The sequence below is a fragment of the Dermacentor andersoni genome, chromosome 2, assembly GCF_023375885.2.
Source record: "Dermacentor andersoni chromosome 2, qqDerAnde1_hic_scaffold, whole genome shotgun sequence".
In the NCBI taxonomy this organism is placed as follows: domain Eukaryota; kingdom Metazoa; phylum Arthropoda; class Arachnida; order Ixodida; family Ixodidae; genus Dermacentor; species Dermacentor andersoni.
Window position 1 is genome coordinate 197,862,835 of NC_092815.1, and position 134,114 is coordinate 197,996,948.

The 134,114-nt window shown below is 46.4% G+C and overlaps 1 protein-coding gene and 1 non-coding gene across 2 annotated transcripts; both read left to right on the plus strand.

Moving 5' to 3' along the window:
* Positions 1 to 8,089: 8,089 nt before the first annotated feature.
* On the plus strand, positions 8,090 to 8,162 carry TRNAS-UGA (transfer RNA serine (anticodon UGA)). Its single transcript has one exon. It is a non-coding gene; the product is annotated as a tRNA-Ser (tRNA).
* A 1,172-nt stretch (positions 8,163 to 9,334) lies between these two features.
* On the plus strand, positions 9,335 to 118,155 carry LOC126540144 (galactosylceramide sulfotransferase-like). Its single transcript, XM_050186931.2, has 7 exons — positions 9,335 to 9,420; positions 55,513 to 55,659; positions 62,681 to 62,793; positions 71,611 to 71,968; positions 79,242 to 79,547; positions 109,214 to 109,471; positions 116,440 to 118,155. Exons 2-7 carry the CDS (start codon positions 55,645 to 55,647, stop codon positions 116,563 to 116,565), a joined length of 1,176 nt encoding a protein of 391 aa, XP_050042888.1. The 5' UTR covers positions 9,335 to 9,420; positions 55,513 to 55,644; the 3' UTR covers positions 116,566 to 118,155.
* The last annotated feature ends 15,959 nt before the right edge of the window (positions 118,156 to 134,114 follow it).

A 134,114-nucleotide genomic window follows, 5' to 3' on the forward strand; every position in this document is an offset into this window, starting at 1 on the left:
TGAGATTTTCCGCACCATACCACCCGGAAGGAAATGGCCTAGCGGAGTGCCTAATACGTGATTTGAAGATATTCATTTCTGTATACGCATAGCCTCGTGGAGGATGGAAGTGTGCTCTTGAGGCAGCGGTTAAGCGTCCCAATCAATCTCACACAGCTGGAGCTGGCTGTAGCCATCAGTTTGCTGCCTTTCAGAAGAAGACGTGGCATAGTAGTGAAGATCCATATTCCAGAAAGCAGGAAGACGTCAGAAGAATGTAGAAAAAGTTTTTATGTAGAATCCACTGCTTATTTATTACACTCAGGTGTCCTTAAGGAAATAAAAATGAAATGAAAATACACTAGGTATAAACGTACTATGAAGAAATACTACGACTCGCACCATGCAACTCACATGCCCAACATACAACCTAGAGACATGGTGCTAGTACGAAGTGGTCTTGATGGTTCGAAAATGCTTTCACGAGCTCTTATGACGTCCTCAAAATGGTCAAGCAGCAAGGTGTACTGAAGTCCGTGCACTTTGAAGGACCAGCACACAAAACAAAAGTTACAACTGTAGGTAAACTAGTACCTAACCATCCGCGGATGGATGAGAATAAAAGACCCGGGTATGTAATATCCTGGTCAAAAGAAGAATAGGAATCGAAACGAGAGAAGAAAAGAAGATCGAATGTAAACAGTAAAAAGTTTGTCAGTCTCAGATCCTTTATTTTAAGTTATACGCCGATATAAGTCAATCGGAGAGTACTTCATGTCAGGAGTGGCAGAAAGAGTGCATAAAGATGAAAAGTGCGGACATGTAGTGTATTACATGACAAGCCAGGCACTGATACGAGAGGACCAGATAATGGACACAGTTGGCGTCGGGTTCAACGCTTCGTCATCGGCCAGTCCCATAATGTCGCTGGAGGACAACTTACAAGCAGGAGCAAACCTGAACCCCAATGAAGCATTAAAACGACAGGCACTGACCAAAAGAAATGCTGAAAATGAATAATGCTTTAACACGTTTCGGTTTCGCTACAGAAGCCTTGTTCAAAATGGCTTCAAGGAAAGTTCATGAACGCTTATGTACGCTTCAGCACGTCACCTAAGTAGCACTTGTATTGGTAGCACTTGGTTGTGGGATCGTTCCCCACCTGCCGCAAGTTGTTTCTCATCCACTTTCATTTCCTATAATTTATTGTTTCTTTATTTCATTTATTAAGCACAAGTAATTTTTCCTATGTTGTCCTCGGTGTCAGTGCTTGTTGGCTTCTTATGGCATGATATGGGACACGTTAGATGGCACATTAATATACCCAGTGAAAGAAATGGAAAACGGACATCGCGGACAGGCTTACGAAATTCCCAGTACAACAAGCAAGTGTCAGAATATTCCGCCCTATAGGGTTTATAGCGTCAGTCACAATCGTTGCCAAAATCCCAAACAACGGTAATTGAAAGCGGATATTTTGTGGGACGAACAAACTAATAAACAGAAAACGCTAAATAGAAGAAATCGATGGAAGGATTACATACAATTGAAAAGCCAAAATTCCCAAGGCCATATATGGAAAGATTAGGGAAGCCTACAAGCATGAACGCCGATGTATTCTCAGGCACCAGTACCGCGGCATATGTAACGGTGGCGTACATGATAGTATCCTATCAATGAATCAATCAACTTTATTTCCCTTTGAATAGGAGGAGTACGGGTCTAAAAGCTTGCGCAGCTTGACGAGGTCCCAACCGCTTTAGAGTTGGCAAAACAGCAGAATGACGGTCAGTCATGCTCAAAGAGTTCAAATAAATCAACGAATATTCGATAACATCGAGCAACACAAAATTTTTTAACAAAGCGCAATAACAATACAACCCATTTCCACAGGCTTTAAATGACATGAACATGCTCGGCGATCGAAAAATAGAGGGACAAAAAGATTCGAAGGGATCGACTATTACTGAAAATAAATGAACTGGGCGAAACGTTTAAGGAGACAGTTTGATTACACGAAGGATCAAAATCTTCATGGTTTAATAGGTTTAGAAGGGAAGGTAGCTTGTAGGACAGAGATCGTTCATCATAAGACGTTCTAGGGGTGGGTACAGTCCGTATTTCATTGTGCTTGGTTGATGAACACTTGTGCTTGCATTTAACTTAGCAAGATTAATTATGGTATCGGTATCATACTTAACAAAAGCTTTATAATACAACATCAGCCTATAATTATATAAACAGAACACTGGGAGAATTTCGTACTTTGAAAAAAGAAGTTTTGTAGAAGAAGCAATGTACAGCATCAATATGTCGTATGGCTCTTTCCTGCACCAAATACAGCATGCGCAAATTTGTTACACCAGTAGTACAGCACACTATGCTGCAGTACTGCAACATAGAGGACACTAATGCATTATAGATCATAATCTTCCCCTTTGTAGGAAAAATACATCGCATACGTGCTCGCACACCAATGACAGATGACATCTTTGAATGGACGTTTTGAACATGTACATTCTATGCCAGGTGCTTTGAAAAATGTATTCCAGGGTTTTAACAGAATCCACCAAATCTAACTGCTGAGTGCCCAACAATAAATTCAACTTCTTTGTCAGCGTTTTTCCTTTAGGCGTGTACAAAGTAACTTGTGTTCTTGAAGGGTTTATTTTTAAAGAATTCACCGTGGCCCAGGCATCGAGGTCACACAGCGTTTTGTTAGCCGTCGCGTCTATCTCTGTTTCAGAGTTACCTGCACTAAAAGATGTCGTGTCATCAGCATACGAGACGAATGTTACGTTGTCTATGCAGTGTAGAATATAACTTATGTAAATCAAAAATAAGAGTGGCCCTAGAACGCTTCCCTGTGGCACAACAACGACCGGCTTCCTTATTGTATGTATCTACAAATTGTGTGCTGTGTGATACATAGGATTCTAAGAGCGCATGTGCTGTTCCACGCACACCACAGTTTTCCAATTTGCTAAAAAGAATGGTATGATCAATTAAGTCAAATGCATTGGAAAAAGCGACGTATATGCCAGATTCCCTTTGATTACGGCTGAATGCACCTATAGTTATTTCTTTTTGAGTCAAGAGGACTGTTTCGGTAGAGCGATGCTTTCTAAACCCATGTTGAAAATCTTGAAACGAATTGTGCTGACTAAAAATGATAGAAATCTGATATGCATTAATTTCTAAATACCTTTCAAAAACACTGGCATTATATAAATAGGTCGAGAGTTGTTTAGTGCCCCCTTATCGCCATATTTGAAGACTGGAACAGCGCGTGAAGCCTGCATTTGTTTAGGAAATACGCCTGTAGGTAATATTAAGTTATAAATATGGGTAAGAACAGGGCATATAATATCAAGCACGTACTTTATGGGGCGAATGGGGATGCCATCGGCGTCCAGGGATCGGCTGTTACCTATATCGCTGAAGCAAGAAAATACTTCTAAGGGGCTAGTTGGGGCAAGAAATAGAGTGTTACTAAACGCGTTTACAGGCAGGAACTTAGTTCAGGCCATCAACGTCATTTAACTGTGACTTTAATGTGAAGATTTCACTAAACGCGTTTGGTATAACATCTCCGGAAAGTTTCTGTCCGTTATGACACAAAACATCTGGAATAGCTGAAACTGAATTAGACTTTACCAAGGTTTTCGATTTGTGTCAGAGAACATCACTTTTTTGATTGGCTGGGTCACTAAAAAGTGCCTCGTAATAAGCACCCTTAGCATCCCTAAGCTGATTTGTGAGATTTTTTCTATATTTAGTAAACTCCCTGAGCAGGGCGGGATCTGTAGATTTCGCATATCGAGCATACACGGCCTGTTTGAGTTTAACCATACAAAGAAGCTTAGATGTTAGCCAAGGTTTTCGTGCTTTGAATGGCCATGTCATTTTTTTCATGGGAAGTGTTCATGGTAAACAGTTTTGAAAGTGCTCATGAAAGCTTTATGCGCAGTCACTATCTTCTGCATGGTAAACGCTGTTCCAAGCTACAAGAGTAATAGCTTGGCGAAATGCTTCAAGATTTGATGAAGTAATGGACTGAATAAAGACAGCTTTTCTTTAGTTCTACTAGTCATGCAGTAAATTCTATTTATTAGTTATATAATACCCAGATAATCACTGATGTCAGTGTACACACCTTCGGCCTCTAATGAATCAGTATTTAATGTTCGAAATGAATACATCTAATAGGGATGCGCCTTCAATAGTCATGCGCGTTGCAGTAGGTATTGTGTTCGAAAAGCCATAGGTTGTGATAAAATATTGAAAATCGTTTTGTAGCGGGGAAGACGAAAGCATGTTTATATTGATATCACCACCTAAGATTAGCTTTATGTTCTCTCCTAATGTACAGCTGAAAAATTTCCAAGAAACGCAATAATTGTGGTTGCGTCCCCTGATGGTGTTCTGTACACAACGGAAAACATTTTGCTATGACTCTGCATTCTTAACATCTCGTAGTCGGAAGTTATATAAGTGAATTCATCTACGGCCTTAGCCACAATATCGTCCCTGCGCCAAAGCGCGACACCACCCCCACGCTTAACCTGTCGACTTCGGAAAATTGATTGACTGCGAGAAGACTGAAACATGTGCGATGTGGGCGTCAACCAAGTTTCAATTAACATTATTGCTGAAAACGGTACTCCGAAAGTGTCGATTAGCAAAGTCAAGTCGTCTGTTTTATTTGGAAGTGATCGAACATTTTGATGAAAAATACGTCAGTTGCGGCTTTTTAACTGACACTAATGGTTTTATTTCGGATGGAACATAGCCCATTACCAAGCCAAGTGAAGGATGGTTAGTCCCAATTAGCAAATTTTAGACAGGTCCCTTGCGCTTCCAATGACATACACCCGGCTAACTTCCGTTTCCCTCGCCTTTATGCAGCAACCTTCGGTCCAAAGAAACTTAAATTTTTTTCTTTATTCACAGCCAATGTCTGGGCAAAAAGGCGCTTGTTGTCGGCCGTCGAGTGTTTATTGATAAAGAGTGGAGTGCCTGGGGTCTCAGAGAGATCTAAGTCTGTCGTAGTTATTCTAACCTTTCTAGCTTTGCTGATAAAGCCAGCCTTCTTTGCTCTCAGGCAAAATCGGACTATTATGTTTTTTGCCTTTCTTGGCGGGTATACGGTGAATGACGTCAGTGTCGGCAGAACTCACTGGACACCCAATATTGTCTCCGATGTTTTGCTAAATGCCATTGCAGCCCTCCGCTCGCGTGCACGGCATACCCTTAATCTCGATGTTGTTGATTCGCGAGTACTGCTCCGAGTCAGCGAGCCTTTTGGCTAAGTGCTCGTTTTCTTGCTTTAAAGCTTTGTTGTCTAATGCTAGCGCTTCGTGATCTTGTGTCATTTTTTTTCGTACAGGAAGTTGAACATCTCTGGGCTGTTGCGCATTTCAGCCAGTTCTCGTCGAAGTACGTCAACCTCGCGTGACAATTCTGCATTCGTGACCATCGGTCACAAAGATACAACAGGCCGGCAGCAGTAGGTGTGGCAATATGAATTGGGTGGAAAGATTCGATTGAATGAAAACTAACCTGTGTAGTGAAATGCACGGACTTAGCGGGAGAAAATTGTTGCCACAGCCGCTGCTGCCAACCAAAGTGCATAGCGATTAGCGCGGTCTCGCTTAAGTAGCGTCGATGGCAGCGCCACGTCAGGTTGCACTTCCACTCGTCACTGCAAGCAATTGCACGTGCCGATCTGTCATTCTCAAGGGATGATACCGACGGCTTGGAATGGTGACCGCTGAAAGCACTGCCTCGGCGCCTGCGTAGTGAAATGCGCGAGCTTAGCGACAGAAACTTGTTACCACAGCCGCTGCTGCCAAGCGGAGAATGGAGAATGGAATAAAAGAAGTACAAGTCATACTGGCGAAGACGAAAGTAGCTCCGGCTAAGATCACTAGGCTGCTGAGGTTAGGCCTTCTGGGAGCATTCCTCTTAGTAAGAATGTGAAAAACCTTACACCAGGAGTTCCATATATCAAAATAAGTTTATCAAGTAATGTTTTGGATTGAGTTACCATAGTACTTTATAAGATCACAAAGCACAATGAGCTAGAAGCTTTCGATGACAACAGAGTAAGTGAAATAAAGAGTCCACCGCGAGAAAAAACAATGGAAATACCTGAAGTGTACCGAAAATGCAGCGCACTTCTTAACGAGAGGTGTTTCCGCGCAGAGGCCACTCTGAGCTGAATTGTAGTAGAAAGGATAGGAGTTGTGGCGCACTAAGTAGCACACCTATTACGATATTAGTGATATAGAAGAAGAATCAAAATAAGGCGCCTTCACCCTAAAGAACACAAAACAATGTACAAGAAACAAGTCATCAACCGCAGCCAGTTTAGCTCATACCAACGATTCATTAGATTTACAGCCTGGGTGTCCAGATTTATAAACAGTGTCCGTCGATGGAGATTGAGTGGTAAGATGAGCAGTAGACGCAGTAAACGTGAATTGCGTCAATAAGGATTGAAGGGTGAGTGCGGGTGGGGGGGGGGGGGGGGGGGGAGCTTCTGTACAGGGCTGGCGTTAGCGGCTCGCCAGCCCCGGACAGAACTGGCCCTGCATTCGAGAAGGGACAGTTCGCTCTACCGTTACGTGCAAGCAAGTTAGGTCGCCCACTGCCTGTTTCTGGGTGTTTGCCTCTATTTGGGGGACTTGATATTTGGGGGAAGCGATCTGGGTTACCCCGTAATGTGGTCAATAGTTGGCCGCTCTCCACAGCACGAGCCGGAGACCGCGTATGGTGTGGTGTTTATATGGTGTTGTCGGTGCAGATCTGTACGTGTTTGTTTGTAGTCGGCGCCAATCACGCGTATATCCCCCGGTAATGTTCAGGTGCAGATTACTGTAATTTTGGTGGTCATGTCGTTGGTTTTCCAAGATGTCACGTGAGTCAGGTAGAGGTTCGTCGATAGGATTTGTCGGCGCTCGGGTGTCAAATGCGCGAGCTAGCCGATCTGTCCTTTGGTTTCCCTCCAGTCCCGTTTGTGCTGCGCACCACAACATGGCATGATGTTCTTCTAAACCATGTCCCAAAATTTTTAATACCGCCTTGGGGATGTTCCAAATAAATATATGCGGGAAGCTACATGGCAGTCTGTGAGTACTAAAGCTGACTCTCCTCTGTGGTCTTCATCCGTGATGGCTAGGGCGATTGCTACAGCCTCTGCCGCACTCGCTGATTCACATTTCGTAGAGGCTGTTATGGTCGATCGATGGCTTACAGCCGCTATGAAGTATCTGTTATTTTGCATTTTAGCTACGTCCGTGTAGATCGTTCCGGGATGCTAGCGTAGGCACTTTTGTAGATTGCCCAAAAGATAGCCACCAGTTTAGCGTTTGTTATTGCGCATGCATGCATCGAAGTATACGGTAGCCGATTTTTGTAGTCATCAGCTTGGTTTATATCGCACCGGACCGCTTGACCCGAGTTACAGCAGAGGGTAATAATACCGACCATCCGAAGCAGCTGCATCAGCCCTGAACAACGCTACGGCGAACGCTCCTTCGTCCTGAGTAGCCGGGCCGAAGCCCCGCAAATCGCTGAGCTCCCACCTGAGAGCACCATGCCCAACTTCACGGAGAGGGAGTAGCTTCTTGAAACTTTGTCGTGATTCGCAGCAGGGGATTAACAATCTTGCTCAGCCACTGGTCTTGCACAAATAAAGGAAAGTGTAATCAATGCATGCTAACCGAACTCACGGCTATGCGCCATTCTTTCAGCCAACTGATTCCTACCACTTGTACTGTAATCGCACAACTTGTCAGTTCAAGCGCATCTTAGCACAAGCGCTGTCAGTAGCCCCATGGATATCTTGGTTCCGTGTAGTATTCGGTCGAAACGAATATTCTACAAAATTAATAGCGACTTCACCAAGATCTGCTGTCTTCAGTTGAACTGTCGCGGTTTACACGATAAGATGGTGGAACTTACTTATCGATGCTGTCACACGCACAAACTGGACATCGAGATCTTTTAAGATACTCAGACGAACATTAAACGAGACGAGAGGGGGTTAACCCCTGGGTTCTACTAGCACACATAAATACGCAAGAAAAGTGGACGGGGAAACAGCGCCATAGTAGCTCAATTGGTAGAGCCTCGCACGTGAAATGCGAAGGTTGTGGGTTCGGTTCCCACCTGCGGCAAGTTGTTTCTTTCATCCACTTTAATTTACAATAAATTATCGTTTCTTTATTTTATTTATTAAGCACAAGTAATTTCCCCTATGTTCTCCTTGGTGTCAGTGTTTGTTGGCTTCTTATGATATGAGTAATAAAAATTGGGCCCCTCGGTTAACCCCCTCCCTTCTCGTGTATTACATTAACGAGGGTCTCGATTCCGGTACCATTGATGCCTTCAGGTAGGATATGTGGGTTTATTGACCAGTTGCCTTCACCCAAAACGATCTCGTTATCGTGACGCCTGCGGAAAAAAGGACGTTCCTCGTCTGCCGCCAAGCTCTATAAGTGGTGGCGCTGGCTCACACTCCCAGGGTTCTACTAGGACTCATAAATACCCCAGAAAAGTGGATGAAGAAACAGTGCTGTGGTGTAGCTCAATTGGTAGACCATCGCATGCGAAATATGAAGGTTGTGGGTTCGGTTCCCACCTGCGGCAAGTTGTTATTTCATCCACTTTAATTTACATTAATTTATCGTTTCTTTATTTCATTTATTAAGCACAAGTAATTTCCCCTATGTTGTCCTTGGTGTCAGTGTTTGTTGGCTTCTTATGATCAGACTAACATTGTAATTGATATACAGAGGAAGGCTTCATGAAGATATCCCCGCTATTACGTTATAGGCGAAAGCGCACGGCTGCTGAAGTTGGTGGCAGATGACAGTTGGCGATTTATATTGAGGCCGGTCGTCTTGACACGTCTTCATCCTTACAGAGGCGCAATGAATCGCATTCTAGGTGAGAAATCACCTTATTGTAGTCTACATGAACCCTGCATCGTTTTTTTACAACTTTATCTTTTTTATCGTAGGCTACTGCAGAGATCTCCCCAAAAGAATTCTGAAAGTGTTTAGAGAGAGATGGCGCTGTCATTTCTAAGTCAATACTGATGTCTATCTTGAGACCGATTCATGTGCGTGGAAGTAAAGATCATAGATACAAGTCTAAAGCTATGATTAATGCTGACATACAGCGTATCGTTTGAGCGAACCCTCAAAATGCCGTCGCAGCCAGGCGTGTCACGTATGTTGTTTTGTTCGTGCTGACGACAGTTGATATCGAACAGATGGGAGTTTGTGACATTTTCCACGACCGCCCAACTCTCTTCGACATTCAAATATTTCTACTATCCTATCGGCTCGCACATGTTTCCGTTGAGTTCCAGCGCTGAAGGTCCGAATGAGAAGCACTTAGTAGCTAGCTACAACACGAAAAAAGTATCGGGTAAGTAATTGTAGCATGCTCTCGTATTCTTATTGAGGATAGTAATGACTAACAGTTTTTAATAATTCACCCTGATTACCAGGTAGCAAATAGATAAAACTGGCAGCGCCTAGCATTATGATAAAACATTTGCGGGTCCTACGCAGTGTGAGAATCGATGCAAGCGAAGTTTTGTATTCTTTTTGCTTTGAATGACGTGGCAGAACTCTCAAACTTTAATTGCGTTGTGGGGATGTACGTCATTGAGCATACAAAGTGCGTACATACAAAATTATAAACTACACCGATTGAGCAGCAGTACTTTGGTACAGGATGACGTACAGACATTTAATGTTGTCAATTGGGTAGGCTAATTGTTCCATAAAGATGTCAATTGGCGTGCGTGGAAAATGGATGGACATTCTGCGTTTATATTATTTCAGGACCTGTATATTTCTCAAGCCTTACCTACAAGCGACAGAAGATTTTTTACGGTAGTAAAAGCTGTTAGTTGGTAATACGCATATTTATCAATAGCCCACATATTGCACAATGAGCCAATGTGCAGTTATCGATAATCTCTTATGCGGAACTCGCTTTGTTGTGGAGCGAAGTTGAGCTTTACGAACTAGCCGCACACTTGGATACAGATAGGCTTAATGTAAGCAGTCTCATTGCTTGGTTCTAACAGCACTGTAGTTGTTAGATATAAGTGCGTGATCGCTTAGTGTAATTCACAGCAAATACGCAATGTAAACAAAATGTAAACTTCTCCAGATGTGGTGCTAAATAAAAGGTGCATAAATTCATAATAATGCAGATAACTAATACCATATTTTGCACTAGTCAGGGAGCATGTGGTGGAACTTGAGTTCACTATCTGCAATTACGCCAAGATAAATGGCTATATTTGACAATTGACAAAAAAAAAAAAACGGCGGTATTTCCAGAAGGCCCGATAACAAGTTAAATGTTTGCAGAAACACTACAAATAATTTCACTGGAAGCGATATCCATATGGTCATTTTTGCAAGTGACATCGTCAGAGTAAGTGTTCTGTTTAGAATGACAATTTCTGTTTTTCCTATGCATAAATTTTCGTGGCGTTTGCCAGTATCGCACATAGAGGATCGCTAAGGACAATAAATAAATCCCCAATAGACACAAGTAAGCAACTGTGATAATGTTGAAGTGCCTGTGTGATTTTTCAAAACGTCCATGGTATGTAGGCCACTTTCACCGCGCTCTCGTGGGCGCCACCATGTTTGATCACGTGGTGTTGCGCGCATTGCTTGCTTAAGCCGGCCTCCACCGACTCTTTAGAATGGCTGCGCATGGCACTGGTGCAGCGTAGCAAGGCGTTATGTCACCGTTTGTCACCGAAAATGATTGCATCAATGCCACGAAACCTTGGGTAAAACTTAAGAAAAAATGTATATGTCGCATACACATCCTGCCGAGCTCAGAACGCCCTTTGAAATTATGCGAGCACTGTTTTACGGTGCGCGTGCTAGAAGGCCGGGCTGGCAATGAATTTTCGATTGACACAGCTGTACGTACCTTTGAATCCAGTAGCCTGTATTAAACCCTGCACGTTTGTATTAAACGACAATGACGTTAATTCGCGCATCGCTTTGTTTAGAGCGGAGCCCTTAGGCGCATGGCGTTGTTAGAGCAGAGCTGTTAATCGCGACAGGGGTGGTGTCATGCCTAGCAGACGCAGCTTGCGCTTACAGTGGGCTTTGTGCGCATGCGTAACTTTTGCTGAGCTCGTCACTTCGCGTCGTCATGAGGCACTTAGCGACCGGCCAGTAGACGCTGGTACACTGGTAAACTGGTACACTGGTAAACTGGTACATAAGAAGCGGATCAATGAGTTAGCGGTAAGAGGGAAAATAGAGGAATTCCAGATCAAGCTACAGAACAGGTATTCGGCTTTAACTCAGGAAGAGGACCTTAGTGTTGAAGCAATGAACGACAATCTTGTGGGCATCATTAAGAAGTGTGCAATGGAAGTCGGTGGTAACTCGGTTAGGCAGGATACCAGTAAACTATCGCAGGAGACGAAATATCTGATCAAGAAACGCCAATGTATGAAAGCCTCTAACCCTACAGCTAGAGTAGAACTGGCAGAACTTTCGAAGTTAATCAACCAGCGTAAGACAGCTGACATAAGGAAGTATAATATGGATAGAATTGAACATGTTCTCAGGAACGGCGGAAGCCTAAAAACAGTGAAGAAGAAACTAGGAATTGGCAAGAATCAGATGTATGCGTTAAGAGACAAAGCCGGCAATATCATTACTAATATGGATGAGATAGTTCAAGTGGCTGAGGAGTTCTATAGAGATTTATACAGTACCAGTGGCACCCACGACGATAATGGAAGAGAAAATAGTCTAGAGGAATTCGAAGTCCCAAAGGTAACGCCGGAAGAAGTAAAGAAAGCCTTGGGATATATGCAAAGGGGGAAGGCAGCTGGAGAGGATCAGGTAACAGCAGATTTGTTGAAGGATGGTGGGCAGTTTGTTCTAGAGAAACTGGTCACCCTGTATACGCAATGCCTCATGACGTCGAGCGTACCGGAATCTTGGAAGAACGCTAACATAATCCTAATCCATAAGAAAGGGGACGCCAGAGACTTGGAAAATTATATACCGATCAGCTTACTGTCCGTCGCCTACAAAATATTTACTAAGGTAATCGCAAATAGAATCAGGAACACCTCAGACATCTGTCAAGCAAAGGACCAGGCAGGATTCCGTAAAGGCTACTCAACAATAGATCATATTCACACTATCAATCAGGTGATAGAGAAATGTGCGGAATATAACCAACTATTATATATAGCTTTCATTGATTACCTGAAAGCGTTTGATTCTGTCGAAACCTCAGCAGTCATGGAGGCATTACGGAATCAGGGTGTAGACGAGCCGTATGTAAAAATACTGAAAGATATCTATAGCGGCTCCACAGCCACCGTAGTCCTCCATAAAGAAAGCAACAAAATCCCAATAAACAAAGGCGTCAGGCAGGGAGATACGATCTCTCCAATGCTATTCACAGCGTGTTTACAGGAGGTATTCAGAGACCTGGATTGGGAAGAATTGGGGATAAAAATTAATGGAGAATACCTTAGTAACTTGCGATTCGCTGATGATATTGCCTTGCTTAGTAACTCAGGGGACCAATTGCAATGCATGCTCACTGACTTGGAGAGGCAAAGCAGAAGAGTGGGTCTAAAAATTAATCTGCAGAAAACTAGAGTAATGTTTACCAGTCTCGGAAGAGAACAGCAATTTACAATAGGCAGCGAGGCACTGGAAGTCGTAAGGGAATACATCTACTTAGGGCAGGTAGTGACGACGGATCCGGATCATGAGACGGAAATAATCAGAAGAATAAGAATGGGCTGGGGTGCGTTTGGCAGGCATTCTCAGATCATGAACAGCAGGTTGCCAATATCCCTCAACAGAAAAGTGTATAATAGCTGTGTCTTACCAGTACTCACCTACGGGGCAGAAACCTGGAGGCTTACGAAAAGGGTTCTACTCAAATTGAGGACGACGCAACGAGCTATGGAAAGAAGAATGATAGGTGTAACGTTAAGGGATAAGAAAAGAGCAGATTGGGTGAGGGAACAAACGCGAGTTAATGACATCTTAGCTGAAATCAAGAAAAAGAAATGGGCATGGGCAGGACATGTAATGAGGAGGGAAGATAACCGATGGTCATTAAGGGTTACGGACTGGATCCCAAGGGAAGGGAAGCGTAGCAGGGGGCGGCAGAAAGTTAGGTGGGCGGATGAGATTAAGAAGTTTGCAGGGACGGCATGGCCGAATTAGCACATGACCGGGGTTGTTGGAGAAGTATGGGAGAGGCCTTTGCCCTGCAATGGGCGTAACCAGGCTGATGATGATGATGATAATGAGTAGACGCTAGCGCGGTACTGCGAATGTAAATTGTAGTGTTCCATGCAGACGTGTAAGTGGGCTTTCCTGCAGAGCGTTTGCGGCAGTCACGGACGAATCAGCGAGACATAGAAAGCTTCGCTTTAATAAGCGTACGCAAATCGCAGAGCAGCAACAATTATTGGGTAAGCAAAGCAGCGCTCGCTTGGCCGCCCCGATAAAGTCACGTCGTGGTGCACAGCGCGTACGCGCCCGCTCTCGTGAGTCAGCTCGCCGAGAAGACAAAACTTGCGCGGCGCGTTCTACGAAGAGGCTCGCCGGTTGAAGTGGAGTGTACTAGAACATTTATGAGAGGCGCGACATGCTGCCGTGAGGAGGGCCTTTTTAACCAGTGGGACCCTACTGTCATGCTCGCCAACGTAGTCTTTTACCTCGGTGGCACACCTCGAGTTTGGTTTCGGACGCACGAAGATGAGCTCACCATTTGGGATTCACTTAAGCAAAAGCTTCGAGACTTGTTCGGCAACCCCTACGGTCTCCAACTTGCCGCGCAGAAGGCGCTTTCCCGCCGTGTGCACACGTCAACAGTGCCCTATGTCACGTGCATTCAGGACGTCTTGGCTCTGTGCCGCAAAGTTGACGCACACATGACTGATTCAGACAAGGTTTCCCACATCCTCAAAGGCATTGTGGATGACACCTTGAACTTGCTCGTTTCCAACAACGTGGCGACGGTGGATGCAGTTATAAAAGTGTGCCGCCACCTGGAACTCGCTAAAAGCCGACGTATTCACCAGTAGTTTGCCCGTCTGTGCAACACCCCAGCGGCATCTTCCTGTGCCGACGCTCCTCGTCCCAACAACACTGGCGATGTTACCAAGATCGCCCTGCGTGAGATCGAGGCAAGCCTACCGGCTGCCTTCAACTCCAGCCCCACCAACGCATCTGCACTCATGGTTTCCCTGATCCAGGCAGTTGTCCGCGAGGAGTTCGAAGACATGGGTCTTCACACCATCTGCTCGGCCCATCGCCTTGATACTCGCCCGGCTTCTTCGATTCCGCCCCGTCCCGCATCTTCTTACCCACCACGTTTCCGCAACCCATCTGAATGGCGCACTGCTGTCGACAAGCCCATTTGTTTTCATTGCCATCGAATCGGGCACCTTTCTCGGCACCATCGCAGTCGCTGGAGTTCCCCGACCCAGTCTACTTAAACTGCCTACTCCCACCCAGCAGGTGGCCCTTCTCGTCCTTATGCCGCACGCTCCGATAATGCCGCCGCTGATTCTCCTGCACTGAACCGCCCCTATTCTCATTCGCCTTCACCCCAACGACAACAATCTCGCTCTTCCCAGCCCCGTCGCTCCTATTCGCCGACTTCCTTCGGACGTGGCTCCCAGCCGGAAAACTAGACGATGCAGCGCATCGAGGTGACGCTGCATTGCTCCCTACGCCGCTAAATCCTCTACTTACGTTGCCCACTCATCTGAGCCTTCTTGACGTGCAAGGCGACGGTATTTCTGTGTCTGCTCTTATAGACACTGGGGAGCATTTATCGGTAATGAGCGCTGACCTTCGCAACTGGCCCAAGAAAATAATCACGCCCGCCACGACGCATGTTGTCCGTGTCGCCGATGGCGGAACAGCCCCGTAAATGGTGTGTGTACGCCCGCGTCTCATTCGCCGATCGCTCCACTATCGTGCTATTCACAGTCATCGCCCACTGTCCCCACGACATCATTACCCTCAGCCTTGACCTGCCTGTTCTGGATCCCGCTGAACCACACCCCAGTCGCCTCAGTTCGGTCGACTTCGCTCGCTTGCCACCTTCGGCACTGAGTTACGTTGACTGAGTGTCATCGCCACCAGTCTCCGACGGTCACTGCAGCGCGGCTCCTGTGCAAGACGTCCTCCTTACACACGGGATCACAGTGCCTCATACAGTTTTATCTATTACGGCGAATCGCGTCTGCCTGCCAGTGGTCAATTTGGGCTTGACGACACAAGTGCTGCCACGCGAAATGTCTCTGGGCCAGCTTTGCTCATTCGAGGATCACTCAGTAGCATCAATTGCAGTAGACGATAATTCATCCGATCCTCCTCTACCATGGCAGTTGGCAACTTGTACCATCGCCGGCTTACAGAAAATGATTGCGCCCGGCTTGCCGTCCGAGCACGCTCTTGAGCACTACCGCGTTTTTTTTCTTACCACAATATTTTTTTACTTTAACGTTCGTCATTTGGCCCAAACTACAGCTGCTAAACATCGCATTAATACCGGTGATGCCCCTACTATTCATCGCCGCCCGTATCGAGTGTCACCGGCTGAGCGTCAAGTTATGCACGCAGAAGTTCGCAAAGTTCTAGCCAAGAACATTGTTCAACCGTAATCTAGTCCATGGGCGTCACCTGTTGTACTGGTCAAAAAGAAGGATGGCTCATGGCGCTTTAGCGTGGATTATCGGCGCCTTAAAAGGGTTACCAAAAAGGACGTGTATCCCCTACCTCGGATTGATGACGTCCTTGACTGCCTCCACGTTGCTCGCTATTTCTCCTCTATTGACCTTCGCTCCGGCTACTGGCAGATTGCCGTCGACGATCTCGACGCCGAGAAGACTGCTTTTGTAACACCCGACGGTCTTTATCAATTCAAAGTGATGCCGTTCGACCTATGGAACGCTCCTGCCACTTTTGAACGCATGATCGACTCTCTTCTTCAAGGTTTGAAATGGTCCACGTGCCTGTGCTCATTGGACGACGTTGTCGTATTCTCCCCAACTCTCGCCACGCATCTCGAGCGCCTCTCAGCAGTCCTGGACGTTTTTCGTCCAGCCGGTCTGCAGCTCAACACATCGCAGTGCCAATTCGGCCGTCGTCAGAGTACGGTCTTTGGACATCTCGTTGACGCGAACGTGGTGCAACCGGACCCAGGTAAGATCCATGCTGTTACGCACTTCCCTGTTCCGAAGTGTGTCAAATATGTGCGCAGCTTCATCGGCCTTTGTTCGTACTTCCGCCGTTTCGTGAAAATTTTCACCGCCATAGCACGGCCACTAACCGAGCTTTTGAAAATGACGCCCCCTTCCAGTGGGGCGATAACGAGGCCTCTGCATTCTCGCATCTAATCGACCTTCTCATAACGCCTCCCGTTCTGGCCCATTTCGATCCTTCTGCACCTACCGAAGTTCGTAGTGATGCCAGCGGTCACGGAATTGGCGCAGTACTGGCACAACGCCAGCGCGGCCACGACCGTGTTATCGCTTACGCCAGCAGGCTCCTCTCACCCGCGGAGCGCAACTATTCCAACACTGAGCGTGAATGTCTGGCCCTAGTTTGGGCGGTTGCGAAATTCCACGCATACTTATATGGCCGACCCTTTTCTTTGTCACAGACCATCACGCACTTTGCTGGTTAAGCTCACTGGAAGATCCTACAGGAAGACTTGGTCGCTGGGCCTTACGCCTCCAAGAATATACGTATACTGTCACCTATAAATCTGGCCGACTACACAAGGACGCTGACTGCCTGTCTCGCTACCCGGTCGACGAGCCTGATGACGCCGACAGTAGTAGCGCCAACGGCATTTTCTCTGTGTCTGCCTTCGCTGACATCGCCGATGAGCAGTACTGAGACCTATCGCTGCGAGCACTTATCGAGCGTCTGCGCTCTACACCTACCGACACATCCGTTCGCCGATATGTCATCCAAGGCGGCATTCTGTTATGAAGGAACTTCCGCCCTGACGGCTCTGATCTTCTTCTTGTCGTGCCAAAACATCTACGACAGACTGTGCTCTTTGAGATGCATGACGCACCCACTGCAGGAGATCTTGGGGTAACCCGCACTTATGACCACGTCCGCCGCCGCTTCTATTGGCCTAGTCTCGCTCGCTCCGTCCGACGCTATGTTGCTGCCTGTGATCCCTGCCAGCGTCTCAAAACACCTCAGGTGCTTCCTGCAGGTCATCTCCAGCCGATCACCGTCCCTGTGGAACCGTTCTTTCGTGTTGGATTAGACCCGCTCGGTCCTTTCCCACGTCATCCTCTTGGAGCAAATGGGTAGCCGTCGCAACTGATTACGCCACTCTATACGCTATCACGCGGGCTCTCCCTACCAGTTGCGCCACTGGCGTCACGAAATTTCTCTTGCGTGACATTATCTTGCTTCATGGCGCCTCGCGACTGCTGCTTACTGACTGTGGTCGAAACTTCCTCTCGAAAGTTATCGCCGACATTGTGCGTTCAGGCTCCATTCAACACAAGCTGACTACCTCATACCATCCTCAAACCAGCGGCCTGACAGAGCGGTTAAACCGTACTCTGAGCCATATGCTATCGAAGTACGTTTCCAAGGACCACCACGACTGGGTCGTTTCCACGACCACCACCTTCCTTACGTCACAATTGCGTACAATTCTTCCCGGCACGGCCCCGGCGGATTTTATCCATTTTATCTACTGTACGGTCGCGAACCTACCTTGCCCCTAGACACGGCACTTCCTCCTGCTGCGATCTCAACAAGCGAGTGTGCGCGCGACGCCATCGCCCTCGCCGACCATGCACGCTAGCTTACCCGTGCTCGACTGACGGCCTCACAAACCACTCAGCAGTGTCAGTACAATGCCCGCCATCGTGACTTACAGTTTTCGCCTGGTGCGCTCGTGCTCCCGTGGTCACCCTCTCGTCACGTCGAACTTTCAGAGTAGCTGCTTTCGCTATACACAGGGCCCTACCGCGTGATGCGCCAGGTGACGCCTGTGACGTACTAAATTTCTCATGTGGGCTCAACCTCGTCCTCTCCTCTGGCATCTAGAGATGTCGTGCACGTTAGTAGGCTCAAGGCATGCTACACTGCTTCCGAGTCTGGCCTTTAGTCACTCCGGGACGGCGCTTTTGCCGCCGGGGGTAGTGCTACGGAACAGTATTTGCAATGACGAAGAGGCGAGCAGCGAGAAGACGACGACGACGATTGGAGGCTAGCGCTGGCTGTTGCCTCTTGGCCAAGTGCGGCGTATTTTCTTGTAAATATACTTGTATATAGCTTTTCGTCTGCGTCTTCCTACGTAACAATATTGTCTGTCATCCGAAACCGTATTCGAACTGTAAGAAGCTTACACGTACCTCCTTGCTAAACGAATGCGAAAAGAAAGATCAAATTGCTCGGCATTCATTGCACCGTTCTTGATAGGGTTTGTTGCATTTGAAAACTTTGACTTTTTCTTAGAAAACTGCAGGAATCATAACTTTATTGCGATAGCAATTTTATGGACACACCACGTGCATTTTTGTCGCCGGCGTCACCGTTGCCGTCGGCGTCGCCCTGATGTTCCATATAAAGTCCAAGGGCGATACACTGTCGCTGCGCATCGTGTGCTGTCTGCGCGAGTGAAAGTGCGCGATGGAAGCGACGATCGCGGCTCAATATGGCCACATAACACGGCGCCGCCAAAAAAAAAAAGGACGAACACGAAAGGAACGTGCAAAGGAGGGAGGCATACCTGCTATGTGCTCATACATGCGCCAACTAGCCCAAACAAGAGCTTTACTACTCAATATGGTACGCGTGAGGGAGGAAGCGGAGAGCAAACGCGCCGCTTCCTATCGCGGGAGAGCCCGTGGGGGCGATAGGAGGGAGGCAGAGGGGGCGGGCGCTGTGCTCCGGTAGCCACTGCGCATTTCGCGACCGGGCCCAAGTAGAACTGACGATCGCGGCTCAATCTCGCACACCACAAATGGAGGAAAGCGGGAAGGCAGCGCGGGTGGGAGGGGAGGCGGCTTCGACTGCGCCACTGAGTGCGTGCTTTCCACGGCCGCGCACGGTCGAGGACGCCGTACCTGGAGTGTGCTTGAAATGAATGTGCAGCCTGCTCATACCTTTGTGCGCGCTGTGTTCTCGCCGCTCTTGCGTTAAGGGGACACTAAAGGCAAAGATTAAGCGAAGCTAAACAGATAGATCAGTGCTCGAGAATCTCAAAGGCGCCACTATTATCGCGGACAGAGTCTTAGCAATCGATATATTGACGTAATTGCAGGTCATCAATATAGACTTCCCCGGGACACTGGAGCAATTGCCCGATGACGAAAGCACTCCTCAGTAAAATTCTGTCGCTAGTACTCAACCACTCGTTCAACATCCTTGCTTTGTGTTATAAGACGAAATAAAAGGCCACTTCTTAAGCTATATTTCATTCTTAGAAAAACAAGGAACTCACTGAAATTACCGTTGACTACGACGCCAGTGCTTGGAAGGTTTCATTTTCGCTCGACTCCGCGCAGCCCACGTTTTCGCGTTCCACAGCACTTTCGTCATTGCGTAACGCTACGCTGATTTTGCTGGCTCGCGAAACTCGCACAAACCGCAAGCAGCAGAGAATTCATCTTTCCTGTGATGTCGCGGGATGCCCGAAAGGTCTATCCATATAGTTGTTCTGTGGGTCTATGCCACTTGACAAAAAGCAGCTGCAGCGACAAATCTACCGCTCTGTCTTTAAAACCCCTTTAAACTTCGTAAAGTGTCGACACTCTCCTCCTCGTTTCTCCTCTCTTTCAAGCTCCCTTCTCCACCGTGGCACCGCCTGCACCACTGGGGCATAGCAGACGACCTTTGGCAGAGTGAATGGACGCATAGCATAGCCTAGCTTTAGACGTTCGCGTTGGCTTTCTAGCTCCGAGTAACTACGTGTACAGCATAGAATTTCTATACGGAGGGTTATAGAAATTCAATGCCGTCAGCTTTTTTCATGTTTTGACAACTATTAAAAAAAGTATCTGAACGAGCGCTAACGCTGTGCCATGATGACTTCGAATGTATCGCGTGCGCTACAATTAGGTCCGCAACATTCGTCAAGTGAGTGTCGCAAGATGCTGTTACGAATGGTTGTAAATAACACATTTACGATCGAATGCCAACATCCTGACTTCCAGCAAGCCCCCAGTGTACTAAATAGTGCGCGCCGCCCCTACCATGCGAATTCGCGGCGCGTATCAGCTGTGACGTACAAAGGTCGACAGAGGGCACGGACGATCGCTGCTGTGAAGGCTCGAAAGAGTATTACAAGCCGCTGTGCCGCGAACGTGCGTGCTTGCCAATCTTCTAAGCATGCGCAAAGGCACGGAGGTGGGCGCTGGTGCTATTATATTTCGCGTGCCTCAATGTCGACAGAAATATGTGCAGCCGATCATTGAGGGGGTATTCTGTGTATATAGAAAATGAAATCAGTTTTTTAGCATTCGTTCGCGAAGCGGTAATGGGTAACAGCGCTTCATTCAGCCTCAAACCATTTACTATATTTTTTCAATATAGTGACTCATCGCGAATAATATTTCATTGTGCGTTAGCTCGTCCATTCACAAAATGACTTGTCGCGAACCGATTTGCACTAAGGTGCACGCATTTAGGAAGGTTGCGCTCACTCCAAAACCACATTTGCGAGATATGACTTCAGTAGAGTGATGGCCGCGCAAAGAATTGCTGCGCTACGACGCGGCTGACATTTCGGTAATTGAAATGATGCAGTCGTTCAATTGAGGCACCATTTGTTGTTTCATTACGTGTGTCTTTAAGACATAGTGGTCGAACGAGCAAACGAACGACTAAACGAGCGAGCGAACGACGACTAAACCAGCCAGCGAACGAGCGGTTGACAGCACGTTTTCATTGCGAATGCTCCACTGCCGCATCTTAACCTACACACATTTTAAAGCTGACACGAATTAACACGTAGTACGTGTCAAAGACCTAGGATGCTGTCACTCGGCGTCGAACGACAGCATCATTACTGGCTTCGGGAGAGCGCGCATACCTTTCTTCTGTATCGCAGATCCACCGTGCGACCGTTAATGACGGACACGAACAAAAAAGGCAAACAAAGCTATTCGCTCTAAGGAAGCCTAGTTAGTAACCCAGAAATTCAGAGAGTTTCTTTCCTAAGATGAGTCTTAAGGCTGGACCTTCAACTTTTGTCGAAAGGAATGCGCTGAATCCCAAAAGTTTCGTAATTACGTTTTCGCGCGCAGCAACGCGTGCCCGGGAATTCAAGCCTGTTGGTCTACAATACGATTAAGCGCAACAAAGTACACGTCGTGTAGGACTATACTAGGAGAGACTCGCAACTACCTCGTATAGTCGTGTTGAGATTGTTGGTCTGAAGTTCTCCCTCCCAATTCGATGAATCCATGTCTTTCTTCCTAAACCGCAGCGCTTGCCGAAAGGTATCGAGAAGAGCTTCTTGTATTTGCTGAAACCATTTTAGCATACGAAAGCACAGCAGGTCATGGTGACAGAAAACGCCGTGAAGCGACGTCGCACTTGCCCCAAAAGTTCAAGGCTTTTACAAACCAAAACAACACAGAAGAGCAACGGTGCCAACATGTGCTCCTCGCCACTCCGTAGACGCCTCTCAAGGCTCTCAAGCAAAAATGGCGCTGAAGCGCGACTGTAAAGAAAGGAAGCAGGCGCGAGGGCCCACGTGATGCCATTAGGCCAATGGCGACGTGACGTTGACTTCAACCAGAGCGCGCGAGGAGGCAGCGGCATTCTTCAAAGTTTGGCGCTACTTTACGAAGTTTAAGGGATTTTACTCTGTGTTAGCTGGGTACCGCCATCTGTAGGGCGCCGTTTCATTCACCGATGGCGCAGAGGCTGGTGATGTAAAGCCCCTCAATCTCCCAAAGTAGCGCCATTCGCTTCCCTCCTCCTCCGCTCGGCGCGGCCTCGACGGTGGCGCCGCCGGTGGTGGGCCTGCCGTAGCAGACGACGGCTAACACGCTAAGGGAGGAAATCCGCTGAAAAGTTCGTTCGAGCCCTGCGGAGCAGTTTTTTCAATCGAGATCTTTCTTCGTCAGTCGGTAACTGGCCTTTAGAATTTCGTGTTAGAATTGCGGAGGAAATAGAGAAAATGACCATTATGCAAGGCGTATTTAAGGCGTAAAGCGCGCGACGTTGAGAGTTCGTGTTGCTGAAACACGACGCAAGCACGCGGTGCACTCAAACACGCGCGTAATTACCAAAGTTTCAGGTGTTGACAGCGTGAAAGTATGTGTACGTGGTTTCGTAGGTTCATTCACGTACCTGCAGGACACTTTTGTTCGGTCGGCGCGTGAGAGATTCCGGATGTGTGCGGTCAGCAATGCCTGGCGACAGGGCCGTTTTTTCATTGCGGGGTGCTTTGGTAATCGTGACGATATATTGTTTTTTTTTTAGAAGTACTGCTCCAGGAGGGCACATGTAATGGCTAACGGAGGCCTCTGAAGAGCACGTAACATTACACTAATGCAGGCGTCGCAGGGAGTTTTCGCATACAAAATTGGCTGTCCGCGATCTTATACCCCCTTGGCATGCACAGGCTTCGGCGAGCCCCATCCAGCGCTGGTTCTAGCTTTGGTGTTCCCGTTGCCGCTTTGGTGCCCTGAAGGCGCCGTCAATAATACGAAATAATGACAAGTTGTTACACTAGTAAATAAAATTTATTGAAGAAATACAATCGCGCCGATGCGCCAACTTCTAAAGCAGCGCTAGCGCACGAGTATTATGAAACGCCAACGATGAATTTACCGGCCCACGTACGACTCTACGATCAAAGTGCACGTTAAACATCCCCAGGCGAGCTAGATAAAGTTATCCGGAGCCATCCACTACGACCTCCATTCTAGCTTTAGTCGCTTCGGAACGTTAAAAACATTAATCACCACAAACCAAATCAATACATGCGGACGTACATTCGAAGCTAAAAGACTGCATCGTAAGTCATAGTGAGCCTTGCAATAGCGTCGAGAATGTGCTAACTTCTGGTGGAGCTCAAAACACACCCTGAATAAAGTCGCTTTTGTGTCACAGGCCAGCTGCAGATGCGTGCATTTCACCGCAAGACGATACTACATGAAACAAAGAGAGCACATTCGAAAAAAGAAAGTCAAACAACGCGCTAAAAACCCCGCAGAGCATGAACACCCACTTTTTCGAAGCGGAAGGCGTGAACTAGGCTCAAAATAAGAGGTTGTGAGTAGCCGTGGCCCTTACTTCACTAAGCTGTGCGCTCTTTGCCACTTCCTCGAAGTCAGCCCGCCCGATCCTGCGAATTCACACTTCTTTTTGCCTTGCGCCCGCCGGACGGCAAAGCAAAAAGCTTTTTGCCCTCGCTGTGTCTGTTGCGGCAACCGAAGGTGCAGCAGCATGGCATCGCAATTAAGTTCTCGGCCCTGCACATTCCATTACGCTAACGCACTCCGTCAGTCCGCCTGCCGTACTTTCGTCGCGCAGGCCCAACAATGGAGGTCGGCGCGCGCTGGAAAGAAAAAATATACAAAAGCGCGGCGCCTGCTCCGCACTGGAAAGAAAAAAATATACAAAAGCGCGGCGCCCGCTTCCACGTGACACAGATTGGCCAATGGGGGAGCGGAGGAGGCTGGGGCGACAGGAGAAGTGGAGGAGGACGCGCCAGGGTGAGCGGGGTGGCGGAAAGATCTAAGAATGGCGCTACTTTTGAAAGATTGAGGGGTTTTATGGTGATGGCATATGCAGCGTCACAAATCGTCCGATTGGGGGGCAGGAAGTATGAATTACTGTAAAGCTATTCGGAGCCAATTTTCTCGTATACTAAGTCTTTTCTTGGCACGAAGCAAGCCTTGCGAGGTTTCTGGAATGGTATGTGAACAGTCCACGTTGACTTAGTATTAGGCTTTTTAAGCGATAGGCTGTTGATGGTCACTTCGATCGCTGCTCCTACGGCGCTTGCTCACATCAGTGTTTTGACAGCGAATGTCCGCGCTCATCAAGTGTGATGTGTTCGTGTTTGCTTGTGAGCAGTAACACCACGCTTGTTAATTATGTTAGTACGCGAATGTGTTCAAAATACTGCCTCTAACACTACTATTCATACTTCGTATAGCTGCCTTTAATTTCCTGTCGTATTCGATGCTTCGCTTTAGAATGAAACTGCGACTTTTTTTTTAACATTGTCGATTTTTTTAATACAAATGTCCTGTGATTTTAAAAAAAAACAAGCCTTAAATTGAACTCAGTACGGAGGAAAAATGTCACAAACATTCAAGCTGCAACATTCCACTGGAATTTCAACAGTGTGCAAAATTGATGTACTATACACTGCTCGGAAGTACACGCATAATTTCGGAGAAGGAATTTCGCAAAATCTCCGCAAACACTGTAAATATTTCTTCTAAGCTGCAGATTTATATATCACATTTCTTCGCTCGAGATGCTCTAACATATGCAGTTTAGTCAACTGAGATATGTGTTTTTAGAGCAGATTTACAGATATATGCGCTCTCTCGCCTTTGCTTTCATGGGCTCAATTTCGTACGTTTCTCTGGAGATGACAAAGAAAGACGCACACCGACCAAGTGAAACGTATTTAAAAGACAACCACGTTTCGACTTCCACACGGAATTCTTGCTCGTAATGGGGACAGAAAGGTTGCAGTGCCAAATTAAATAGGTATTAGCATGTGGCGCAAGCATCCTACGTAAAACTTGGGAGAGTTCCTTTGTTGCAATTGAACGCGTGTTCTGTAGATTGTATCTCGAGTGACTCCAGGTACAGACGTGACTTCCAGTTTCTTTGCTGGCCCATTAGACTAGACTTCATCCAGTGAATATTGTGCGTCGTCGTTGCTGCGTGCTCTGCCAAAGCATTTGAAGCCACTGTTTTCTTATCCACATTGTTTCGATGTTGGCGCAGTCGCTGTTTAAAGTTGCCCGTCTCCTCTGTGCAGACGCCCTCCCAATCCGCACAGGGGATCTCGTAAACAGCGCCAGGAAAGGCTTCCTTTAGTAGCTAGTCCTTCCCACCAACGATCACGTGCCTGCGTTTGAAAACAGGAACGTGAGCCATCTCAACGTCACGTTTACGCAGCACGAGTGTTAAGGTCTCGCTTATCCCGGGCACGTAAGCAATGGAAGCGTCTGTCTACTGACGGGCACTGCCAGCTTGGAAAGGATTGAACAGACGGTGTTCCACAACGTTCATGAACGCAGAGGGGTAACCTCTCGTCGAAAGATCTTTCAGGATTGTCTGCACGTCGGAATTTATTTGCTGCGCTTTCGTGCAAATGCGGCTCGCATGGCCCAACAGGCAGGCAACTATTGACCTATTGGGAGCGTTAGGGTGTACAGACAAAAAATTCAGGTACCGACCAGTGTGTGTACTCTATCTGAAAACGTTGAAAGAAAGCGTAGCATTTCTTCCTTTCCCACCACCCATACGTCCCCCCCAAAAAAGTTTCTGGTCTTTCTCCATCTCAACCGTGAACTGAATGGAATCTGCTGGGTTGTTTAGAAGCGTGGCGAAAGCTTCCAAAGGGACAACGCTTCATTACGGAAGAATAATCGTCAACGTAGCCTAGAAAAATTCTTGGTGATGGGCTGAAAGAAGCGAGCGCGCGGCTTTCCAGCCATTCTATTGTCAAGTTCGCAGTGGTCACCGAGACATAAGTGCCCATTGGTGTGTGCCGTCGACGCCGCCCCATTGTGAACAAGGCATCCGTATGGAAGCCGAAACGTCTTGTCTTTTAAACAAGTCTGACTTGGTTCTCCTGCGTCTTTCTTTGTCATGGCTCGTCCTGGCCAGACGGGCTGCCGTCGATCTCTCGATTACGCTTCGCTGCAGAGTACAGCGTCTGAAATCAAAATTCTGCTGCACACTGTTGCTTCACTTCCAACATTATCTCTTCAACGCGACAAATTTCGCCGTCGTTATCAGACGCAAGCAGACTAAATCTTGGCATTCCCTGCGTTGAGGGGGTTTTCTTGGTTAGACATGAGGCCACTTTCGTCAAAATAGTCAGCACCACGTCAGGTTGAAGAGCTGATTTCCCTCTTTGTCCTTGCACTTCTGTTCCGTAAATATGTGCACATAGACTCTCACGGTGAAATGAGGCTCTAAGTGAAGCTCGCGCACAAAGCAATCGGCGTTGGTGGGCTTGTCAAGGCTACACAGATTTCTTTGTCACGTAAGTCGTCGCTCTTAATCTCCTGGAGCTTTAAAAAGCGATGCCTTGCGACCTTGTTTCGTGCGAGCGTACCCAGTCTTGCACCAGGGTGCATAGCAGGGATTTAAACGCTTTTTTTTTTCATTTGAGTCACAAATGTGCAGCAGAGTTCGCACGAGCACACTCACGCATTACAGGTCGTAACACGGCAGCTTGCTTCAAGAGTGCGCGCACCAGCGCCGCCGCTACTTTTTACAGAAGAATGAACGCTGCTATACAAGGCGCGGCGGTTTTGTTGGCGCGAGTCAGTAGTTCTAGTACACTCTAGTTCAAGGTCGTTCGGTGGCGATTCACCGCTCGCGCCTTAGACGCGAATAGGTGGGCTTTTTGTGCTTCTTCGCCGGCTAGAAATTCCTTGAAAAAGTTACCATAAATGTGTTTCTTACAGAGTAATTACCTGCGTTATGTATTTGTTCAGAACGCCATAGTTATAATGTATATTTTTTAACACGCGAGTTCGATAAGTTAGGTATCGTTTGTTCCAGTGAATCACGGTACTTACCCATTAAGCGAATAGCTCATATTTAGATTGTTCTCCTAACTTCTTACCCACCTTGCCTTAGATGATTCGAAGTGCCATTAATGATCATTGCTTGGAACCGCTAACTCCTGCGATTGTGTTGCTTAAGGTTTCTCACGTTCTGTAGGACGTCGACAAGAAACAATATACGCGGAATTCAGTATGCCTCATCCATAAACGAAAAGCTTTAATTTTTCCGGGGGGAGGGGTGGAGGGCTGGCGCACGACCAGCTTCCGAACCCCATATCTTTATACAGGGTGTTCATACTTAAACTTCTTATCTTTTCTTAAAATTAGGCACTGAACGACACGCGAAGATCACCTATGCAAATAAGTTATGTGGCCAGGGGGGAGCATAGTTAGATGATAATTATTGCTGTCAGCAGCCCAGTTAACTAAAACTGATTAATTGCCTTTTTTATTTTTTTATTATTACTAATATTTATTACTATTATTATATTACTATTATTACGGCTATTACTAAACTATAATTATTTATTACTGAAAGCGTCTGCATTTCAGTTTATTCTATACCCAATTCGATATTCCATTCGATATTAGATACTTACTACTACATCATTTGTATTCTAAAATTTTATATTAGCCCAGCTGTAGTTTACAGCACAGCAAATGGCGTCAACCACTGTCCTGACAGATATATTCGGTATTCGTCAGATCATCCATACTACAAAAAAAAGCAGTGTCCTCGTATACTCATGTGATCTACGCTCAGAAAAGCGTGCGCCGGATTGTTCTAGCCACCGTTGCATGGAAAGCAATGAGCCCGGTAGCCGATTCCCAGAATTCCAGAGCACGAGAGTGATTGACTTTGGTGTGGATCAGTGTCTTGCTCCGCAAATATTGTTGCTTCATGACAACTGCAAGCGTCAGTGACAAGAAGCAACGTCCAGTGAAAATGCACCGCCTCTGCTCGTTGACCAAATAATCCTTCCGGCACGTGGCATGCAGGCTATAAAGCAGAATCTATTGGTACATTCGATTGGTTCCTACCGCGCTTCTTCAGACGCATTAAATATGCGGTGCTCTACGTAGCTTAGAGCCAGAGAAAGCACATGCTCTTTATGCGCTAGTAGCGCGAGTTTTATAGAGCGCACGTGTCCAGAAAAGGGCGTTATGTAGCAGCTGTCACTATATGTGAGTAGGAGAAAGAGCATCTGTAAAAGAAAAAAAGAAAAATAGGTAAAGAGAACAATACGACGTCAATCGAGAAGTGGAGGATACATCGTTACAGTACGCCTGTTGGTGCGAATGCTTAATGTTCTTTAATGTAGAGCATTTCGAGCGCTACACGATTTCTAATTTTTCTTCTACCCGGTTGCGCCTTAGATCAGTTTATGGGCGACCATCTCCAGAAATTTGGTTCCGTACTTCCCTTAAGAATGTGAGAGGGATAGGGTTAGTGTGAGTGGCAATGGCATAAGTCTTTGTAAAAGTAGTTTCGATTTATTCGCCGCGAATTACGGACATTTTCCATCCTAAAAGCTATTTTTGAAAGGATGACGACTCGTGTGTTCAGCACACAGTCAGAATACGGGGATATAAGAAAATCTCTACACGTGGTTACTCAAGCGCTTACACTTCAATGCAACATCACGTATTCTTAAATGATTCACCAGAATACTCAACGTTACCCATTATTATAATTTAAAAAGCACTTGAAGCTAATAGTCCGGCTGCCCAAATGTTGCTCACTGCTCATGTTACGGAGAATGCAAAGAAAAAAAACGCGGAATGTTCCTTTTTGTAACGTTACGCATTTATTGCCCAGTTGGACACGGCAACGCCTGAAGGAATTAATCCCGTTCCCCTAAGAGAAATGCAAACACAACCGAGAAAAAAATTTAACGAAAATTGCCGGGGCGCTCTTGGCTTGCGTTATAGCAAGTGTGCTGGTGCGGTAAAACTTTTGTGGATAAAATACATCCTTTTTACCATGTGTTGGAAAGCGTCATATGCGGGCAGCGTTGCCAAGAGAGTAGTGAGACAGGGGTAACATTTTAAAGTGCGTGATTTCTAGCGTCCTCGACCACCTTGCCCCGGGGTTGCCCCGAAACCAGAATGGTGCGCTTTGCACCGCGGTGGTGGCGCACTGCGGAGTGTCAACATCGAGGACAAAACTGCACCCCGCGCACGGTGCTTGCATGCAGCGCTACTTTGCCCCTGGCGCGCAAAACGTGCGCTCGCACACGCGCTCGCACACTTTGTTATTTGCAGGTGCTGAGCATTCGCGGCAAGCGCTCAAACCTTGTCAAACTGCGTGCTCTGGCATACCTGGTTGCAAGCAAACACCAATGTATTTTATAATTAATCCTGACGACCCGTTCAACGAATCTGTCCACTTTCGGTCGCTCTTCACCACATTGTTTTTGGACGAGGTCGATCAGCATGTAGTTGTCGCTGTCAAACGAACTTGAGAAAAAGCTCATCGATTGCGGCAACTAGCCGCGCTTCCTTTCTCATTGCCGACGTCTCCACTAGCTAACTCCGTCAACTCCGTCGCAACCGCAGCTATCGGGCCAGAGCGTCCGCGGTTCTCCTGTCGGCAGTGCTCGCGCGCGTCCCGCAGTGCTTGTTGGGATTGCACCCCGGCGCACCGCCGATTTTCTCGGTGCGAGACCGGGCAACGGAAAACCGCTCCAACAGGGTGCGCTTCAGGTGATCGAGGATGGTCGGTGCGCACCGGTGCGGTTGATCGAGGATGAAAGTGCCCACAAAGGCGCCCCGGTGCGCACCGGTGCGGGGGATCGAGGACGCTATTAAACGCAGACATCACAAGTTTTCCCTGCAATTGATTATAAGAAACCGCTTTTCCGGAAATACGGCACTGATTCTTGAAGGTCGCACATGTCAACTGCCATAGTTTCTTTCAAGCAGCATGCATACTAAGGAAGGCAGCCGCTTTCCTTCCTGGATATGTCATTGCTGGGCATATGGCATAAGTGACGTAAAAGCTGACGCGCCTGAAAGGCAGCTATGCATGACTCTGCGTACTGCTGCGATCACAGCTGCCACCTCGGCTCCTTGCTCACACCTCCCCTCCTTGTGCTACTTATCTGGGAACCAGTTGAAAGCCATTGGTTCTTTTTGGATCTTTGTGTTTTGCGAACCGTTGTGTCCGTTCACGAGCAAACAGAATCGGGTGCGTTTCTGCCGCAATAAGAGAAAAACAGCAGCCGTCGGGAGAGAGAAGATATAAAAATTCATTCGGCAGCATGTTACGCCCCTGTAACATGTGAAGGCGAAAGCCTTCTCACACTTGTTAATACGCCTTCTTGCATCGTTGCGTTGCTGCTTTCGCAGTTCCGCTTCTTCGGCTCGTTTTCGACGCTTAGTTGCGGCTTCGCGCGCTCGCATAGCTGGGTCAGACTAGCGCCAACGACATTTCTCTTCGACTTTACGTTGCATCCTCTCAACAAGGGATTGAAACGTATGATCTTCTGTCTGTTGTGTGGGTGACTGATGTATGCACAGTTCACTTCATTTTTCTGAACGCTTGTAGCCTCAGCCTTACGGGGGTATGACCCATTGCAGTTTTTCTTTACTTAAGGGGGTATGAGTTATTGAGAAGGTGACATGTCTTTTTTATCACTCGAATAGGCGCCATGTTTCTGTGCGTTGGATGCGTGAGATGACAATGAATGTATGCACTGGATGTTTCACTTTGATGAGCGCTTGTAGCCTCTGCATTACGAGAGGGACGAGCCCTTTCTTTTTTTGCCTGCTTAGAAGGGTATGAATATTTATTGTACCTTTGGGCCAGACGATGCGTTCTTTAGGGCCATCGGGGTAGGAGTTATTTAGCTTTCGCCTTAAAATGGAACCAGTCAACAAGAATCAGTTTTGTAGACCAGCAAAACGAGAGCCCGCGAATATGCTGTCGCTCCTGAAACCTTTCTTCGCAAAGGCAGCGGCAGCTGCTTATGTCAAAACGTCAATCTAGATGTCATCTCTGCAGCTCATATACGAGGCATATTGACGAGGATGTTGGCATTTTGTGTGCAGTCAGCCAATGCTCCATATCGTGCCCTTTGGCGGCCTATGTGGAAGCCGCTGCGATATGCCATGCGCACGTATGTTTCTTGTGGCTGTTGCAAATAACTAGTTTAGTGCGACATATTTAAGGCATGTTTTTCCTTGCCCTCGATGCGATATGCTAACGTTAGCACGTGCCACCATATGCTTAGGTTAACATTACACTCTTAGTCAATACCGCCTTAAAACAACGCATATAACACGGAAAGTAGATCAAAATCTCGACGCTTATAAATGGCTCAATCTAAGCGGTCTAGTATGCGGCCTATTATGCGGCTCTTGCATATGTGGCCCGCATTTAAACGGCCCCATTTGGTGCAGAGCAGGGAGCCTCTTGGAAGGTGTCACGGATAACGCCAAATGTTTATATGCGATATTTCAGATCAAATCTGTCCGGCTTACTAGGTGGCAAAAATGTGATGCGGCTGAAGATTATGCGGTCCAACGGACATTTTTCATAATAAATAATTTTTTTATGAGCAGGTGCTGCCCAGTGGTGCTTTTCTCGAGGTTTCATTCGCACAGCTTCGAACCACATTATTGGAAATGTGTCATATAGTCACACAAACATCAAGACACACATTGCACAAACATGGGCACACTAGGAATCAAACCTGGTTACACAGAGTGACAATCGAACACTGTAACCCCTACACCACATCGCCACGCTGACAAGGAGGATTGGCATAGCTAGTTGTACATACATTTGTGCTTCTGACGCTGCCGTTTTATGCACATTGGTCCCTGTCAGCGATCGTGTTTGGTTTACATATTTCGTGTAGCTGTTGCTGATGCGTATGTGGTTCGCGATAGTAAATAAGCATTTAAATAAGTAGCAGTATACGCTTTCAACCGCTGTGATGCGCGGCGGAAAGCCTAAAAGTGGTAAGGTAACCGAGGATGGGAGCTGCGCGAAGACAAGCTGCTTCGCTAAGCGAATTTTGTTCTTCAACGTTTTGTCTTTATTCGCTATGCTGCGGATTGTTCGCTGCTGTTGCTGTTTAACCGGACACTTGGCTCTGTCTGAGAAACGTTCAACCTCATTCACAAGGTTCAGTCAAATATGATCCGCCGCCAACCTCCACGCCTGCAACTGCACTTGGTTCAACGTTGCGCTGCCTCGACGTTATACCGTCAATACGGCTACACTATTCTGAGACGTCGAATAAGCGGGCGGGATATTGCGGGCACGTGTGCAAGTTTGTTGAACCGACGAATATTTCTGTTCTTCTTCCGCTGGCCGCAAGAAGGTTGCCCCGTCCGTAGAACTGACAAATATAACTTTTGTGAGTACGACAAACATGCTCCCGAACCCTGCCTTTATGGCGCTCCGTGGTAGTTATCGATACAGTGTTTGTTTTGAAGCTGCAAGGCGCGTCACCACCTCCGTTCGTGAGCCTCACATAACTATTGCAAATATCGCAAGATTCACCGCTTTGCACACGCTAGCTTGTTTTCACCTATTTACCTGCCAAGTGCAAGTGGTCGTATCTGCCGTGCTGTCGATGTTAAGAGAAGGAAGGGAGGAAAGAAATCAGGGTATAGTGAAAGAATTGATATAGCGCGTCTTGGCTTCCCGAGACTGCTGCAGATTCCGAGGCACGCAGTAATAAAGAGCTCCGGAATAATTGTGACCACTTGGGCTGAATTAACGCGCCCCCAAAGGGTGATAAAAGCGTGTTTGCGTTTCATCGGAATTATTTATATATATATATATATATATATATATATATATATACCATACATATATATATATATATATATATATATATATATATATATATATATATATATGTATATATATTGTAATGAAGAAGAAGAGCACAAGAACAAGGCCAGCCAGATCGTCTTTTCCATGCCTGCTGTGCAACCAGTTGGCCAGCCGGATCGCCAGTGCCTGGCACGAGTGTGAGCCGTTCGGGCAACCAGCTGTTCCTGCTCTGCGTCACCTGCCTCCTCGGTTACGAAGAGACGTTACCCTCGGAACTGTTCAGTGCACCCATTACAATTGGTGGAAGGTGCGGGGTACTCACGCACATCTAAACCCTGGAACTCCGGTCTCGGACTCTGCCTCCCACCATGCCTGACTCTCCCCAGCCGACGTCGCCGCCAGCTCCCGTTGCCTGCTCTGGCGGTGTTCCGCAACGCCATCCAGCGGTTTTCAGCGGTACGGATGAACAGGACGTCAATGACTGGTTGGCTACGTACGAACGGGTGAGCTTGCACAATCGATGGGAAGATACCGCCAAGTTAAAAGCCATCATATTCTACCTTGCGGGAGTGGTTCACCTGTGGTTTAAAAATCACGAAGCCGACTTTCAGTCCTGGTCCGCGTTGAAGACCAGTTTCGCTGCAGTTCTTGGTCGCCCTGCCGTCCACAAGTTGCGCGCCGAGTATCTGGACGGGACATCGCGTGTCTGGTTTCACATCCATGAGATCGAGCTCTTCAGCTGGGACATTTTCAAATAGCGGCTTCGCGACATATTTGGCAACCCATCAGGTCGCCAACAGGCTGCACGCAAAGAGCTTGCCACCTGTATGCAGTCGCCGACCGAATCGTATGCCTTCTACATACAGGAAGTGCTCGCGCTTTGCCCGACAGTCGATGAGCCCATGACCGAGGTTGACAAGGTGGGCCATATCTGAAAAGGCATCGCAGACGACGAGTTCAATTTGCTCGTCTATAGCGACGTTTCTACCGTCAACGCCATCGTCAAAAAATGCAGCCGATTCGAGGTAGCCAAAAGCCGCCGCGTCGTCCCACGGTTTTCCCGGCTACCAAACACCCCTGCCACGTCCTCTTGCTCCGCCTTTACCGCCACACGACCATTTCAATAGAACGTCACACGTATCGTTCGCCGTGAGGTTGAAGCGGTGAGTCCGGCCTCCCTTCATCCTTGACACCCTGACGGTACCTTTGACCAAGCGGCACCCACTATTTTCGTTATTCAAGCAGTTGTGCGGCAAGAAATTGCAAACCTTCGTATCCCTACCGCCTGCTGTGTCCTGACCTGATTCGGCACCCATTCCCATCTCCACAACCTGTACTGACGAGTATTTCGCTCTCACGCCTTCATCTTCCTGAACAAATGTAAACTGACGTCCTGAACAAATGTAAGCTTCAGTGTTCCAGTATTTCGCTCCCAGACTACGCAATCCTGCTGAATGGCGAACCCCAGACGACAAAACGACCTGCTTCCGCAGCCACCGCGTTGGTCATGTATGCCGCCACTGCCGGACCACCTGGATACCACCGTACTGGAGCTCATGCCCTGCTCCTCGCCCATACGCCGATGCTCGCCGTTATTCACCTCGCCGTCTGTGCCCTACTTCCGACGCCCCTGACAGCCGCTCCCCCGTGCGATCACCGTCGCCTCAACGCGGTTCCTCCCCGTCGCCCGACCCTCGCCGCTTTTCCTCGCCAACCCGATGGATGGAAAACTAGGCCATGCAGCTCTTGGAAGTAGTGCTGCATCACGTTCTTCCTGTCCAAATCCTCCGTTGACGCTCCTGACCAACACGAACCTAATTGAAGTAGAAGTAGATGGTATTCCGTTGACGGCATGAATTATACTGGAGCCCAAGTCTCCATAATGAGGGCTAACCTATGTCGTCGCCTCAAAAAAGTTCTCACGTCTGCCAGTACTCGAGCCGTACGCATCGTCAATGGCGCTACTGTTGCCGTGAGGGGTATGTGCACTGCTCGCGAAGGAATTGCTGGCCGCCAAGTTCCATTCCTGTTCACCGTGCTGACCAGTTGCCCTCATGACCTAATCTTCGGGCTCGACTTTCTGACGACGCACTCAGCCCTCGTCGACTGTTCCGCCGGTACGCTGTGCCTCGAGCTTCCTCATCTTCAGACGTTCGCCCCGTAAAACAGAACGCCATCTGCACTAATTCTTTGTTCGCTTACCTCCAAAAGCCCTAACCTTCGTCGAATTGTCCTAAAGGGTACCATGCCTGATGGCGCCTATGTTGTCGCACGTATTCGTGATGTCCTCCTGGCGCGCGACATCTCTGTTCCACACTCCGTCGTTACCCTTGCCGCTAATCGGATGTGTCTCCCCTTTATTAATTTTGGCTTGACAAAGCAAGTGATACCTGAAGGCATAGCGGTGGCCACGCTCGGGTCAGTGACAGACGACCAGGTCACTGATTTTGCAGCCGACGCGTCTGCAGATCCTCATGATTACCCGCAGGATGCCTTGAAACTCGACGGCCCATTACGTCTCATGGTCCCGCCGGACTTCGCACCTGACCAAGCAGCCGCCCTATATTGCCTTTTGCTTTCCTACCGCGATATATCTGACACTGAGAATCGACCACTTGGTGAGACGTACCTTGTTACGCATCGGATAAACACTGGTGATGCTGTTCCCATTCACCGCCTATCGTATCGCGTGTGCACGGCAGAGCGGTAAGTTATTCAGCAGGAACTGAACAAGATGCTCGCCAGAGGCATTGTTGAGCCCTGGTCGAGTCCGTGGGCGTCGCCGGTCGTGCCCTCCAATAAGAAAGATGGCACGTGGCGTTTCTGCGTTGATTACCGCCACCTAAACCGAATTACTAAAAAGGACGTTTACCCTTTACCGCGGATCGACGACACGCTTCATTGTCTTCACGGTGCCAAATACTTTTCTTCCATCGACTTTCGATGTGGTTATTGGCAGATTTCTGTCGATGAGCAAGACCAAGAAAAAGACAGCTTTGTCACTCCAGATGGCCTCTACCAATTCAAGGTTATGCCGTTCGGTTTATGCAATGCTCCCGCCACGTTCGAACGGTTGATCGACTCTCTGCTTCAAAATTTCAAATGGTCAACTTGACTTCGTTACCTCGACGACGTTCTTGGGTTTACTATCACATTTGAGATTCACCTTGAGCGCGTCGCAGCTTTCCTTGACTTCTTCCGCAAGGCTGCACTCCAATTAAACTCATAAACCACTTCGGGCGCCGACAGATTACAGTGCTAGGCCATCTCGTCGATGCTTCCGGAGTAAAACACGACAGGGAGAAGGTTCGAGCAGTGAGGCTTTTCCTGCACCTCAGTCTGTCAAAGACGTCCGGAGTTCTGTGGGCTCTGTTCATATCTGCGACGGTTCGTGAATGATTTCGCAGCAATAGCTCGACAACTCACTGAACTTCTGAAGAAAGACGTGCCTTTTACGTTGGATTCCCCTCAGGCTGCCGCATTTTCACGCCTTATCGCGATTCTCATCAACCCACCGGTCTTCGCCCACTTCGCCCCATCCACACCTACAGAGGTCCGAACCGATGCCAGGGTTTATGGGATCGGCGGCGTCTTATCACAACGCCAACACGGACACGACCGCGATGTAGCCTACGCTAGCCGGCTCCTGATAACTGCATAGGGCAGCTATTGGATTACCCAGCGCGAATGTCTTGCTCTCGTCTGGGCTGTTTCAAAGTTCCGCCCATATTTATATGGCAAGCCCTTCTCAGTAATCACAGACCATCATGCACTCTGTTGGCTTTCGTCGCTGAAGGATACTACTGGCCGGTTCGGTCGCTGGGACCTCCGACTACAAGATTATCCCTACACAGTGACTTACAAGTCGGGACGCCATCACCAGGACGCGGATACCCTCTCTCGCTACCCAGTCGAAGACGCGACCTCCACGTCTGATACGGACACCGACGCCTGTGTTCTCTCTGTTTGTCAACTGGTCAATGTCACCGACGGGCAGCGCCGTGACCCATCCTTGCGTATCATCAATGAACGCCTGGAATCGTGGCTTGCTGACAGTTCCTTTCGCATATTCACACTTCAAGATGGCGTACTCTACCACCACAACGTTCACCCCGACGGCCTTGCACTACTCCTTGTGATCTCTAAACACCATCGCTCGGCTGTTCTCTACGACTTCACGACCTCCCCACTGCCGGTCATCTGGGTGTGTCACGTGCGTACAACCGGATCTGCTGACGCTTCTTTTTGCCAGGGCTTGCTCGGTCTGTTCGAAGATACGTAGCTGCGTGTGGGAAATGCCTGCGACACAAGACACCATCGACTCTCCCTGCTGGGCACCTTCTACCACTAGACATTCCCACGGAACCATTCTTTCGGTTTGGTTAGGACTTACTTGGCCCTTTTCCTATTCTGACCTTTGGGTATAGCTGGATCGCTGTGGCCACGGATTACGCCACGCGCTACGCCATCACCTGAGCGCTTACTACATAGTGGGCCATACAGATGTCGCCGATTTTTTTCTACGCGACATGATTTTATTACATAGAGTACCACGACAACTTCTCACAGGCCGTGGCCGGACATTTATATCAAAAGTTACCGCGGACATTCTCAAGTATTGTGCCACGAGGCACAAGCTATCCACTTAATACCATGCGCAAAGAAATGGCCTCACGGAGCGTCTCAATCGCACTCTCACAGACATTCTCGCGAAATATGTCTCCTCACACCACACTGACTGACTCACTACCGTTTGTCACATTAGCTAATAATTCCTTGCGCCACGACCACAGCATGTTATTCCCTATTTTTCCTTCTGTTCGGCCGAGAACCAGCACTGCCCCTCGACACAACCCTCCATGTTCACGCAGCACCGACTAGTGAATATGCACTTGACGCCATCGCCCGCGGTGACCACGCAAGGGAAATTGCCCGTGACCACCTTCTGAGATCTCAAGAGAGTCAAAGGCGTTTGCACGACCAGCGACACCAATACGTGCACTTCACTTCACTTCACTTCACTTCACTTCACTTTATTTCCTTAAAGAGCCCGCAAGGAGAGTGTTGCATTAGGGGTGGGTTGTACAGAGATGTTACTAATGCCACAGGTTTATAACAAGACAGGTATATGGATACACTTTGAATAAAACGTGATGGACAGGTGATTGAAACAATATCGTGGGGAAGGCCATTGTATTCTGAAGCTTCGCGGCAAAAGAATGATGCAGAAAAAGTTGTTGTACCAGAACGGGCTCGGGCGACTTGAAGTGTTTGGCCCTTGCGGGGGAGGGGGGGTGAAGAGCGCGCGGAGGGAGCGATGTAACGTGGATGGCTGCTAGAACTGTGATAAAACGTGTGGTAAAGCGATAGTGTGGCGATCCTGCGGCGAGACGAAAGAGTAGGCAGACCAGATTCATTTTTAAGCGATGACACGCTGATATCGTAGGAATAAGAAGAAGGAATGAAGCGAGCAGCACGATGTTGCACTGCTTCGATAGCGTTCGTCAAATAAACTTGGTGAGTGCTGCAGATTGGTGATGCGTACTCAAGATTGGGCCGAATTAGCGATTGGTAAGCCAAAATTCTTACGTGGTAGGGTGAGTGACGCAGACGACGTTTTAGAAATCCTAATGATCGGTTAGCCGATGTAATGATATTCGTGACATGGGTGCGTCAGGAAAGACCAGGGGTTAGTGTTAAACCAAGGTATTTATAGGATTCACTTGTTTCAACTGGTATGTTAGCGATTTCATAGGGAAATTCGAGCGGGTTTTTGCGGTGGTGGAAGGAAAGTAATTTAGATTTGTTAGGATTAAGGGTCATTAGCCAGCGGTTACACTAGTCGAACACTTTATTAAGATCATTCTGCAGGGCTATTTGGTCAGATATGCTAATTATATTGCGGTAGATAACACAGTCGTCAGCGAACATGCGGATGTTACATGATAAATTGTTAGGCAAGTCGTTGATATATATTAGAAATAAAGGTATCCGAGGACATATCCCTGCGGCAAGATGGACGTTACAGGGAGCGAGTTAGACTTGACATTGTTAAGGGAAACAAACTGAGAGCGGTTAGTCAGAAATTGGGCGATCCAGTTCAGAACGTCGGGTGGCAGATTTAGTTGAGAGAGCTTCATTACTAGACGTTTGTGTGGTACTTTATCAAAAGCCTTGGTGAAGTCAAGAAAAATAGCATCTTTTTGTAGGTTAGTGTCGAGGTTAGCATGCAGGTCGTGAAGAAAAAGGGCTAGTTGGGATTCGAATGAGAGGCCTTTTCGAAATCCATCTTGAGAGGGATTAAAAATGCTGTTATAATCAAAGAACTGCATGATCTGAGAGTATACGATATGATATAGCCTGTAAATAGTTGCTCGTCTTACTGACTCGTCCTTCGCGTATTACGTTATCTAATAAGGAGATAAGAGAGCGGGGTGCTCGCAGCTAAATGAAAGGATAGCTATCCATGACTAGCATAAAAAAGAAAGAATGAGAGTGCTGCAAGAATATGTACATATTTGAATGAATGAACTCTTGTGGGAGCCAAGAACTTAAATTCTTCTTTGTGCTGTGGAGCATACTCCGTATACACGTCACAGTACGTGGAGAATGCAGGTAGATGCAAGTGAAGTTCTTTATATATACATTGCCAATAAGAGAAAAAAATAAGCCTTTTCAAATACGTTTATCACGGTGACATAACTGCTTTTTCATCAGAAACAGGTCAGATATCCTTTATATATGTTATTAATTATTTGTCCTGATGACTCCTTGACCTCTAGTCAATCGTTGTACCTGGAAGGAAAAAGAAATTCCACTCAGTGTTAGACGATTTCAGAAACTGTTTCACCTTAGCCCTGTTAGGGCTATGTTTTGTTCGACAGTTGTTCAAGGCCAACATAGTAGTGATCCTGGACTAAATAGGTCTCTGTGTTAGCCGTAAACGCCTGAGGCTGTGAGACAACGATCCCAGATCTATTGTGTGAGTGCCCTCACTGTCAAAACGAGAAGAAAGGAGGTTAACCAAGGGGCCCTATCTTTATAAATCATATCATGAGAAGTCAACAAAGACACCGAAGAAAACATAGGGGAAATTACTTGTACTTATTTATTGAAATTTACAAATGATAAATTCATAGCAATGAAAGTGGATGAAAAAACAACTTCCCACAGTTGGGGAACGATCCCACGTCTTCGCATTACGCATGCGATGCTCTGACCAATTGAGCTAAAACGGTAGCTCAATTGCAGCTCAATTGGTTAGAGCATCGCACGCGTAATGCGAAGACGTGAGATCGCTCTTCACCTGAGACAAGTTATTTTTTCATCCACTTTCATTTTCATTAATTTATCATTTCTTTAATTCATTAGGTAAGTACAAGTAATTTCCCCTATGTTTTCCTTGCTGCCTTTGTTGGCTTCTCATGATATTCCCTCATTGTGGTGTGGCTAGAAAACCAAACGCGACTGCAATTATTTGCCCCTTGTTGTGGGAGAGAACTAGTGTCGAGCTTTGCTCAACACCCTTGCGTTGCCCTGCTACTTGACGTGCGTGCTGTTGCTAGAGTGCACTGTACCAGACTACTGTGCACATATTCTCTTCGTTTTTATTTTAAATATCGGCTATCCTGTTTCATTTCATTTTATTTATACCATTTCGCTAGCGCAGAGTAATTCGCTTGTATTTATGCTGGCTAACCTGCCCATCTTCTTATCTTTCTTCCTCCTTCCTCCAAGAGCACGTGTCAGCATTTTGAAACTGATCTGATACGAAAGGCGCGATGATGACGACGGATAATCTAATCAAGCCAATGTAATCAATCTAGTCAAACGGAACATTGCTAACTGTGCCAGGTGAACATTTTGAAGTCCTGCCCACATCAAGCTGCAGGGAGTTTTCTGACGCAGATTGAACGACTAATGGAGGCAGGCTACCCACAACTTGTGCCAGTCTCCGTAAAACAAAAAATCCTTAAGAAGTTGTGAACTCGACAACTGGCCCAAGAGCCACCTCGCGCAAAAGAAAAGGTACCGTCACACCTTACGTACACCGCATGTCGCATAACTTGAAGAAGATTGTCGAGCGAGCTAATGTAAAGGTAGTGTTTTCTGCCCCATGCAAGCTTTTAAGGACCTGCTGAATGGCCAACCTTTTTTCGCAAGGCACCGGCCTGTCTCACAAATCAAAAAAATAAATACATCATGTCATACATGTCATGCAGGAGTCATTTAGGAAATTCTTTCTTATGTGTGGAAAGTATGTGGGACAAACCGAGCACTGCATGAATGATAGGCCGAGGCAACATCAAAACAATGTTAGAAATGGGAGAGAGAGCTACCTGGCAGTTCATTGTAGAGATTGCCAATGCAAGCCAAATTTCCATGCCTGCCAGGAGCCGGGGCCAATTGGTTAGATTAGTAATTGATGCCAAAAGGATCATTAAGGCACATGATAGGCACATGAATGTTGCGTCAATCTCATTATCTCAAAAAAGAACTGCCATATTGATGTTTCTGCTATGTGAAAAGGAGTAGCCGTCACCATTATAAGGTGACTACGTCTTATTTAATTTCATTTCAATAAAGAACTGCTTTACCTGAATGCAAATGTGCACAGATGAACTGTGATAGTGCTCCTTGTATACAATAGTGGCGTTTTTTCCCAAATGAACATTATTGGAAGTAAACAAGGTGCCCAGTGCGTGTCTTTATTTTTTTGTTTGTCATCTTTGCGTCTTTCACATCAGATCATGCCTAACGAACATGCCCAGTTTTCCATCTTAACATTATAAAACTAGGTGGCGATGATTTACTCCACAAAGCAGAACATTCTGTATCACATACTTCACATGTGCATAGATCATAAAAAATTGTGAACATGCGAATGTGTCGGACCTTTCAAGCTACAATACTGTGTTTAAAATGTCCCTGGCAATATAAGTACGAAATTCCATCCCTACTTAGTCTGAATGGATGAGTGTATGCTTAGCGTAAACCAAGTATTCAAGCCACGACAATAGAAAAACACACGTAATGTTCTGCATAAGCAGCTAAAGCAAGAGAAATACGCTCAGTTGCGTTATCCTCGTTCTGCATGAACACATTTCGCATATACTTGTCACGTTCAACGTCAACTCATTGTGCTGGGGCGTATTACACAGCTATATTTCTTTACCCATGCAGGTGGCAAATAATTAGCCCACATTGTCAGCTAGCTCTCAGAGGTAATCATTTATGTCTCTTAAACTTACTGGCATTCAACTGTGCTTGCATTCGTTTACACTCCCCTAAACTGACTCAATAGCTTCCCACTCTTGCGAAATCAGCGGAAATGAGTAAGAGGACTAATGCATGCGTGTAGTGACAGTACAGTACAGGCAAGTGCTTCAATGTCATCCGCATGCAAGCAATATTGCAAACAGTTGTCTCTTGCTGCACCCCACCCCAATTCTGTGCTGGTAAAATATCAGCTTTTTGTTGGTGTGCTTCATGACAAGCATACGACCTTTGCGCACTGCAATGAACAGCCATTCTTGGCGTGATTCTTGCTTGCCGGTGCTGTAGTCCACTATATACATGCAATAAAGAGCCGAGGGCTCTGTTTCTTTGGCAGCATTTCTATTATTGTCGACCTCTCCCGCTTTATTCCTGTATAGAAAATAAATTCAATTAGGTGAGAATAAAAACAAATTGCAGAAATTTGATCACTTGAAAACAAAAGCTACCAAGAAAAGTTCTATTAAGGCCATTTTTAGGCCAGTGGTACTTCACAGCCGAAAATCAACAATACATAGCAATCACAAGACATAAACGAAATGTTATACTTGTTATGTTTCTTTTTTGCTTTATTCTTTCATAGTTTTTAGCAATGCAGCGCTGCTTTCTGAAAACATTATGAAATGCCGCAAGTATTGAAATCCAGATTTCTCTGTGACGTTGTGAATCACATGCGAATGTGTCTAACCTTTCAAGGCACAGCTCTGTATTTGAAATATCAGTTGCATTATTAGTACCAATGTCCACTCTTACTAAATCTGAATGGAATGAGTGATACCTAGTGTAAACCAAGTATTCAATCCATGACAATAGACAAACGCCCACAGTGATCGCAATAAGCAACTAAAGCAAGCAAAATACACTCAGTTGCGTCCTCCACCTTCTGCACGAACACATTTCACATATACTTGTCCCCTTCAATGTCAACTGAATGTGCTTGGGCTTATGGTTTATTGAAGACCCATATTTTTTTAAACTTCCAGGTCATAACTAATTAGCCCACATTGTCAGCTGGCACCCAGTTGTACTCATTTATGTCCCTTAGACTTACGGACATTCAGCTACGCTGGCGACCATTTAAACTCGCCTAAACTGGCTCAGCGACTTCCAACTCCTATGAAATAAGCAGAAATGAGTGAGAGGGCTCATGAATGTGTGTAGTGATGGTACAGCATATGCAAGTGCTTCAATGTCATCCGCATGCAAAGCAATATTGCAAACACTCGACTCTTTCTGCACCCCACCACACTTTTCTGCTGGCAAATATCAGGTTTCTCTTCTTATGCTTCATCATAAACATATGATCTTTTTGGCAATGCAATGAACAGCCATTCTGGGCCATTTTTAGTCTGCAATAAAACGTGAAACTGCTAGCTCGACAAGAGACATTGCAACATTGAAATTTTGCCAGTTGCATAGAACTTCGCCCCTTCTACAAGTAACGAGTGCACTGCTCTTCTCCAAAAGATATTGTGGCAAAGTCTGCTTCAAGCAAAAACCGATACGTTTTCTCCACTGCTGCGTCGTCGTAGGTAAATGATTATTTTCACGTCAGACAAGCTTTGAGCTAACTTGCGCTTTGAATTCCAGTGAATTCGACGCATTGGACAAGAAAGGCAGAAACCCACACAAATCCGCACATTACACCGAGGAAAGTGCGTAACACACCAGAAAACTGATCAAAATGAAGCCTTCGTTCCACAAACTTAAGCTGTGAAATGCAATGAATTAATTTTGCAAAGTCCACGAAGGGAAAATAACTGAATATTTCACGTTTAGAAGTCTACACGCGATTACTAGTGCCCGATAAAACGCAAGCCCTAGGGAAAATCCGTGCATGAAATTTCTACGAAGGACACTTGGCTACGCAAGCAAAAAAAAATATCGCTCGCAATTGTGCAATTTCAGGAAACGGAAACGGAACTACGCCTTCGGTTATAGGTAGTTCACACGCCAAAACTTCTATGTGCAATAGTAACCCAAGATTGGTTATCTGCTGGCTCATAATAATGCAATGGCAGAAATTAAGCATTTAGTAGTATGGTAAGCAAAAATCACCCTACCGTTATCAACACTGGTTCGCAGCTGTACAGCACACACTCCAGGGTCCGACGATCCAGCCTACATGGAGGCTCACCGCTGCTGATTGTCCAGTGGTCGCACTCGCACGAGTCGTCGAAGTTGCACTGGCTTCTTGCAATTTCCGATAAGATCGGCGGAATTTAACATCACTGAGATCACCGCGAGCTTTAATCGACGCGGCCAGATGCCTTCACAGCGCGAGCACAGTCGCATAACCTCACTGGTACAAAAGAAATGACGATAATTGCCACCGAAAAGAATCGCCTCGACCGCCGGCTCACGCCATGTTTTTGCTTCTTCCCGGCCAGCGCAGTCTTTCTTCCTCCATCAAAGCTACGCTCACAGGCGACTTATTTCTTAGTCTATTCGTTCTCTCCTGTTGCCTTGCGCTTCTCTCTCTCCCTCACAGCCTCTCCTTCGTCACTCCCGGCACCTTTCACTGTCTAACGCTCTCTCAACGCATCTGCGCGTTTCCTGGGCGCCAGATTTGCAGGGCTGCATATAAACATTGCGTTTTCTCATTGGCCGCATACAGCCGCGAGCAGTGGTTCGGCCACGTTTTGTCACGCACGATCTTGCTTGAAACAACGCTGATATGCGGTGGCCTGGGATGAAAGGAGAACGCACCGCTTATGCGGAGGACGTTATGCAGGGCTTGACTAAGAGTGTAGGTTCAAGCACTGGGGCTTTTATGGTGGCGATCAGTGTGCATTGCGGCCCTTTGTTTATAGTAACTGAACTATTGCTTACCATGAACTACACGTAGTTGTACCACCCCACCGGGCCAGTTGGACCCCATAGACCCCATGAGAACGACGTGTTCTTCTTTAGAAGATCTATCAAAGACCGAGCAACGTCGGTGATGTTTTTGACGAAATGGCGAAAGTATGAACACAGGCCGACGAAGCAGCGCACGTCAGAAGCAGAACGTGGCACAGGGAAACTGCGTACGGCGCGAACTTTTTCCGGGTCTGGTTGAACACCAGATGCGTCAACCAGGTGTCCCAACACGGTAATCTGACGGCGCTCGATTTGACACTTCGTGGAGTTCAGTTGAGGCCGGCTTTTCGGAAGACCACAAGAATGGCAGCGAATCGGGAAAGGTGGCTGCCGAACGTGGGACAAAAAACAATAACGTCATCAAGGTAACAAAGACGGGTGGTCCATTTGTAGCCTCGCTGAAGCGAGTCCATCATACGTTAAGATGTCGCAGGAGCATTGCATTGGCCAAAGGGCGTACCTTTGAATTGATATAAGCCATCCGGCCTGAAGGCCGTCTTCTCGCGGTCCATTTCATCACCTGAAATCTGCCAGTAGCCAGATGGAAGATCGATGGATGCGAAGTATTAACTCCGTGCAAGCAGTCTAAGGCGTCATCGATACGTGGTAGTGGGTAGACGCCTTTTGGCATAATCTTGTTTAAGTGGCGATAGTGGACGCAAGAAAGCCAGGTACCTTCTTTTTCACAAGCACGACAGTTGAGGCCCAAGGGCTGGCTGATGGTTCGATGACCCCTTTGCGGAACATGATGTCCACTTCTGATTGGATGACTCGACGTTCAGTATGCGATACACGAAAGGCACGCCGATGAATAGGATTCGTGTCTCCAGTGTTTAAATGGGGTTGGTGAACAACCGATGTTTGGCCTGAAGGCCTGTCGCCGAAATCAAAATGTGTCGCTGCACCATTCAACCAGGAGACGTATGTCCGTGGCCTGTGCCGTGGTGAGGTCAGGTGCAATAATTTTCGCGAGGTCATCTGTTACGGAACCAAAGCTATGAGCTGCAATTGGCGCTAAGAAACCACTCTCGGCATTCAGACTCTCAAGGCCAAATTCAGAACAAGACCTATGTCCGTGGCCTGTGCCGAGGTGAGGTCAGGTGCAATCATTTTCGCGAGGTCATCCGTTAAGCAACCAGAGCTGGGAGCTGCAATTGGCGCTAAGCAACCACTCTCGGCATTCAGACTCTCAATGTCAAATTCAGAACCAATAGAAACGCTGGCCAATAACATGACAAGAAACCAAGTAAAACGTCATGAGGCCAGTTGTCGATCACAGCAAACAGAACATAAGTAGGGCAGCCGGCTATAATTAAACGCGGAGTACACATCCCAAGAACAACCAGCACACTGCCGTCGGCCACATGAAGCACACGGGCAGCTTCTGGGGTAGACCGTTAAACGTCTACGTAAGCTAGCACTCATCACAGAAACGTGGGCTCCTGTGTCGACGAGTGCTTGGACAGGTACGCCGTCTATTTTATCGTCAATTACGCTTCTTCCTGTGGGCACAGACAGAGTATTTGCTGCAGTAGTAGGCAATGCAGCACCACCTCCGAGGGCTGCATTTCTTAGTTTTCCGAAAAGTTGCGGCGAAAAGCCACAGGGACCGAAAGGCGACGTAGGTACGGCGAACGGTAAGATGGGCGAATTGTTTGCGGTGAGCGCGACTGGTGTCCGCGCAGCGATGGTGAGCGACTGTACCACTTTTTCCTATCAGAGTTGTCGGCGCTGTTGGATTTGCCCGTGGGCGAAACATTGCGGGAATTTCCATTAAAACGGCTCAGGTTGTTCAGCGTACGAGGTGCTGAGGGCCACGAGCTGCGACAGTATCGGGCGACACGAGCAATGCGGTGACAGTTAAAACATATCGGCTGTTCTTCCGCAGTCGTGTTGCGATAACGCGGAGAGAAGCGTCGGTGTGGATCGAAAATAGCAGAAGGGCACTGCTTAGCACTGGGATTGGCGACAGCACAGACAGCATGTAATCCAATGTTTTCAAGTTCCGGGCGAACGATGGCTTGTACGAGGGGAACCGAAAAAGTGGTAGCATCATGGCTACGCGAACAGAAAGCTGCGGGCGCCATCGCATCCAGTTCACGCCTAACCATTCGCACCACGTCCTCTGATGGCAACGCGTGCTGCTGTGCGAGTTGATCTTCACACGTCGACGTTGCGGCAGCATTGGGGAGTCTGGCAAATGGTTGCAGGACGCGTCGGCTTTTGGCCTGCTCGAATTGTCCGCACTCTTTAATGATGGCATCAACTGTAGAACAGCTTTTGCACTTGAGCAGTATAAAAGCGTCGTCAGCAATGCCCTTAAGCACGTGCCCGACTTTTCAGCTTCTGTGATGTCGCGATCGGCTTTACGACGAAGTGCCAGCACGTCCCGGATGTACGAGATGTAGGCCTCCGTGGGGGATTGGCCACGGGAGGCCAGTTCCTGCTCTGCGGAAATATTACGGCTGGCTGGTTTGCCAAACAACTCTGTCAACTTCTCTTTGCATTGGTCCCAGCTGGCGAGCTCCTCTTCGTCGTTTTTGTACCGCATCTTTGCCGTGCCTCTTAGGTAGAAGAACAGGTTGGCTAGCATAAGCGTAGGGTCCCATCTGTTGATTCCACTCACGCGTTGATACATTGCCACTCACTCTTCAACGTCGGCGAAATCGGTCCCGCAGAAAGTTACAGGATCCTTGGGTTGTACAACCACAACCGAAGGCGACAGCGACGTAGGTGGCGACGGTGACGTTGGAGACGGACACGACGTTGATCCTGCGTGCTCACCGCCATTCATGGCGCAGACGGTGAAGCGACGTCCACTGCGGAGCTCCGTTTGCAGCCCTGGTACCCCGCACCTCGCACCAATATGTTACGGGGATGTTAGGAATGTATAAAGATTGTATTTACAATATACATATACAGGATGAGTCAGCGTAGACAAGACGGCTGACCACCGACAACACGCAGCAGCCAGCGTCTCGCAATCTTCTTCTTCCGCTGTCTTCTTTCGTCCTTCCGTAACAATATGAAGTTGGCAAAGATAATGTTCAATAGCTTGGCAAAGGAACATGAACTCATGATCGCCAGTCAATATATAAAGTCTGTGAAGGAGTATGCTTATCTAGGTCAACTCCTCACAGACTACCCTGATCATGAACAAAAAACTCACAGAGGAATAATAACATGTAGGAATGCATACGGCATGTATTACAAAATTCTCAGTGGGAGCGTACCACTGAGTTGAAAAAAAAAGTGTGCAACCATTGTATTCTGCCGGTCCTAAGATATGGGTAAGAAATTTGGAGGTAGCACAAAATTCGAGAACACGGGTAGGACCATACAAAGACCCGTGGAAAGAAAAAGAAATCTTAGATATAAGGTTAAAGTACAAGAGAACGGACTGGATTAGAGAGCAAACAGGGATAGCCCATATTCTAGTTCACATTAAGAGAAAAGAAAAATTGAGCTGCGTCTTCCAGGTAATGCATACAGCTGATAACCGGTGGACTATTCTAGTCACAGAATGGGGCCAAAGGAAGGGACGTGCAGACCAAAACGCAGACTATTAGGTGCGATGATTAAATTTTTAAATGTGGTTGCGCAAATTGGAATAGGTAGGAAATGAAGAGGTAATTGGAGATCGCCGATAGGTCTTCGCCCCGCGGCGGACCACAGCTGAGCGGCGCTGGAGTCACATGTGTAAGCTAGCCACGTATACTTCGCCGAAAGATGAGTTGGCATTTCTCGAAAGTCATTTGTGGGCCAGTGTTCCTTATTTCTTTGTGTATGGTTGCTCTTCCCGGTGTGATTACCATTTATGTAAATCCACAAAAGGCGGTTTTCACTCTCTGTTCAAGGACATTACCTTTTTTTGTCCACCTTTCCGTGTATGGTAATGGATAATATTGCCCCTTTTTGTTTTTTTATTTTGTTTTCATTCGCCACCCTTAAAGTTTGTAAACGCTCCAACTAGGTGGATATTGGCCGTCTATTCCCATCATCGGGCTTGATGCTGATCTCCATTTTTAACTCACTGAGCATATTCTTTCGCTTTTGGTTGCTCGTTGCTAACACATGTAGCCTTTATGAATGACGCGATTTTTCATTTTGAATTCTTTCAGTAAGGTCAGCCTTACATTACGTTTATAGATAATGTGGTTTTCCTTCTAATGACCTACGTCCTAATGACCTAAGCTATACCAAATTGCGTGCTTCCTGCTCGTGATAATACATTGCCGGTTTTGATATGTTCGCTCTAGACTGCGCTGCGGAATGATTTCTTGTGCTCATGACCGTGCGTGTTTTTACTTTCAAGATAAGCAGTATCACGACAATTGTGATAGGCGACAATATAAAAGCGTGGTCTGTGGAATAAATTTTAGTTGGTAGACGACGCTGGTCCTATGTAAACGTGTTCTCGCATCTAGTTTATTCGCATTGGTTAAGTTTGCAGCAAGATAACTTCTGCGACAATATTATGTCTTGCACCGTCTATGCAAAAATGTTTTGATAGCTTCCCTGCTTTTTCAAGGCACTGGTATTTGTTGAGTTCATTGTATCTTTGTTATCTCTGTTACAATCAATCCTATATAGCCTTCCTGCAGAATTTTACGTTCAGCGTACAGCAGCGACGGTCAATATATGTTTTTATGATCTCTTCCTTATTTGATTAGATTTATTTGCCTTCTATCCTTTCACCTGCTGCGCGAGCCATATCTTGAAGGCGATCTCCGATGGGGACCGAGAGAAGGTGCGCCGCGGACTGATAGCAGCCTGTGTGCTGTGTTCATGCCCCTTAGTTTTCGTTGCAGCAGGAAGCAGCTAGAAGGCCAGTTCGCTCGCTGCTGCTGCCGCTTTTCCCCACGCCAGCGTTCTGACAGCGAATGTCCGCGGTCAACGAGTGAGAAGTGTTCATGCATTATTAGTAATTATTGTTATATTAGTATTATTTTTGATTAGTAAGCGCATGCTTACAAGTTGATTACAGCAGATGAAACTACTATCCTTTGCTCTAATAATTTGCTATCGCGACCGACGCTTCGCCTTTCCGGCGAAACTGCGACATTTTTTCAACATTGCGCGTGAAATATTCCGCGACAATTTGTGTTCATGTTGATTACATGAAAAAGCGACTTTACTTGCTCGACAAATTAAAAGGGACATTTGGATAATTAAAAAGCTGCATTATTGGGCCGCAGTATTTATTCACTTGTTCAAGTTGTGAAATTGAAACCGTCACGTAGTGAAGTCAATGTGCCTAGCATAAATTCCGAGAGGAGCATCGCTTTTGAGATATCAATCCTAATGTTTGCGAAAATGTGTATTTGCGTCACAATTATCCTTCGGAGATTTTAGGCGGATGTTTCTTTTTCTGAAAGTTACCAGGAACAGTGGTATATTTTGTACGAAAGTTACAAGGCCCACATGTCAAAATTACCGCTAGCTTTAGGATTTCCGCTAGCCAAGCATGAATTCACTACTATTCAACTTCAGGATTCTTACACAACTATTGAAGTTAACAGTAAAAAGCCAATATTCACAATAATGAATACTTCCCATTGTAACTATGTGTTCACTGCGACGCGCCATGCAAATAATGTGAGCTTCTTCAAAATCACTAAATATTAAATACACTCAATAATGAAGTTCACAAGCGCAGCAACATAGAAAAATGTGTATTGCAAGTACGCCTTAATGTTATCTTCGTATACGGATTGCTCTCATAGAAAACAATGACGAATAAAGAGTGGACAAAGACAAGGCTGTGTTATATCCGCACTTTTTAGTCCCTATTTCCGCACAAAATTTTTCGTCACAAACTTCGTGTAAAAGAAAGGCGCCTATTTGCACCGTAACAGAGGCTTTGAATCGCAGCATATGAGCCTTTGATAAGATAGCAGTAAGCATCGTTGTGCCAAAGTTTCCGGAGCGATTCCAAAATGCTTTTTCTCTGCAGTGAAATTTCGTGCATCCCTCTGCCCTTCGCACCGGCTCAATATTCTTTTTATGCTTTTTTTTGTCTGATTGTTTACCACAGATTACCTGCGAGCCACAATGCGGCTAAGGCTTCCCTGACGTTGCAGAAACTTTAGTTCTCAGCACGCTCTCCCATTTCTGATGCGGCTGGTGTGGACAACGCCATAGGACTTCCTACAATAATATATAGAGGTAAATCTCGCGCTGAATTTGTTCAGCCACCATGGGAACGGTGGGGAGCACATTTATCTGATCATAGTGCGTGTGGATTCAGTATTATTGTAGCTTTCTTTATTACGCTTTATCGACCTTAATTGTACAAAATTTAAGAGCAAGTCATAAGGTTAAGTGTTCGTTCGTTTAGCAAATGAGCAGTAGCGTGCGTTTCACCTATGAGGTGGCCAAGGACGACGAGTTGCAACTTTTGTAAACGTGCTTTACTCTATGCAAACGGCGTGTGCATGTTTAATATTCGTAACATTTGTTAAGTTCATGTTAAATGTCGGCCTTATGAGTTCAATATAATACGAATCGTCTAGTGAACTCTTCCTGAAATTCCGCTTTCTCTTCGCACTCTTGTACAGAATGCGAATATGATTTCGTGTAGACTAAGAAGACTCAGGTCGTTCATTTAGACTGGGTTTGCTCTAAACCACGGCGGATCCTTTTTTAGAAACAACGTCACGGTCAGTGTAATGGCTTCGGAACCATTCCTACAGCTATAGGCATGTCCGGATCTACAGGAACTAACAACACATTTAACCACTAACGACATCACTTACGATGAACGGTGTCAGTTGTATGCTGACCAACTAGGATAGTAGCTCTTTCGATAACGGTGTGCAAAATTTTAGGCAGAAATATGTAGCTGTGGGCTTATAGCATCAAATATTAACAGTAATTTACTGCTCAAACGTCACTTTAAACGCTCCTGGATTAATTGATGCTAACGTGTCTAAACATTTACATTTCTTCGGTGCTTTTCCAAAAACACACTTCAGTTGCATATGATGTTCTTATTTTATTGACACGTCGAGCTCTTCGCAGACAGGATATATTTATTTATCTGGCTGGCACTGATAATTTTTATATTTATGCGGTTATGAAACTAGGTGAGATTTCGTCTCACACAAATAATAGAACACTTTCAATGCAGTAAACGCTTTGCGGATGCTTGTATCTAGCTCATTAGTTATAGGGGTTATTAAGCATCCTCACTGTATCATACGAGTGTTAGCTGTCAACTAAAAGTTTTGGCACAACTCACCGATATTCTTGAGCATTCTTCTATTCTTGAATTGAGGTCGGAAATTTCAAATACGCATAGGAGTTCGTTTTTTGACGAGAAAAGATAAAAAAAATCAAATTTTTCTTTCCCTTTGAATATGTAGTAGGCCGCTATCGGAAAGCGATGCGCTTTTTTTTTCTTCACTGCACATTCTTTGTGCACTCTCTCCTCTCCCCCTCTCCTTTCGTTCCGAACCGAGCCCTCGTCCTCTAGATTATGGCGCTCGGATCAAGAGCACGCCAGCTGTTGATATTCTAAGTTCCACAATAAATATATGATTTATACTTGGTGCTCGCTCCTCAGGAGACGACTTCTTTGATATCCGAGCAGCTCCGGAAACACGATTGTAGACATACAAAGGCACCGGAGTTCAGTTAGTTTGAAAATGAGAGAATGAGCGTCCGTGTCTTGCGACGCAAGTGCAACTCTCTTAAAGGAGAGAGAGACGGTGATAGGGGAGAGTTAGTTGCTGTGGCAGCGGCCACAACACTTGCACCGCAGAGATGCGCTTTAGCTGACGCTGCTGTTTTGCTGAATGTCTGTCAGAGAACTTTCGGGTAAGTCATCAGGAACGTTCAGCGTTAAATTTGGCACTTCTGTGCTACGTAATCTTGAATTATTTTGAGGGTTCACCTGGACAGGGATGTCATTCCACGGTAAAGGACGAGTTAACAGAACAAGTTCTGGTACAATACCCACATACTGATGTGTCGAACAGAAAAATGCCCTAGGTGGACCTCTCGGTGAATTTTGATCAACGCTGCGTGAAACAAAAATCATACACAAGCGCTAGTTCCGGCTATTTTGACGACAGAGGTGTGCTTGTTATGCAAAGAAGAAACAACCCGCTTTGATAGTGGCCTGATACTTCGTGTGAAAGCAAATACCTTAAGATAAAGCAAAGGCTAGAACTTTTACCAGAAGCATGTGACTCAACGTTGAGCCCGATAAACCGTTATACTCTTGGTAGATTCACTGGTTGAGTTTAGAAGTATTATACTAATAAGTCAGCCTCATCTTAAGATATTTTTAGCAACCTGAACTTTTTTGCAGGGCTAGTGTTCACGGTAAAGTGGATGCAACCACTATTATTCTAATATGCATTATGCTTGCGTGAAAATTTCAGAATGGTCGCGTGGATTATAAGGTGAACTGTAGCATTGGCTGTGCCGAATTTTGTGAAACCGCAAGTGCTTTTTTTGAATGCACACAAAAGAGTTATACACACTTATTTGCTTGTTCTCTTGTAGTCAACTATGTGTCAGGCTTGTGTCACCGCCGCCTCATTTATATACGGCATCGCTCCCAACCGAGTAAATACATGTGCCATGGAACAGTTGAGCAGTTCAAAGGTGAAAATGCAGGGCAATGAAGGGGATGTTCATAAGCGAAATTCCATAAACGAATATACGGTACGAAACGGTACAGTTAAGTAGAGGATCACAGAATGGCAGCTTAAATGGTGCAATATCCACAAAACCTAGAAGGTCAGTAATTGACTGTTTCCTTACTTCTGCGGCATGCTAATGCTTAAATGAATTGCAACCTCATTCAATTATTAAAATGGTAATTTATCTCTAATGAACGTTTACGGCTTGTATAGTGTGAACATAAAACAAATATTTGTGAGATCAGTAGTGTTAGGCGACAGGTACTGAATCAGTGACGGTCATCATTACTTTCAGGATACCAGCAGTATTAAGTATACGACCATCGGTACTCTCGTGATAACATGCGTAGGTTCGAATCGTTACTCATTTCTCCTATATTACAAACCACTGGCCTGGGAGGATCGCCTAAATCTCGTACAGGGCTGGATGAAATAATCAAACGAACTATTATATTTACCGCTGCATGTGGGTTTATATTTCGCTATCATATGGTCACACATTCAGTGCTGTTTTCTGCTCCAACGTAATAAGTCGTTTATAAAAATTCTGAATGCAAAATATGAGAATGCTAACTTATTGCAATAAGTGAAATTAGCACAGAACCGTAAAAAATTGAACTGTAATTAAATGTAATGAAACGTGTCCATTCTAACGTAGTTACAATAAATATGAAACGCAAACATGAAGCAAAGTGTTATGATCATTCAGGTTTTAGGTTCCGGCTTAATGCCGTTGTTTGTTCGTTGCCTTAAGAACACGATATGTCATATTCGATTTCAGGAGTGAGTCCTCTACTTTTGCCTCATCATGTATAATAGATGAAAAATCTAAATGAAGTGCATAGGAGTAGTGTATGGTGGTCGAAGTACACATCTATCAATCAGGAGGGAAGATTTTCTCCGATTCTGAAATGACAAAGCTCGCTTCTTACGGCTGAAAAAGAGCGAAACGATTAGAAGAAAGGAGCTGACAGGAAAGAGCGTCACGCGCAACTTTAACTGCTCAGTGAAGACAAACACGCTGTATTACAGAGTGTACGACACACATTTGCGCACTAAAATTGGATTAGGTAGCAATGAAACTGAAATTGGCAAAGTATACGCTCATTCTAGCATTAGCTAACCGAATGGAAATATATATATATATATATATATATATATATATATATATATATATATATATATATATATATATATATATATATATGGGCACACATGTAACGTTAATTCAGATTTCTAGTTTGTGCGGATATCATACGAATCCATTAACTGACGTGCCAAAGCATCTTGGTGTTTGCCGAGTGTACTGGTTATAGAAAGGATTATATAATACCTGCAAGAGCCACAGTGCAGAAGGAAACGTGCAGAAATCATATTCTTGGGAAGAAGTTCGTGCTGCCTTGCCTTACTTAACGCAGAAGCTGATCTGGCTAACATAAACATCGCAGCAAGCTAGCGACACTTCAACGCGTAGCCTTCAAGATGCATAATAGGCGAAACGTACTGGACTACAAGGGAAACATTTCATACCACTCGTATCACTGGCACGCGTACAAGCTTTCGCGTAGTACCTTGCAATTTCCTGTGCTTTCGTTTCGCGACCGACAACAAAAAAGGCTACACGCGGCCTACGTTCTTTAAAGGCGCTGTCAGCCATTTCGTGACATCCTTCAGAACGTTTACGCGAAGACAGTATAGATTCAGTAAGGTAAGTAAATTTAAATAACGAAATTTACTAAATATTTATTTTAGCCATATGAAAACAACATGAGCGACCAGTATAAGAATTTCAGTAAAGTCGAAATTTGAGCTAGTTGGTGAGTAATCATCATACCTTGCTGGTGAAGCAGCGCACTGACACGGACACAGTGAGACACACAAGACAAGCAGCGAGTGTCGTCTTTTCTTGAGTGTCTTCACTGTGTCCGTGTCAGTGCGCTGCTTCACCAGCACAGTATAAGAATGTCCGCTCACTTCGCTGAATATCTTAACCTATCTTTATTATTTTTACGACAATGTTTCGAACAGCGTATGTCTTCGCCAAGGTCCCGCATTGTTATTGGCAGCTGGTGTGGCAAAAGCACCGAAATTTATTTGGTTAATCTTTTTGGCTGCTTTCCCAGGGGATCTCTTTCGACGCTCTGCCTCAGATGAAGTTGGTTATTTTCGCTCCTAAGCTTCCATTTGCTTCCCAAGAAAGATATCCTCCTTGGCACACTGAATCAGCTCAATTGTCCTGTCCAGCTTGACAGAAAATGACAGAACGAGTGGTACGTATTTCACCTGGTCCAAGCCAGTTATTTGTCTTTATTTTAAGGAAAGAGAAAAATAATTTATCAAAATATGCGTTCATCTGTTTGAATGCCTCATCAGAAATTGTCGGACCCAATAAGCGGTACTAAACTGGATTTTTTCTTCAAATGTTTGGATATCCCAAATCCGCCGTAATGTTGGTAGGCATAAACATGTTTGATAGGAGACGAGGCCAGGTGGACTGTAGAATATTTGTCTGGTTGCCTGTGCCGAGGTATGCGCAGCCGGCAGGAAGTCTGGACCCCACTTCACGCAGTTTCATAGACGAGGAGAGCTTTCTCGGCAAACAATTCTTTATACAATGTTTACATGTTGTCGTGGTTATCAGGAGAGAGGAACAGAGCAGCCGCAAGTTGCTTAAATAACACCCCTCAATCCCCAGATTCCCCAGATATTCCGAAAGACGAAACAAGGTCGACAGAGAGAGGGTCCTGGCAGCCTCTGTGGCCCTAACGCCGCTCTCGGTGGCTGGCGCTTCCTGTAACCGCGCTGCGGCGTCAGACCGATCTGGCGGCCGATTAGAATGGTGCGCTGGGCAAGTTTTACTGCCCGGCATAGGCCAAACGGAAGCAAGTGCAAGTCACGGGGTCAAAACACAGCCCTTCTTTGGAAACCGTCCCAAACACAGCGGGAGTCGTCCGTGGTGCGGGCGCCGCCGGACGCAGGGAGGGGGGGGGGGGGGGGGCTACCGGCACGGGGAGGGGCCGATAGCCCCCCCCCCTCCGTGAGCCGGTGGCCGCTTCCGTTATGGACGCCGTGCCGCCGCGAGGAAACGCGGGCCATGCGTAGAGGTCGTGTGCCCGAAGAAGGCACCGTGCGGGGATGAATGCTGCCTCCGCCATCGACACACCATAGCAATGGCCTCCCATCAGGCAAATCCCAGGGCACAAACATAAGAGCTCCTCCACCGACGGGGAAGATCTCGTACGGTGAGAAGTCTCAGCTACTCGACGGAAGAAATCTGCTTCGCCTCATGTCTTGATTTTCTACTAAATCACGCAGAACGAAACTACTGGCTTGGCAGGGCCGGACATAGCCCCCAAGCGACCAAGCTGACATTGACATTGAAAAATCCAATACTTCGTTAACTCCTGGCAGTCACACAAGTTTTATCGCTTCTTCACAATGCAAACACGCGAAATTATACAGTTGCAGCAAAAATACATTTAGCACAGGCTGGCAAGATAAACTAAAACGCGTCGCTTAAACCATCGGCGTTGGCATTGGCTGCTCCCTTTCGATAGGGCACGCTGATATTCAGCTCTTGAAGTGCTAGACTCCACCTTAACAATCGGGGATTTTTGCCTGACATTAGAGGCAGCCGCTTTTGCGGGCAATGATCAGTCACAAAGACAAATGTCGTTCGGTAAAGGTAGCAGGATAGTTTTTGAGATGCTCAAACAAGGCATCCGCATTCTTTTTCCGATGTGCTATACACCTCCTCCGTACGGTGAGCATTCGGCTAGCATATAACACTGCGTGCTCTTCACTATTGTTATCCTCTTGACACAACACAATCCTCAAACCACGATTGCTTGCATCGCGCTGTACAATGAAAGGTCGGTCGGAGTTCGGTGCACGCAGCACGGGAGAAGCCGAGAGAACCCCTTTTACCCGCTGAAAAGCGCCCTCGTTGACTTGATCCCAAATTACTCCTGCAGGAGCCGATTTTCTTGGGGCGTCGATCAGTGGAGCCACTAGTTCTGAGTATCGGGGAACGTAACCCTGGTAAAATCCCACCAACGCTAGAAAAGCTCTGATGGCCGCCTTTTATTTATTTCTTTTGGGGGGGGGTTGGGGGAGGGTCCCGGAAACACCGTCACTACTTCTACTTTTACTTCGTCGGGTCTCCATTTGTCTTGGCCTACAATATGGCCTAAGTACTTTAACTCGGCGTGAACCAACTGCCATTTCGTAGGTTTTACAGTGAGACTTGCATTCATCAAGCACCTTAAAACGTCACGGAGGTGATAGATATGCGCCTCCCAAGTGACAGAAAATATAGCTACGTCGTCTAAATAAGGACGGGAATACTGCCTCGCGTCCTTTAACTCCTGGTCTATTATCCTTAAACAACAGAAAGGAGCATCTTTGAGCCGGAAACTCTACACAAGGCGTCTAAATGTGCCCACCGGAGTCAAGAAGGCAGCGCACAGGCTGGCTCGCTCCGTCATTGGCGATTACCAGTTGCCCCTAACTAACTTCAGAGTGGATACATACCGCGCGGCGCTTTCAATATTTGGAATGGGATACACCTAATCTTTGGTTATGGCAATCAGCTTCCTATAATCAATGCAAGGTTGCGTGTCTTTACCTGGGGCCTCTACAAGAATTAACGGAGAAGCATAAAAGCTCTCGCAAGGTTCGATTATTTTAAGTTCTAACATCTGCTCAAGTTCGCTCTTTATTATTTGCTGTTGTCTCGGTGCCATCTTGTAAGCTCGTGATTTCACTGGAGTCTCGGATGTGAGTTCTATGTCGTGAGTTATCAGATTCGTCTTTCCTGGATTTTGAGAAGACAAATCCATGTTCTCTACAACAAAGTTTTTTGGATCAGCTACTTTCATCTCTGTGAAAGTTGGCTGAGATGCAGCGACCTCCATCACATCTTCCACACCCGTAATTTCGTTCATTCCACTTAGGCACGGAATTTCTGTCGCCACTTCCTCCGTCATGGTGAGATCTCAATTAACTGTTTTCTCCTTAATAAAAACCTCTCTCGTCACTTTCGCTAGCATGCTATCCAGCGAGCTAGAGCACGGCAGAACAATTAACCCTTCGAGACATGCGGCGCCACTCATCAATACGCTCTAGAACTTGGTTTCCTTTATTGTTTTTCCTGACTACCTGACAGTCTCCACCACTGTATTTTCGACAATCTCTCTATCATGCTTTAAAGTCCCTCCCTCACTACTCATAGTGTTAAAAGGTTTTCTGCTTCAATTTCCGACTCATCGCCGAGACGGTTGCTCACTTTCCCGTCCGTATCCCGTTCTTTCCTATCCAGTTTATCATCCAAGGCACGCGCTTTCCATTAGAGCCTGAACGGTACCCTCCACCCAATCTTTACCTTGGTCCGTCAGTAGGCGATCGGTGCGGTTAGAGAACAAGTAAAGGTACTGCGGCAGCAGGTTGTTGGAAACAGCCACCTCAGTACACAATTCACCGAATGGCCCGCTGATCACCACATACCCGACCGGAAAGCAGACGCTCGTGTCCTCTAACACAGGCTTTATCCAAGCGCATTTGCCATTGCATTGCTCCTGCTTCACATAATCCGGATGCACCAGGTAAATTGTTGCTCCACTGTCCCACAACACGTTACAGTTTTTCCCATTCACCTGCAGTACAGACAGGTGCGGTTTCAGCAACTCTTAGTCTGCGGGTCAGAAGCGTACGCGAACACAACTTTGGTTTCCGGTTTCCCTGCAGTTAAAGCACGTCACCGGCCTCAGTTCTTCGAACAAGTTCTCTGATCGTTCCTCACGAATCTCTCTCTCCTCTTCTCTGACCGGCTTCTCTCGGACCTTTACATCCACTTCTTTGGCAGCATCTTTCACATTACTGGGGTTAGCTGTACCTTCCCATACTCTCTTTTCCACCACACCGGCGATCGCAGCCTCCTCTTTAATTCCTCTGCGTGAGGCATACAGATCCGCCAGGTCAGCGGCTGACAGCATCGACTCGAGACGATCCCTGCCATGGATCCAATGTTTCAATGCCTCCGGCACCTTTGAGTAAAACTGCTGCAAAGCAAACACCTCTGCCACCTTTTCAAAGCTGTCAAAAGCTTTGGCGCCTTTTAACCTCTCGGCTAAATTTACCTTTACGTCATAAGCAAACTTGGCAAAAGTTGCGCCTTGCGTTTTGTTCAGACTTCGAAATCTCTACCTGAATGCCTCTGCTGACAAATGAAACCGCTTTAATAGGCTCTCTTTAAATTGATCATAGTTCCGCGGACAACCTCGCAAGCACGTCTGCTGCCTCGCAGGGCAACAAAGTGAGCAAGCGCCGCTTCCAAGTGCTGCAAACAAATTTTGACTTTTCACAAATTCTCTCGAAATTTACGCTATAGGGCCTATGTCTTGCCCAACCTTGAAGGGCTGCATAAGTTTAGATAGGTCAGAAAGGTCATGCCTACCTGCTCCTCTCTGATTCTGGAACCACACTTGTCTTTCTCAACTCGACTTCAAGTCGAAGTTTCTCTATCTGAAACTGCTTGCTTCTGCTCGTCCGCCTTGCGCCTAAGGATCTCGTTCCACATTTCTACGATTTCCTCTTTTGTCAGATCCGTGCTCTCATTGCTTCAGTGATGCCGGCTTTCGTGATTTCAAACTGAACTTCGATGCCTCGCTCCTCGCAAAGGGATATGAGCTGAGTTCTATGCAACCGTTTGAGATCCATCGCGGAACACTGGCGTGACAATGCCTCGATATCTACCCAGAAGTACCAAAACAGACGCTCCTGCGACAGGCTCCTTCAAGCGACTAGTATTACACCTCTATCCAGTCAGCCTGGCCACTCTAAAGAGCAAAGCCAACGCTCACCAGCCCTGAGCCGTCCGTCACTGTGACCTTGGTGTGCTGTCGTCCGTCATACTTCAGGCTCAGTCCCACCGCTTGCCATCCAGTTGTTGCCTGTGCAGAGGTATGCGTGGCCGGCAGGAAGTCTGGACCCCACTTCACGCAGTCATAGACGAGGAGACTTTTCTCGGCGAAGAATTCTTTATACAATATTTACCTGTCGTCGTGGTTATCAGGAGAGGGGAACAGAGCAGCCTCAAGCTGCTTTAAATAACACCCCTCAGTCCTCAGATTCTGCAGACAGTCCGTAGTGACGAAAAACTGTCGAGAGAGAGAGAGGGTCCGGGCAGCCTCCGTGGTCCCAACGCAGCTCTCGGTGGCCAGCGCTTCCTGGAACCATGCTTTAACGTCCGACCGATCTGGCAGTCGGTCAGAATGGTGCGCAATGCAAGTTTTATGGCCCGGCATAGGCCAAACGGAACGAACTGCAGGGAACAGGGTCAAACCACAGCCCTCCTTTGGAAACCGTCTCAAACACAGCGGGAGTCGTCCGTGGTGCGTGCTCCGCCGGACGCAGGGGGGTGCATTGCTGCCGGCGTGTGGAGGGTCCGAATAGCAGTCCGTGATCCGGTGGCTGCTTCAGTCGTGGACGCCTGCAGCCGGGAGGAAACCAGAGCCATGCACGTGGTTGTCGTGTGCCGGAAGCAGGCACAATGCGGGGATGAATGCTGCCTCCGCGGTCGACACACGATAGCATTGGCCTCCGTTCAGGCAAATCCCAGGGCACAAACATAACAGTCTACGATATTTGTTCCCCACATCTGGGGCACTGCATAATGAAATCACTGCTTGTTTTGGATTTGGCGTTGCCATTGCGCTGTTGAAGGAAACGACTTCGACCACATTCGACCATGCAGCAGACTTCGAGAGATGTGTCACCTACAGCTTGCAAATTGCAGCTGTCAAACATTCTCTGCTATGAACAAACACCAGAAGTCCCGAAATAGGCTGCTACTCTGCCACTAGTATACGGTTTGTGAGAAATTATTTATTTTTACGCATATAGCCCACCGATATCTTGGTAAAATATGCAACTCTTTCAAAACTGCTGCTTAGAGGTGCCATGTACCCAATAATCTTCAATTTCTTTGAATAAATAGACTGTCTTTTAGGCGCACTGGCCGATTCGTTGTCTTCCGACAGTTTCAGGGCAGTGGTGTGAGTTCGCGCTAAGAAGTTTTTTGGGTGGTTCTTTTATTTTGTTTATACACGCCCAGATATTGCTGTCGAGGAAGACGCGATATGTTTTAATGAACGCTCGGTATTTCTTCTCTTCGCCACCCCTTTTCTTGCGTCCTTTTCATAAGAACCTGTGCCAATAAGGTTAAGTTTATACTCTCGTAAGATGTATGGGAAGCACCTGTCATTCGCAGATTCAAGTGAACAGTATTTCTTTTACGCGAGGGGGAATTTCTTCATTGGTCACCTTTCACGCGCATAACGGTTGTGACAGTTATCTTTGAAAAAAATAATGGAGCGTATATGGCCTATCGCTACGGAACTACGCATATAATTTTGTGAGAGCGGGCCCTATAATGCTCAAATGCCGTGGCGATATCTTGACAAACTACAAAACAGCGTTAAATACATCCAATTTGGACAGCAAGTGACTGCTCTATCATGAAGGCACTGAAGTGATGCCACAATGTATTCTGCGCGCACGAATTGATGCTACTGAGTGATCCTCTCCTTCAGCTGATAAGGAATGCCCGTACTCACATACTTTTCGTAAACGACTAAATAGGCAGCTAAGTAAACAACAGCCGCTTGAGTCTCGTTCTTATAAGCCAGCAACGAAGACACATTCACGAATACAGCATAGCAGTCAAAACCTGTGCAGGCAGCTTTTTTTTTCATTTTTTTTTGCTGTTCAATCAACATGGTGACTGAGAACCTTGTCTGAAAACTCGGCGGAAGCATGGCTCGTGCGACAGCCTAGCTCGGCTTTATTTTGCACTTACACTGAGTCATGCGTTTTCCTTGGCTTCGTGCGCGCCATGCAGTAAAATGTCGCCTCAATATTTATTTTGTTCGTTTTTTCTCAACACGAGAGGGCACCGACTCTCAGAGGTAGGTTCCAAGTGCGGTGCAATATCTAAGCCCGAGGCTGTGTTTCAGTTGTTAAAACAGGCAGCCTTCAATGCTGGCGAGAACTAGAAATGCGCAGTGTAATCAGCGGCACACAAGGCAGTCGCCAATGTTGGAGACTTTGTGATATCCTTATCTATAGTTTACATTCATTATGCTTAGAAATGTTCAGAGGTGTCCGGACCTCCTGCCGAAGCTACCATTCTGGAAAGCTTACTCGAATAAAACGACACTTTCCTTGATCTTCCGCATTGGTAAGTTTCGGACCACACAACTGTGCACTAATATGCTGCGGATATTTCCGCAGACCCTTTTCCGGCGGGCAGCTCTGCTGCATCGCCCACGTCTGGCACTGCTCATCGCTTCGATACTTCTGCTGCTGGGATTAGAGATGGAGCCATTCTTGAAAACCGGTCTCAGGTGAGCACGAATTGCAGCGCGCTTGCCAACAGTAATTTTCCTGCGTCATTCATTATTCACTAAGCGCTGCGCGCATTGACCTTGTGTTTAGACATGATGTAAGCGGGTTGCTATGGCGTATATCAAATTAAATGGTTTCCCTCTGCCCACCAGAATGTATATGGCGCCCAAACTGCAATTTATTTTATTTGTTAAGCGGATATGTGAAGTAAGCGGTCCGTAATGAAATTGCCGCTCACATTAAAAGAGCACGCAAAACGTTGGAACAATTTTAAATAGTACATAATATGTACCCTAAAGCATAAGTTTAGCTGCGAAGTCAATACACCGAACAAGTTCACGTCATGAAGCGTAATTTACCAATCGTTCCAGACATACTTTAGTTTTATCACTACACAACAACGTAGCCATAATTTAAACGGCTGCGCTCCTGTTGTGTAGCAATGTAGGAATGTTCCATAATTTCAACGTTAAGAGAGGTGATATATAGAAGTACCAGGCGTATCAGTGCTGCACCATGTGGTAGCGACACTCTGGGAAGAATTAAATGCAAGATTCAGTATACCTAGCACGTGTACCTTAACCTACAAATTTAGCAGCTAAGTCAATACAACCAACATGCTCCCCTCATGACGCGGTGGTTAACAAACCGTTCAGAGATGCTTTAGCTTTAGCGGTGCACGATAACGAAGCTATAATTTAAACGCATGGCCTGCTGTTGTTCTATGAATATGTTGTTCTAGCAATCTAGAAATGTTGCATGAATGTAACGGTAAAAGAGGTGATTAATGAATGTATCGGTCGTATCAGTACTGCGCCATGTGGCATCGACATGCTCGGAACAACTAAATGCAAGTTTCTACTTAGCGCCAGGACGACTTTCACAAAGCACAAATAATACACCTTCAAATGTGTTCTATTGTAATACTTGCGCCGATAAGGGCTGCGCGAAAACATTGCGTAACTTACCAACGCATTATGAGAGTAAGTTTCTTAAGTATTTCGAGTTGATGAAATGGGACCGTTCTGCCTTTTTTGTATTCCCATAGTGAAATAAAGGATTTCTCAGTATTTACAAGCTCTAGGCACACATCAGTAAGCCGTATCTTATTATACTTCACGCTTCTCTATTTATAGAGGAATAACTTGTTAGTTGGCGTTAGCCCTACCAAGATACAAAACCATGCGTCTTCTAATAAAAAGGAACGGCATAAGAAACCGTAGTGAAACAATACGACACTCAATGAATTCACTCCTGGTAAACAGTGAATGGCCTTGTGGAATTTATCGAGCGTGTTGCGGCGCGCAGGAGATGACGCGATCAACCTACACACAATTACACTTCTACTAAGAAACAGCCCGAAAGGTGCAAAACAAACTCTAGAAAACACTCTAAAGTTCAATGCTAAGATGCGTAAACAGCAATAGGAGCATCTTCTCTAATTAATAACAAAACATCACGGATGCGTGACGTGAATTGAGTTCAGCATGCAACACCCACCAGTACGAGTAATAAAAACGAAAACGCTCATGTGGAAGCACACGCGTTTGTTTCAGGCTGACGCAAAAAGAATATGTGAAAGTGATGACTGCAATAGAAGCTAATTGATATGAATTGGGTTTTCTGTGCCCTTCCTTCTGTTGGGCTTATCACATGAATCCATGACGTCGTCATCCTCGTTACCACGTCGCAGTCGTATAGGCACCGACTCATTTTCAGCTTGAAAGTTGCCTTAGTGTGAAGTACAACAAAACTTACGCATAGTAAGTACTCAGAACGATATGTGTGCGAATCCGCACCACGTTTATGCATTATCATGACTATTTGCACCGCCTGCGCTGAATTCATATTGAGAGCGTGATGTCTTTGGTTTGCTACCAGGCCCATGCGTCTTTGTCATTGGAATTAAAAAACGATCGCGCGTCGATGTCATGTGCAAGCGATAGCACCAAAGTAGGGCAAATATAATATGGAGCACTCCAACCCGGTGTCTATCTCATCACCGAGTATCGCTATTACGTTTATCTACAACTTCTTGAAAAATTGTATCACATTTATGCTTGTATGAGTCAACCACTCAATAAAGTGTCGCTTCGAAGATGGTCGTTTCAAAATATCTACCAGAGTTTGCCTCTATGATTATTGCTTCTGAAGATGTGAAAACTAGTAAGACCTTTATTCTGCTGCATCAGAGCGGTGACAAATGCTATGAGCTTATCTGGAGGTGCTGCACAATCAGTGGGAAATTCTGTCATGAATCTTCTAAAGAAGCAAGTTGGATTCTGTAGTGAATAAAATAGTAGCCTTACAAAAAGAAAAAAAAATCTGCAGATATATGCAGTGCCCGGAAGAGGCGCACTAATAGCAGCCACAAAGTTCGTATTGAGTAGTGCATGCTGAATAGAGCCACAAGAAAAGCATATACCACAGGAGCCGGCCGTCAAGAGGTACGTTTTGGAAAATTGCCGAATACGACGTCATAAATTAATCTCATTGCCGACATGCAGCTCATGGCAAAGGCTAATGGTTTACACCTATATGTCGAACCTCCTCTCCTGTCCGCATTTCAAAAGCTAGAACGGAAGAAAAAACCTCGGAAGTGCAGGAAAGGTTATTACTAACTTTAGGCAATATTTTGTTAAGTGCTTTTCAGCGTAAAAGCGCAGAAGCAGGACATCTATTTTGAGTGCTTGTTCAGGAATATAAAACGTGGCAAACACTTATTGCATTCCCACAAGACCACCTTAATGGGTGGACAATAGATGATCCTCTCATCGAAAAAAGTGCTGAGCAAAGTTCTGGGTTTTGTTAAGTCTTGTACCGACAAAAGGTGGTTAGGCTTCTCAGTTAATGTGAAACTTGTAATATCGTTTCGTAGTGACCAACTGCTTATCCCTGGAGAACCGTATACAGAGATGCATGGCTGTGCTGATTATGAATGTGCCTCAGAAGCACATTCGGTCCACAAGAGTAAGCGAGTAACTAGCGATAATACACCTTTGCTACAGAGTATTACAATGTACAAAACGGCTACGTGTCAAGCTTTGCGGGCACCAAGAACAAATATATGGGAACTGAGCTCACCCGCGAACGATTAGGCAGGAATAATCGGATAGTGACCGCACCAAGGAAATTTACTGATTCAGAAATGTGACAAGCCGCTGCCTCAAAATATTTGCTAAGTAAATAATGGACAGCAAAACACACTAATCCTGATTAAATTAAAGACCGGGGAGTTTGGATAGCTTGGAATGCATATTTAGCGCCGCTATTAAAACACGCACCATATACGCTGCTGGCCCTGTTCGGAACATAGCGTAACCAGCTTCCAAAGCGCTTTTGCATGTTCTCTGAAGCTGTGGCCAAAGGTTCGTGTCGTCCACCCAGTCACTAGCTACCGCATCTCCCGAAACTGAGGTTCGCTAAGCCGCACCGGCGTCATAAACACCCGTTCAAACGCGGAGGCAACGGAGCCACTTAACGCGAGCAATAGACGCGTCACCACGTGGTCAAACATGGCGGTGCACCCGGGATCACAGCGAAAAGGTTCATTAACAAATGAAGTCGTAATCAGCTGGTTATCATACTGCCTCTTAAGAGGATGAGCAAAACGAGAACAAGGTGAAAGCAGGAGCCAACAGTTCGACAAGTGGACTTTTCTTCAAGGCGACGTATGCTTTCCTCGCCAAAGCATACGTCGCCTTCAAGACAAGTCCACTTGTCGAAACGTTGGCTCCGGCTTTCACCTTGTTCTCCTCTTGCTTATCGTCTTCAATTTCCATCTCCCGCATTCGCCGTGTTTTGCCTCCTAAGAGGAAACTTTAGTTCGGGGCCTTCTCCGATGCTACATATTCAAGTACACGTACAACGAAGAACTGCTTTTCTCAGATAACCATTTGGCCGATTTTAACGGTCTTTGTTGCATTTGAGAGAAAAAGTTAAATTCTAGGGAAAGTTGAATGCGCAATATGGATTGACCGCCTGACTTCCATAACATAAATTTTCAAAATTCATAAGCTTGAAAAAAAAAATACATCCAAGAAGTTGACAAATGCTTAGCTTTGCACCCAGAAACAGATATCACAGCTCTGTAGCATGCATCCGTTAGAGCACGTGAAGCGGAAAAACTTCATATAATAACTTATATGGCTAAATTCAGAGGACAAACTACTGAGACAGAAGCTCAGGCACAAGGAAAGGTTCGCGCTCTGAATTTAGCCATGTTTCCATACCAACTCACGCATTCTTTCACTTTTGATCAATATTAATTTATATATCACAGCAATTCATTACGTTGTTCACATTTGTTTAACAAAAGTCCCACCCACGTATTATTGGTATATTTAAGATCCATGCATATTACAGCAAGCTTGTCCGCTTCAGATGTGCTTTTAGATGTAATTTACAGAATTGTAATATAGCATTTCCCTGCAGAGTCACAGAGTTGTAAACAAGGTAGTTTCGTTTTCCCAAGTTTTGAGATTTTCAATAACTTGTTTAATGAGTCGATAACCTAAATAAAAAAATTCGCTAGGAGCAGTCAGTAGATTTTAGCTTTTTACTTCAAATGCAATAAGGCTCATCAAATTTGGTGCTGTGGTTGTCGAGGAAACCTGTCTCTCCTTTCCCATGTTTTTTGATGGGAAGCCTTGAGCTTAAAGGTTTTGCTGGTGAAATTTTCTGTACACTCTTAAAAACGTTTGTACCCCTTGGGACTTGTCCCACAAGCATACTCGCCATTAAACTTGTGCGCTTTTTCTTTCGTTAACGCTGCGCCCCCTTACTTTCAGGTCACGAACTGCATGTGCGTAAGAAGCATTATATAGCATTCTCGACGCGAAAGTAGCGAACTCACGGTTTTTAAGAAATTTAAGACAAACAAGGCGTATGACGATTATGGTTGTGTGGCTAGATAAGCCACAAAAAGTGCAAGGATTTTTAAGAGTGTATCGCCCATTGCAGAAATATTCTTCCTAAGACTACTAGGGAGGAATGTGGCCTTAACGTGCACGACCGTGTTCTCATATTTTGTTCATTAAAGAATGCATTGTTTGCCGAGGAACGGGCGACACAACAGTTGCCAACACTTCCAATGTCGTAATGGTCAATCACTCACACGCGGGCCGCCGGTGCAGCGCTTTTTCTAGCGAGGCGAAGGTCCTGCATATCGGGGGCGAGGTCTTACGGAGTCGCCATCTGTCGGAAGCGACTCCCTTGCGTAGTACGCGGTGCGCTTCTCCTAGGTTTGGCTTATGGCGCTCAATAAAAACACCACCTGGGCATTTTTGTAAGCACTCTCACAACGCGGGAAGTTTTTTACTGTCAAATTAATAACCTTAGGCAAACTGGAAGTACAGAATCGTTTAAAGACGCTATCTCTTTACCGAATATGTACAGTGAACGCTACAGCACACGGTCGCCGTGATGGAAGCTCCCGAACCTGCTTCTCGCCTGAAATGTAGGCAAACGCTGAGAGCAAACTATGTGAAATATGTCGTTAAAATGGGCTGCCTCTATTATCGAATGGAGCATAATGGAATGAAGCCTCAAATCAGCGATTGCACGGGTTCGCAGCGACCGACTGCGCGTCTTCATGCATGTGAGCGCACAATGTTATGCTTTCGCTGTGATCACGTTCTCGCACCGTGTCGTGAGCTTAAGGGCACAGAATATGGGCATTTGCAGTACACAATCAACGATTGTTGCGTGGAAGCTACCAGATTGAGTTAAAAATAATTTCCTTATATAGACTTCGACCTCTACGGTGACTGTGATATGGCGTCGCGACGATTCAATCCTTTTTTTTTCCGAATTCTTGGACGTTTCAATAATATTTTTTAAGTTGCGTCGCACTGCATGTTTATCGGTATTCTCAGCGTGTGATTTCCCGCTGCTTCTTTTCTTGTAATCCAGTGCGTTAATTCATAGCACAAACATGACCATGCGCATTGTATTGGTTTAATGTGAATCTTCCCGCACCCTTTCAATTCCAGTGAACATGCCAGAATCTTGCATCAACAAGTTCATCGACCAACTAAAGCGTCATGACATTAGCCAGGCAGCGGGCGCGGGCGAGCGTCTCAGTTCACGTTTTCTGCTACTCACCGAACGTCGCGGTCCCGGCGCGGTAGCAGAAATTTTCCTCGCGTCTGTGCTTGCTGAATACCCGTGTTAAAAAAATACCCGTGAATACCCGTGAAGTAAAACAAAAGTACACGGGCATTCGGTTTGTGTCTTATTATTTCTCTAAACTATAATCCGTCTATTCAAGCAACATATTACACGTGTAACACATGTTGCCTTGAATAATTTTCGAGGTGACGTGTTGCTACGAGTGACGTGAAAGAACAAATATGTGTACGTAAGCGCGCTAGCACGTGTATATCACCCTTCGGTTTAGAGCACGGCGGCCATGAGGAGCAGGAAGAACGGCATCCAGTTTGAAAGTTCAGATGATTCCGCGGCGCGTAGTGAAGAAATATTTAGCAGACACGATTGTTCGCGCGCATTGCATGTTCTGAGCTTGTCAACTCACAAAACATTAGGGATATAGGAGGGGCTACGGAACTTTGTTGTCTCACACCCAATTTAAACAACAAATGAATAAGGTGAAGTTATTTAGTTATGTATATTTGAGTAGCGAAGTGGCAAAACTCTTCAACCAAGACAATGTTATGGCTGAGAGGAAGAGCAGATACCTTTCATATGTGGCGACTATTTCCTACATGGCCTAATGATTTATTGAAATCTAGAAACATGCAATCGGTTTGCTGATATTATTGCAGGAATACAAGTCAGTAGCGAGTTCTAATATCCAGGCGACGGATAATAAGCAACCATTTGGGTACAGGTAGCCGCAAATGGGAGAAGCGATAACATTTTTCAAGAGCTTACGACCCACAAAACTAAGTGAAATGTGGCGATAGTTACAAAAAGCGAGGCGGTTGCCGTCTTTCAAGAAAAGGAGCTTTGCTGGGAAATTCTCAGTTCATGGGTAGTTTACCTGTGGTCAAGAATCGCTAGCATACCATACAAATTCTGGTAGGATAAAATTCGAATGATACAAATAGAAACGTAATGTTTATCTAACTTGCCAAGGCTTTCATTAAGATTTTTGAATTATTGATGTGAACACCAGTAGTTGACGATACATTAAGACTACGGATAGCATTATCAGATTATCCATCCCTAAATAGTTATATTGATGATGACATATAACAACAATGAAGTTAGGACAACACGGAAGTGTGCTGAACATGTCCAACACGGGACACACTGAAAATTAAAATACAGGAAGCCGAACATATCACAGGTCTCCAAGGAAACATTATGGAGAAAAATTAACTGTTCGTCAAGATTAACATATTAAAATCATATCCCAGATTACTCGTGCTCAGGAGCGCAGAACAAGGCAAGCGGTGTTTCGCCACGATGAATGTCGCTTGTGGCTCGGCGTCGATAATGTAACGCTTCGTCGGTGGTTTTGAGGAGACTGTTCAAGTCAACTGTTTCGCTGGCCGTCGCGCAGGCGTAGCGTCAGGCACTCGTGCCCCGAATATCCGTACAACGTGCGGTGCTTCGGGTTCTAGTCGTAGTTTGGGACTGCCGGCACCGACCTGAGTGAATATTGCTCCATGGCCTCAATCGACGTCTGCCTTCATGTCACGGCACTAGATAAATTTGACGATCGCCGTTTGCCTCCTTCCTCTAGTGTCTTCCTTTCGAGAACGCAAGCGTTGGATGATGCATCGTTATTGCCTTCGTGTTGTTCTTGACCCGTCATAAAATCATTTATAGATTCGCATAGCGCGCGTTCCAATGCCCCCCACCCCCTTCATACTCCTTAATTAAGCAGTTACACGATACACAAGTTCAAAAGAAAACATTGAGTAACGTTTACCAATGCGCCGGTTCCGAAAAACCATAAAACGAAGTTCACGTAGCACAAAGCAATACACTGATTTGAACAGTAGCGAGTGTGACTGTTGCATAACATCGCAGAACTGTAACCGGCTCCCAAGGTGACTATCATTACTTGGTTGTGCACCCTGAAGTTTCGAAGGTATACAAAAACACAACTAGTATGATGAATAGTTCTTATCAATCAGCGGTACCTACCACAACGCTGACTTGGGCAGCTCAACTCATCGCGCAGTTACGTTGCCAAGGCGAAATATTCCAGTTTCAATGATGTCTCCTATTTTAGACGAATCCTGTAAGCGCATTGTGCTATCCGGTAAACCACAGCTCAGAAATAAGAGCAGGTTGCCTTACGTGAGACTTGTTTTTATGGATCTAAATGATGAACCATTAACCGTGGCAAGGATTTCATGTCGCGGTGTGTGAATTCTACACCTAAAGTCGTGAGAAGCGAGCTGCCGCAACGAACGGTGCGTCGGGCTAAGTTTCAAAATAGCAGTTTGCTTTTTTGATGAAGGGTTGATGTAAACACTTATTATTACCACTGCATATTTCAATACTGCGCGATGTGATATGTGCACTGCACTCAACCGAAATGTATAATTAAAAAAAGAACTGAAACAATCTTGATTGATACGGTCGGCTACATGCGGACATGCTGAACCAAAAGGAGATAGAAAGACAAGTTCTAAAGGCGTTAACAAGAATACACAAATTTTAATCTTTGCAACGTGGCTAATCTTCTAAGCTTATAATGAACCCTGGCGAAGAAAAACTGAGCCCTTTCTTCCGTCCCGCTTTATCTGTGGCGATGTTTTTTGGGGTTTGCAGTATTGAGCCTTTCTTCTCGTATTTTTCTTGCAGTAGTGCTTAAATGCTTTCACGGGGTACCGCAGGTTGTTGCCTGTGCCTGGAGGTAAAATGCTCCGGTGTCCTACGGAAGAGCAGCGCAGTGTGTGCTTCGTGAAAACGCACAAGTGCGCCAGCTCATCCGTGCAGAACATGCTGATGCGCTACGGCGAGAGCCATGGCCTGCGCTTCTTGCTTCCAAAGAGCAAGAACTACCTGGGCCATCCAAGCCTCTTCCACCGGTCGATGGCGCCAGGCAGGCCACCGTTCGACATGCTGGTACACCACGCGAGATTCCACGAGACGGAGATGCGCGCTGTGCTGAGACAGCGGCCGCGCTTTGTCACCATCGTACGGGAACCTGCTGCGCTATTCGAGTCTCTGTACTCCTACTATAATCTAAAGGTGCGTTCCAAAACGCATGTATAAAATGCATACCCTACGACTCCGCCATGCTAGAACAAAAAACGTGAACGGTTTCAAGGAAATCTGTAAGGTCACAAGGCAAATATTAATATTGTAAACCAAGGGCGCTATAACGTAAAACTATTCCAAACTTTTCTATTCCAATTCTGCTATCAGCCCTCTGCGATTGGTTCAAAAACCTTTTTAGACCACCCCCCACTTCACCTGTCTGTCACGCGACGTCACGAAAACCGCAATACCTCCCCATCTGATATGATGTGTGCACACGTATTATGCATGATTTGACAGAAAAAAGAAAACAGTTATTTCTGATTCGAACCCTCTTCGCCATTAGCCCTCGGCTATTGGTAAAAAGTTTTCGGGCTGCACCCACTTCACCTGCCTGTCACGCGACGTCACAAAACCGCACGAACTCACCGCGTCAAAGTGACGTGTACGCGATAAAGATGCATTAATATGCCGAACAAAACTGAGTTTTTTTCGGAATAGCCGCAGGCTGCCCCGTTCCGAAAGGAATAAAAGATAGCTGCTGCCGATCGCTGAGACGCTGGCTACTCGTACTTGCCGGAGAGCATGGGTGTATTTGCGTATAATAAAACTTTTTGCGTGACCGTGTAACGTTTTCAAGCACTTTCGGCACGTTTACTACCTCATTCTGCCAACTCTTCTTTGCTGAGGGTCTGTTTTAGCGTCATTCTTAAGCTTCCGTTGCATGCCGCCGCGATTTTCGACCAGCCACCACAAGCTAAGTAAGGGAAAGCCGACCAATCGCAGACGCCGGCACCACCCTCTTCATCCGGTTATCGATTTTCAGCGCACTGGCTCTGCCCCAGTGAATCCCTCTCCACTTGAGCGTTCTCCTCGCCTCTTGTCAGCCAATTAGACACGACAAGCCGCTCAATGTAGGCAATGTTATTCGTTTTTCAAGCAAACAAAAGTGACCTCCTATAAACGAGGAGAGAATTTGATTGGTCTGTTCAGACAACCCTGTGGGTGACCGCCCGGTGCTTGCGTCGGTGGTTACGCAAATTTGACGTCAGGAAATTGGAATAGAAACATATTGGAATAGTTTTACGTTATAGGGCCCCAAATCAGAATAGCGTTCATTTGACGTGCACGAACAACTTGTTAGCACAGACAAGAACGTAAGCCTAAGAAACGTTCACTGTCTACAAAGACTAAAATGAAATGACGATCTTATTAACTTGGCGATATAGGAAAAGAGGACACACAATGCCTAAAATGAACTTTTTGGGGAACTTCAGATGTTATTATAAAACTGAATTTGACTTATTCCCTGCCAATACTCTACTATTTATTATTCTGCAAAATTATTCCGGAATAATGAGGATAAATTAAGGTTGGAAAATTGGAGAAAAGAAGGAAAGTTAGAAGAAGGATTGAAATATGAAAATAAAAATTCTGTGCAGCCGTCACTAGCACCAGGTGCCCTTCAATATTTACTTTGTGAAAAGTATTGAAGAATACCGGTGGCTTTAGCTGCAAAAGATTGCCAGGTGGGTTTTCCAGAATAAGAAAGGGGCCGTGGACGCGTTCGAAGGCCTGGCATGATATTGTCATGTTCCTGTGGCAGTGATGGATACGACAACTGTTGATCACGTAAGTGACTCTTACTTGGACGAACTTGCGTTCAGCAGAACAAGGAACACTCAGGTACAACGAGAGCTGGGAGCAAAGTCGGCGACCGTTGGAAATGTCATCAGCGGGTCAAGCTGTGTTTTTATGCAATACCCGCCAAAGGTTCGACCGGAATAGCTGTTCCATGCGTGTCTTCCATAAATTACTGGAGAACTTGCGTCGCGCATACAGCCAGATTACACAACGTTCAGTTACAACAGACACAACAGATAGAATCAATGATAACCATCGAGTAAGTTCCGAATAATGCAGTCGCGTCTAGCGCTTATAGATAACTTTAATTTGTTAGCGAGTGGAATGCAGTCCCCGAGTAAAAGATGAATGAGTACAGGCTTCAATGCCCCCTCTTCTTGAAGCGTCATCCCGATGCTAGAAACAAAAGAACAATAAACGAAAGCACATGTAGTAAGAATAAGAAAGACAAAAAGAATCGAACTCCCTGAGTTGGTAAGCGCTGGTAGAAGGGCTTAAGGCGCGGAACATGGGCTATTTTAGCTTGTGAGGGGCGCCGCTTTGACTGGGAAATGCTGTCTGGCACGATCTCAGTCGAGTACGCCATTACGTCGGATGATATAATATGGTCTAGGACAGCATCGCAAAATTTTCTCGCTACGTCTGCGTCGGTGTACCGGGGTCCAAGCAGAAACCCCATATTCGGACTGGTACTCCATGGACCTTCGTCAAAAATTAGAGTGCCGGCAGTCGGCCCTGGGCTGATTCTTGATGCGCGGGCGGGCGAGCTGTCGGTCTTCTGCGCGCTGAAGATAGGCGTCTAGGCTTTCCGCTGGCAAGCCCGCTTGAACGGCTTGATTTGCGTTGTTTCTTTAACTGCCATGTTGTAAGCGACGATTGCGTAAGCGACGGTGGTATTCACGTATTGTGCTCGATGTCGACGTATATTGTAACATGTGGGCGAGAGTTTCGTTCACTTGTTCCCCAAGACCATATCTCTGCGTGTGGTAGGCAGTTATCCTCATGTGGCTTTGCTGGCTGTATTGTAGAATGGCTTTGGGATAGCTCTGCTGTACTGAGTAAATCTAAGTACTGCGCAAGATGTCCCTTTCGTCGCATGCTCAGGTAACCTCGATCAGTGACATGGTCAAGTGATAACTTCAACGAATACTGGAAGTTTCTGAATTGCAGGCAGAATCACCACAACCCGCGCATGAAGTGATGATCGACATCGCCATCGGCCGCCGTCTTAGGCCTCCGCACGAGCGCTAGGATCCCTGAAACGCCTCAGTTTCGCCGTCCGCCAACGCCGCCGCGACCGCCAGCTCGACCACCCATCGCCCAGCGCAGCTACCCAGAACTTCCACAGTATGTCACAGTCTAGCAACGGTGAATAACACAGTAGCGACAACTGTGCGTCACGTACCTAACTCGTTATTGGGTGAACTTGCGCCCAGTAAAACAAGCAAAGCTCAGGCTGAAAGGCTGAACGACAGCGGCGAGCAAAGTCGGCAATCGTCGAATCAAGCGCGTCACCTCTTAGACAATACTCATCGAAGATTTCAGCATAACTGCTTGTGACCACGTGCCTTCCAGAAAGTGAGATAATCGTAAGATAAAAGATTAATCGTGAGATAATCCATTTGAAGTGTAGGATTAAAAGGCTTAGGAAAAAGCACAAAGCTTATCTACCCGAGCTTGGTGAACTTAAAGAGGACCTCTCCACGAGGTGGAATTCAGCCAGGCAAAACTTTTTCAATAATCAACTTGCTGATTTTATTAAATCTGAGCCGAAGAAATTCTGGCGTTATGTAGGTGAAAGAAATGAAGGGATAGACAAAATAAAAGCCAATAATTATCTCATAACAGAACCCAGGGTTATCTGTGATGCCTTGAATAATTATTCTCAGTCAGTTTTCCCGGACACCGATAACAATGGGCCTACCGAGCGCTTTTCATAGTCTCGGTGTGATTTAATAATAACGCGTGAGGGTGTAAGGACCATGTTGCTTAATTTGAGCGATAAAAATTCTGTAGGGCCAGATGGAATTCCCAATGAATTTCTTAGACCTTACGCTAAGCAGCTATCACAGCCATTAGCTAAACTTTTTAGTCGGTCTATTTCTACTGTTGACGTTCCGGTTGATTGGCTTAAAGCTAGGGTTGTTCCTATACATGAAGAAGGAGATCTGTTACTGGTTTCAAACTAAAGGCCAGTTTCTATTACTTGTTCTTGCTGTAAACTGTTTGAAGATGTGGTCGCTAATGATATAAACAAATTTTTAACACATAAGGAAGTTCGGACGTGCCATCAACATGGTTTCCGTAAAGGATTATCTAGAATCACTCAGCAAATCCCAACTGCGCATGGTTTTTCGAGTGTTTTTGGATTTAGCAGGAGAGGTTGACGTATTGTTTTTAGACTTCTGCAAGGCATGCGATGAAGTGCCTCTTGGAAAGTTGTTGTACAAACTGCAGCAAATAGGGCTTCGAGGGTTTATTGTTCAGGGGATAACTGCTTATCTCTGTAATCGTGCACAGTATGTGGCGATAAAAAAATGTCACTACACGATGCTGCATATTAGTTCTGGTGTTCCCCAGGGAAGTGTCCTGGAACCGCTATTATTTATAATCTATGTGAGTGACTGGGCCGATATTGTGCCCCAGGATGTAAGCATTAGATTATAGGCGGATCATAGTATTTTGTTCAAAAATATACCCTCTACAGCCGATCAGAATGTATTAGAGACAATTCTTATGTCCATTGATGATTGGTGTAGGAAGTGGAATATGGCGCTGAATACTGAAAAAAAAAACAGTTATGTTACCTATTACGGCGAAGAAGCATCCCGTCACTTCTCTCTACATCATCCGTGATATTCCAGCGGGAAAAGTAGATCAATATAAATATTTAGGCACTACTCTCTGTAGCAACATTACTTGGACACCGCACATAACAGATATTTGCACTAAAGCGCTTCGCAATTGTGGTTTTTAAAAGGAAGCTAGAAGGTGCTCCCCCTAGCATAAAACTTTTGACTTACAAAACTTTCCTTCTGTCTAAACTTGAATATGCTGCAGTCACATCGGATCCTTTTACAAAAAAGATATTATGCTTCTTGAAAAGGTACAACGTATGTCAAGCACATTTATTTTGAACAAGTATCGAAGACTCGACTCACCTAGTGCAATAATGCCACTTCATAACATTCCTTTCTTAGAAACAAGAAGAAAGGTGAGTCGTTTAACGTTTTTTTACAAAATAATCGCGGGATAAATTACACTAAATGTACCATGTTGTGTCCAAGGAGCCACTGCTAGGATAACCCGTCGTAAACATAATCAATGATTAGCTTCCTTTTTTTTTGCACGAACTAACGCTCACAAACTCAGTTATTTTCCCACAACACTTAAAGACTGGAACTCACTGCGTCAGAAGATTTTCGCAACTGAGAATTTTGCTACAACACTGGAAAATTATCTCTTTGGTGTTTAGTGTTCAAATGTATTGTAGTCTTGTTGTTGTTGCTTCACAGACATGCTGTTCTTTTTAGTGTATTGATGAGTGTTGAAAGCAACGAATTCATGCTTTCTTGTTCTTGCTGTTACGATTTCCTTTATGTTTCATTTGCCCCTCCTACTTGGACCAAGATGTTTGCCCGCAGTATGTTTAAATAAATAAAAATAAAATATAATAAAAGTTTGACAGAATTCGCGCCGCATACAATCAGATCACACAAGGTTTCTTGACAACAGATAGGATCAACGATAACCTTCGCATAAGCTTCAAACAATGCAGGCGCATCTTGCGCTGAGCAATAGCTTTAAACTCTTAGCGGGTGAACTGCGCTCCCCGAGAAAAGGTAAATAAGTACGTGTGTCAATATTCGCGAGTGATGTTGCTTTGCACTTTCCCGGTGTTCGCATTGAGCGGTACACCAGTGCCAGTAGTATGAAAAGGAGGCGAGCAACACTGAGAGACAATGGCGTAAAGCTCAACACCGCTTGCACGCCCACATTTGAATGTCTGCCTTTCGGTTCCACGAACCCGTATCAGCTTTCTGAGCTTCTTGTCATCGTAGCTATATTGATTAATTCATTTATATTGAATACTGCTGGTATCAATTGAGAGCATAATAAGTTGGACTACAATAATAAAGAAAGGCAGTAACCTAATACAAAGAGCGTACCATCATATCAAATCAAGTCTACTAAACTAAAAAGGAAAATAATGAAAATAACCTCAATGTTATCCAGCCGTCGCTATCCACTTCCTGTTCTAGAAAGCTGTCAGCAACTTTGTTTATTCTTTCAAACTTCTTATGGAAAGAATCAGGTGTGAACAAATTGTGCACACATCGCGATCACCATTGTACGTGCTCAAATATGCACAGGAGTACCAGCGATTTAATTCGAACGTACAGCCGCCGTCAGACTTTACCTGGACGCTGAAGACACTTGTGTAGCATGTGTGTTTTTTTTTTCCTTTCTTTTTTTTTTTTTTTGAGGTGCACCAAATTTTACAAAATTGTCTCTGGTAGATAGCACAATTCTAATCTATGATTTATATTACTCGATGAGCCGATCAATATTTCTACGAGAAATAAAAACACATCGATGAATTAAAAAGTTAGTTTAATGAAGGTTTTCATTATTTACTCAACGGTACATATTTCCTTCAAAGCATCGTAGCTGCTTAGTACGGAAGGCATACGGACTTCGAAAGAATTTCGATAGTGGCACCGGTTTCGGGATATACGCCGTCAAACTTGCGCCAAGAATGCACTCTTGTTCCACTTTTTTTTAGAAAATGCTATTTTGTGCATTGCAGCACGAAAGTAACTCGACCGCCAATATATTTCGTTGGACACGTTGAAAATTAATATCTCAAAACTAGTACAGTCCGGAGAAGCATATTGCAATGAAAATGCCTCGCACGCTTACTAGCTGGCATTCTTGTGCTGAAATATGTGCCGTAAAGTAAATAAGTGAAAATATACTTAGCTTAATTATGTTAAATAGTCAATTAGGCGTTCTCACTTCTCGTAGAAATAGTGGCCGCCTCAGAGGGTGAATAACATCTAGGGTTCGAATTGTGCTATTTGCCACAGCCAATTTTTGAAAATTTGGTGCGGCTAGAAAAAATAGCCTCTATAGTGGCCTTAGTTTGGCGATCGTGAAGTGTAAGGAGCGATTATGAGAAGCACTGGAAGGAAGAAGCCAGTCTGACTAGATATCTGCAGCACTCCCTGCAAGAGACGCAAAGCAGTGCCTCAGGCATGTTAGGGTTAAGTATGGCACCGACTCTAGTGATACATTCAGTCGCATTAAATTCGACTACCAATCAGTGTGCTAACCAATGCCATTGTTTTGGAGTATTGCTTTTCTTTCCCGTGTACCACTTTGCCTTACAAAGAGATACTTAATTCGCACCTACTGCACGGTTTTCAATTTTTAAAATCGCACAACACTAAACATTTTTAAGTTGCATGTTAACGTATAATGCAAGACATTCAACTGACGTCCGATAATACAAAAGAATTCCTCCGTATGCTAAGCTCTTCCAAGAGCAATACGTTCTTGTTTGAAAAACCAAAGTTGTTAACAGCAGGAAACAACTTTTCGTTTGCGGATGTCACAGAAAATGACCAACATGAGTCTGGAGGAATTCGCCAGCACTGCCTTGGCGAACCGGTCAGTGATGGGCCTGCTGGACCGAAGCCGCACCTGGAGCAAGCTGGGCTTCAACCAAATGAGCTTCGACTTGGGAATGGCGCCGGCGCAATTCGGCAATGCTTTCGCCGTGCGTCGCTTCGTTGAGCAGCTTGACGCAACGTTCGACCTGGTCATGGTGGCTGAGCGCATCAACGAGTCCCTGGTCCTGCTCAAGGACCTGTTATGCTGGCACACAGATGACGTCGTCGTCTTCAAACTTAACGCCCGGCAGGTGAACTTCCAGGACCTTGCTACAGCTACCATACAATTGTGCTCTCAATACCATACCCGGTTGCCTAAAATGCAGCAGTCCTTCACTTGCCTTTTACCCTTAAATTGTATCAGTTGAGTGCGAAGATGGGCACTCATTGAATGGGCGCGAGGATACGGGAGTGGAGATGTAAAAAAAGAGACGCCTGCAAATGTTACAGAAGAAATCCAACAAATAATAGTGGGAGGGGGGGAGAGGGGCAACATAGGGATTATCGATGTTGATGCAGCACCTACCCTTACAATTCGCCTTCAGTATACGAGTCATCGTCGCCATAAGATAAATTTTATCAACCAAACATAGCTCTGTGCTCCTCCTGCTGGCCCATTGTCCGCTTTTGCAGGAGTCACAACATGTAGCCAATAACGTTACAATATATTAGCTAGGAATAATCGCGTTCTGCACATTTTTTTCTACTTCCACACGGTAAGACAGGTGTGTGAAGCAGCTCTCGAGCATGCCGCATGCAGCCTGCGCACCAGAGCGCCGATTGGGAAAGAAATTTCCTGGATGACTGAGTATTCTGCCATACGAAACTATTTTTAAAGGACGTTACTGAAGCATAACTTCACGGTCATCACATGCACAACTGGGTATGCCACATTATGATAGCTGTCATTTCAGAAGTAATGGTGATATGCGATTTTTTTCTGCATAAATAATTTATGGCTGAACTAGAGCAAGGCGCATAGGTAGCCGCTTGGATTTCTGTGCAGTTTTAGAGCGCAGCTTTTAGGCGCCAGTTACTGCGTTGCACGTCGGCCCTCGGGACAGTGAATGATGTAAGAGCGAACACGAAGAGCAGCGGAGGATGAAAGATGGCGGTAGCGGAAGTAGTGCGAGGAGGAAAGCAGAATAGGACGGTGCAGGGGTACGATGAGGCGGCGGAAAGCGCAGGATGAGGGTGTGGCTATAGCTTCAGAAGAAAAGCGTATTGATGTGCAAGTCTGGCTCTGCGGCGACGACCACTACGAGATGGCGCCAGAGTAGCGCGCCGTCGTCTGTTCAGCAATGGCACGCTGCGAGCCCGTCCATTGATGTCGTATGTGGAATCAAAATACTGCATGAGTGGAAGTCTGTCAGCGGCGGCTGCTATGAATCGCGGTCATCTGTAACCTACGTGCCTCTCGTGATATTCCAATTAGCGAGACAGTCGCGCACACTTCTCTCCGTTTGCAATGTGGCGCACGATACAGATTGTCTGCATCATCCCATATATCGCAAAATCAAAAGTGTGCAGATATGCGCTGAAATTTTGCATTAGAGAGTATCGTCATTTTCGGTGAATTTTTTTAGTATGTTTTGCATAAATTGAAAACAATATTTTACTTAGTTTTTGTAGGTGCTTGTTAGAAGTCTGACTTGTTAGCAACCCATTTGCAAAATAGCGAGATGCCTTTGCGAATCGCCGATCACGTGTGTAGCTTCGGTTTGTGTGAGGGCCAGTAGTTTGGCCGCTTCCTCTGCCGCATCGGTATGTGTTGGGTTCATGGTGACACTTGTGAGGTGGTTGCCTCGGTGGCTAGTAACTGCCGCCACGAACCTGTTCCTGTATCAATAATCGGCTGCGTCGGTAAAAACCACCTCCTTGTTGTTGGAGGCAATAGAAGGTTTCACTAACTATTTCCAACGGTGATATTTCAGCCAAGCATTTAAATCGTTCGCCCCATATTGCAATTACAATGCCCCCTCAGCCCTCCCCCTCAGTTTTCCCCAAGCGTGAATTTGTGGGATGTACACTTCTTTACGGAGACTTCGAAAGGGAAACATAGGCGATAACGGCCGTGTCAGGCCTTTGAGCACTTGTTGAAGCAATTTTTTGTAGAACGGCTCTATTTTATCGAGTGACTATTTTATCGAGGCGGTTCGTTTCTGTTGTTCCAGACACGAATGGCAGTACATAGAAAATTTCTGCCCTTACATAAAGACACTGGTCCCCCCCCCCCCCCATCTCGAAACGCTTTCTAGATACCAAACGATACTACGCGGCCAGATATTAGCAAAATTCTTCCCGTAACGAACATTCCTAAAGTGGCTGAAATGTTCATTTTCTTGTTCGCCTCCTCCTCCGGTAAGATTCTTCATCAGCTTTTACAACCACTGCTCGGGTATGATTTTCGTTTTTCTGGCAAAAAATGAATATGTCGTTTCTAAACCTCGAATCTGCAAACTTACCTTTAGTAAGAATATATCTTTGTCAGCGGGCACTCCGTTGCGCGCCATTTATGATAGCCATCAACGCAACAACGAGATGATCACAGCGTGGGAAAAATACATTCTGAAATTGTTATATGCCGGAGCTTTAGTGCCAAATTCACAACTGACTATGAAACACGCCGTAGTGGGGGAGTCCGCTTAAATTGGCTGCCTGGGTTTCTAACCGTCTACGCATTACGCAACAAACGAGTGTTTTGCCCCTTAGCTCCCATCGGAATAAAGCCACCGCGGTAGTGATCGAACGTGTGACCTCTGGCTTATAAGAGCAACATCGTAGCCACTGAGATAACATGGTGAATGGCAAGGAAAAGCCAACAAAAGGCACCACTTACAGAAGAAACAAATTTTGAGTGCGAGGCCTGGGTGTTTCTGAAGAAAGATTTTTTTTAGCTGATTTTTCCCGGCGTTTGTGTATCGGGCACCTTGTTATTCCTTAACCACTTCCAGAGAAAAACGGTCGTCTAGGCCAGATGTAGATGCCATATGACACTGAAAGTAGAATCAGATAACCTATGAATGATCAAAAAACTACCGACGATTACGATACTCCCAAATGCGAAATTTGAGTGCACCTCTTTAGGTGTTTCGAATTCCACCAGTAGTATCGCTCCTCGTTCAGAAAGAAAGCGTGAACATTGAGCGCGTGGGTCGCGCGGAGCGCATTCTCTAGCAGCGGCGGCGCAGGCGAAGTAGCACACGCGCAGTCGGTCCAAAGGCAACGCCAGCCTTTCGTTTCCGTGCATGTATCGGTGGACGCCTTGCAGCATGCCATAATAATGACGTAATATGCGATTGGGTGGAGGCGCACGCTAGTATAGCGCCATCTTGCAGCGGGGCGCCGCCATGCAGCACGTCTCCTACGAAACTGGGCTTGCCCCGCACCTTTTCGTCATACTCTCCTCCTGTTTTCGCCACGTGCTTTCTTCGCTATCGCCATCTTTCATCCTCCACTGCGCTCCGGTCGTTCGTTTTTGCAGTTACGCCGAAGGAGATACCGACGCTCAACGCAGGAAGGGGCGACTGAGAGCTGTGCTCTAAAATGAGTTGAAGGAGGGAGAACGATGAGCCAATGGCCACGCCAGTGCGTCGCCCGAATATTGGGCATGTGTTTTGGAAAAGTCGCAGTTTCCCCCAAAAGGCGAAGCATCGATTCCGATAGCAAATTATTAGACAGCTTTACGAAGCAAGAATAGTAGTTTAATTGGCCGTGTAAACTTCTAAACATTCGTTCCTGAACTGACTTAACAACCATGGTACCACGTGCGCACAAGGCAAAATGAGCATATATCACTCGATGACCGCCGACACTCGCTGTTGACACGCTGGAATGAGGAAGCACGTCAGCAGCCTCAAGCGAATTGACCTTCGTGCTGCCTCTCGCTTCATCGCTAACTAAGCGTCGAGAACATAGCGCACAAGAATGTTTCAGCCCTCCGCGCACATAGACTATGCACTCAGCGCAGTTCACTTTCAACATAGAGTTTCTGAGGCCCCGCCATGCGCAGCAGCTACCAGAATATAACTCCATCTCTATCCTCCCGGCAGGTTGCACACGACTGAAGATCGCTTTCAACAATGGCCCGCTCGGCGCGGACGCGCCATACGCATCAGCCACCGTAATAGGAAGCGCCCCTCATTTTTCCCCTCCTCCCGGAGCCTTCGGCGCGACGCACGCTTCTTGCCCGCTTTCCACCCTTGCGCGCAACGAGATTGAACCGCCATCGACGGCTCACCACCGTATGCTTTCACTGGCACATGCAGCATACGATGCGCGGCGACAGTGGTCTTTGGTCATTGGTCGTTACACGGCACATCACGGCGGCGGCAGAAACGCGTCGTGAGTGTCCATCTAATTGTTCGCGCAATAAAAGCCGTAACCACTCGAGGCGCCTTAAAAGCGCAACGAGAGAACAGAGGCGAGGAGGGCGTTGCGGAGTGTCACGCGCTGACAAAAGAAAGCGTCAAGCAAACATCGGCGCTAAGACAGCGCATCTACGCCTGCAAAACGCTAAGAATTATTCCCTCCCTTGCCGCACGCCCAGAGGTACATACACAGTGACCAAGGTTGGCATGTGGTTAACTACAGAGCGGAATTGCGGAATTGCGCAGCTGGCTGAGGCTTTGGCGAGAGAGGCGTTCACTTAAATGCGGCACAAACACAGTGCATTTGTCGTTCAGCCTACTAAAGCGCCGTGTTATTGTTCGTGAGGAAAAAGTATGACGGGGTTTGGAATTCTGCTCCGCGTCGAAGAAACCTAAGAAATCATTTCCCTCATTGTAGAGCGGCACACACCTAATGGTAAATACCCGGTGCTCCAAGTCGGCTTCAAACACTTTATTGGACATCAGTACATAGCCCGCTCCGTATCTGCAGTGACCCATATCGGCGTGAGAGAGGTTCGTTGAAGTACAGCACATGTGTACACGTTGCCCCATGCTCAGCAAAACAAGTTTTATTTATTTTATTTATTTGTATTAAAATACTGCAGGCAGCAATGCTGCCCTAGCAGGAGAGGTTTACATCAAGTGCAACGACAAAGATTTCACAAAGGAATCTACATTTGCACAATCAACAACCGACGCTGTCAGACAATCGCACGCTTCAATTGTGAGCGGAAAAAAAGTTCGTACAAGTGTTGCTTTCGAACCCAGTTACCTCAGCATACACGCCGATGCGTTATCCACTTGACCATGTATTCTTACCCTGTAACTAAGGCAGGCGGGAAAACGATTAGTTACAAACAATCGTACATAGAAAGAGAGATAATTACCCCACAGAAAGTTAGCGAAGTACCCAAACAATACTAGCGCATTGATGTAGAGGCCTACGACTGACACTAAGACTTCGCCAACGTCTCTACTTACTCGTGATGTGTTATCTTCCGGTAACCCAGGCGGATAACATAAAAGATGTATGCTTCAGGTCAACCAGATATTGGAATTACTGAACACTGTTTCAATGTAACAGCGCTAAGTTTGCACGACTACACATGTGTATGGGCTAATTGGTGTTGCATATTTAATGCTTACCATAAACTTTAAAGGAATGATCGCATATAATCACAGTCATTCACAAAAACGGCGCGTGGTTGTGCCGCTTTCTTTTCCTACCTCGTGATTGCACCCTAATCATCAAATGTGCTGCTTTTGCACACTTTCACTTCATGCAAGCACATCATATAGTCATCATAAATTCGCATTAGGGTAGTATGAACCTATTGTGGGTAACAATTGCTTACGCAAATTTTTGGGACGAAATAAAACAAACGCATGGACGCACGACCGAAACACCACAAAATTCATAAAGGACTGTATTTAGAAAATCGACGTAGTTTGCGTAGCAGAGGAAAGTCGCAAGCCACGACAAGAGAGAGGCGAAGTTCATGTCAACCTAGCTCATGGGCTAATAATCGGAGTTTGGTCACGAGCAAGCAGAAGAATAAGAACGCCCATGACTTGGAGTGGCTTATTTATTGAGATGAGTAGTTGGACTGGGGTAATATTGAAGTTTCCGGTAACTGAAGGTAAATTGAAGGCGATAATCTTGAGTGCCCCATTTTAGATATGCTGCACCGGGCTTAGTGCATGTGCAACTGCGATCAAAACTCGCGTCTTCTCTCTCTCTATCTCTTTCTCTTTCTTACACTCCAACGTCCCGCTCCTCATGTGTAGGGCCGCAAACTTGACAAAGGCCAGTCAATCTCCATGTCTTTCTTCCTGCCTCCTCACTCTTGTCTCTATCTCCCTTCTCTCTATCTTTCTCTGCTATACCTGCACTTTTTCAGTCTTAGAAGTAAGCGGGTATAGTGAATAGATACGGTAGACCATAGGCGCGGGCATGTCCGGTTCCATTATGCGCTGGAAATATCGATGGTAATTAGCTCAAAGAGCTAAAACAATGAACTTTGGAAGCGGTGTCGGGCATAAAAGGGCTAAGGTGCTCATAAGGTAGCAGTGTGTAAGGAAAGTTAGTAATTTATGTTAAATTGCCACAATTATGTTATTATTTTCAATCCTGAAATCGAAAGCGAGCTCGCCTGTATCCACCTTACCCAAGTCTTTAGAAATTTAAAATTCACTGACGAAGAAATTACGGCCCTGCATATCTGATGATTACTGTCGACGGTAAAGTGATTAACATTCAAGCAATGCAACGACATACCTTATTACTGAATCACATTAATTTCAACTCTGTAACGGCCATCGAACACTTCACGTGTTTTGACTATGTAGCATTCACATTACCCAACATCCTCCCACTGTTCCTTGGCACTCGCTTGCCAAAGTCCCCCATAAGCGTGGCGACTTCACGATATTTCTGTGATGATAAAGCAGTGACGATGGTGAAATCACGTGAAGGAATGAGTCGATGAAATGACGAAGGCAGTATAACAAAAACATGATCGCGATGAGTTGACAATCTTCAAACGATGACGCTAATATAACCATAACAGGAGGACGGCAACTGGATGACGAAGCTGAAGTGTAGGCGTAACGACAACAGCATGACAACGGATGCATGACAGCGATTACCTGACGACTCAATTACGACGTTGGCATGACAACGGCAGCACAATAGCTATTATATAATGACAGCATAATTCGAATAGAATGAAGTAGAATTGATGTTGACAGCATGAAGATACATGTGCGAATCAGAAAGTCCTTGGCGCAATTTTTTTTAGCCAAACTAGGCCTCTAAATGTGAAGTCAACATATCCATTCCCAGAGGCGGGCCTTTCTTGCACCGGCCCGGCGTTATCTGCCGGTAGCTCCGCGGCACGGCGCTGCTCTCAGTTGTCCAAGATGGCGGTTGTGCTGCACATGTCCACGGCGTATAAAAAAAACGAAGTATGATCCGTTTATTATGGAGCCAGAGACGAACGCCCATTGAAATCCACAAGGAAATGAAGCCCAAGTATGGGAAAAGGTGTCTCGCTTTGAGAAGTGTGAGGTGGTGGTGTTGTGAGTTTGCAAAAGGCCGTGAAGACTTGCATGATAATGAGCGTTCGCACAAACTCAGCCGGACGAATTCTACCACAGGGGCACCTCAAATATGGTGCTGCCATGACATAAATATATGGACCGGCGGGGGCAACATGTGGCAAAAATGTGTAACGCGCGTAGAGTAGCTCGTGTATTTGTAATCACCGGTATGTGTCTTATTTTGGCTAATAAAGATAGGCGCAAATGATGAATGTCATGTACGTACGGCGCAGACACTTTCTGATTCGCCCTCTTATTAGGATAAGGTGTCCGAAGTCATGACGGTATTACGACAACAGCATCACGACCATTGGAAAACGAAGTTAGAGCGGCGATGATGGAATGACCATCATGTCATGAGGACGACAGTATTGCAACGAATACATGACGACGACTGTATAATGATCACTCAAAGTTAAAGTGGCCGAAGCTGTTCGACAACTTCGGCCTCGTAGACAGCGTAGACTGGGCGTCGAGGGCATGACGAGGGTACCATGCCATCATGAACGCGAGCGCCTACTTTGCGGTTAAGGCTGTTGGCACCGTGGGTCACTCGGTAAGCGTAAGAGGACAGACAGACAGACAGACAGACAGACAGACAGACAGACAGACAGACAGACAGACAGACAGACAGACAGACAGACAGACAGACAGACAGACAGACAGACAGACACAGACAGACAGACACAGACAGACATAGACAGACAGACACAGACAGACAGACACAGACAGACAGACAGACAGAGAGATGCTGCTACCTCAATCGAGGTAGCAGCAGTAATTCATGGCACGCACACGGCCTCACCCGTTTTAGCGTTTAGCACTCTCTGTCACGATGACGAGTTCACTGTGTGGTGCTGCCAACGGAAGAATGCTGATGAAAGGTTTATGCACAGATAGCACAAGAAAAAATTACGGCGCAACCCAACTCCTCATGACTATCGATGGTGATGCGATTAACATTCAATCAATTTCACCACACACATTAATGCTGATGTCACATTTATTTACAATCTGTAGTGACCACTTTCAGACTTCAGTTGCTGCGGCTATCTGTGACATACACGGTCTACGGCATCAACAGACTTTGCTATGGCACTCGATTGCCATGGCCGCCCATGAGCGTAACAGCATCCCGATTACTGCTTGATGACAAGGTAATGTCAACAATGAAGCGTTTTGGAAGGAATGACGTTGGTATAACGAAAATTCGCTATGACAACGACGGCATTATGATAATGCGGTGACAATTATTTTGGATGATTACTATGGCATTACGACGGCCATGTAACGACGGCGGCATGAATACAGTGGGATGGAGATGAATGAATAAAGACTTTCGCGTGATGACAACGGTATGGCGACAGCTGGAAGCCGAAATGACGACGATGACGCGAACATGGCCGCATGACGATGACGTTATGACAACGGCTGCATAACAGCGACTTTCTGACGATGGTGGCCCCAAACACATTGGCATAATCACGACTGAATGATCACAGCATGATAACGATAGAAAACGAAGGGATGACATCGATGTAACGACGAAGTCGGTATAAAGACTACTGTAGGACGATAATGGGATCACGTTTCGGAAGCGATAGCGATCGTAAAATGAGAGGGTGACGATGATGGCATGACGACACTGTTATGACGGTGACTGTGTGGCCACGACACCGTGACGACGTGAGCGTGACGACAGTCGAATTACTGGGTTAGAGTGACGAGCAGAACGAACACATACGACTGCACAACCAAGACTTTTCGATCGTAAGTGCAAAACTGGCGGACACACTTCGCAAAGTGAAAATGTAGTCTTCAGAGTCGGGCATTGTAGGTACTGGAGGCCAGCTACTGACACCGACTGGTAGGTGTACTGCAACGATCAACATAGAGGATTCGTCATGCATCGCAAATATTGTTATTCTTCCCGAGTGTTGCAAGGATGTTATCTTAGGTAAGAAGTTCTTACGCGAGTACGGCACCATCATGAACATACAAGAAAGTATACCAACCTTTTCTTGGGACGCAAGTGCCGAACTACAAAGCAAGTCCTTGTGCATCATAGACGACGTGACCGTGTCACCGTCGTCTTGGCCTCTTGTTTGCTTCAGGCCCGACACAGAGTACAATGGGGAAGGTCTTGCCGAGCAGATAATTACGCTTTTGCTCACTCAACGTGTTGCCATACCGAGAAGTCTCGGCTAAGTAATGCATGGGCAAACGGATGTATTGCTGACAAACTTCTGCAAGGAACGATGAAATACTGCAAAAGACTCAGCAGTTGCTTACCTCGACTAAATTACGGAATTGGGCGAGTACTTTGCATTACAACAGGAAGAGTAAGACGCTTCGGCACCTTCACCTGTTCTTAACGTGAGTGCGAGCTTGTCACCAGCGGAAAGGCAGCGCCTCATGGATCTGCTGCGCCAGTTTTGCGATTGCTTCTCGTCGTCATCCAGAGTCGGTTAGACGCCACTGACGAAGCACCGGAATATCACCGAGGAGACAGCGAGACCGATTCGGCAAAACCCGTACCGTGTAACACCAAAAGAACGCGAAGCGATCGAAGAGCACGCGCTGAAAATGCTCGACGCTGACGTTATCAAATCATCGAAAAACCCATGGGCAACGCTGGTAGTGACAGTCAAAAAGAAAGACGGCAGTCTACGTTGTTGTGTCTACTACCGCAAGCTGAACCGGGTGACAAAGGAAGACTCGTACTCATCACCGCGCATAGACTATTTCTCGACAGGATGAGCCATGCCCACTGCTTCTCGTCGATGTACCTAAAATGGCTATTGGCAAATCGAGGTCGACGATAGAGACAGAAAAGACTGCTTTCGTAAGGCCTGATGAACTTTACGAATCCAAAGTCCTACCTTTCGGTTTACGCTCACTCCAGCAACTTTTCGGTGACTCATATGGTTCTGCCCGGCTTGAAGTGGCAGACATGCCTGGCCTAACTCGTCGACGTCATTGTTCTTTCTTTTTGGAAACCTTGGAGGAGCACCTGAGACGACTACTGGCGGTTCTACAAATGATACGGGCCACCGGTATAACAATGAAAGCAGAAAAGTGTCACTTCGGTTTCGACGAACTCCAATTTTTCTGTCATGTTGTTAATCATCAAGCCGTTCGCCTTCATCACGACAAGATCACGGCTGTCACAAAGTTTCCTGCGCCAACGGACAAGAAGGCAGTGAGGCGTTTCCTAGGTATCTGCGCCCGTATTACCGAAAATTTACTGCCGATTTTTTTACATATAGCTTCACCATTACCGCATCTTACAAGAGAAGACGTTTCCGGACAAGAAGAACAAGCAGCGTTTAATGATCTCCGACAGCGCCTGCGAATAACCCTAGCGCTCGCTCACTTTGACGAGGACGCTCTTACCGTAATTCATGCTGACTCTTGCAGCATACGTCTAGGAGCTGTGCTCGTGCAGTGGCAAGACTCGGTCAAGAGAGCCATTGCTTACGCAAGCAGGAGGCTCTCACGGTCTAAGCCTAATTACTCAACCACAGAAAAGGAATGGGCAGGTATGAAGTTTCGGCCACATCTCTATATTCGTTGCTTCAGTGTTTTCAGCGATCATTATTCACTTTGCTGGCTGAAGAACTTGATGGATCCGTCCGGTCGACTAGCGCGTTGCAGCATAAGGCTTGAAGAATTTGATATGACAGTGGTGTACAAGTGCGCACGACATCACTGTGACGATGATTGCCTTTTATGGTGACCGATTGAGCAGCAAGTCGGAAAATATGACGAAGACATGGCTTTTATAAGAGTTCTAGACACGGCTACCATGCTCGTCAGCAGCGGGAAGACAGCGAACTGATTCCGCTAATTAATTTTTTAGAAGGCCGGCTTAGAAACGCACCCCCGACATTTGCAAGAAGCTTGCCATCATTCTGCTTCTATAGTGATGTTATCTACAAGAACTTCTCTGAAAGCGGAAGCAGACGCTTACTTGTCGTCACAGTGTCTATCCGCCATCAGGTCTTGGAAGCCTTCCACGAGGAACCGAGATATGACCAACTCGGCTACACGTGAACGCTGGTACGGGTCAAAAGAAACATTACTGGTCAAGGATTGCCGCCTTTGTGAAACATTACATGCGCGTTTGCCTCGATCGTCGACGACGCGAACCACAATATATGAAACCAGCTGGGCTACGAAAACCAGTTCAATTGCCCACGACCCCATTTGCCCAAATCGGGATGGACCTTCTAGGACCATTCCCGACATCCAATACTGGCATTAGGTGGGTAATAGTTGCCACCGATAAACATGACACACTATGTAGAAACCAAAGCCCTTCCAAGCGGCACCGCAGTGGAAACAGCCCGATTCGTTATTGAGAACGTGGTTCTGAGGCATGGTGCGCCAACGGCGATAATAGCGGACAGAGTTACTGCCGTTACGGCTACACTCCTAAAGACAGACATTAGCATCAGCGGCACCGCCTACCCAAGGACCACAGCCTATCACTCACGAAAGAACTTCCTAACAGGACGCTTGAACAAGACTATCGCGGACGTGCTGAATGTGTAAGCCGAGGTGGAACACAACGATTGGGGCGACATTCTACCGTACATCACATTCGCTTATAACACTCTGCAACAGGAAACAACGGTAAAGACGACATTTATCCTTCATGGCCGTGAAGTGACGACGATGCTCGATGCGACATTGCCACGTGACTGCGGTTATACAGGTACGGACTCAGAAGCTTTCGCTCAACGGGCTGAACAAGCGAGACAACTCGCCCGCGTCAGGCTCACCCGACAACAGAACTGCGATGCTCGACGCTCCAATCTACGGCACCAATATATCGCATATCAGCCAGGCGAGAAAGTGTGGGTGTGGAGTCCCATCCATCGGCGTGGGCTTTCAGAAAAGCTATTCAGGAAATAATTTGGTCCGTAAAAGGTTGTATGACGCCTCCGCGACCTGAATTATGAGATTATCCCTGACAGCCCTGCTTCATCCATGTCAAAAAAAATTATGGGGTTTTACGTGCCAAAACCACTTTCTGATTATGAGGCACGCCGTAGTGGAGGACTCTGGAAATTTAGACCACCTGGGGTTCTTTAACGCGCACCTAAATCTAAGTACACGGGTGTTTTCGCATTTCGCCTCCATCGAAATGCGGCCGCCGTGGCCGGGATTCGATCGCGCGACCTCGTGCTCAGCAGCCCAACACCATAGCCACTGAGCAACCACGGCGGGTGCATCCATGTCAAGGCAGCGTCCATCAAAAGTCGTGCACATTGTGCCGACGAAGCCCTGTGGTTCGGAATGTGGTGAAGTGCTCACATCTCGTCTGACACATCTTCTTGCCGCTAGGTGAGCATCAAGAGACGATGCTCTCTCTGAGGGCAGGCAAATGCGACATTCAATATGTGGCACGTAGAGAAAGAAACGATGATCTAGCACATGGAAGAAGAGAAGGTGAGGCCCCTGCCTAACCATTTTCAGGTGGCCTATAATAAAAATGGCCTGCCCTCTTTCCCCAGTTCCTGCTGCTTGTGAGTCGTGACAATATTGACACGTGTACTTGTTTGTCTTTATCGGGCGACACGTTTCACCGCCTAGTAAATGTTATCGCACAGCGTGGGACGCGCCTGCATGTATCGGAAGTTTCTGGAATGTTATCGATGCTTCCGAACCTTGCTGCGACCGAACCTTGTGTAATCTGATTGCATATGTGCGCGACGCGAATAATGCAGTAATTTGTGGAAGGCACGCGGGTCGCAGCGCTTACTCTGGAACATTTGACGACTGATGTATAAAAGCCGACGCGCTCGACCCTCTGATCAAATTTTGACGATCGCCGACTGTGTTCGCCGTTGTCGCTGTTCTTTAAGTATAGCCTGTTTTTTGTGGGCACTGGTTCGCCCAATAAAAGTTAGTTTCGTCTTTCACAGTATTGCTACTGTGTTCTTCATACGTCACTCCATGTAACATCAGGTGAAGTTGCTTTTCGTTCATGTACCGGATGCCCCCGACAAGCCGTGATCCAAGTCCTGACCGTAGAGGGAATACCAACGTAGTCCCAGACGATCGAGCAAGCCACCGTCTTCCACAGCTGGCCCCGGAGCACGGACTTCTACTTAAGAAGACGAAGAAGATTGTGACCAAGGCAACCACAATGCCAGCCCCAGTGTCACCCATCGTATGTCTTTGCTCGCTGCCATTTTTGCGCATCTATCTGCTGCTTCATTACCCGGTATATCAACATGGCTTGGTAACCAGGAAAACTACGTTTTATATTACGACGTTTAAAATAACCCCTAAGAGGGGTTCACATTCGGATTTTAATTGAAGAGCCTTTAGCGTGATTAACGAATCAGTGTATATGATTGTGTTTTCCTGTGTTTCAGCGGTGATCTTTTTAACCACAGTCAACATTGCGTAGACTTCGGCTTTGTAGACAGGGGCATGCTGTGGCAATCGAATACTTCTTTCGCACTTCTCTGTCACGGCCCCCACGCCCAGGTATTCTTTCGTTTTAGAGCCACCAGCGTAATATGCCATGGAATTTCGATATTTGTCATGAAGGGCGCGGAATTTTTGTATGATGCGTTCGTACCGGGTGTCATGTTTCATTAGAGGTACCAATGACATAACTGTATGAATTCGCACCACGGTAGTAGTCGTTGTGGCCGTTTAGCAATCTGAAGGAGCTCATCAGGAATGTCGTAATCGCGACAGTATTCCTCATATCGAGGAAGTGGAGGTCTAATCATGTTGGGGATATTTGTGTAGTGTAAGCGTGAGTCGCTCTGTGTGACAATGTTGTAGCATATGTGTTGTGGTGTGGACTGGATAATGAGTATGTAGGAAAAAGTAGCGCTTTGCGATGCTGTAAAGGAGGCTCATTACATCAAGCGTGTAAGCTCTGGAGAAGTGATCTTCTGTAAGCACTATTTGCCAGTCGAAGTTCTAGGTTATAAACTGGATATGTTGGTCGTAATGAGATTAGCACTCAAACAGAGTAGAGACACACCCTGTTCCTTAAGTCACGCTTATTTAGCATCCATTTGGTGAATGTGAAGCCAGGGTGCCTTGGGCTATATGTGACATACTGCGGTATTGTCCCATTTTGGTATGGCACTCGCCTGCATAGGTCGTTCATGAGCACCTCGGCATGACGACGACTGTGTGATGCCGGCGCAGAGACGACAACGGATTGGCAAAGAGAGAATGTCGTCGTTAGAACGACAAAGATGGTATGACAATGACGGGTTGATTACAATAAGATGTCAGTTCCTAAATAATGGCGACGATATCCTGGCAACCGCGGGACAGCAACATGGTGGCAGTGTGATGATAACGAGTGTATGACGGCTCCGTATGACGGCGACAGAATGAAGAGTCTGTAATGTGAAATAACGACTACTAAGTTATGATGACGACGGTATGATAGCTGATGCATGGTAACTACTGTCTGCTGGTGACGTCATGACTATGATAGCATACCAACGGTGGCATAAGCACGATTGAATCACGATAAGATTATTAAAATATAATAATGAACGAGGAACGATGTCGATGGATCGACAAAAGGCTGTTTCGCATGGCGCGATTGGGGCGAAAAAAATCGTCCTGCCACGCACGTCGCCAAACATTTTTTCTGACAGCTTTCACATGCGTTAGTGGCAGCGCGATTTCAGTCACAGCGATGCACAAGGTTTCCCCCTGCTCACGAAGTATCCATGCCTAAATTGTTAAATAATAACAACGTGAAAACCCACTTGAAAAACACAACAGGAAATTTTCAGTCTGTCGTACTTCGGGACGTTGTTTTTGTCGTTCTGTTGTCTGTAGTTTGACGTCCTGTAGTGGAAAGTTCTGTAGTTCCTGATCAATAATTAATAAAAAATTGACAGAAAGCTATTTAAGGATATGTAAATTTATTACAACAAAAAATATATAAAATTTAAAGAAAACGTCCCGCGCGGGATTCGAACTTGGGACCTAAGGATCCCGAGCACAGAATCTTACCATTGCACCACGCCGAATTTTCTTTCCTTTCTTTCATGGTATTTATTATAGTAGCATTCAACCAGACATTCACCAGTTCTGCATAGTAAGAGGATGGAGGGCACAATGAAAGTCACACACAGAAAAGGCAGCGTTCATACTGTGAACAGAAACGTTCCTTTCACTTTTGAAGGGTGGCAATGATAAGAACCTCACCAAAATAGGGTACCTGTCCAGTTGTACACCGAGTCCATCATAAACATGTTTTAGGTGTAGGGTCATTTGGATAAAATGTACCCTTGTAGGTACCACCGTTTCGGCGTTGCGGTCCATCATTCGCGTTTTCCACAAACTGTGCATTCCCATGACAAAAAACATATCGAAAGGTGCACTATTATCAGAGGTTGGCAGCAGGTATCGCACAGTATGAGCGTTAGTCTCAAAGTCTTTCTTTAAAGTCCATTGGAGTACATCCCAAAATAGGATGGCGTCGGTGCAGCTAATAAAAGAATGTTCAATTGTCTGTGGTACATCAAAAAGGCGACAGTTAATAGAAAAGGCAAAGATACCCTTTTTTTTTGTAGCCATGTTTTAACCGGTATGGTTTCACTGTGAACGTTATAAAAGAATGTTTCGCAGCAAGGGGATAAATACATATTGCGAACTCGCTTTAGTACATCGTGGCCTGGCCATTTAATGTATATTGATCGGTAAAGTGGAGGCGGAAATAGCATGGACAGTAAGTCTTTGTACAACGTTTTGCGCTACACAGAATACAAGTATTCAGTGGAAAACCGAACTGTCATGAAACGAACCGCCAAGTAAACTTCTTGCATGAACCCCCACAAGCATAAGCGCGAAGAAAAATCTGAAGAGACAACTAAATCAGGTAATGCATTAACAAGCGTGACTTGCATGTATGACCGAATTATAGGATGTGAAGTTTCGCGAAAAATAAAGAAACGAGACACTATTCGCCGCACATAAAGATGTACTAAACCCAGCCCACCTTCCCTAACAGGCCTAAAAATATTGTTTCGCCTCATGGGCTCAAAAGTTGAAGACCATACGAAGGTTTTAAAGATACGGTGAAAGCGTTGGATGTATAGCCTAGCACAATGAATAACTTGCAATACATAAAAAACTTTTGTTGCCAAGAACTTGTTGCAGGATTCGGCTTTCCCAAAAATAGAAAGTCGTTGTGGAACGAATGTCTGGGCGTAACTTTGCAGGGAAAAAACCCGTTCTTTCCAATAGTTTGCGCTTAATTTATATGCGTCTAGCGGCACGCCAAGATGCTTTGGCGGGACATCAGTCCACTTAACGCCTGCAAACTGTTCTGGTGTATAGCACCATGAACCAAACCGTAAGCCTAAACTTTTTGAGGAGTTCATTCGCGCTCCTGATACGCTTCCCAATTCTTCTATTATCGATACTACCTCTTCAACACTGGGCTTATCCGTGCAGAAGAACGCTAGATCGTCTGCATAAGCTAAGACTCTTACTTCATTACCCAGTATGTTGAAGCCATGGATGTGACTTGAATGAATTACGCTTAAGCATAGCGGTTCCAGGTAAAGCGCGAATAGTAGTGGGGACATCGGGCATCCTTGTTTTACTGATTAACAAATAGAAATGGGTTCGGAGAGTTGGCCATTAATAACTAAACGAGTGGCACAACAGGTGTAGAAAAGCCAAACGCCTTTAAGCACAATGGAGCCACATTGACATGCTCCAGAAGAGAAAATAAATAGGAGTGACTGACACGATCAAAAGCTTTAGCAAGGTCTACCTGGATCATTGCAAGCTGCTCAGTGGAACCATAAGAGTATTGAAGAAGTGTGCGGGCGATATGTATGTTAGTTTGAATTGATCGGCCCCTGATTCCACACGTCTGATGGGAACCAATTAGAATTGATATCGCAAATTACAATCTATTGGATAGAACATTCGCAAAAATTTTGTAATCCACGTTTGACAATGTGATTGGTCGGTAGCGTTCAACAGAACGCAGTTTCTCTTTATCTGAACTTTTGGGAATTAAAACTGTGTGGGTTTTGCAAAAAGACTGCGGAAGGGCGTCAACCTCTAAACTTGTAATAAAAATATTCAATAATATGGCGCGGATAATTGATTTGAAAGCTTTGTAAAATTCACTTGAAAGTCCATCGGGGCCGGGTGTTTTCACAAAGGCAGCTAATCAATAGCTAGCTCAATTTCTTGGATCGTAAGGCTACAACTGATGACTGCACAGTCATCATCCTGTAACGGTTTTACAAGAGATACAAAACTCTCTAAAACTTTTGCATCGTGATCGTCCGGAGCGGCACTAAACAACATAGTGTAGAAAGTTTCGAACTGAGAAATTATGTCAATAGTATTTGTTAGAAGACTTCCTTCGGAATACATTTCTGGAATTTCATTGGAAATACCGTGACGTCGCTCATCAAGTAAAGCTTGACGTGTTGGTTGCTCAGACTGCAGAGCACGCCTATTTCGATATCGAATTCGCGCACCTCTGTAACGTAGTGCGTCATACTTTTGTAACTCACATTTGATGTTTTTTATGTCAAGAATGTAAGTGCCTGGCATTTCGCATTCAATCTCATAAAGACTACATAGGCTCTTAAGAAGCATTTTTTCTTCATTCTTTCTATAGAATGATTTCACCGAGCCAATTTCCATAGCCACTGTACGAACCTCTTGTTTAAAGAGTTCCCAAGCAGCAAATAATGGCAAGTCAGTAGAAAGAGAATTGGTTAGGGCCATGCGCACGTGATTAATAAATTTCTGATCATTTAGGACGAATAAATTGAGGACGACGCAACGAGCTATGCAAAGAAGAATGATTGGTATAACGTTAAGGGATAAGAAAAGAGCAGATTGGATGAGGGAACAAACGCGAGTTAATGATATCTTAGTTGAAATCAAGAAAAAAAAATGTGCATGGGCAGGACACGTAATGAGGAGGGAAGATAACCGATGGTCATTAAGAGTTACGGAATGGATTCCAAGGGAACGAAAGCGTAGCAGAGGGCGACAGAAAGTTAGGTGGGCGGATGAGATTAAGAAGTTTGCAGGGACAACATGGCCACAATTAGTACATGACCGGGGTAGTTGGAGAAGTATAGGAGAGGCCTTTGCCCTGCAGTGGGCATAACCAGGCTGATCATGATGATGATAATGATGATGATCATTTAGGAGCTCAGAGTTAAGCTTCCAGAGTGCCCACTCTGGTCGGAAATTAGCTACAGATTTTGCACAATGTTTGCGATAACCATACAATGATCAGAGAATGAAACTGGGATAGTAATACAGGGGCCGTACTCTGTAGCGGTTCGCTTTGGAACCGGTTCGGTCTGGCTGTTGCCATTGGTCGGCGCTGCGTTGTCGTCATCCCTGGTGGGTGGGACGACAAATTTTGTTGACGTCACACAGGTCCTCAATCATCTGGAAAGGAACCGGTTCCCTGCTACGAGAGGAACCGCGGAAAAGTGGTTCGCTCGAGGGTCGCGAACGGTGGCGAGCATGATGTCGAGGGTTGCTAGGGCAACCGTGGCCGCCGGCTAGTCTCGCGCCAGCTGACGAGCCGGCACCTAGACGAGACGAGACAGAGACGGCAATGACGGCCCCTTTAGTTGTGCTTCTGGCGAGCGCCGAAAGACAACGACGCGACCAGAGGCAACGACACGACGCGTTCGGCATGGCCGAAGAAGAGTTTCGAAGGCATTTTAGGCTCTCCAAAGACATAGTGCGACGTCTTTGCGATGAGCTGGAAGAACATCTCGGACCTCAAAGATTTCGTGGTGTCGACACTACGATGAAAGTGCTGTGCGCTCTGCGGTTTTTTGCTACTGGGAGCTTTCAACAGTGCGTCAGGAATGAAGAAGCGATTGCACTGTCGCAGCCTTCGGTCAGCCGGATCACTACAGCCGCCGCCAAGGCCACTACAGTTGTGGGCAAAGAAAAAGGATGGGTTAGATTCCCATCCACGGCGCAACAGAACGCCGCCGTCAGCTGCTGGCCCAACACACACGACGCCTTTGCTAGGTAGGGGTGCTCCTCGACAAATGAAACGAGTATTTCGCGCTGGCTCGCTGAAACATGATGACCCAGCCGCGTGTCCTTGTGCGACGACATCCTTTCGGTTTCGGCACGCGAACAAGTCCAAAACGTAAACAAAGCGAGGCAAGTTGTTTGCATAACGTATGGCACACCACCTAGCGACTAAATAAGAAAACAACACAAATAAAATTACAACTCCCACTAGCCGTCTGCGCCGCAAGCTCACATTTATTACTGAAAATTATATTTGGAAGTGTTCTATACAAACCAATGTTTTTTTTATCAAACCAGCAACATCCTTCAATTGCTATACCGTCCCCCAAGTACAAACAAAAATGATGACGTGATCTTCCGGCACACCGCCGCTCGTTGATTGGTTCCCCTCACGCCGCCCCGTTCCACTCTTTCTCCAAGTGACGTAATCCAGACGTAACAGCCAGACCGAACCGGTTCCAAAGCGAATCCCCAGGATAGTCTTCAAAAGAGGAGTGATGAAGAAACATAAATCCGATCAAGGTGGGTGTAGGAATGACCTTGAATTCTTGTATAAGAGCGAGATCCCTCTCCCGACACTCCTATATCAACGAGCCCTGCATTTTCTATTATGTTAGACAGAACTTCACCACCCCTGTTCCGCTGAGTGTTAATGCCGCTTCGATCGTTCGGATCACATACACAATTGAAATCTCCCATTAAAACAATGCAGCAATCACAGTCCAATAGACTAGACACAGTATCAATTAAGAGTTCGTTTGCAGCGTCATTAAATGCATAGACGTTGACTATTCGCCATGGCACACCCTGCAACACAAAATCACAACATATATATCGACCTTGAGTGTCGACATGGTAACTAAATGCTGAACAAAGTAGGCTCTTTTTCAGAAATAGGAAACAGCCCGCGGATAAACCAAGAGCGTGTGAACCGCAAACATTATACTCAGACAGAAAAGGTCGCAAAGCCCTTTCTGTCTCGTCATCACTCTTAATCTTCGTCTCCTGCACGGCGACGAAGTCGAGGCGCTTCCTAGACAAAAGCCGGCGAAGCTGTGCCTGTTTCTGCAAAGACCTAAGGCCTCGTACGTTCAAGGTTGCGAAAAGAAGTTGCTGGGACGGGGCCATGGTGACTACAAACTATTTGGACCTAATGATCTATGTGATCGGTCCAAGAGGGCAACGGTGAGGCTCCCTCCGAACCCCCACCAGGCCTTCTGGACCGTGATCGTCGGCACTTTCCTGAGTGTTTCGATGTTTTGCGGCGACGTGCTTTTCTTGTGGTACTGGTCGTCTCACTGTCCGTGCTTGATTCCGATCTGTTAGTCGCATGGCGCTTCGGAACTGAAGTATCAGCGTTACTTCGTGTGCTTTATTCACGGGCAGTACTGCGATGCCATTGTCTTTAACAGGTAGAGGGGCCTTACTGGCACAGCTGGTCTCCGTGGAAGAGGGAACGTCTCCAGTCGCATCGATAACCTCCGTAATATCCGTTATGTGTTCTTGCAAGCTTTCATCAGGAGGCTTTGTTCTGCGTCGTAACTTATCGGCGTATGTTACGACACATTCTTCAGCTGTGTGGCCAAAGCGCCGGCAGGTTTCACAACGTGGGGTTCTGCAGTTTCGACGAATGTGCCCCACTTTGTTACAGCGCAGACAAAGTGGGGGCCGGCCTGGAATTAATACGAGACTCTGCACTCCACAAACAGGTAGTAGATGTGGAATGTCTCCCACGCTGACTCCATCGGCAAGAGTCAACACCACGTCACGATTTAGCGTACGCATTTGTTCCATCTCCGATACTCTCCAGCTTTCTGCTGATATAGATTTGACTTTCCCGTAAGCCTGGAGCGTATCTCGAATGTAGTCATCTTCCAAACGCTCAGGAAGCCACAAAAGCTTCATTTTACCTTCCGTGGGCTCAGGATTAATAACGACGCAGCGTCTACCTTTTACGGATAATTCCCCGCAAGCGACTAGCTTTGATTTTGTCATCCCTGTTTTGCACGTCACCATCCACACGTGCGACATGTGAAATTGACCGATGGAACTTATTTCCTTCAGGTCAATAACGTTCCGTAGGGCGTCTCTGAATTCTTGGGCTCTGTACGGTCGACGAGTTAAGCCAGCATGCAGGAAAACGGAGTCCACAACCAGCTTACCGGTAGGAAGACGAGGTAGCACAACACGGTAGTCATTGCTGCTGGCTGAAGCCTGAGCAGCACCTCGGCCAGGGGCCGATAAATCCTTTGAAGCGGAGAACATAAAAAAAAAAGCGACTGTTCGGAACGCCGTCTTCTTCTTTCTCTCTTGCACCACGCCGAACACCTCTGTCAAAGTACATTTTGGCTATGTCAACAGTAAAAATCGCTGTCTGCGTTGCTGTTTACGTTTGCATTTTAAGAGCCAAGATGCGCTTTCACTCCACCCCGTCAAATGCCACGTCTCTATAAGAGCAAAAGTGCTGTTACCGTCGAGAGGTACATCGTGGAGTGCTGGAACATCGATTTTGCTGTACGATGTCCACATTGAACAAGAAATTCGGGAATAGACAAAGGTGACCGGGGACAACGTTAGGGTTGTTGCTGCTAATTTCGACAGTTGTCTCTCGCTCTTTACACTTTTGAGCGCGCATATAATTCGTGTGTTCAATGCAAAATAACTACATAAACACTCGTGGATGAGTCTTCATTCTGACAGCACACTGGCTTCTCACGGCAGCGCTGTGCCAGGTTAATGAGACTCGAGCGAGACATATTTTCACGCAGCTTTGTGGAACAACCCAAAACTTCTTTCCCGCTTCGCATAAGCTTGTGCAATATTTGTGAAAAATTAACTAAGTGCACATGTGATTCCACAGGCCTGTGTGCCACATCTTACCAAATAAAACAAAACGGATACGCAGCCATTCCCGTAGATGGTATGATTTTGATCAGCGGCCGATTCCGAGGAGGCCGGTAGGGCGTGGCTGGTACCGCGTTGTCACGGCACAGTTTTAACAATTGTCCACGTCGACTTTAATACCGGTGTCGGTGCTATCACCATTGCCGGTTTCAGAGAAGCATGATTGAATACCGCGCAAGAGAAAAGTTGTGTGCACCACCGATGCGAAACTGACATACAGTTTTAAGGGCTGCGACAGAAAGCGCTTCTGATGCGACTTCAGAACTCTTGGCCGTCATGACCGAATGTTTCTGTTGCGACGTCAGAATTGCTGTCGTAACGTCAGAGTCACTGTCATGATATAAAACTGTTGTGACGACTTCAGAACTCTTGTTGTCGCGACAGAATGCTTCTGTTGCGACATAAGAATTTCTGTCCTTATGCCAGAAATATCTGTCGCAACTACAGAAACGTCAGGAACTTCTGTTGTACAACAGAAATTTCTGTAGTTGCGACAGAAATTCCTGTTGTTTTTTTTCAACTGGGAACTAGTCAAATATTTGAATTTTCCTATTATTATTCGATAATTGAATAAGTACACCATTTTTAACGCTTAGAAGCGTCTAGTCTTTACGACAGCTTGCAGATGCGGTGACTGAGATGCTGCACAACACCGCTAGTATGAGCGTGCGGATTCAGCGGCGTCGGTGGGGTGGTTCCGTTTAGTACACTCTACTTTCGTTGTTACCATGGAAACCACAACTTTCTTCTGGGATGAGTATTTCCTTTTGCTAAAGAACAAGCTAATATTGAGTGTGCATGTATAAGCAGCTGGCATAATTTGCAGCGATGAAGAGGTTGACGACGCTGGCGATCGAGTGGGTACGTGCCTTATGTTGAAGCGGCGTCCGTCTCCCGACCTGGATAGCGTACATCATCTTCTTTTAATCGAATTGTGTAGGCGGAAGGAAGAAAAATGTTTATGAAGCTTCTAAGCTTCATACGCGGGTATAACGGGTCACGTTAAAGCTTGCCGGACGTACAAGAAAGTTGTATCCATCCATCATTCTAAGCTGCAGACGCTGGTGGTTACGCCCTATTAAAGCATAACTAAAATTGGCGCGCGACATTCCTCCATATACCTACCAACGCGTGGCAAAACAGTAAAGCCCCTATTTTGACGGCACTTTGCTTCGTCTCACATTTTACGTCCCACATCGCGCCGATTGCTATGACTCAGCGACGGCGCGACCAACTTGTTGGAATCCAGCCGCGGAGAACCCGCGACGTCGCGGCTGTCTCTGAGCGACGGAATTCGCTTTGTCACTGACTGAAAATCGCGACATGTGAAACAGCCTACAGGCGTTTAACGACGACGGCATGACGACTATGGGATTAAGTGGCTGCAGTGATAGCCACGGTAAAATGACAGCGTGAGGACGAAGGCATGAAGAGAATATTATGACGGCAACTCTGTGACGACGCCGGCGTGAAAGCAATTGGATTTGGAAGACAGAATGATGAAGAAGGACGACGGCATCATGAGGAAGGCATGAGAACTATCGCATGTCGTCGGCTGTACAACGACGACGCAAAACGACCATGACATGAAAACCATGGCATAAAGGCAATTGGGTCACGACAAGTGTATAATGGCAATGGCGTAAGGATTAACGCATGACAGCAATAGCGTAACCACAACTGTACCACGAAGCCTGTATGGCGATGATGGTATGATGATGATGGCATGACAAAAGTCGGATGACGAAGCTGGAGCGGCGACGTTGTCGCGACTGCGATGGCACGGCCGCGATGGCACGGCAGCAAACGTATGATACTGCATGCATGGTAGCGATTGTCTCGCACCATAAGAATGTAGAAGACGGCACTACAACCGCACGATATTTGCCGTTCAATGACGGCAATGTGCTTATAATAGAATTACGAAGGAGGAGTGACGTCGATGGAACCACGACGGCGGTTCGGCAACGACAGCATCAAGACAATGAATGGGGCGACGTTAATGAAGTTATAACGACAGTGAAATGCCAGCTTGCTAGCGACTGCGTGACGACGATGGCATGACGAGAGTCAGGGAAGGAAGTTAGAATGAAAACAATAAGACGACCTTACCACCATCATTACCATGGTATGGGAACTTGCGCATGGCGTCGGCACAAAAAAGGATGATGGTATACAAGTCGTATGAGTACATGGGAGTTATTCATTTAATCTCACACCCACAGCGACATTTAGGCATTACAGTGGCGAGGGGGGGGGGGGTTACGTACATCAATGTAAAGAGCTTATGGCATCCAATAAACAACATTAAACTATACAATACAGTGAAAGAGAAAAAGTAAAAAAAACAGCAAGGGGACAAAAAATGGTACATCAGGATATCAACGTACAGCACGACAAAAAATAAAACTAGCATCATACAACTAAGTAATAAAGCACTATGTAATGACAGCAAACTTTACAATCACTATATAGCGTAATATAAAGAAGAAAATTTCAAAGACCATTTGCAAAATGTTCATTATTAAGTATACCAACTACGGCAGCAGGCAGTCGATTCCATTTAAAAATGGTTTTGGGGAAAAAAGGGCTTGTGAAAAGCTTAGTTCTACAACTATATTCCCTAACCTTGAGCTCGTTATCTGTTCGTCTGAATATATAATGTGGCTGAAGGATATACTTATTACGGTCTATTCCAATTTCGCCATAAAATATAATTTGAAAATGTTTCAAACGTAATGCCTGCCTTTTCTTTTCTAAGGTACTTTCTGAACTCTCAAGTTTATCTCGGTCGGTACACGTAGGATGGTCCCATACGGTACATCTATATTCTAAAATAGGTCTAACATAGCTTTTGTACAGAAGATCACGAGACTGCTGGGGAAAGAGTTTTGTATTGCGCCGTAGAAATCCTAACACTTTGCACGCCTTTGCTGTAATGAAATCAACGTGCCTGTGTCAACATATGGACGGTGTAAGGAATACACCCAAGTACTTGTACTCGGAAACAATCTGCAATGGGGAACCGGATAGATAATATACGGCTTCTGGCATACACTTCTTAGTAAAGCGCATGTGGACAGTTTCCTGTGTGTTTATTTGCGTATGTGACTCTGTGCACCAGTTTTGTAGTTTAACTAAATCATATTGCAAAATAACTGTATCGGCAATGCTTGTAATTTCCCTATATATTATCAGAGCATCAGCAAACAATCTTACGGAAGAAACAATAGTGTTGCGAAGGTCATTTATAAATATTAAGAAAAGTAATGGGCCCAATATCAGGAACCCTGGGGGTCGCCAGACGTTACGCGGGCCGCACTTGATTCTGCGCCATTTACCACTACATGCTCAAGCCGCAAAGAAAAATATTCCTGGACCCATGCAATTACTTGTTCATTGATATTAAACCAACGCAATTTATATAGAAACAATGTGTTATCCACCAGGTCGAAAGCTTTCGTAAAATCTGCAAACACTGAGTCAACACAAGAAAGCATCCAGTGCACAACAAACTTCATGAACGAATCCTGTTAATTGAGTTGTACAGGAAAGCCCTTGCCTGAAGCCAGGCTGTTTGTGATTCAGGAGGTTATGATTGGTAATGTGGGTCATTATGTTACTGCACAAGACGTGCTCTATTACTTTGCAGACAATAATTGTTAGAGATATCGGTCTGTAATTACTGACTAGTTCGCGAGGCCCCGATTTATACACTGGCACAACGCACGCCATCTTCCATTCGTGTGGTAGGACCCCGGTGTTCAATGACTTCGAGTACAATATCTTAAGAAAGGGAGGGGTGAACGAAGCACACAATTTGAGAAAAGCGCCTGTCAATCCATCAGGCCCCCCTGCTTTGCTGGAATCTATACGTTCAAGAAGAGACCGTATTCCACTTTCATCAATTATTATATTATCCATGTTTTCAATGACCTCATTAGCAGACGGACGCGGAATTGCGCTCGAGGCACTGGGTGAGAAAATGGAAGCAAGAAACTTTTTGAAGCAGTTGGCTTTTTCTAAGCTATTTTCTATTTCCACTCCGTCATGGTGAAATGATAGAATGCATACTTTGTCTTTTCCAGCTTTTTTGTTGTTTGAAATCGAGAAGGCAAAGCGTCAGAGACTTCTTTTTTTGCCTGGCGGATTTGTGTTTGCAGCATTTTGGTTATGGTCGCAAGTTGATCGCAAGTTTCCGAAATGGAGTTTCTTTTATATTTCTGGTATATCGTGTTCCTTTTACTAGGAAGGCGTCGCACCTCACCATTAAATCATGGCTTAGATTTAGCACGCTGTTTAGTCTGCACTCCCGACGGCACACAGTTTTCTTGCATCTCAAGCATTTTTGCTTTAAAGAGGACCCATAACTCATCAACGCCGATTGTTTCAGAAAGTATTTCGAATCCCGGAAGGAATTCCTGTAGTGAAAGTCCCATTCCATTTATGTTGGCTTGGCTGTAATTATACACCCTCCTGGCTCCCCGAGCTTTGCGTCTTTTCATACGTCAACTTCATTTCACAAACCACAGCTTTATGGTCGCTAATACCTGGCGCCACCAAAACTTTCCTAGCCCAATTTGGCTGATTAGCTAAAATTAGGTCTAAGACGTTATTTTGTCTCGTACCTTCTTTTAGCACCTGGCGTTAAGGAAAAACTGCCTACTATCACCAACAATTCCTTTGCCACTGCAGATGTAGCCCTAGATTAGAAGGGTGCTTATTCCAAGAAAGCTATGGGATGTTAATGTTCCCGCCAATGACAAGGTAACCTGTATTGACTGTCTTTATCGTCTTTGAAAATCAGACAAGACAGCAAGAGGGCTTGAAGGAGCCCTATAAAATGAACATACTGATAATGTTTTCCCGTTTGGTCACCGAATCTTAAACCATATATCCTCGCAATTTCCGCTGCCAATATCGAGAGCGGAACAAAAAAGCAATATGTGAACAAGTATAAGGACCCCACCACCATGACGGTTTCTATCGTTCCTAAAGCATGTGTAGCCATTTGCAAAGACTTCATTGCTTGTTATTTCTTCATTTAGCCATGATTCCGTTCCAAGCACTACAGTTGGTTTGGTCATGCATAGAAGGCTGTGGAAATCATCTACTTTGTTCTTGATACTACGGCAGTCGACAACAAGGAAAGTTACATCTGTTAAGGAGATGCGCATGCGTCATGTCGTTTGCACAACCTGGCCACTACCTTCATCATATACGTATGCTTGCCGGTTTATAAACAGCTTATCATCTTTTAGGTTTGCGCGAGCACCGTCAAGGGCATTCCTGTTGCCGAATTCCCGAAGAAACTTTCTTTTCTGCGCACTGCCTCTGAAAAATCTTCTGATATACTAATATCGGATCCTTTTCGTTTCTTGGCCTTGGCTAGAATTACCTGTTTATCTTTAAACATTGAAAACATTCCAATGAGTGGCCGAGGTATATTGGCCTGGGACCGGCCAAGTCGGCGTGCCCTTTCAATCTGCACTGACGTTAGTCCTAAACGGGATACAATTTCTTGTATTTTTTTCTCGGACACAGCGCGCAGTTCACGACTTTCACTGTCAGGGAAACCATAAAATATCAGGTTCCATCGCCTGCTGCGGTTTTCCAAGTCCTCTATCTTACGGCATAACGCCTTGACCGTGCTGTGAGTATCTTCAGTATTCTTCCTACATTCAGTAACAGCTCCTCTTAGGTTTGCAAACTGTGTTATCGCACTTTCCACATAATTTAATCGTGACTTAAGCTCTTCTATAGCTATTTGGCTTTGATTATGCGATGTTTAGATGGCCTGTAATTTAGCCTTTATTTCCCTTTGGCCATCCAAAATTAAATTCAGTGTTTCAGCAGTAGTTCGGGGGGGGGGGGGGGGGAGGGCGAGGATTTAGCTCTACGTCACCACACAGGCATAAAAGCAAAAATAGAATGCATATCTTCGCAGTAAAAAGAAAGGACGTTTGGCATGACAACGCACAGTACGGTACTTTGAATCCACACTTGAACCACGGGCCTAACCGGCACCATTAATACGTGAAAGGTGAAACTCTCATTCGAATAATTACCAACTTGCGTTAGCAGAAGAAAATGCGTGAGTGGCACAATCATGTGGGTGCCGGCCTCACGCCCCGATGCTTCGCTGATCCAGTCCGCCTTTTGTACACCTTAGACACGGCCTTCATCCTCCCAAGATTCATTGGCCAATAGTCGGCACTGTCCAAACAAGATAGCCTTGACCACATCTAAGTCGCTGCCGCCGTAGCTTGCGTGCTCTACCCTGAATGCCGTAGCCATCGATGTACGACCCTCTAAGTCTGCGCTGCCATCGCGATGACGTGGTTGTGCGTCGGTGCAACAGATAACCTGCGTTGGCAGAAGAAAATGCGTGAGTGGCACAGTCGTGTTGGTGCCAGCCTCACGCCCCGATGCTGCACTGATCCAGTACGCCTTTTGTACACCGTAAACACGGCCTTCATCCGCCTAAGGTTCATTGGCTAATAGTCGGCACTGTCCAAACAAGGTAGCCGGGTACACATCGAAGTCACTGCCGCCGTAGCTTGAGTGCTCTACCATGAAGACCGTAGCCATCGACGCACGACTATCTACGTCTGCGCTGCCATTGCCATGAGGTGGCCGTGCGTCGCTGCAGCAGATAACCTGCTTTAGCAGAAGAAAATGCGTGAGTGGCACAATCATGTTGGTGCCGGCCTCACCCCCCCTGCCGGCCTCACGCCCCGGATGACGATCAGTGTTTGATAACAATGACTTGACGACGACTGCATCCAAGAACGTCCATGAAGACGATGCGTTATGATGACGGAATGACGATAATAGGGTGACGATTCGGGAGTAACGACAATGGCAAAAAACGACAGCATCACGACAGCGGTGTGACAGCTACTCCGTGACTGTATGACAACGATAGTGTGACGATGACAGCATGACGGGAGTCGATGCTAACGGCAGAATGACGACCATGCAGTGACAACAACAGCATCACGACCAGGAGGGCATACCTAGTGGCCCAAGCTATTAGGCAGCTTGGGCTACTGGGTCCTCATAGAAGGCATGACGACGACGGCATGATGAGTCAGATCATGCAGCTCGAATGACAACTGTGAAGTGACCACGGCGGCATTACGATCATGAGCACACACCTAGTGGCCTTAGCTGGTCAACAACTTGAGTCATTGTCTAGGCGTAAGAGCATTAATCAACAGATAGATAGATAGATAGTTAGATAGATAGATAGATAGATAGATAGATAGATAGATAGATAGATAGATAGATAGATAGATAGATAGATAGATAGATAGATAGATAGATAGATAGAAAACGGCTGAAGTTAATCGCAGAAACATAAGTCTAGCGAAGATGGGTTGGAAGTCGCTATTTTTTACAGGTTTAATATCGGCGGTGATAGTGCCGCTGCTGTGCTCACGTCCACGTTAACATTATTTTTGCAGAGCGCATACCGGAATCTCCTAAGTCCCCAGCTGGCGTCTCAGATACGTTGGCTGAATTCGGCTGATGTGCACTTGTACGAGCACTTCGCTCGCCGGTTCGAGCTACGGGTTCGCCAATTCGGCCAGGAGCGAATGGCCAAGGAGCTGCATTTGCTTCAGGAGCGCACGCGCTATTGGTACGAACGCTGCGTCATGGACGTCAAGCAACCGGACAGAAGCAGGCCCACTTCTGAAGGAAAGTTCTGGATTAGCTCTAAGGTAACAACTGAGTTTCACTTTCCATGCGTGTGTATGTAAGTGAGCAATTCTCAAGCATGTCCATTCTAATGGTCCCCTCCAAATGTGGACAAATATATGTCGAGAGAGCTATTGTACTTAGCGCAGTAAGATTGAGCGGGGATTTTAATGTCAAGGAAGAGGTTCATACGAATATATTTCTGCTTGCGCTCATGTTCAAATCACCGACATACTTTTTTGCTGAATCAAAAAAGCACAGATTATGCCATGCTTTCATCAAATATTTTATACATGCCATCGTCATCCGCATTGCCCTCGCGTAGTTGACATTCAGTCTGATATGCGTAGCGACAAAAACACAAGAAATTACAAATTTGTTACACTGCATATTTTCTTCATTTGCAATAGATTGCATGATAATCATATTCTATACCGCGAATATTCTGATGAAGAAAGAATAGATCTCGCATATCTTCATCAGCATCTTGATCGTTCAGCAAATCAAATTCAGGCATACATTTTCCCCATTTACGGTTTATATAGCGAAAACGATATCGACAGAACTCATGTCACGATGTCTGTCGACGGTAATGCGAATAGCATTCGAGCAATGTAGCGCTGAACCGTATTCCTGAGGTGACGTTTAATTAACGCATGTAATGGTAATTTTGAGACATTTGTTGCTTCGGCTGTATGCCACATACTTCGATATAGTGCCCATTTGTTATGACAGTGAATTGCCAAGGTCACCCGTGAGCATGGATCATGACGATGACTGCGTGACACAGAAGTAGAGACGATGGAACGAGGAAGACGGAATAATGATATCGGTGGGACCACAAAGGCAGCATAATGACGACGGTATGATGGCAGTGAGATGTCTATTCCTAAATTATAACAATATTGTAACGACAACACGAGGGCAGTGAGGTGACGACAAATACTAAGTCGACGTGGACTGTTTAAATACATTTTGAGAACCGTAACAACGCTTGTTTCCTGCCAAGAAAAGACTTAGTTGACGAGAAATCTGTATCTGAAGGGTCCGAACACCTTTTTCGAAATTCAAATCTCCCGCCACCAACCAAGGGAGTGGTGACGTTGCATACGCCATCACCGCCCTTTGCTGCCGTCGGTGAGTAAAAGTCGCTAGCTGAAAAATACCGTCCAATGCGAGGTGAATGTGAAGGCACCAGTACATGTAATAATTTGCTTGGGAATCGTAACCGAGCTTTTGCGCTCATTGTATATATTTGCACTTATAATAGAGAAGGTATTTAAAGCAGCTAGGTTAATTATGCACCATTTCACTATTGTGCATAGTATAATAATGAATATTATCACACCATGACAATTGGCACCGACATCTCAAGGAACTTCACTCGCAGAGAACTCGGCGGCCGTCCTCAACTTCAAAGTGCCCGTTTGTGCAAAGTATAGGCAAGAGAGGCAAAATGAGACAAGGAGGCAAAACGCCTTATTAAAGCTAGGCTGCTTAGGAAGACGTTGTGCCATTGTTGTCTGAGTTCGATAAAACTATCATCATCAGCAATGGCTCGAGCATCGTCCGTTCTTTCAATGCTGGTTCCCGTTGCCGCTCGTCATTCAAGCGTAGAATTTCACTTCTCTTCTGTCGTCGTAATGGGGAGGCCGCGTTGACGGGGGTATACGTGATTGCTTAAGGGTGTATGGGCCATTTATGAGTTAGTGAGTGAAGAAGCTTTATTGCAGGACCGGCGAGGATGCGAACTCGTCGCGCACCCGGCTAGAGTCACGTCGGAACCGGCAGGTCTAGCCTACATGCCCGGTCACGGCAGGCCGGAGAGCCAGCATTTCCTTGCCTAGAGCGGTGCTACGCAGAAGCCAGTCCCACTTGATGAATTTGGGGTCTGTCGACCCGCACTCACCGAGCATGTGCGCTAGAGTGGAGGTATGCCCGCAGGACGGGCGGGCGTCGTCGCGATATACGTCGGGGTAAGCCTCGTGCAGAACGGACAGACACGGGTGCGTGCTGGTCTATAGAAGTCTACGCCAAACGGATTGAGCCCCATTGAACTTGGGCTGACGGGTGGCAAGGCCTTTCTAGACATGTAGGAGAACTTATTTACCTCATGTGAGTAGCAGGAGCATCCCTGTGCCCAAAGCCAAGGGAGGAGGGGTGACTGCGCTCCTTACAGAGGAAGTTCGGTCATTTAGGTCACGCGCAGCCTCGTGAGCAGACTCATTGAGGTTCGGGGGAGCACCCTCGACCGACCCTACGTGAGCGGGAAACCACTGAAGCTAATGATGCGTGAAAGCATATGGACTCGAGCCGCTAAGAAGAAGAGTACCTTGCTTGGCGATGCAACCCTTCTTAAAAGCCCTAACTGCCGTTTGGAATCGCTAAGGATATCGGACCCACGACCGCCTAGCAGGGCGAGGGGGATTTGCGGCATGCTCGGCCACTCCAGGGTCTGAAGTGCGAATGCAGGCGTTATTCGAAATCTTGCCGCTGGAGTCGACTACAACGACGACACAGGTCCTCCCATCACTTTACCCCGCGGGTCGACGAAGCTTGCTCTGATGTATTGTTGTTTGATCTGTTTGCAAATCGCTGCTGCTCTGGCCTTGTGTCTGCCCTCGTTATGTACGGGATGGACGTAAGGGTCGCAGTGGCCACTTCGAACTTGTCTTATATACACCGAAACCACACTGAGTTTTCGTTTTCCTAGGCATACTTGCACAGCGGCGACTTCCAAGAAGGTAGAACAAAGGTCTTGCACTGGTAAGGTGACGTGAGATATTTCTCGCCTGGTGTATATCATCGCACTTCCATTTGCAAATGATGGTATACTCGGATTTCCATGTCTGATGTACCCTGGAATAGTCCTTCCATTTGGAAGACCGGCCTCCGAGAGGGCTAGAATTGGTATAGGTATGACTCGAAGGAAAAGGCTGAGTTCAGAAAGACGCTGTAGAATACCGGCGCCGTTCCATTGCATTATTAAGGGCACTTTTGGACGACGGAATGGACCAAGTGGGCGAGAAATTGCCATTATGCTACTCAGGGTATGTGGAAGTAGAGCAGAGTATTCCTGACTCAAGAGCCAGCACTGCTTCTAGCATATCCTTCGTTGAACTAGCAGGCATCTTCGCGACGTGGGAACGTAGTGCCGTGAACAAAGCGCGTTTCGCATGCTGGCAGTTTTCCTGCTGACTGTTGCCAAGTGGTACTTGAGGTCGGTTTACTGCGGCCGCATATGTGCGTTTTCCAGACTCTTTTCGAACAGGTTTCTCAGCGGCTGTGACCGTTTGCGTTGGCTCAATAACTTCGTTTATCCGGGTGAGACGCGGGAAATGAGATTCGTACTGTGTTTTCAAACCAGTTAGTTGTGGCGCTCTGGACGTCTTCTTCGTGTTCGATGGTGCGCTTGCACTCTTTGGACCCAGAACAAACAACTTATTTCTTCGCTGAGCAGCTGACTGCGCAAGACACCGACCGTAGCTAGCAGGATGGTCACCGCCGCAATTTGCACACACAGAGTTGTCTTTACTTGCACATGTCTTAAAGTCATGAGGTACCCCACAGCGCTTGCACCTCTCTTCCCCAGGACAGTACTTAGCGATATGTCCGAAGCGCTGACACTTAAAACAGCGTGGTGGTGTCTCCACGTAGTCGACAAGCTCGTGTCTGGTGAAACCAAGGTTGATCTTCTACGGGTGTTCAGAATTTGGAGCAAATGTGAGAACCACCGAGTTAGTGCGCCTTGACTCCCATTCACAAGACGAGGTTTGGACGCGACGGATGATTCGTCTTGCATGGAATACTCCCTGAGGTCTCAGGTAGGTGAGCAGCTCTTCATCCGAGTACCATTTAGGGACTCCTGTAACAATGCACGTGTTTTACATATAACTGTGTAAGACACGGGCAGATATGACTATGCCGCCGATATTCTTTGTCTCTAGAAGGACGTTGGCTTGTCCTTCTGTCTCTCCATCTAAGAGCAATGCTCCCTGTGCTGTGAAGTGGCTCTTCACTGGTGCTCCACCGAGAATCGCTTCAAGCTCAGAATACAGGACAATAGGGTTTACTTGCCTTAAATCATCTCTTTCGGATGCTGCAGTGATTAACACTGGAAAGCCCTCCGCCCTGTCTTTACGATGGCGCACAATTTGGAAACCACCCTCGTCCATGTCTAGGCCTGAAGGGTTCGCCACGTTGTCGTCCTCGATGATAGTGGACTCGTATTCAGATTCACCAGTGTCTTGTCGCTTGCAGTCAGACTGGCTTGTACAAACCAGCTGGCGTTTCTGACCCGGTGTCAGTGCTTGGGAGGTCATGGCGGGGTGCTCGTCGGTGTCAGCTTGGTTCCTTCTAGCACGTTGTGGGGCGGCGGGTGGCGCAGCACCCGTAGGTCTCCGATACGGAAGGTACCTTTTCTAGTCGACAGACGTCTTGAACCGTTCTGACCAGTAATATTACCAGGAAATAACGAAAATAACGATAAATGCAAGCAGAGCAACTCAGACAGGCTAGCAGCAAGTTCGTCATCTGCTTCTTCGCCTGCTCCTGTCATGGAGCTTTTTGTATTAACAGTGCATGTATGAGGCGAATGTTATTCATTCTAGAACTGAATGAAGAACTGAATGTTCACCCGCTATTAGGCTGGACCCTTCGACGAATAGCATAAATGGTCGACGTGTCTCACCTGACATATTTAGACAATCAACGATTGTGCTCTCCGCTGTCAATGTGCTACCTGTTTTTCTAGGCAGAGGTTCGCCCAGAAACAATTCGTTCCATCACTTGCGCTGTGCAATAAATGTTGTTCACGGTCACGGATCCTACAATCTGTTGGAATCGACGTTAACAGAAGCAGTGTGCTGGGAGCCTACCAAGTTAATGAAACGACCATGAGACCACCAAGGCATAGGCGGCTGCTTTATAACCTACATGACACGCATGTCATGACCTATAATTTACATTCGTCATACACTCTTATAATACTATGCCAATTTTGATACCTACGAAGTTATCGAAACGACCATGAGAGCACCAAGACGCAGGTGGCCAGATAGATACTGTCAAAGTGACAAATGTTAGCCAAGAAATGCTTCGCATTTAGTCAAGGGGCTTTTTTTATGGCTTGCTATGGAAAGCGTCAAGGAGGGGTGTTGGAGGGGGAGGGGGCTGCCGAGAGTGCCATGGGGCCAACTAGAATAGATACAAGAGATGCGAGGCTCTAGTATCTTAATCAGCTGGAACAAGACTGCCGCCAGAACAGCGTTAGTTACGTATGAAATTTAAGTATTCTTGCTCCAGCCGTGCTTTTTGCCATCACTTGCTTGCAGCCCCAAGAAAATTCGCTCAATAGCGCCCGTGAATTAACAGGAGAAAATTTCGTCAATAGTGCAACGCATGCGTAAAAGTAGAATGTAATTGCGTCGTTACCGTCATTCTTGAATACAAGTTACTTAAACAATGAAGAGAGTTTCACTTCTTGCCAAGTCTAATATTTTATGCTTTTATTCATTCCATAGGTTGAAGAAGCCTAGTCAATCAATAAAGTTTATTTCTCTCATTATTCATAGCAAGTGTAGGTACCCGCAGTGTACATTTATGGCGCCGACTTTCAGAGTACACGGAAATATAATGCGGCAAGATCAACCATTTGGTATACTATAATGCCTTTCGTGTAATGAACATTTTCAGTTTGTTTAGTATTTCACGGATACGAACCTCTGCTCTTCCTGTTTGAGCTCTCCCTATTTTTCTCACGCGTGATATCGCAGACAGATTTAAATACAAAAAGAGGTAGCGTATTTTCCAGCCAATTCGTCCTGCCGAATCTTACTGATCTCGCTAACTTTGTTCTTTACTTCTTCGCGTTATTTAATGATAAGTAAGAAATAAGAACGGAGAGGACAGATTTCACGTATCAGCGACGTATGGCACCAAGAGCTGGTGTTCGTGCTAGACGCTTAAGGGAAATAAATGTTCCAAGACACCCCACATTCAAGAGACTACAAGCAGTCACTTTGAGACTACTTGAAATCAATACATACCCAACACCCAAATGCCTACATTACTACATGGCGGAACAATTCCCCTATACGAAGTGCGCGAACCGTAATGAATCACTTAACTTCAAAGATATGCTCTGGCCGCACGACCGAACCACAATGCCATTTGCACTCAGAACCTGGCCAGAGGCTGCCATTCGCAGTCCGGATCTGGTTGAACAGCTTTGGGCATTCCAGTAAACCCGTGACGCGGCCGCGAAGTTCCGTCTTCTGGTCCCGGCATGGAATTAGCCCTCATATGGCACACTCCGTAGCCTTGCAGGACCGAATAAAGTTTTCCATCCATCCATCCATTCATCCCCAGAGTGATTGCGGATCTCTTGCCGGTTAAAAAAAAATGTTGGAATCTACAAAGCCCTTTGCGGCTTCATAACTGGACCCGTATTCTTGAGAGGCCGTCACTACCACTGGGGCACTAGATAACATGAAAAGCGATGCACGAACTACACGTACATAGAAAGCAATACCCCGAAAAGGAGGGCAAGAGAGCCGTCCACGTTGCTCGACTGGTCACAGGACAATGGAACAGGAAGACGTTTCGGATTACGCTTGCATCATCAGCGCGATCGTTTCTCTACCGCTTTTATTCCCTTTCGGCTGTTTATGCCGCTTAGATAAAATTAAATGCACATCGTTTCACGCTGCTCTATCAGCTACAATAATTTAAAGATATGAGACATCACTTGCGAACTGTAACTGTTGGCGTTTTGTGCGATGTTAGCAGTTATCCAGAGTTTAATAGCTTGCTACAGAAGCTTTGTTTCATGGGTATTTCCAATTTTACTACAACTATGTTTTCGACGTACGTAAAGTCTGCTTAGGGTCTTTCATTGCAGTTTCTTGTAGCGTAGACTATCAAAATATGACCTTGCAGGATTGAGCTACTCAGGTGCTGAATAACATGCACGCTGCTGGATTCTTTGCAGGTGGTGGTGTTCCGTGCCAAGAACGATAGCTCAGACGAATGCGTCCGTATGACGTTGCCTGAGCTAGTCTACACAGAGCGCCTGCGAAAGAAGCAGTTCGGGGACACAACGGCACGTCGCCGATGACGGCGCCCTAAGTCACCATAGATGGGCCGCTGATCCCTACGGCACACTCGCGATACGGCGTTCACAATTTCCGCTGCGGGCGACCAAAACCATTGCGTTGGAAGCGGAAAGAGTGAGAGGTGAAGCATAGCACGAGCCATCGGGACAGTCCACCTTCTTGCGAAATATTGTCGGCTGACATCACTTGGCAACACCGCAGCGCGAAAATTTTGTGAGATGTCTACGTGACGTCGCAATGTCCGTACACTGCTTCAGAAACAAATGCGACACTCCTGGAACACCAGATTGGGGATCACCGACCGAGGACGTCTTAATAATATCACCTCTACGCCTTTGTTTGCCAAAACGGGAATTGTTGCCCTCCCAGATACCGGTTATTTAAATTTACAGGAGTGGTAAATGTGCTTCCCTGGACTATAAAACTATAATCCAAGGCTATTCCTTTAAATACCATATTTGGCGTGTTTGCTCAGATAAGTTACTTTCTAAGCTTTACATGCTTTATTGGTCTACTTGTGCCTCGCGGAACTTCTATGCAAGAAGCAAAAAAGCAACCGAACCGCACTTGCGGGCACGGCCATCTATGTACACGCAACAACGCAGCCGATCGTCCTATGTGGGCACATCCTTCCTCTGAAAGTCCATGCAAGTCGTGGAATCCTAGGAGATGTGGTCTGCTGTGAAGGTTATCTTCATTATACCAAACACTTTAAAAAACCTGATATATGCATTCTGTGTAACCAGAATGTGCCCAGGACGGCTCTAACGCATGTAGGAAATTTGCTCTGGACACTGAAACTCCGGCCTAACATCTCTGCAAGGAACATCCCCTGGACGTAATCAGCACCTACCAGAGATATCCATATTCTCGCGGTCGATGTAGAAATCAGCTTTGGCGGATACCACTTCAGACCGTGGGACATAGATGTCGCTGAGACAAGCTTCGTGTGGGGCCGAGCTGTACACTCTATATTGCGTTGACGGTGCTCGTTGTTAACGTATTTCAAAACACAAATGTATGATCGTCCAGCATTTTTACCGCCTGTTTAATGCAATAATTTTTGGAAACAATAAGTCGCGCTAACGTACCCACATTGCCTCCTCACAGATCTAAACCCGTCGTATACAGCTAGCATAGAATATGTGACATCACTCGTTCGGAATAAGCTATCCCAACTGCAACGTTTGAATGGCCCTGTAACCCTGCAAGATTCTCAATAGCCAGTAATAGGACAGGTTCGAGGCAGCACAGCTTGTTTCGTGGCCAAGAATGTCCTAGATGATGCTGACTATTACCGTGCTTCTTTATGCCATGCAAATAAGGCAAAGTTCATAAGCGTCTTTCCGCTTGGCAGCGATATCACAAAGGACTAGTGATCGGCTCGGGAGACAAACCGACCAGATTGAAACTAGTTACCACGTGAATCATTGCTTTTGTTAAGTTACATTGCCGTACTAGTGTCCCCTCCCTTCACCTTACTGCTTACTCGCAACTGCAGGTTACCATAGCGTCGCAAGCAGTGACTTCTCAACTTCTGTAACTGATGCACACAAGTGAATAAATTTGCAGAATTTTTTTTCCCAGTGCTACTCTAGGAGCGCATTTCTGTACAAAACGTTAAGTTGATTTTGAAGCTTTCTTAACGTGAAATAAAAAAAATGCCACAGAGACAGACTGCTACAGAGAATGCCACAGAGGACACTACCGCTACTTTAAAAATGCATTGCATTTCTTCTAACATAATGGTTTAACTTTTTACTCTATCCTAGTTCATGACATGTTTTATAATATTTAACAAGCCTATTATTATCAAAATATATGAAATCTCCGCATTCATATTGTAAATTTTGCATACGATTTTACACCCATGGCAAAAAGAGGAGAAAATTTTTATCGTGTCTAGGCAAGAAGTGCAAGAAAAGTTTGCTTGCTAAGATGTGTGTTACACTTAATACAACCTCTACTACTCACTGTCAGATGACTCATTAACTGTATACTTTTTTAACGTTCTTGTTATTTTCTTATTCACGAGTTTTTTTTTTTTCAATAACATTTAATCATCCTATTGCAGTTGCCTATAGAGAACCAACGCCTATACAGCGTACAACTACGAGCAACCACACCCCAAAAATTCGTGTCAAGCTGTCGCACCTCTGTAACGCAAAGTGTATTTCATCAGTGATCCTTAGTAGACAGAAAGAGATTAGCTTTATTTATAAAGTGCTTGCAGTCCGAGTCGTCACTGTTGAAGTCGAACTGAATACCGGATCTTTGTGGTGAGTCCATTCATCTGTATTTATTGAATGGTTTGATGTATACTACTTCCGGTAGCCATGCGGCGGCCAGTCCAGCTTTGCCAGGTGCAAGTTACGGAGGGAAGGATGTACGTGCGAACTAAACATGTGTGTAAAGAGCGTGCTATGCTGGTAGTTGGAAACCACAGAGAGAGATTTATGAGAGAACCCTGTTTTAGGTGCACTGTTCTATCGTCCATCGCGAAGCAGCAGGATTACGATGAGTGTCAGTATATCTCCACAAGAACAACGCCGCGTACGAGAACTTCGAAGCTTGATCGGATAATTACAAGGCAAAAATTATTCCTCTCCTCGACATCCGTCGCCAACTCGTCACGAGAACTCGTCGCCAGGTCCAAGAGGGCAGTCGAAGCCAGAGGGTTCCTGGACTAAAAAGCCTTCTCCCTATGGGTGGACAGCGCAAGCCGGACGAAAGACGAGAGGAAGTGCACAATACGAGCGTAGACTAACAACTCGTTTTAATTTCAAGCAACGGAGTATAATATACAGAAAATGTAAACACGTGCAAAGTGACCTTTACAAGGGTGTTAGCCTATCTTACCATTCAAAAAATCAGTTTCTTTATCCTGCAGAGTGATAGAAGTCTGGCTGACGCATGCGCCTGAGTTCACATGCATGAAGTAGGCCTCGAAAATCTCGCGGTTAATTTGATGCATATTTTTATACAATATTTCCGTTTGTTCAAACAAAGCCTTCCCACTTCAGGGTGAGGCCGAGCCTCACTCAGGACACTGTTTCGAATAATAAACGTTTCTTTCTCTCACTCTCCTCAAAAATATTCTAGTCTTAGTGCATTTCCAAGAGAGAGAGAGAGAGAGATACATTGTTATGATGGAGGACGGAGAGAGGGGGATCCCCGTTATGGGTGTAATCTTCAGTTCAACGCTCTGGCGGTGGTGACAGCACTTACGGTTCTGGCCATCAGCTTTCGCTGATATACCAGTGCCCAGTTGGCCAGCACCATCTCCCACTGCTCGTGCGTTACGTTTCTGTTGGGGGAGTTATTTGGATTTTTTGGCAGTCCTACGTGTTGTGGTATAGGGCAGCTGGCTCTGTACAGAAAAGACAAAGGGGATGGTGAAAGGTGGGGTACATCGCATGGAGGAGCGTGAGGTGAGGATAGGTTTGATTAAGGCTTACGTTGGGGCTAGTTGGGATTTCATTCCTTTGTTTAAAAATACAGCGCTGCAAAGTTGCATCACTGAGACGTTTCTTTTACGGGCGTGAAAAAGCTAGGACAGACGTAAGAAACACACCACACCGCGAAAGCAGACAGCGAACTGTTTGTTTTTGGTAAGTAGCCAAATGCCGGGAGCTTAGGTGTTAATTGTGGAAGGAATGAAGAGGTTATGTTGATGATAGGCTGGTTTCACGCGGTCGCAAGACATTGTCTCCACTCTCAACTTCAATGTTTTCGATGAACATAAAACCATACGAAAAAAGTCTTCATAGGAAGGAGTCAATGTTGGCTTGACAAAGTCGTGCCGCAAAAAGGTGTGCGTGGTTGTTTCCATTGTCGGGAAACTAAACACAGGCTGCCCGCGGGCAATGCAGAGGGGGGGGGGGGGGAGTGTAAATAGAAGCTGTGCAAGCCAGAAATGTAGCCTAAGTTCAGTGCGGCCGTTGGCCTTGCTGGGTGCCTTGCTGGGTGGCGCAAAACTAGCCTGGAACACGTATTGCTGATCAATGAAGCATATCGGTTGCGCTGACTCCGAAATCATCGTTGATTGTTGTTCGCAGCCCCAGTAGTACTCGGCGTAGCCATTCGACGCAGTGCTGGCTGTCGAGCGTGGCGGTCAATGACGCCTTCATTTGTCAGTGGAGACGCTCGACCATGATGATGATGAAGCAACATTTACTGGGCCCGAAATAAATCGGTGGTGCGCGAAGGCACCATAAGGGGTGTTTCCTAGTTACGGGACCCATATGTTCCACGCAGCTTCTGGCCCCTGTCCATCAGTGCTAGCTGAATCGGTAGGGGAGGGTTGGATAACAAGGTCTCCCATCGCTCAAGCTGTTGGAGATTGGGGGTGTTGGTGGGAAGGGGGACCTTGAGTTCTGTGCACTCTGCCAAGACGTGCGGCAGGGTGCCGTTCTCTCTTCTGCAAAAAAGGACAGGGCATATCGTGTTCCGCAGGGTATATGCGGTTCATCAGTACGGGATGCGCGAGCGATCCCGCCTGCGCTCGACGTAGGATCGTCTATTGTTGCCTGGTGAGTTTGGGATGCGGTTCTGGCAGTCTGCACCTTTCCTCTTGATACATCCGGGTAATGCCCCGAAAGCAGGTAACCAGCTGCGGTAGCTCTTCCGGCTCGTGCTCGGCCCGGATTGACATTTCTCGGGCATGGTAGTCGGCGATGGTGTTGCCTTCTACCTGCAAGTGAGCCGGGACCCGCACGAGCTCGATGGCTCTTCCCGGAGGCTATGCCCTTGCCCTGTGGGCGGTAAGCCGTGGTGTTATCACCGCGCGCACCGAGGAGTTTCTGCAGGGCAGAAAGAAGAGAGCTATGGAAATGTCGGCCTCAGTCAGTATTTATTCGTAAAGGACAACTGTAGACGACACCGACGTAGCCACAAATACTTCCGGCACATTTTTCCACCGTGATGCCTTGTAGAGGCATCGCCTCACGCCACCTTGAGTACCGGTCGACGCACTTGAGGAGGTACCTGAAACCTTGGCTGAGCGGAAGAGGCCACACCAAGTCTAAACGCACGTGATCTAAACGACCCTATCGTTGTCGAAACGGCTGCACCGCTGGACGCGTGTACCGGGTCACACACACGGCTTGACAGGCTTGGCAGCTTCTTGCCCAGCTTCGAACATCTTTATACCTCTCTGGCCAGACGAATTGGTCTGTGATAAGACTCTCTGTCGCTCTGATGTCGGGATGGCTTAGCCCGTGTAGTGAATTCATTATTGGCAGCCGAAACTGATGGGGCATGAACGGGCAAAGAGCTGCTTGCGATGTGTCGCAGGTGACCAATGTCGCTGTGCAGGGAAGCCACACCTCCGCAAGCTGGAGTGACGAGCCTTCTTCCCGCAATTGCCACAGCTAGGGATTGCTTTGCTGCGTGGCAGCTAGCGCTTAGAAACTCACAGTGCCAGCAAGCACAACGTCGATCCGCCACAGCTGGTCAGCAGCCTTATTTTCGGCCCGAGAGATGTGGCTGATGTCCATGGAAAATTCGGTGATAAATTAAAGTTGCCCAAGCTCACGTTCTGAGTACTAGGAGCTGTTGTTCTTGAAAACGAAGGTTAACGGCTTGTGGTCGCTCAGAATGTAAAAGCTACAGGTTTCAAGAAAAAAAAAACGGAAATGCTTGGCAGCGCAAGAGATGGCCAACATCTCACTTCCTAGCGAACTTGTATAGGCTTCATGCGCTTTAAGAAGAATGCCAGCGGGTTCCAGTCTGTACCATCGTGCTGATTTACCCTGTACCCACTACTGTGGTCGACACGTCTACGATAAGGCGAGTTGGCGCGTCGGGCAACGGATGAATCAGCAACACTGCAGTCGGCAACCGCTCTTTGGCTTCCTGGAAGGAGCGTTCGTGCTCCGAGGACCAGTGGAGGACCAGGTGATTTCTTGAAATTGCGACGCAGTAGGTCTCTGAGCGGCTGAGGAACTTGCGCACATGGTATGAAGCGCCTGTGAAAATGTATGAGCCCCGGAAACTCACGCAGCTTTCGGAAGGAGGTTGGAGAGTTGAAGTACTCGATCGGCCACACCCGTGATTCTAATGGCTTCAAGGCTTGGTGTAAAGTCTGATGGCGGAGAAAATCCTGGCAAAACTTAGAAAGGGCATTTCTGGGGCTTTAGGACCAGGACTTGTTCATCGGGTCGATCCAATAGAAGACGCAAGTGCGCTTTGCCCTCTTCGCTTGTGCGACTTGCAACGACAACGTCGTCAAGGTAGACAAAAATAAACGGGTGTCCACGCGTAACCTCTTCCACTAATCTTTGAAAAGATTGCATCGCATTCTTCAAATCGTAAGACACATGGACAAAATCAAATAGGCCAAATGGAGTAGCTTTTGCTGTCTTCGGAATCCGCTGCGTTCGGCAGGAATTTGGCGGTTGGTGGTACGCGCTCGTCAAATCAATCGTGCTGTATATTTTTGTTGCTGCGAGACGAGCTCCGAAGTGATGTATGTTGGGGAGCTGATATTGATCCGGAGTAGTGGTGGCATCCAAAGCTCGGTAATCACCACAAGGCCGCCAGTCACCACTGCCCGGCTTTGGAACCAGATGGAGGTGAAGACGAATTGCTGGAGGAAGGGTGAATAACGCCGAGCTGAAGCATGTGTTCGAACACACAGCGGGTGACTTCCAACCTCCGTCCAGCAAGCCTCCATGGCGGCGCGGCGGCAGGAGGGCTGGTGGTGGCGATATGATGCGTCACCTTGTGTTTCACGGGCAGCGTATCTTTTCGGAGCTTAGTGAGTTGCGGGTACTCAGCAAGCATCTTGTCAGGCCGAAACGCACGGATGGCAAATGAGGAGAGTTTGGGCTGCTGGCGAAGTACATCGAGAGATGAGACGTTATCCATTAGGCACTAATCGCGAACACTCACATTTGGTTGAAATGGCTGAGGAAGTGCGCTACCCGTTTGGAAAAGCTGACGTTGGCGATCACAAACACCCATCTGTGCAAGCGCGAAAGTTCGCTCTCTAGCGTTATTGACCGGAGCCCATACGACGCGATGGTAGTGCTGTTCAGGGCGTGCAGCGTAGGTGTAGGCTTGGCGCGTTGCCGATGTGTGGCCGTGATGGGAACGATAGACAGCTCGGCGCCGATGTCGACGAGAAGGCGGCTGCAGGTCATGTGGTCGACTACGTAGAATAGGCGGCTTCGCGGTCGTCTACTTGCTTCAGGCGCGAGAGTCAGTCTGCTGGCTCTTAGACTCTCGCAGCGGTGATAGGCAGCTGTGCCGTATACGGGCAGGAGCATAGGCGATCATCGAGTGCAGCTAGCCGATCGAGACTCGTCCAATCGCAACCCGCCAGCACCATGCGTGCGGACTGTGAGACGCACGAGAAGAACAGCTCGCGGAAAATTGGACGCTGGCTCCCGCTTGCGGAGTGACCGCCTAGCAACTGGCCCAACCGCTGCAGGAGTTATGACGGTCGTTGGTCGAAGAGTTTCTGGGAGACAAGCCCTCAGAGCCTAGTCTGTTGCGATGACTCTAGGCGCTGCACGACAGTGTGTTACAGGTCGAGGCATGCTGTGGCGGAAGGCGTACGCGCTGCCGAGTCGTCTATAGTATTTGCGATGTTTGAGCGTAGCGCGGCGATGGCCTGCACGTAACTAACTGTCTGTGAAGTGATGCGCTGGAGTTGAAAACGGGTTTCTACTTGCGTAAACCAAACTCTAGGATTCTAGGGCCAAACCCTGGGAAGCTGAAGTTCTGCGGCAATGAGAGTAGACGTATTCAAGGCGTCGTCTCTATCCGCAGGAGTAGGAGCAGCGTTGTCCATGGCTAGCGTCCAAAAAAAAAAACTTAAACGTCCTGAGTAACCATTTGTTCGAAGCTTTGCTTAGGGCATGCAAGTAATACAAGCTTTGACAGGTTAAGAAAAAGAATGTACTGGCTTTATTCTAATGTAAAAGCAGGTTTGCCGAGTAGCTGTGGTGGCGCCCCAGTCGGGCAGCCACTTCGTTCCCAGAAGCAGGGGGCAGTGAGCCAAACGTGGAGGCAAGGCGAGGTAAAATGCATTTCTCAGAATCTGAAACAATGTATAGCGATGAACGGTGGCTACAATAGTTGAGATGGTGCAGGAAGTTTGCACAGGATTCATTGAATTAAATTGGGGGGTTTTAGGTGTCAAACGACGCTTTGATTATGAGGCACGCCATGGTGGGAGATTCCACATAAATTTTGACCACCAGGGGATCAACCATGTCTCTAGTGCATAGGAGACTGACGATTTTGCATTTCGTCTCTAAGGAAATGCGGGCGCCGCGACCGGGATTTGATCGCGCGACCTCGTGCTTAGTAGCACAGCAGCACAGCCGCTAAGCCACAACCGAAGCAAGTGGATTCAGATGGCACTTCGTGAACTGTGCATCTCGCAGAAGCTTGGCGACATCGGCAGTTTCCAGTAGTACTGTGTGAATCAGTGGCAACTAGAGTATAGGAGACGGTTTGAGACATACAGTCTGGTCCGGTTCTTCACATACCTTGCCTGCCTCGATAGTGTCGGGCAGGACTCTTGAGGCAAATGTAACTGAAAGTGAAAACTCGGTTAGTGAAACTTCGAAATAACGAACATGGTTATAACGAATTATCTTCTATAACGAAGTAAATATAAAACATTCTTACTAATATCAGCGTGCAGTAAGCAAAGGTTTGTAAGGAATATCAGATTTAATGAATAAATTCTTGTGTCAGAGACGAATGTCGTTTAACGTGGTTCAACTATACTATATATTTGGTATTAGTTACGTGCCACCGCGACTGATCTTATTTTGTGTGACAAAGATCATATTTTGATAATTCCGACACATGCCTAGGCGTTCAGATTCAGTCATATAGATAAAATATTCGTCGGAAACGACGCCATGACCGTGTTTGTGCTTTCGTGGGGGGAGATCACCACACGCCATCTATGATACTTCATGGCCCGCACCGAAACCTTCAGTCAGAGATATCCCAACAATGAGATGTCAGATACCTCTTCCAGTCGTTACAGGTTTGCCAGAATAGATCACGAGGAATAAGTGAAAGTTTGTTTTTTCTTCTAAAAACTGGTATATTTCAAGGTTGCGTCACCTTTTTCGAAGGTGATCAGGGAGGGCGGCGGAAAGAGCTAAGCATATGTAAAAATTGAATTTTAGGTAGCGGCGCCACCGCTACCTTTCCTACATTGCTCCGTGGCCCTCCGCTACAATCTTGGCAAATTAGATTGGAACAAAGGGTTATCATCGCTGAGAAGATTGTAGGACAACACAAGGCAGCTACCGATTTCCCGCAGGCTGGTCACTCTGGGGGTGCTGTCTATGGGAAGCCAACTGGAAAGGGTATGTAGCCTCCGTGGAGGGACCTTAAAGGTCTAAACACTGAGCATGGGCGTAAACCCTAGTGTCTAAATATTCCCAGACACGGCTAAGGCACACACGGTTAAACGCGGCAAGGTGCCACGCCCACGTGGTTGTGCCTGAGGTGTGGCCACACACCAAATGCGTGCTGCTACAGGCACCCTTGGGTGGCACAATTTTCTGCATACAAGCATTCGTCATGCCTGTGAAGACCTACAACAACCTTAAAATAAATTTCGGCAATTAACGTTCCTAAAAAACACACTGTCCATGAGAGCTACAGGACGCATTTGAGGAATTCAAATATTTCCTTCTACTCTTAGTTTTTAAGTTTTCATATGCATACCAAAATCTAAGTATATGATGCTTTTTGCATAACGCCGCCGTTCAAAAGCAGCCGCCACTGGCGGTAGCAGGACCCGATAAAGGTCGGAGAAACTGTTTCAAGCCTGTCCAACGCTGATTACTAAGGTTAAGCGAGTCTGTCCTTGTTCAGCCTCCCTGCTGAATACTGAAGGAGCGATGTGGCAGTTTTCCGCGCACTTCTTTTTACGGGGCTAATAGTGAAGCTTTGTATCCTAGTTAGCCAACCCGAAGATAACCGATCGCCTTAAGAGGAATTAATGCCATCAGACCCTCTGGGCCTACGCTTCCGTTTCTTTGCGCCTGATGTCTAAAAGACGTGCGTATTCTGGAAGAATGATATGGAGAACCTAAGCAGCGTTTCTCCCTTCTGTAATAAAAGATGTTTCCCGCTTCTCTCCCAGCGTTGCGATGATGACAGATGCGCCACCTCCCTCAACACCGTTTTCGCTACTCAGCTGCGCTGACTCGCCGAAAGCGCTTCACGCTCACTGGATCGCATTCGCTGCTGCTTAAATTGCGGATGATAGACGGGCGTGATCAATTTGGCGTCTGTGACACAGATTTCTACGCCTTGTTATAGACCATGTCAAAAAGGCTTCCTCTTCTTTCGACGCACTATGCTTCGGCTAGAACCACAGTTCAGGTATTTTCTCGAGAATGAAGCTTGAATTCTTCCTGGCCGTCCCTATCATCGTCTCCTCCGCGATGAACTCTGGCCCTTCTGATACGAGACCAATGGAATACTGCTATGAACCAATGAGTGAGTGCAGCAATCTAAACTTCATTATGTTTTGTTCGCAGAAAACAAACATAAGAGTACCAAAACAGCGTGTACGTACAACCTCGTTACCTTTACACACACACACACAAAAAGAATTTTATTGAGGGATAACGTAACCTTTCCTAGCTTTTCTTTACTTTTTGATCAAAATATGTGGAACTGTAGCTCACCTGTGCACTTAGCGCAGTGTACGCGACCTTCGTGAGAAATATTTAGTCATTGCTGATATTAAGTAAGTTTTTCGCGTGCGTCCCATGACCACGCACGTTTATATCTTCTTCCGTTTGTCCACCGCGGCGGCGCTTTAAAACCCCGGCTCTGCAATTATGCTTCAGAAATGGCCCTTTCCTTCTTTTTTCTCCTCCCTTAAACTCGTTCTCTTAACTACTACACGCAGAAACAAAGCTACAGCGCTCGCATTCGATCCCGTAGATGAGATGGAAAAATATATATATATATATATGATATCACAAGAAGCCAACGAACACTGACACCAAGGACAACATAGGGGAAATTAGTTGTGCTTAATAAATGACATAAAGACACGATAAATTAATGGAAATTAAAGTGGATGAAAAAAACAGCTTGCCGCAGGTGGGAACCGAACCCACAACGTTCGCAGTTCGCGTGCGATGCTCTACCAGTTGAGCTACCGAGGCTTTTTTTTTTTTCTTTATTGCCTCGCTTTTCACAGAGTTTACGAGATCAGAAGAACAGATTAACAAGATAATAGTGCCGAGAACCGTCAGCTGTTTGCTGACTACAAGCCATCAGTACTTCGGCATCTGCAACAACATTTCTAATCTTGGAACCCACTCTGGTACATACGACTGCACCTTCTGCACTTCGACAAAATGGGACACCGATTCGCAAAAATATTCGGGAACCGGTCTAGCGTCAATATCCGCATTGTGTACAGCAGTCCGAGTTCGCCATATACTGTGCAGGCCCAGGAGCATAACCAGATCGAAAGGCACACCATCGTCGTTTTCGACCGTGAGATAACGGATTCCGTGCGGACTTACTGGCAACTCTTTTTTCAAGGTTCTCTGTAAGATGTCCCAGAAGAACACTCCACCCCAGCAATCTAAAAACACATGCTCAGTTGTCTCTGGTTTTTTGCATAACAAACAATGAGTACCCCACGGAACAAATAAACCCTTTTCTTCTAACCATGTTTTAACAGGTAAGGTTCCTGTGTGCAGCTTAAAAAAAAAGGTTTTAACTCCTGGCGCAATTGGCATTTTTTTAACGCGTTTCAAAACATCTTTTCCTTTGCCTGCACAGTATAATTCACGGTACAATGGCACAGGAAATAACACATCCACAAGGTCCTTGTACAGTTTTTGCGTGACACATCTGTCAAATATTGCAAAGAAAAACGCACCGATAAGAAGCGGAAAGATGACACCACTTCTTTTAGATATCCACGTACTGGTCCTTGCTGACAAACCGAAGACACAACAAACTCTGGTAGCACTTTACCCAGCCTCAGTTGAATCATAGTTCTGAGAAAGGTATGATCTACATCTCTGAGAAAAACAAATCGACTGACGAGTTGTCTCACATACAGATGCACTAGACCAAGCCCACCATCACTCCCTCTTTTAAACAGGTTTGTTCGGCTCGTTTTTTCCCATAGAGAGCTCCAGATAAAGACCGCGAACACTCTGTGCATTTTTTGTACATTTAACCTGCTGCAATGCAAAACTTGCATTACATACCATAGCTTGCTTACAAGAAATAGGTTGCACGTCGTGGCCCGTGCGAAAATCGACTTATCCCATCCTTTCCACTTTTGTGCATTTTCACGTAACACCTCTGTTTGTTTTTTCCAATAAGGCTCATTGTCAGAGTAGTACTGTAGGGGTACTCCTAGGTATGTTGTCGGTGTTTCTTGCCATTTAATGTTCAAAAACATCCTTGGTGCGACGTCCCATTCCCCATGCCAGAACCCAACGCACTTGTCCCAGTTTACTGCACTACCACTTGCTTGACAGAAACTTTTAACAGCATTAACGGTATGCATTATACTTTCGTGATCAACACAGAAAACTTCAATGTCATCAGCGTAAGCAAGAAGGCTTACCTCGGCTTGATGTAACTGAAATCCACGTATCGCGTTGTTCCTAATTACGCTTAGACAAAAGGGCTCAATATATATGCAAAAAAGAAGCGGTGATAATGGGCACCCTTGTCTGACCGAGCGCTGTACTGGTATGTATTCACCTACTGATTTGTTTATTATCAATCTCGTCGTACATCCGGCGTAAGCCATCCGCACACCTTCGCTGATCACATTGCCTACATTCACATATTCAAGCATACATAGAAGCAGATCGTGCGGCACGCGGTCGAATGCCTTCTCAAGGTCAACTTGCAGCATAGCGACACTTAGTTGCATTGCGTCACAGCATTCAAGGATTGATCGTGCTATGTGTATATTTGTCATAATTGTCCTTCCTTTTATTCCGCACGTTTGATGTGGACCGACTAAATCTTTCATTACGGTCTGCAACCTGTTAGCCAATACTTTCATTAATATTTTATAGTCAATATTTGTCAGGCTAATCGGCCTATACGATGTGACGTTACGTAATTTGATTGGGTCTTCAGTTTTTGGTATTAGGACCGTGTGTGCTGACAAAAAGGACGGCGGTAGATGTTTGCTCGCGTAAGCCTCGTTGTATACTTCAGTCAAAACAGGCGCGATAACACCCTTAAACGCCTTGTACAATGCAGCGCTTAAGCCATCCGGTCCCGGTGATTTGCCATTATTTAAATGGTCAATCGCATTCTTAACTTCCTCTACTGTTATGGGCAATTCTAATACTTCCTTAGTTTCATCATCTAATGTTGGCATCAATGACATGAAGTCTTTTTTAAATCTATCAGTGTCAACTTGGCTACGAGAAAACAATACTTTGTAATATTCCAAAAAACAACTTGCTATTGTTTCTTTGTTGGTTATTGCATTTTGGGAAGCATATTTCTTTTCGACTCCCAAGGCACGTTTTGTCGGCATTTCTCCTGTGCACCATCTTTCAGCTCTGGCTCGAATCAATGCTCCATTGTATCGCTCTTGGTCTATCAGCTCAAGTTTCTGCTTTATGCTTTTTATGTCTTCTAAGAAATAACCGGGTTGTATACTTTCAGCTTCCAATAATTGCTTCAGATTCAATCTAAGACGGGACTCGAGTTCTTTTTTCGCGTGACTTAAAACACTGGCCCTTTCAAGTGCTTTCAATTTAATTGTTTGCTTACAAACTTCCCATTTATGTCCCCAACTATCTAAGTTTTGAGTTGTTGTTTTATCTATAGTCTTGAGAAACTGCTCACAAAACTCGTCGTCTTTCAGCAAGTTTGCGTTAAATTTCCAAAGATCCCAGGAAATTTCTTTGCTATTTGTTTTTTCCTTTCCAACACGGAAAGAAACCAAACAATGATCACTAAATGCAACAGCTGTGACTCGATAATCTCGACACGACTGAATTAGTTCAGCCGACACGTACACTCTGTCAAGTCTAGCATGGCTCGCACCCTGAAAGTGGGTAAAAGTGACCGCTTTTCCACCGCAAAGACATTCCCCCACGTCTTCTAGACTAAATTCTGCAATCAAGTCTTTCAAAACAGCAGTACTTGCATCATTGTGTTTCCCACTGGTTTTGTCACGTTCCGTACAGACACAATTGAAATCTCCCGCCAGGATTAGTCTACGCTCGCATTTCAAGTACGTCTTCATTTCTTTAAAAAAAAGCTTTCGCTCTTGAGCCTGAGTTGGTGCATAAAGACAAATTACTCGCCAATTTTCTGTTGACAGGGAAAAGTCAGATACAATGAAACGGCCTGACTCACAGGTAGTCACCGACTGCACTACAGCACCAAGACTCTGCCGAATTAACAAAATGCACCCCGAAGACCTCCCCACAGCATGCGCAACACACACGTTATAGCGTCTCGTGAAAGGACGCACCATACGCTCTGTCTGATCCTCTCTCTCTACTTTGGTCTCCTGAATGGCTACAATATCAAAATCGTGCTCCGTTACGAGGCGGTAAAGTTGGTTTTGCCGCCTCTTGGCGCTAAGCCCTCGGACGTTAAGTGTTGCAATATTTATCGACCTCTCTAATGACTCCATATTGGCGAGTGACACCAGACCGAGCCTACGGCGCTCCCCTCACAGTGCTTGCCTTGTAGCAACACACAGTCCAGTCGACGCTCAGGGCGTCGACTTGCCGCCGCCGCGTGTAAGCGACGCCGACCGCTGATGGCTGGTGGCCACCCGAGGCTTTTTGGTTCCAGGCTCGGTCCCACGCCTCTCCGTTGCTCGTAGCCGGGTGTCTTGAGAAGCCGTGCTTGCTTTGCTGAGTCGGCGCTTCGTAGGTGTTGTCTCGGCGTCCATGGCAGCCTGATCCGTCGAATCACTGTCTTCGAGCGTCGCAACAAGCTCGCTTACTGCGGTCTTGAGTTCAGCTGTTTTCTCACCACTCCCGGACGCACTTAGTGGCAGCTGCTTTCCTAAAGAGTGGGTTTTCAGAAGGGCGCTCTGCCGAACCTTCTTCGTACTTTCCTGTCGAAGCGTCTTCCAGAGTGGCGTCTGCTGTCCGAGCGTCTGCAGCCTTGTTCTCTTGCGAACCTGCTGAGCTGGTGGACGCCGTCACTGCGGCCGCGTCGCTGATAGACGCCACCATCCCAGCCACGCTCTCCGCTTCCTCTTCGTCCATGAGCATCTCGCTCCGGTCTGCTTCACCGCCTACGCTTGCAACTCTGGCGTACGTACGAGCGAGTACAATTAGCCTGCTCATGCCCGAACGCTCGGCTGGCAGCACACCTGGGCACTCGGCATTCACGTCGTATGTGTCCAGTGTTGTGACAACGCAGGCATAACGGGGCACGTCCAGGCACAACCACTAGCGCAGTGCCGCTACCAAGACGCATCTGATGTGGGATGCGGTCTGGTGTGACACCATCGCGCAGCAGAAGACGCACTAGACGAGTCGTTGACTCGGCGCCCTCAAAGTCCTCGGCCTTCCACCGATCACTGATGACTTCCTTTATCTCGCCATACTCTCGGAAGGCTCGTCGAATGGTCTCAGAGGTGACGTCGAACGCGACCCAATGTAGCTTAATCCTGAGTTCTTGCCTCGCTGCATCAATGACGAGGCATGGCCGGTTCTTCACCAGTAGTGGTCCGGCGTCTAGCAGCGTCTGCTTTGCCTCATCTGTCTTCATGTTCAGCAGCCACACGTGCGACATTTGGTAGGCACCAATTCCACCTACTTGCTGAATTACACCAACATCCTTCAAGGGCTTCCGGAAGTCGTCGATTCTATAATGCCGTCCAGTGACGTCGCAGTGCAATACAACTGCGCGCCTTTGTCCTTCACCTGTTGGTAACGGAGGCAAGATGACACGGTAATCCTTGGGCAACGCAGAACACGGGGTACCACGGCCAACGTCGGCCGCTTTCGCAGCTCTCGAGGAGCTGTGATTCTGCGTCCGTACTGCACTTTAATTTCCATTAATTTATCGCGTCTTTATTTCATTTATTAAGCACAACTAATTTCCCCTGTGTTGTCCTTGGTGTCAGTGTTTGTTGGCTTCTTGTGATATCATTAATAAAAATGGGGCCCCATGGTTAACCCCCTTTCTTGTCGTTCATATATATATATATATATATATATATATATATATATATATATATATATATATATATATATATATATATATATATATATATATATAATATACATATATAAAGATATATATATATAAAGGCAGCAACCACGAGCTCGTGCCGGTAGCGATGGTGCTGTGGCACAGGCAGGCAACTCTTCTTCGTTACAATCGCCCTCCGCAGAAAATGGCGCCATCCTTGCGGCTTAAGGCGAAGAGACTACTATTGGGTCGTAGTACGGCTTAATGCGACAGACGTGGACAAGTTCGCGGCCGCGATGGCGTAGGTCCGTCGATGGCGTGAGGGGCTCTACGATGTAATTGACGGAGGACGTTTGCTGCAGAACGGGGTAGGGTCCTAGGTATTTTGCGACAAGTTTTGAGGAGAGGCCGGGTGTAGTATCGGGTACCCGAAGCCATACAATAGAGCCAGGTGAAAAAGTTGATGCAGAACGGCCGGCAGGTTGACGGGATTGCTGCTGCCACTGGTCCTCGGTGGAAAAAGAGCGGGCAAGCTGGCGGCATTCCTCGGCATGACGAGCAGCTTCAGATATACGCGTCAGGTGTATATGAAAGAATGGTATCGAGCGTAGTAGAAGGTTATCGTCCGTATAGGAGAAAGTAAGGGGAAAAACCAGTAGTTGCTTGGGCCGCAGTATTGTACGCATACGTCACGAAAGGGAGAACTTGGTCCCAGTTTGAATGATCAGAGGTGACGTACATGGAGAGCATATCGCCAAGAGTACGGTTGAAGCGCTCGGTCATGCCGTTAGTTTGCGGATGGTACGCTGTACTGGTGCGGTGAACCATTCGGCATTCGTCGAGTGGTTCCTTCAAAGCATCGGAAAGAAAGGCGCGGCCTCTATCGCTCAGAAGTTCGCGAGGGGCCCTGTGGTGATGAACGAAATGTCGTAACAGAAACGATGCAACGCCGCGGGCGCTGACAGTCGGCAGAGCAGCTGTTTCAGCATAGCGGTTCAAGTGATCCACTGCAACATTAATCCAGCGGTTGCCTGCTGGAGTGGAGGGTAGTGGTCCGTATATTGACACGTGTACTTATCTTTATCGGGCGACCACGTTTCGCCGCCTAACAAATGTTATCGCACAGCGCGGGACGCGCCTGCATGCATCCGAAGATTCCGGAAGGTTATCGATGCTTCTATCCGGCTGTCTGTTGTCGCCGAACCTTGTGTTATCAGATTTCATCGCGTGACGCGAATGGTGTAGAACTTTGTGGAAGGCACGAGGGTCCCAACGATTAGTCTGGAACATTCGACGACTGCTGTATAAAAGCCGACGCGCTTGGCCTGCTGATCAGATTTCTGACGATCGCCGACCGTGTTCGCCGCTATCGTTCTGCTATAAGTGT

Excerpts from the sequence above, each read along its gene's own strand:
- LOC126540144 (XM_050186931.2), top strand. Across the intron at positions 79,548-109,213 it reads TCAAACTTAACGCCCGGCAG|AGCGCATACCGGAATCTCCT; the intron begins GTGAACTTCCAG and ends TTATTTTTGCAG. Across the intron at positions 109,472-116,439 it reads AGTTCTGGATTAGCTCTAAG|GTGGTGGTGTTCCGTGCCAA; the intron begins GTAACAACTGAG and ends GATTCTTTGCAG.